The 131,281-nt window shown below is 39.3% G+C and overlaps 6 protein-coding genes across 12 annotated transcripts; 3 read left to right on the top strand and 3 right to left on the bottom strand.

Moving 5' to 3' along the window:
• Nucleotides 1-5,880: 5,880 nt before the first annotated feature.
• Nucleotides 5,881-29,445, bottom strand: LOC113066592 (gastrula zinc finger protein XlCGF8.2DB-like). Of its 3 annotated transcripts, none has more exons than XM_026238530.1 (4): nucleotides 29,426-29,445; nucleotides 14,638-14,775; nucleotides 10,667-10,861; nucleotides 5,881-7,179 (listed from the first exon to the last, which is right to left on the bottom strand). In XM_026238530.1, the coding sequence occupies exons 3-4, from the start codon at nucleotides 10,839-10,841 to the stop codon at nucleotides 6,176-6,178; spliced, it is 1,179 nt and encodes a 392-aa protein (XP_026094315.1). In that variant the 5' UTR covers nucleotides 10,842-10,861; nucleotides 14,638-14,775; nucleotides 29,426-29,445; the 3' UTR covers nucleotides 5,881-6,175. The 3 variants fall into 3 exon arrangements, with proteins under 3 accessions (XP_026094315.1, XP_026094308.1, XP_026094299.1); XM_026238523.1 differs by lacking the exon at nucleotides 29,426-29,445 and adding an exon at nucleotides 16,178-16,232; XM_026238514.1 differs by lacking the exon at nucleotides 29,426-29,445 and having other exon boundaries at nucleotides 14,638-16,213.
• On the top strand, nucleotides 26,488-60,330 carry LOC113066181 (gastrula zinc finger protein XlCGF57.1). 4 transcript variants are annotated; one of them, XM_026237946.1, is made up of 3 exons: nucleotides 26,488-27,289; nucleotides 27,920-28,145; nucleotides 33,010-34,780. In XM_026237946.1, exons 2-3 carry the CDS (start codon nucleotides 27,971-27,973, stop codon nucleotides 34,107-34,109), a joined length of 1,275 nt encoding a protein of 424 aa, XP_026093731.1. In that variant the 5' UTR covers nucleotides 26,488-27,289; nucleotides 27,920-27,970; the 3' UTR covers nucleotides 34,110-34,780. The 4 variants fall into 4 exon arrangements, with proteins under 4 accessions (XP_026093731.1, XP_026093724.1, XP_026093717.1 ...); XM_026237939.1 differs by lacking the exon at nucleotides 33,010-34,780 and adding an exon at nucleotides 58,063-60,330 and having other exon boundaries at nucleotides 26,498-27,289; XM_026237932.1 differs by lacking the exons at nucleotides 26,488-27,289; nucleotides 33,010-34,780 and adding exons at nucleotides 42,740-43,150; nucleotides 58,063-60,330 and having other exon boundaries at nucleotides 28,039-28,145.
• Nucleotides 60,331-67,693: 7,363 nt separating this feature from the next.
• On the top strand, nucleotides 67,694-86,783 carry LOC113066773 (gastrula zinc finger protein XlCGF8.2DB-like). 2 transcript variants are annotated; one of them, XM_026238800.1, is made up of 3 exons: nucleotides 67,694-67,938; nucleotides 68,598-68,919; nucleotides 86,619-86,783. In XM_026238800.1, exons 2-3 carry the CDS (start codon nucleotides 68,658-68,660, stop codon nucleotides 86,774-86,776), a joined length of 420 nt encoding a protein of 139 aa, XP_026094585.1. In that variant the 5' UTR covers nucleotides 67,694-67,938; nucleotides 68,598-68,657; the 3' UTR covers nucleotides 86,777-86,783. The 2 variants fall into 2 exon arrangements, with proteins under 2 accessions (XP_026094585.1, XP_026094577.1); XM_026238792.1 differs by lacking the exon at nucleotides 86,619-86,783 and adding an exon at nucleotides 77,633-78,708 and having other exon boundaries at nucleotides 67,695-67,938.
• An 11,944-nt stretch (nucleotides 86,784-98,727) lies between these two features.
• On the top strand, nucleotides 98,728-108,721 carry LOC113067285 (ubiquitin-like-specific protease 1). The gene is made up of 8 exons (XM_026239664.1): nucleotides 98,728-98,854; nucleotides 98,965-98,989; nucleotides 99,097-99,186; nucleotides 99,293-99,364; nucleotides 99,569-99,657; nucleotides 99,745-99,847; nucleotides 100,140-100,239; nucleotides 107,399-108,721. The coding sequence occupies exons 2-8, from the start codon at nucleotides 98,972-98,974 to the stop codon at nucleotides 107,509-107,511; spliced, it is 585 nt and encodes a 194-aa protein (XP_026095449.1). The 5' UTR covers nucleotides 98,728-98,854; nucleotides 98,965-98,971; the 3' UTR covers nucleotides 107,512-108,721.
• On the bottom strand, nucleotides 102,409-104,105 carry LOC113067420 (HLA class II histocompatibility antigen, DP beta 1 chain-like). Its single transcript, XM_026239829.1, has 3 exons — nucleotides 103,527-104,105; nucleotides 103,092-103,373; nucleotides 102,409-102,946 (listed from the first exon to the last, which is right to left on the bottom strand). Exons 1-3 carry the CDS (start codon nucleotides 103,819-103,821, stop codon nucleotides 102,828-102,830), a joined length of 696 nt encoding a protein of 231 aa, XP_026095614.1. The 5' UTR covers nucleotides 103,822-104,105; the 3' UTR covers nucleotides 102,409-102,827.
• A 6,302-nt stretch (nucleotides 108,722-115,023) lies between the features above and the next one.
• LOC113066133 (gastrula zinc finger protein XlCGF57.1-like) lies at nucleotides 115,024-127,069 on the bottom strand. The gene is made up of 3 exons (XM_026237809.1): nucleotides 126,881-127,069; nucleotides 125,984-126,138; nucleotides 115,024-117,062 (listed from the first exon to the last, which is right to left on the bottom strand). The coding sequence occupies exons 2-3, from the start codon at nucleotides 126,066-126,068 to the stop codon at nucleotides 115,450-115,452; spliced, it is 1,698 nt and encodes a 565-aa protein (XP_026093594.1). The 5' UTR covers nucleotides 126,069-126,138; nucleotides 126,881-127,069; the 3' UTR covers nucleotides 115,024-115,449.
• Nucleotides 127,070-131,281: the final 4,212 nt, after the last annotated feature.

Raw genomic sequence — 131,281 nt, 5'->3', positions numbered from 1 at the left:
TCCTACACAATGCAACAAGATACACAGCAGAAAGCCTGGATTTTGATGTTGAAATTGCTGTGCTCAAGGTTTACAGCCATTTTGGCATGTCAGCAAGCAGAACAGCACAGTTAAAGAAATTCTGTGAGTTTGTGGAAGTGGAAGAATGCAACTTGTCACGGCATGTCGTCACAAGGTGTTAGTCCCTGCTTTCATCTATTGACCAGTGGTGGAATGTAACGAAGTATTTGTCCTTCGTTACTGTACTTAAGTAAATTTTTACGTATCTATACTTTACTTAAGTAAAAAAATAATGCATACTTATACTTTTACTCAAGTAGATTTTTCAGCAATTATCTGTACTTTCTACTCCACTACATTATTAAAATGCGTGTCGTTACATCCTTCGAATCTTGCATAAAAATTTTTTTGGTCGACTGACGTTTTGGCGTTGCTGGCCAATGCACGTTGAAACAGATCGGAGATCTGATTGGCCAAAGAACTCACGCGCTCAGCACGTGTTTTGAAACAACACAAGCGGAACTGATGTAAATCGAAGATATTATAATATTTGTTTGACGTAAGTTAGTGGTAACTCTTACCCTAACAGGGCAACTTCTTTAGCTGGTTATTAGCACAGCAGGGACGATAGCTTGCTAGTTACATTTTTGGAGATGAGCAAACTACTGCTAAATCTGTACATTCGTAGTTGGCTAAAGCTGTTTGTTTTGACTCGATGAAATTTTTTTAAAACTATTTATACGGCGTCGACTCCTAGCTTCTTTACCATACAACATTGGGTATTTATTTGACATTCACAAATAAGCATGCAGGCAAAACTATATCTTGGTTTGATTCGATTGTGAACAATTTTGAACTATGACAGTGGTTTTTCGTCAATATCATGATATTATATATATATACACAGTACAGGCCAAAAGTTTGGAAACATTACTATTTTTTATGTTTTTGACAGAAGTTTCTTCTTCTTATCAAGCCTGCATTTATTTGATCAAAAATACAGAAATAAATGTAATATTGAGCAGAATAATATTGTGCAGAATAAACTGGTCATACAAATTTGATTAAAGTGTTCAGAATAACACTCACCTGTGTACTTTTGAGTTTTTTTTTTACTGCTCTTAATAGTATAGTAAAAATAAAATAAATTCTATGTCATAATAAAATAAATTGTACGTCATAATTGGCTTAGCCTAATTATTATTTAATGAGTAATAAGAAAATAACCAGATTTTTACAGTGTCAGTATTGCACAACAACTCTTTCCAGTACACAATAGATATCGTTTGTGATTGTTACAATTGAACAGCCCAGACATTGAGACAACTGATTGTACTTTTACTTAAAAAAATACTTTAAAGTAAATTTAAAAGTATGTACTTATTACTTTTACTTAAGTAAGATGTTGATGTAGTAATTATACTTTTACTTAATTATATATTTTGCAGGGTAGTTGTACTTTTACTTAAGTACTAAACTTAAGTACTTCCTCCACCACTGCTATTGACAGAATACTGAAGTATTGAAAGCCCCTGACCAGCTACTTTCAGAGTGAAGGTGAGGAGCAATGCTCCCAGTTTTTGTGGAAATGTTTTGTAGGGGAAAGCATTGAAGTGTCTGAGACACATATTCCTTTCCTCAGTCACATTCTTAGAGTGTTCTTAGACACCACTGAAGCACTTGAGGCCAAATCGTCCACCATAACGTGCGTTTAAGGTAAAGACTGAACTGAAACAGAACTTGAGAGAAGGATGACGGACAGGTTCTTTGGCTTTACTGTGTACAGCAAACTCAAGCAGCTACTCCCTTACCTGGCAAATAAATGTGTGGAGGATTTTCTTGGTTTCTATGAAAGAGCCACGAAATACAAAAGTGAAAGATATGACTTCTCTGAGAACAGCTTTCATAGCAAAGTGGCAAAGCTTGACCTCCCAACTGCGGCGTCATATGAAGAATACAGTGATGCTGTCCAGGCCTGCAATCAGAAAGACAAAGATATTGATGGACTGTATGAGGAATATGCCAAGGTGAAAGTTTCCTTCACCTCTCTGGAAATGAAAGGTTGCCACAGTGAGGAGCGATATCTGAAACTGTTTTCCAAAGCAGATGTACCACTTGTGAATCTCAGGAAGATCAGTGCCTATTTTTCTCCATCCTATGCAGTAATGCACAAACAGAACCAGTCTTTTCAATGATGACATCTGCATTGAGAAATGAGAGGAATCGTCTGGATGTGGACAGCGTCAAGGCTGTGCTCCAAGTTTGTGTCAGTTTCACCTTTCCCTGCACAGATGTGTACAAGAAGTTCATTGGAAACAAAAAACTCTTCGATGCAGCCAGGAAAGGGCAGAAGTATTGCAGATAGACAATCAACTATTTGGTGAGTAAACTGGCGTTATGTGTTTTATGTAGTCTTGTGTGTTTATAAATCTGATGAAGTTAGTTTACTGTGTATTGTATTTAATGAAGCCAATATATATATAGGCTACACTCATTTCCTGTAGGAAGCGGTTAAGCCAAATTGATCTCTAATGCTGCATTTTGATTTTATGAATTGGCTATATGAAATATGAATATGTGTTGGGTTGAAAACAATACAGATTTTTGAAGGCTGAAAACACTATTTTTGCTATGTTTTTATGTGTACAACTCCCTGTTTTTATGTGTACCGTAGATGAACAAGCCCAGGGGCAATGGGGGCTGGCCTTGGTGGCCACGATGACCCTAGAAGTGCTGTTTATTTTATGCATTCATTATTTGTCTATGTATTTCTGTTATTTCCAGAAGTACAGAAATGTTATGTTTTCTGGCACTGTGCCAGTCTGCCAGATTATTTTATTTATTTATTTATTTAATTTCCAGAAGTCCAGAAATGTTATGTTTTCAAGCACTGTGCACTTTGCAAGTCTTTTTTGAAACAGACATCACAATGTCTTGAATAAATACTAATACTGTGAGCAAACACTTTTTTTGCCTCTTCCGTTACACACAGGTCCACATCAAATTGTCCGCCAATGAATAGAGTAGGCTTTTTCAGAATCACTGTATCATGATACCATCGAAATAATGGACAAAATTGTAGTACGAGTAGATTGTAGTTTTGAGTACACCAGAGTCTTATGCAATTTAAAAAAAGTGTCCTCCTTTTTGGTGTAATGGAAATGGCCACCCTAATTACAACACTTAACATTAAGCAAATAGTTCTGATTTAAATCTCTCTTGAGGCTGTGTCCATGTGCTGACTGAGGGCAGCTGAAGCGGGAACAAATGGCTCGAAACAACATCGGGCTAGAAATATAGTTCGAGAGAAATAATGTTATGTTAAAAAAAAAAAAAAGTAATTTAAATGGTTTTATGAATTTATACTAACCTTCGTCTAGTCTCTCAGAAAATCAGCGCGCGCATAAGCGGGAATAAACGGCTTGAAACAACTTCTTGCTAGAAAATACAGATTAAAAAATATTAAAACAATACCGTTTAATGTTATGTTCTTGTAAACATGTTTTTCTAAATTGATTTATTTATTCACACTTACCGTTGCCTGAGGTAAATCTCTCGCCGTCAGCCAGCAGCCCCTCACTGCAGAACACAAGCTCTCCTCTCAGCTCGCCCACGCAAAAAAATGTTCATTACCTCTATTGCCAAACTACAACAAACCCCGAAATGCAGCACTACCGCAAAGTGTGGATTTTAATAATCTCACTAAAAGTTTGTGATTCTGTTCAAAAGATTGATTTAAAATGACTGGATGATTACTTTTTAACTGATAAACACCACGAAAAAATATGACAGTGCTTGCTCCCTTAATTATGATATTAACCAATTGTAAAAAAGAAAAAAAAACACATGATTACTGTACTCAATATGGAAACCATAAATTAACCACGGTACACTAACCATAGTTTTTCGCGGTAGTTTATTTGTACTGACAAAAAAAAAAACAGTATACACTTTTACTATTATGAAACCATGGTTAATTTTTATGAGGGGTTGTGTACTGTAAATTTCTGAACAAGACTAGTGTATGCAATCAGAAATATCCATTTGGTGAAGTCATTACATCAAGCGCAAAAGAACCGGTGAACCATTTTCTTCAACCGGTTTATTGAATCGAACTGTCCGAAAGAATGACTGGTGATCCGAAAACTGATGCAACCGGTTCTTGACTCGTGAACGAGTCATTCTATTGTTCGTTATCTGGCTCGGCTCGGTGTTCATCTTCAGTTCTCTCTTCACAGCGAACCGGATATCACAAACTGTTTTGTTTTGAACTCCCTCACAACAGACACGGAAGACAATGATGAATAAAGTTGTAGTTTTTGCTATTTTTGGACCAAAATGTATTTGCGATGCTTCAAAAAATTCTAACTGACCCTCTGATGTCACATGGACTACTTTCATTTTTTTTTTCTTACCTTACTGGACATGGACAGTAGACCGTACACACAGCTTCAATGGAGGGACTGAGAGCTCTCAGACTAAATCTAAAATATCTTAAACTGTGTTCTGAAGATGAACGGAGGTCTTACTGGTTTGGAACGGCATGAGGGTGAGTTATTAATTACATAATTTTCATTTTTCTGTGAACTAACCCTTTAAGCTCCTGCCCACTGTGCTAAAACCACTTCCAAGTAGTTTTCTGACCATGTTATTAGTGTGCTCGATTGGTCAGCCAACTAACCTGACCTGAACCTCACAGAGAATCTATGGGGTATTCTGAAGAGGAAGATAAGTAACATCTGACAAACAATACAGAGCCCAAAGCAACCTGGGCTTCAAAAATGCCTCAGCAGTGCCACAGTCTAATCAACTTCATGCCACACTGTATTGAAGCAGTAATTCATGCAAAATGAGCCCCAACCAAGTAATGTGTGCATTATTAAACCTGCTTTGGAAATCTAGAACATTTCTGTTTTGTAAATCTTTTTTTGATTGATCTTTGATAAAATAATCCAATTTTTTGAGGTACTGAATATTTTTTTCTTAAGCTGCAAGTCATAACTATCAGAATTAAAACAAAACCTCTGAAAATATTTCAGTTTGTGTGCAACTATAAGGTTACAATTGACAACAGAGCTCAAATTTAAATTACTATTTATTTTTACCTATAATAATTTTTACAAAATAATGCAAACATGCTAATTAAAAAAGAAATCATGCAAACAAGTAAATTGCACTCAATAGGTTTTTTTAAGCAAATTATAAGCTACAATTTCTATTTGTTGTTAAAATATAATCATTTACATAGAGGTTGTCATAACCTCTTAATGATATCTTACTCTTTTAATGTATATTTAAATCTTTTATGAAACAAGTTAGTAAAATATAATGAATACACAGACTAGCTCTAATATTTCGTGAAATTATCTCATCTTAACTTAATTTCTCAGGTGAACTTAAGAGCTGATGACTTGATTGAGGTAAATGAAATGCTATGTGACATTTTATATACAAGCAGTTTTAATTGCATCTTTCTGTGAATGAAACACTGATCGTGCAATTACATGTGGCATGGGATGTGAATGGTTCATTCACCTTAAAATGGAGTAAAGAGAAGAAGGGAAGATCATGCTAACTCGCTGTTGTCAGAACTGAGGCATTTATACAGCGATCTGTAATGCCTCAATGAGTGCCAAAACAACATTTATTATCTAAATTTTCTGAAGAAAAAAAGGGAATAATTTGTTCGGTACACATGCGTACCGAACCGAAAGACCCCTACTAAAAATGATACGTATACGGCTACACCACCATCAGGTAATCAGTGGTACATGCTTAACTGATACATAATTGTGAATAAGTAAACAATTACAAGTTTATGTATGCTCAATTAATTCTTTAATAGTGCTTAACTAATGCATTAATTCTGGACCCTTAAAATAAAGTGTTGCCTTTTTATTTGGAAGAAGTTCATTACACAACTTTTGTTAAATGTAATTCAACCAACTTTAGTAAAATTGTGGTTAGTACAGTCATGGTTGTTACAGTTTTACTATTGTAAAAGCATGGTTAATTTTCATAAGGGATATGACAAGCACTGAACACATCCATCTCTGGCTCCAAACCAGCCAAACACGAAAGCATATCCGAATTTAGCAGTTAATCACAGGACAAACTGAACAATAATCACTCTAGTGTGACTGTACACGTCAAAAAGCTTCTTTGCTTTCAAAAATCATGGCTTGTCTCCAGTATGAATCTTCATGTGTCTGTTAAGGTTTCCATTTTGAATAAAACTCTTTCCACATTGTTGGCAGGTAAAAGGTTTCTCTCCAGTATGAGTTTTCATGTGGCCAACGAGGTGTTGTTTTTGTGTAAAATTCTTCCCACATTGTTGGCATGTGTAAGGCTTCTCTCCAGAGTGAATTTTCATGTGGTATTTAAGGTTTGGTTTTCGAATAAAGTTTTTTCCACACAGTTTGCAAGCGACAGGCTTCACTCCAGTATGAACTCTCATATGGTCTCTAAGGTTTCCTTTGTGAGTGAAACGCTTCCCACACTGTTGGCAGGTGAAAGGTTTCTCTCCAGTATGAATGATCTTGTGGTCATCGAGGTGTTTTTTAAGATTAAAACTTTTTCCGCACTGAGAGCATGTGTAAGGTCTCTCTCCAGTATGAGTTCTTATGTGGTCTCTAAGGTTTCTTTTGTGAGTGTAACTCTTTCCACACAGTTTGCAGGTGAAGGGTTTCTCTCCAGTATGAATTATCTTGTGGTCATCGAGGCAGTGTTTATATGTAAAACTTTTTCCACATTGAGAACATGTGTAAGGTTTCTCTCCAGTATGAATTCTTGTGTGGTTTTTAAGGGTTGTTTTATTACTGAAACTCTTTCCACACTGTTGGCAGGTGAAAGGTTTCTCTCCAGTATGAATTCTCATGTGTTTTTTAAGGTTTGGATTATTAATGAAACTCTTTCCACACTGTTGGCAGGTGAAAGGCTTTTCTCCAGTATGAACTCTCATGTGGACTTCAAGACGATATTTTCTAGTGAATCTTTTCCCACACTGTTGGCAGATGAAATAACTTCTGTCTACTGTCTTTTGAGCTCTTTTTTGTGAAGTCTTTTCAGTAGGTGAGCAACTAAATGATTTTTCTCCAGTCATGAAATTATATTTCTCATGCTGAACATTGTCTTCCTTTTCACAGAGTTCTTGACTCTCCGCTTTCAGTGTCATCAGGTCTAATGCAAAAAAGACAAATCCAGATTAACACTATTTGTAATGGCAGAAAGAACAAACATCAAATCCAACAACATAGATCTTATACACACTAAGTTATTAAAGGTGTTAAATAGTGGTTGGAAAATATTTTGGAATTTTTCAAATATTGGCATCGGCTTATAAGTTGGAACTTATTTTTGACAGTGCTGATAACAGCAGCACCTGAGCACACAGTTCTTCCTCTATTAGTTCACAGTCATCGTTCACAGTTCAGTCTAACAGAGAACTGTTCAATAATCAGATAGAACTCTTAGAAACAACAAAAAATGTGTATACAAAAAAGTATTGTTTGCGTTCATATTGTTAGTATTAGAAAGGCAAACATTATAATACTTTCTTGTTTGCCGTCAGCATTCAAAAAATATGCATTTTTATCATTTAAACAAATCTTTGAATAACTACTCAACATCTACTTTTAAAAATTGTACAAAAATAGGGCCGTTACGGTCAACGCGAGCGACGCAATCCCTTTCATAGTCTAAACAGTAGACGCAATCGTCACGGCGGAGTGTGTATGCAATACACCGCTCACGCAACAGGGGGTGGTAGAGTAAGGTGATATTAGTGGAGTCAGGTCATGTGATATTTAGATCAAAATGACAACTGAAGAGGAGTGCATTCTATTGCTGAATTTACAGCGATAGGCGGTGGTATGCTCGCCCTTTAAATCAAAGAAGAGATCAGGATGGGGAGTTTGTGTCTCTGGGGCTCCCAATGCAAAGCCTGGACAAGGAGAGACATTTCCAGTACTTTAGGATGTCAGCAAAATTTGATGAATTGCTTTCACAAGTGACCGCTTTATCCCAGAGGCTCACCAAAATCACCACAACCTGATTAGTGCTTCGCAAAGGCCTGCGGTACCTCACAACAGGCATCATATAAATGTGGATGTATACATATAAGCTCGCATTATTTTTCCTCTTTTTGTCCACCATTGTATTCAAACCTTCTTCTCCTGTAAACATAATGTACTTGAATTAATGTACAATAGTTGCAATGTCGCCCTCACTGACAACGCATAGTATTGCGTGCATCGGCGTGTCACGTATCAAAAACTAGGACGACACATTTGGTTACGCACCGATGCATAATGGCGGCCGAAGCGTAGTGATGCGTAGCCTTACGGATGCGTACCGATGCGTTGACTATGTAACAGCCCTTAGTCGAATCCAGTTGTGACATCTTGTGAAGTGTGCATTTGTATCCTGTATGATCACGTTCTCTGCATGACGGTTGATCCGTGCGAACTGAATGCTGACAGGAGGAGAGTTCAGCTTCAATAGAGACGCGCGATGAGCAAACTTTAAACTCGTGAATTCAAAATATACTGCGCTTCATGCTTTTGCCCACTGTCATTTTAACTGTGTGCTGTATGTAAAATAAGTTTTACCTTGGCCTTATTTGAAAAAACATAATTCCCAATGCACGCAAACTAACCAGAATACAGAGTGCGCTGTTGATTAGGATGTTTACTTCCTTTTTGATTATAATTGTATTAAATATTTGTTTTTAAAAAATACTTTGTCATTTTAGTATATAAATGTTTATTTTACAAATGTTTTGTGTCATTTTCAAACAATTTCAAATTTCTTATAAATTAATTAAAATACAATTATATCGGCAATTGGTCACCCAAGAAATCGACATCAGCTGTCAAAAATGTTTAAATAAAACAATCGCCCACTAGTCTTAAATGTGATTTTAAATTAGGGGTGCTCCGATCACGATCGGCCGATCGTTATGCGCATCCCGTCAGTAAAGCCGGTTCTCTAATCAGCGGTTAATTCCATCAGGTGCGTGATTTCTCATAGAGCAGCTGTTACTACACAGAGCCGTTGTTAATAGAGAAGATGCGCAAATCACGTTAATTTTCAGCGTTTATTGGCCCATCTTCTCAGCTTCTCATCTTCTTAACAACGGCTCTGTGTAGTAACAGCTGCTCAATGTAAAATCACGCACCTGATGGAATTAACCACTGATTAGAAAACCGGCTTTACTGACGAGATGCGCATTAACGATCGGCCGATCGTGATCGGAGCACCCCAACTTAAAATTTCTTTCCATTTGAAGTGATGATGATCAAAAAAAAAGCAAAGCGCTTTACAGACACCCAGATCAAATGAAAGAATTCAAGCAAGCACATTTCATTTTAATTTGTAATATTTAGATCAGCTTTTCCCCACCACAATATCAATACTGACTGCCACAAATAGATTTTCCAAAAGGCTTTGACTTTGTTCAATAAACTTGAGTACAGCACCTGTCAAAGTCGAAACCCAGTGCGGGTGTTTTTATAGCACTGTATTTCTGAAGGAAACTGACTGTCTTCTGAAAATTAAGGATGTCATTTTCATTTAATCTTGCCTATAATGCCCGAGCAGTGTTTGTGAGCATAGAGCTTATTTGATTACAGCTGTTACTGGGAAAAACTATCTCTGTCTGTCTGTCCACATGATGTATGGTTGCCACCCATCCCTTAATGTACGGAACTGTCCTATATTTAAAGTTAAATTGATGTGTTCCGTATCAAATCAATACAGGACAATTTTTCTTGTATTTTAAAAAGGCCAAATTTGAATCAACAAGTAAGTACTTTGTACTGTTTATAATACTAATAGCAATTATAATGAAATTTAAAATGGAGTATTTGTGAAGTCCATTTGCATGTGATTGCATTTTGGTATCATTGTTTACATAGCAATGGAGTCTGTGAATCACGCGCCGTTAAGGCAGTATGTGCTAAATCTGCATGGTTTAAAACGGGTGCCCAACCCTGCTCCTGGCGACCGACTGTCCTGCAAAGTTTAGCTCCAATCCTAATCAAACACACCTGAAGCAACTAATTAAGGTCTTCAGGCCAACTTACAAATTAAAGGCAGGGGTGTTTGATTAGGGTTGGAGGCTTGGAGCCAAACTTTGCAGGACAGTCGATCGCCAGGAGCAGGGTTGGGCACCCTTGGAAAGCATCTAGACCTCATATCTGTCCTTTAAAAAAAATGGTATACCTGTGTTGGGCTAATTGGGAAACAGTCCAGTAACTAATGATGAATGCTCAGTTTGCAAAGAAGCATTCAGTTGCTCACAGTGGACCATCAAAGCATTTCATCATTGTTTACACAGTTGTTATGACACTATAATAATTTCTTTCTTCTGCTGAACGTCAAAGACGAAACTTTAAAGAATGTGGGTAACCAAACAATTTCTGGTCTCCAATGACTCTGATCATATTTTTTCAAGTAAAGAACTTGGTGCAGATATATAGCAACCTGGATAACCATACCCTTAAAGTGACATTGGCCTGTTGTTTTATTATGTGGACAATCTGTTAATATAATATTCCCTACATTATCAGAGCTTGGTAGACATCATTTCAAAATCCTTTCTGTAGAGTTGGGTATTTTTATAAGGATCAAATGAGTGAGTTCAGCTTTAAGAATGAAAACCAACCTGTTTGTTCTTCAGTATCTTCTTCGTGTTTGACTCTGAATGTTTCTTCAACCTTCGGGTCTTCACTCTCATCTTTAATAAACACCATCCGTGTTTGTTCCTCATTATCTTCATAATTGACTCTGAATGTTTCTTCAATCTTCATGTCTTCACTCTCCACTTTAAAAAATGCCATCTATATAATATTATATAAATCTGTAAGAGATAAATCACAAATTGCTTACGTTATCAACAACATAGATCTTATATAAGTGTGGAGTGCTCTCAATTCCTCATTAACTACGGAGCATTTATGATATTTCCATTTAATACATAATAGGGTTAATTCACCCAAAAATGCAATTCTGCCATTAATTACTCACCCTTGTGTCATTCATGACCCATAAAAGACCTATGTTCATCTTCGGAACACAAATTAAAAATGACTTGATTTAACAATTCTTGAAGACCAGAGTATTTTTTTGTGCACAAAGTATTCTCGCAGCTTTCTAATTATGGTTAGTACCCCTGGTGTCTCATGGATTATTTTACTGAACTCCTTGCTACATTTCTGGACGTTGATCGTGTAAGGACCTTTGCTGTCCATGGGAGGGTCATATAGCTCTCAGAATCCATCAGAAATATCTTAATTTGTGTTCTGAAGGTGAACTAGGTCTTACTGGTTTTGAAAGAAATGAGGGAAATTAGTATTTAATGGCAGAATTTTTATTTTTGGGTGAACTATCCCTTCGTGTATATTTAAACATAGTCACAGTAACATATTATGAGTGGGGGGTTGGTGGGCAGGTTGTGTAATGCGAGAAGACATATGATGGATATCCAAAAGCACTACTTTTGTTAATAAAATATTAATTTATTTTATATAATATAAGATAGTGTCTTTGACCTTATTTATTTGGGTTACAATGCAAGGCTATATCCATCTAAATCATGTTGTTATTAAAATTTAGAGGTTTAATACTGCATATGTGAATTTGTCATTGTACTATTTTATGGCTGATGTGTTTGTGTTAACAACACAGGTACATAAGTCTTATTCATTCCGTTCATAAAAGTTTTGTTTAACGTAAGCAAATTTGTCACTGTAGCATTGGGGTTTTGTTTAAAGTGCAGTGTAGATTGCGAGGGTTGTGCAAGGGATGTAAATAATAGAAATAGGCAAACAGTAGAATCGGTAGTTACTAACTGTTTTCAACAGAAAAAAAATAAAATTATTGCACTGGCTATGGCATTTGACATTGATAAAAATGGTGTTGCCGCTCAGACAAGAAAAAGGACAGAGATCTGTTTGGGTTCACTCCACCCTCCAACGCAGAAATTAATAAGGGGAATACCATCGGCTTGTTCAAGGAGCTGTAGCTAGTAGTGTTTTCATGATACCAAAATTATTGTTTCGATACCGATACCAAGTCAAGAATTGAGATACTTTTTCGATACTTTTCCTGAAAAGGGAAAATACTCTCAAATATCATTGCTGTGCTTTATATTAAAACCGGGACAACATTCTAATCATATAACACACTAATAAATGAAAATATGAACAGCAGATATATTAAACATTTGAACAAAATATGAAATATCAAAATCTCAAAAATAAATTAGAGCAATGACATTCAAGGTATAAAAAGAATACATTTAGCAGCATTATCTCAGTTATCATTAGAAACATAAGAGAAATAACTTTATCTTGATTCTGAACTTTGAAAGTACTTTCATATTTCACTCCTTGCATCATATTTTTCTACCAGTCGTGGACCGGCAGCCACAGGATCACTTGTGCTCGCACATGCAGCATCTTACTGTAGTGTTTGTCACATGACAGCTGGGGCTTCTTTAGTGCATGCGTGAGGAGAAAAAACACTAGTGTGGTAATTTTGATTCTTTAAAGAGATTTGTTCATTTTCAGTTCATTCACCAAAATGATTTGTTCAGTAACCATTTCTTCATATTACACAAAATACACCAACAGGTGGCAAAAAAGAGCGTCTTATGTGTTATGTCTTAAGTAAACGAACATGCTCACTTGTTACAAAAACAGATTTGGCTTTATTAAAATGTGTGCATAATCACATTCAATAAAGTCTAAGTTGTTTCAATTGAACAAAGCACAAGGTTTCTTGCATAATTAACTTTTTAATTGTTTGGTCAGACAGTTCATATATATATTAACATTCATAAATCAGGGATTAACTAAATATGAAAACAAGCATATGTGCACAGTACCTATAACTGCACTTTGCATTTTGCGAGATTGACATGATAAATGGCCGACTGTTCCGGTTTACTCTAATTCAGTTTGTTCACGAACAAGATGTACCAAATCATTCAACTCATTCACGAACAACATGTAATCAGTAATCACGAACGATAAGATCTCTAGATCTCGTTCAGACTGAAACTCCCTTAGTGAAGGGCGTATTTGTTAACTACATTCAACAAATCGCGTGCTCCGTCACATCTAATGCTCAAAGGCTATTGGCTCGAGGTTGAGTAATTCTTTGACAGGATGAAACAGTTCACAGAACTATTCACGAACTATGCATGTGCTGCTAATAGCGCCGCGCTGCTGTGGAGGGAGGAACTTCAGTGAACGAGTAATAGGAATCAGTGGATGACGTGAACGAGAACGATTCATTCACCTAAAAGATTCGTTCAAAAAGAACGATTCATGAACGACACATCACTAAAAAACACAGACGTCCATAGGGAGGCACTGGAAGCGTGCGTTGCACACACCAACATGCAATACGTCTCTTATAAAACTGAAACATTCTTTGAAGTATCGATAGTAATAAATTTAGGAACAGTGACGTTTTTTATTTCCGAGAATCGCAATACTTTTGTAGTATCGGTGCACCGTGCAACCATAGTAGCTAGATGGCACTAGCATGGTAGGACGTAGAATTACAATGAGGGAGACAAATTTCAGGGAGACTATATACCCTGCACAGCGGCTCTGCATTTGTCTTCGGTTATTATAGTGAATCAAAACTGCACAGAAATTATTAGTGATTATTATTATTATTCTTTGTGCCAAAAATAACTGTTTCTTACGTTCCCATTTCAGATATTGGTCACTCCTATCATCCCATAGCTTGGACGTTGGATAAGATTAGACATTCCACTGTTGCAGGCATTGTACTTTTCTAAATTGTTGTGTTGTGTATATATGGCAAACGTGTGATCATATAAGCCCTGAGCAACACCGGATGTTGATCAAATGTTGATCTGTCATTAAAACACCTGGTTAAAAGAGTTGCACAATGACACACCCTTTATGCCATTGGCTTAGGCTTTTGTTCACACAGAGCTTGTTCTGGGTCTGAACCCGGAAATGTTAGTTACTGGGTCTCCAACCCGTGATCGATCCCAGAATCAATTCCGGGACGTGTTTGCCTTCACACTGAAGACGACCCGGAAATTTTCCAGGACCAACGTGCAATGTGAAAAGGGCTCTGGACACTCAGAAAAATGAGCATTCAACATCCATTTGTCACATGCCAGAAAGACAGTGAAGTGTGCCTTTGGTATCCTCACCACTGATCATTGGTGTTTATCCTGGGGTGGCTAACGATGTTGTTAAAGCAACATCTATACTACACAACTTTCTGCAGTGGAGAGCCAGTGATGATGAAGTCAACAAATGTCAGGCCAATGTCCCAGCAGTACAACATCTTTTAAAGATCTTTATGCAAATTAGTCCCACACCAGCCAGCGCCTCCTGATCCATTAAATAAACTGTAGTAAACACAATACAACGGCTAGGGCAAGTGGAAATATTGGTTTAATAAACTATATGTGTTTGAACTAGAAATTAGCTGGTATGCTCAACTTAAGCAAGGAAACTGATGACTGACTACATGAGGTAACATTAACTGTTCGTGCTGGATCATACACGGATAATAACTGATAAAACTTTTTACTAGCAGAAAACTATAGTGGATACTGTAACTTGGGTTAAATTTACTTACTTTATGATAGTGTGTCCTCAAATGCTTTGAAGACTCAAATGCAGCCAAGTTTGTGATTCCAAATTGTGCCCGAGATCATATCGCGTGACGTGTGGATGTCAATCCGGGAGACTCTGGTTATTATTCAAGTTTGCAGTTCTAAATACAAATAAAGAAAGTAGGGGGAAATAATAACAGTTAACAAAACATCTACAGATAAAATAACAGTTACCGTATTAACCTGGCTGCCTTCTCACTACAGCAACTGCTTTGCAGCACAGTTAATGATTTGTCAACCATTATGACAGGATCTCTCGATGCTATTGGTTATTAAAATTTGTGATGTAGCAAAAAAAGGTCTGTTTCAAACCACGTTTCTGTGCCTGCCTTTAGGCAGTGTTGCAAAAATTGGGCGAGCTTTTAGCCCGAGAAGTTATTACGTATCTGATTTTGAATGTAGTATAACTGTATATTAAAGTAGTCACAATGCCTTAATGTAAGTTAAAAAGAGTGACTCAACTCTCAAAACATGAGTAATTGTGGAGTGAGATGACAAGAAGGCTTTATTACGGCAACTCATTCACATTTGAATTAATTAATCAAAAGCAAAACTAAATATCCTGGTTTATGTGATTATGTGATGGTTATCATTTACACAGTCCAGATTGATAAATCATTGAAAACCGCTGGACTTGATTAGTTTTGACTGTGTAAAATTCTGTATTATGTTCTACAATATGAACTTAGGCTTCCTCTAGTTCTGTGAATTATTTTTTTTTTTCTATTGTCATTATAATGCAGTATTGTAGGCTATCAATGAATGACACCATTTGACTGTCATGGTACATTCATGAATTAATTTCAAAATACCTGCCAATTACATTGCTATTTCCTATCACTTATATTGAGCACTTTTTGCATTTAAATTGGATTATTCTGACTGCTGACATAGACAAGACATACACAAAAGTTCCAAGTTTTTTTCTAGGGTATCATTTAATTTCTTTATTGCCGTTTTGACAGTATCTGCTTGTATATTTTATTCATGTTTGTTAGCCTAACTCTCTTTAATGTAACATTAGGCTATTTGCCTCAATTTGATCCGTTTACATGGGATTTTATTTATGTAACGTTACATTTGTATTATTTTGTCATCATCATTTAGTTTAAAGAGTTAAAATTGACCCGTATCGATTTTTATCTACATATTCCATTATATTACAGAAAATATAAGATATATAGATCGGTGGGTTAGACAACTCTCCTTTCTCTGTCCGTTGGTCTCCGCGATGTTTGTACTTTTAATCGAACTATGAACCACAGCACTGTTACAGCGTGCATTTCATTTTGAGTAGCAGACCATCCGGGAATCTTGGCATACTTTTCAACACACTATGCTTCGAGACATACTAATTATATTTTCGAATACTATTGAAGACGGACAGAATGCCAACTGGATGCAGCAAAAGTAATCAGCATTGTTTACGTTTTATCACGCGCGCGCTTACTACTGAACGTAAACTAGTTTTATTGATTTCAATATTTTGATAAAAGCGCTCACCTTTCTTCAGCCAAATCACAGACGCGGGTGCGCGCCGCAGCCTTATGACGTCACATCGCCAGACCAAAATAAAAGTACTTTTTCTGCTCTATTAAACCTTCGAATAATAGAGGAATTCTTTATTTTGTTAAACACATTAACAATAAATCCAACCAGTATATGATGAGCAAAATAATACAAATGAAAGAGTTTTAAGACAATACAATTCTAAAATAAATTTTAAATTCCATAAAAGAAGGAGAAACTTTAACAAACTATATTTTTTGTTTATAAAACTTTGCAACAATAAACATATTGCTAAAAAATTGTATCTCTTTGTTTTGCATGAAGAAACTAAGTTAAACAATGTGATAGTCAAATGTGATAGACTTTTTTCATCTTCAACCCCATATAGAAGTCACATAGATTGAAATATATTAATAATTCATATATTTTCATATATTTAAATATCATAAATTCAAATAGCAGAAAATATATTTTCTACAATATATGTAAATATATAAATATGTATGATTTTGGCCACTTTTTAATATTGTTAACATATATTAAATATATCTTAATAATAATGAAATGTAATTATTTATTAGCAATATATGTCCATATATTTATTTCTATAAATTTAAATATATTTTAAAACATTCAAACATTTAATTAAATAAACTTAAACCTGTTTTATAAAATATATTCCTGTTTACTCAAAAATTATGTAAAACAAATTAAATCTCCACACATGTAAATGTTTTAATTTTATATAGATTATAATTTTCCCATTTAAAATAAATAGAATACAAACAAAATTTGGACACTAAAAAACTGTAAAAACTCTCCAGACAATGTAACTTAAAACAGTGACAATCTAAATTGACTTATTAATATAGAGTACATTTATCAACACCAGTTCAGCATGAACCATCAAAAATTCTGAGTGCTTGAAAGTTTTCAGCACATAAATGAAACATTATCCTTTTGTAAGCATCCAGGGACAAAATATTATGAATAAATATGCAAATATAGATCATAGTAGCCATTCTACACACTGCATTATGGATGTGCTGGTATTAGTTTCGGTACCGAATGGTTCCCGGGTAAATTCCAAATGGAAGTGATTATCCTTATCCCCTTGGAGTGGGGACATCGACATAAAACAATATAAATTGTATATTTTAAAAAGTTTTATATATATTACTTTTTATATATTATATAGCATATTTTAAAACTTAAAAAAATATAAAATGTATGTTTATTTGCAAAAGTTAAGCTAACTGCAATAATAATAAAAAAAAACATTTATGACAGTGATGCAGTATGTGGTCTGGCATTGTCATGTTGGAAAATGCAAGATCTTCCCTGAAAGAGATGCTGTCTGGATGGGAGCATGTGTTGTTCTAGAACTTGGATATACCTTTCAGCATTGATGGTGCCTTTCCAGATGTGTAAGCTGCCCATGCCACACACACTCATGCAACCACATACCATCAGAGATGCAGGCTTCTGAACTGAGCGCTGATAACAACTTGGGTTGTCCTTGTCCTCTTTAGTCCGGAAGAAATGGCGTCCCAGTTTACCAAGAAGAACTTCAGATTTTGATTCGTCTGACCACAGAACAGTTTTCCACTTTGCCACAGTCCATTTTAAATGAGCCTTGGCCCAGAGAAAATGCCTGCGCTTCTGGATCATGTTTAGATATGGCTTCTTTTTTGACCTATAGAGTTTTAGCTGTCAACAGTGAATGGCACAGTGGATTGTGTTCGGAAGTATTCCTGAGCCCATGTTGTGATTTCCATTACAGTAGCATTCCTGTATGTGTGGCAAAAGTGTTTTGAGTTTCAGAATTGCTGTAAGCAGGCAGGTGACATAATCTTAAAACTGATCTTGTATTAGGATGCGTTTGATGTGGTCAACCCACTTGGGTCATCAAGAAAAAAGAGACTGACTTAAGATACTTTGGTCATGACACAGAGTTTTCTAGAATGTTGTCAGACCTGAGACAGCTCGAAGAACACTGAATTGTTACCACGTCTGTTCATGTGGTTCGACCAAGACTATTATCTATTGTAGGTGACAATTTGGGCTCACACTGCATTGGTGGCTACACACAGAATTTCGGCACTTCCAAATACTTCTGCAGGTACTGTGATGTGCAAAAGAACCAACTTGGAAATGTAAGTCAGTGTTTTCCTGTACCAACAGTTGATACCTACAAAGAAGCAGTGCAGTTATTGCAGCAGAGTAATGTTGATGAAGTTATAATATATTGTATATACTGAATACATTGTGACTCAGTCTTTAACTCCTTGAAACATTTCCATGTCAACCAGGCTTTCCTCCATGCATAGGGCATGATTTATTTGAGGGAGTTTTAACTTATGACTTAGCGATTTACCTGTGCTACTTCATGAAGGTTAAGCACTGGTTCACATACACTGAGCAAAACTAACGTAACACACAATTTGCCTACAAAGACTCTGATTGCAACTCATGTCCCGGAGTAAGTGAAAAAGCCAACACAATAGGTGGTAAGCAGCTGAGAACTGGCGTCTCCTTACACTTCTGCCTGTCATTATTGGGAACAAAGATGACCCAGTGTGGCAACTAGTGATCGCTTTGAAAGAACTTGTGTGCTCCGTCAATCAACCACTGCCCATATTGCTTACTTCAACATTGTTGTGTCTGAATAGCTAGAAACAAGAAAAGCAGTGTTTCCTTCTGATAATTTAAAACCCAAGCACCACTATATTCTCCATTACACATCATTGATCCTCAAACATGGCCCCCTAATGTAACTGTGGACAATGAGGTTTGAGAGTAAACACTCCTACTTCAAGAGGTGTGTAAGAAGAACTCAAAACTTTAAGAATGTATGCCAGTGACTCGCAAACCAGCACCAAATCCTTGCATCAGTGCTGAGGGCAAAAAAACTCAACTCCATATCATGCTCACCTCTATAGTTATGCAGTGTACAGTGCAGTTCAAGCCCACATGGTTACAGAACCAGATTCTGTATCCCATGAGGTAAACTTTAAGGGAACCCTTTACAAAAAGGGATCATATTTTTCTGCCTAAAATGGGAATCTGATGAGTCAATCAAGTTTGGTCAGATTGAGCTTGCTTTGATCAAACATGAGAATGAGGTGTTCTTTTTGGTGACACCTTACACTTATACTTCAGTGTATTTGGCAGAGTATGGACTTTCAAACAAGCAGATGAGGATATGCCCTGTATATATATATATATACAGTGGGGATCGAAAGTTTGGGCACCCCTTGCAGAATCTGTGAAAATATGAGTAATTTTCAAAAAATAAGAGAGATCATACTAAATGCATGTTATATTTTATTTAGTACTGTCCTGAGTAAGATATTGTACATAAAAGATATTAACATTTAGTCCACAAGACTAAATTATTAAGAGCTGGGGGGTGAAAACTTTTGGAATTTGAAGATCAAGGTAAATTGTACATAATTTGTGTACCGGGAAACATACAAGTATCTTCTGTTGCTTACGAAGGGCAGAACTAAATGGAAAAATATATATATTTCAACAAAATAAGAAAAATTTGGCCATCTTCATCGTGTTAAAAAGTTTTCACCCCCCAGCTCTTAATGCATCTTGTTTCCTTCTGGAGCATCAGTGAATGTTTGAATCTTTTTAAATAGTTGTGTTGGAGTCCCTCAAATGTCCTCAGTTTGATAAAGTGTATCTCAAAATCATAAAGTCACTGCTGGAAAGGGTTCACATATGCAAAGATGTTGGAAAACTGAAGAATCTGCAGGACCTTAAAGATTTTTCTGAAGAACGCTACTCAGTTTAACTGTTCAGAACAAACAAGGGACTCATGCACAACCATCACAAAACAGAAAGACAGTCGAGGATCATCAGGTAACAGAACACAGTACTAAGAACCAAGGGTTCCCAAACTTTTGAGTGGGGTTATTTTAATAATTTCAGCATTTTTTTTGTCTTGTGGAATAAATGTTAATATCTTTTATGTACAATAGCTTACTCAGGACAGTACTAAATAAAATATAACATGCATTTAGTATGATCTCTCTTATTTTTTTTTTAATTACTCGCATTTTCACAGAACCTGCAAAGGGTGCCCAAACTTTCGATCCCCAGTGTATTTATATATATATATATATATATAGGATTTGTGCTGGTATTCAGTAATGCGATATATTGCTGTGATTAATATACTGTCACGATTGGTATTGGGAAAACACAAAGAGAGGGTAGATCCAAATGCAGGTAAGGGTTTTATTTAAACAGAGGGGTAAATACAAAATAAACAGTCATGAGAGACAAATCAAACAAAAAGGGAACCGGATGAAACGGGGAACTCGGAAGAACGGGAAGGTAGAGGAAGTCTGGTGGAACGAGAGAATGAGACACATAGGGTAAGGCAAAGCAAGACTGATGGACCTGAAACACAATGACATCAAACAAGGACTCCGTAACATAGACTAAGACAGACTGGGTATTTATACACAGAAGGATAATTGGGAAACAGGAGACAGGTGGGGTGAACAATCAATCACGTAACAAGGAGGAAGGTGACCATATAAGGGAACAGGAAGTGATCTGGGACAGACACCGTGAGAAGGAGGACATCTAGTGGAACCCCGGGGAACAACAACCCAGACACTGTGACAGTACCCCCCCTCTACGGAGCGGCTACCAGACGCTTAAAGACAAAACATGACACAGAGACCAGGAGGGAGGCGGACAGGTGGAGGCTCAGGGGGAGGGACGGAGGGCCAGAAAAGGAACACAAGGGGAACAAACACCAGAAATGATACATAAAACCGGGAGACCAGGAGGGAGGAGGACCGGAGGAGGTACAGGGGGAGGGACGGAGGGCCAGACTAAACTAAAAGGAACAGACAGAAACAGAACTCAAAAAACACAAAACATAAGTCCATGAAGGACATGTTGAGGCGTCCACTAGGACGGAGCAGATGACCACCACAGCCGTGTGGTCAAGGCCAGAGCCCTCCAGGGCGGAGCGGAAGACCACCATGGCCTTGTGGTCAAAGTCAAAGCCCTCCAGGGCGGAGCGGAAGACCACCACGTCCTCATGGTCATCACCAGAGTCCCCCAGGGTGGAGCGGACGACCACCACGTCCTCGTGGTCACCGCCAGAGTCTCCCAGGGCGGAGCCGAAGACCACCACGGCCTTGTGGTCACCGCCTCGGGAACCGTAACGGACACCGCCTCGGGAACCGCCTCGGGCACCGCCTCGGGAACCGCATCGGGCACCGCCTCGGGAACCGCATCGGGCACCGCCTCGGGAACAGCATCGGGCGCCGCCTCGGGAACTGCATCGGGCGCCGCCTCGGGAACTGCATCGGGCACCGCCTCGGGAACTGCATCGGGCACCGCCTCGGGAACTGCATCGGGCACCGCCTCGGGAACTGCATCGGGCACCGCCTCGGGAACCGCATCGGGCACCGCCTCGGGAACCGCATCGGGCACCGCCTCGGGAACTGCATCGGGCACCGCCTCGGGAACCGCATCGGGCACCGCCTCGGGAACCGCATCGGGCACCGCCTCGGGAACCGCCTCGGGAACCGCATCGGGCACCGCCTCGGGAACCGCATCGGGCACCGCCTCGGGAACAACATCGGGCACCGCCTCCGGAACCGCATCGGGCACCGCCTCGGGAACTGCATCGAGCACCGCCTCGGGAACTGCATCGGGAACTGCATCGGGCACCGCCTCGGAGACAGCATCGGGCACCGCCTCGGGCTCCGCCTCGGGAACTGCATCGGGCTCCGCCTCGGGAACTGCATCGGGCTCCGCCTCGGAGACAGCATCGGGCACCGCCTCGGGAACTGCCTCGGGAACTGCATCGGGCTCCCCCTCGGGAACTGCATCGGGCACCGCCTCGGGAACTGCATCGGGCACCGCCTCGGGAACTGCATCGGGCACCGCCTCGGGAACTGCATCGGGCGCCGCCTCGGGAACTGCCTCGGCCTCGGGAACAGCATCGGGCACCGCCTCGGGCACCGCCTCGGGAACTGCATCGGGCACCGCCTCGGGAACTGCATCGGGCACCGCCTCGGGAACTGCATCGGGAACTGCATCGAGCACCGCCTCGGGAACTGCATCGGGAACTGCATCGGGCACCGCCTCGGAGACAGCATCGGGCACCGCCTCGGGCTCCGCCTCGGGAACTGCATCGGGCTCCGCCTCGGGAACTGCATCGGGCTCCGCCTCGGAGACAGCATCGGGCACCGCCTCGGGAACTGCCTCGGGAACTGCATCGGGCTCCCCCTCGGGAACTGCATCGGGCACCGCCTCGGGAACTGCATCGGGCACCGCCTCGGGAACTGCATCGGGCGCCGCCTCGGGAACTGCATCGGGCGCCGCCTCGGGAACTGCCTCGGCCTCGGGAACAGCATCGGGCACCGCCTCGGGCACCGCCTCGGGAACTGCATCGGGCACCGCCTCGGGAACTGCATCGGGCACCGCCTCGGGAACTGCATCGGGCACCGCCTCGGGAACTGCATCGGGCACCGCCTCGGGAACCGCATCGGGCACCGCCTCGGGAACCGCATCGGGCACTGCATCGGGCACCGCATCGAGCTCCGCCTCGGGAACCGCATCGGGCTCCGCCTCGGGAACCGCATCGGGCTCCGCCTCGGGAACCGCATCGGGCTCCGCCTCGGGAACTGCATCGGGCTCCGCCTCGGGAACAGCATCGGGCTCCGCCTCGGGAACAGCATCGGGCTCCGCCTCGGGAACAGCATCGGGCTCCGCCTCGGGAACAGCATCGGGCACCGCCTCGGGCACCGCCTCGGGCACCGCCTCGGGAACCGCATCGGGCACCGCCTCGGGAACCGCATCGGGCACCGCCTCGGGAACCGCATCGGGAACCGCATCGGGCACCGCCTCGGGAACCGCATCGGGCACCGCATCGGGCACCGCCTCCGGAACCGCATCGGGCACCGCCTCCGGAACCGCATCGGGCTCCGCCTCGGGAACAGCATCGGGCTCCGCCTCGGGAACAGCATCGGGCTCCGCCTCGGGAACAGCATCGGGCACCGCCTCGGGCACCGCCTCGGGCACCGCCTCGGGAACCGCATCGGGCACCGCCTCGGGCACCGCCTCGGGAACCGCATCGGGCACCGTCTCGGGAACTGCATCGGGCGCCGCCTCGGGAACTGCCTCGGGAGCCGCCTCGGGAACTGCCTCGGCCTCGGGAACAGCATCGGGCACCGCCTCGGGCACCGCCTCGGGAACTGCATCGGGCACCGCCTCGGGAACTGCATCGGGCACCGCCTCGGGAACCGCATCGGGCACCGCCTCGGGAACCGCATCGGGCACCGCCTCGGGAACCGCATCGGGAACCGCATCGGGCACCGCCTCGGGAACCGCATCGGGCACCGCCTCGGGAACAACATCGGGCACCGCCTCCGGAACCGCATCGGGCACCGCCTCCGGAACTGCATCGGGCACCGCCTCGGGAACTGCATCGGGCACCGCCTCGGGAACTGCCTCGGGAACTGCATCGGGCTCCGCCTCGGGAACCGCATCGGGAACCGCATCGGGAACCGCATCGGGCACCGCCTCGGGCACCGCCTCGGGAACTGCATCGGGCTCCGCCTCGGGAACTGCATCGGGCACCGTCTCGGGAACTGCATCGGGCACCGCCTCGGGAACTGCATCGGGCGCCGCCTCGGGAACTGCCTCGGCCTCGGGAACAGCATCGGGCACCGCCTCGGGCACCGCCTCGGGAACTGCATCGGGCACCGCCTCGGGAACTGCATCGGGAACCGCATCGGGCTCCGCCTCGGGAACTGCATCGGGCACCGCCTCGGGAACTGCATCGGGCACCGCCTCGGGAACTGCATCGGGCACCGCATCGAGCTCCGCCTCGGGAACTGCATCGAGCTCCGCCTCGGGAACTGCATCGGGCTCCGCCTCGGGAACTGCATCGGGCTCCGCCTCGGGAACAGCATCGGGCTCCGCCTCGGGAACAGCATCGGGCTCCGCCTCGGGAACAGCATCGGGCACCGCCTCGGGCACCGCCTCGGGAACTGCATCGGGCACCGCCTCGGGAACTGCATCGGGCACCGCCTCGGGAACTGCATCGGGCTCCGCCTCGGGAACTGCATCGGGCTCCGCCTCGGGAACTGCATCGGGCTCCGCCTCGGGAACTGCATCGGGCACCGCCTCGGGAACTGCATCGGGCTCCGCCTCGGGAACAGCATCGGGCACCGCCTCGGCCTCCGGAACATTAGCGGGCACCGCATCGGGAACGGCCTCGGCCATGGCCTCATGGACGGCAGCGGCCCGCTCGGGAACGTTCTTCGGGTCCTGAGGACCAGTAGCTGCCTGTCTCCTCCTCCGCCCTCTACGATGGGGAGTCGGTGGCGTTGAGTCGGCCATCTTGTGCTGTGGTGCTGGGCTGGCGGCCATCTTGGGCTGTGACGCTAGGTTGGCGGCCATCTTGGGCTGTGGGGCTGGGCTGGTGGCCATCTTGGGTTGTGGGGCTGGGTTGGCGGCCATCCTGTGCTGTGGGGTTGGGGTGGCGGCCATCTTGTGCTGTGGGGCTGAGCTGGCAGCCTTGTCTGGACACTCTGGTGTGGTTGTTGCATCCCACTGGGCACGATGGTGCAGGTAATTGGTAAACCCCCAAAAGTCCAGTATCTCTAACCCCTTCATCTCCCATTGAGGTAAAGGATCATCCAGGCAATTATTAAATAAATCCTTTAGTGCTGCATCATTGTAACCTAGCCCGACTGCCATAGTCCAAAACAATTGCGCCAGGCCACCCACCTCACTTCCCTCTTGATGAAGGGTGATTAAGTTCCGGAATCTCCCCCTCCGTTCCTCCATGGTGGCTGGGGAACCGATTCGAAATCCCACACCGCTGGATCTAGGCAAGACGGAGTCCTTCTGTCACGATTGGTATTGGGAAAACACAAAGAGAGGGTAGATCCAAATGCAGGTAAGGGTTTTATTTAAACAGAGGGGTAAATACAAAATAAACAGTCATGAGAGACAAATCAAACAAAAAGGGAACCGGATGAAACGGGGAACTCGGAAGAACGGGAAGGTAGAGGAAGTCTGGTGGAACGAGAGAATGAGACACATAGGGTAAGGCAAAGCAAGACTGATGGACCTGAAACACAATGACATCAAACAAGGACTCCGTAACATAGACTAAGACAGACTGGGTATTTATACACAGAAGGATAATTGGGAAACAGGAGACAGGTGGGGTGAACAATCAATCACGTAACAAGGAGGAAGGTGACCATATAAGGGAACAGGAAGTGATCTGGGACAGACACCGTGAGAAGGAGGACATCTAGTGGAACCCCGGGGAACAACAACCCAGACACTGTGACATATACACAATATTGTTATCGTGGGCACTTCTAAATACCGTGAATAAATATACTTTACAAATTATTCAGAATTTTGAATGCATTTTAGGAATATTATTCCCATCAGCTGCTTAAAATGCACAACATCGCTGTATGCTGCTTGAAAGAGCGCATGCGCTCTCATGTAGACAAGGTGCTAAATGCAGCCCTTACCCTGTAAACATAAAAATAATCTTAAATAACCATTCAGATTTGTGTTTTCCCTATGGTGTTTATTACAGAGCCAACTACTGAAATATTTAGACTTAATTTTTATGTTATTTATCTGGCCCTAGATATTGTTTGAAAGTGTTTTGATCTTTTAATGTTCATTCACACTTTACATTATGGCTTCATTAATCAACAAACTGCCAATGAAAGAGTTATTCTGAACATTGATTAATCTTAGGTATTCCAATATTTAATAACACACTGTTAAAATTGAAAGTTGCAACTGTGTTATTTAATGAGCTAACATGAACTAACTTGAACAAGAACTTGTATTTTTTAACAAAGATTAAAAACACCTATAGCAAATGTAGCTATTGTTCATAGTTTAGTTGTGCACTTATTAAATGAGCACTATGCGATGTCCGAACTGATTACACTATATTTTATGTATTGTATCTAAAATCATTTTCTATTTTTAAACTGTCTTAAATTAATTTTAAGTAAATTTTTAAATCATTATCATTTTCAAGTTCTTAAATTCCTTTTTATTTTTGTGATTATTTTTCGTCATTACTTTTTTTTTAATTACCATTGTGTACGAAATGTGCTATAAATAAACTTGCCTTGCCTTGAATGTTAATGCATTAACTAAGGTTAACTAATGAGGTCTTACTGTAAAGTGATACCTATTGGTTTTTATAGTTCGTTTGCACTTTAATGTGTAAAACATTTAACTTTTATATATTTTTCTGTATTGCTTTGTTTTAAATGTTTAGTTATTTTTGTTTTAAGAAAAAAAGTTATTTAACCTGTTATACTGTATTATTTCAATACCGTGATAATACCATATACCATGATAAAAGCATTATCAATTAACCACAACAGGAAAATTAGACACCGGCATATCCCTAATGTATATGTCTCTCTGTGTGTACGTGTGTGTGTGTGTGTGTGTGTGTGATTTCTGTCCCCCTCAATTCTGAAAAGATGGCTACGCCCCTGCTCCTCTCCTCTCCAGTGAAAGGGACTGAAAATGCAGACAAATTAACAAAATAGGCATTGCAAAAAGAAATATCAGTTCCAGTACCACTTGGAAAAGGTGAACAAAAAGCAGTAAGAAGGACTGATATATGACAGAGATGGTGGGAGGAAGACAAAGAAGGAAGGGGATATTATAAAATACTAAAGTCAGTCAGCCCTGAAAGTTATAGAGGAAGCAACAGGCAGGGAGAAATTATCATGACAAGACAGAGAGTGGATCACACAGGACCAAACAGCACCTTGCTTTTAATGGGGAAAAGAAATGGGGGAAATAGTACTGGGATCAGAAGGAGATGGAGAAGGCACACCAGGAAGGAAGGCATTACATTCCTTTAAGACACAGGGTTAATGAGCAGAATATGAGAACAATTAAAATGAAATGATGTTACACACTCTTGTACAGTTGTTTGCAATCCGTCATTAACCAAGAGAGGAAGGGAAAAAACGGTACCTTTATTTTGGCCGGGCGGTGTGACGTCATAAAGCTGCGCTCCTGCATTTGTTGTGATTGGGCTGAAGAAAGGTTTGTGCTTAATATTTTTTAATCAGTACAAACTGTTCTATCAATTTACACGTTTTTACAAGCTACATACATTAAATGAACTGATCTTAAATATTCAAATATTTATCTAACGTTATTTTAGTGAGTAAAGCTCATCCTCATAGTAATAACAGAAAAAGCGCGTCTCATTTCGCTCCCGATTGTCGTGCATTAATACATCGTTCAAGTTCGAGAAAGAAAAGAGAGAAACTGAGAATCCGAATCATCTGAAACGAATCAATTGTTAAATGATTCAGTGATTCGAATCGCTCGAGTCAGCGCGCGCTCAAGACGAACGAGAACAAACACAAACTGTGTTATGTAACTTTTACAAACCAGCTGCAATTTTTAAAAGTGTAATCTATTTTATATTATTTACAAATATTTGAATACCAAATACAAATAATAAATACCCAAATATGATCTTACATTTAAATATATATTTTAATCAGTTGTTTTAAATCCTTTAACTCTCTCACTCCGATTGATTGACTCCCTCATCAGTGCAATGACCTCTGAACTCAGGAGATGATTGAGATGCACCCAGAGATTTAGTCTGCATTGAATTTTGAAAATAATTCACTTTCTGTCAATTATTTTAATCTTAAACAGGACAAAGAAAGAAAAACTCCTGCTGAAGATCCACCTGACACAGTTATAAAGATGGAGTTTATTAAAGAGGAGAGTAAAGACATAAAGATTGAAGAAACATTCAGAGTCAAACATGAAGAAGATACTGAGGAACAACCAAAGATGGAGTTTATTAAAGAGGAGAATGAAGACATTAAGATTGGAGAAGTATTCAGTCTGAAGCATGAAGATACTGAGGAACAAACAGGTTTGTTTTTATTCTTGAATCTGAACTCACTCCTTTGATCCTTATTAAAATGTTTAAATGAATGATATTTGTGAATATCTCATGAGTGTGGTAATTAAAGTGTCATGAAACCGCAAAACAAATTTTTTGAGATGTAAACATGTATGAAAATGTTGCACATCAGAGAAAACAACAATAGCACTCATTATGTTTAAGGGCTTTATGTTACACTTAATGGGTTTTAAGGGATGCTTAAGAGAAATGCTAGGGTTTGATGATGTTTCACCTAAAATTACCCTTAAAGGGATAGTTGACCTGAAAATATAAATTCTGTCATCATTTACTCACCCTCATGCCGTTCCAAACCTGTATGAGTTGCTTTCTTACGTTGAACATAAAAGAAGATATTTTGAAGATTGCTGGTTATCAAACAGTTGGTGGTTCCCATTGACTTCCATAGTAGAAAAAAAAATACTAAGTCAATGGCAACCACCAACTGTTAAACAGCAATCTTCAAAATATATTAATTTATGTTCAACATAAGAAAGCATCTCATACAGGTTTGGAACGACATGTGGGTGAGTAAATGATGACAGAATTTATATTTTATGGTGAACTATCCCTTTAAGTAACAATTAAGGGATATTTTATGTAACGCCCTTAAAGGGTTAGTTCATCGAAAAACCAAAATTATGTCATTAATATCTCACCCTCATGTCTTTCCAAACCCGTAAGACGTCCATTTATCTTCGGAACACAGTTGAAGATATTTTAGATTTAGTCCGAGAGCTCAGTTTCAGGTAAGAAAAACATCATCAAAATAGTCCATGTGACATCAGAGGGTCAGTTAGAATATTTTGAAGCATCGAAAATACATTTTGGTCCAAAAATAGCAAAAACTACAACTTTATTCAGCATTGTCCTCTCTTCCGGGTCTGTTGTGAGAGAGTTCAAAACAAAGCAGCACTCCCTCTGAGTTAGTAATTCATTTACTCAAACAGTACACTGACTGAACTGCTGTGAAGAGAGAACTGAAGATGAACACAGAGCCGAGACAGATAATGAACAAAAGATTTGTTACATTTACATTTATTTGTTACATTTATATTATTTACATCAAGCTTTTGAATGGTATAGTATTGTATATTGTTATTGAAACTTCATCATATTTCACTTGACTATACATTTAGTCAGGAATTATAGTTTGGAAAAAAGTCTTTTGGAAAAAGTCTACCAAATAAAATGTTTACACGTTATGTGAAAACTAGTACAAGTATATAAATACATAAAAAGAGACTTACTCATGTTTATGATCTCTGCTGAATAAAGTGCTTCATTCTTTTTTTCTGAGGAAATCCAAATCTCAAATCCTTAACCACATCACATATTTTTGGGGTGATTTATGTCTTATTCCTCTCATCGCGAAGCAAACAGTAAAATAAAGAAACTTGAAGAACAGTCTCGCTGTCTTCTAGCGTGATCTTCTAGCGTGTTTATATAGCGTGTTCAGCATGGGGGCGTGGTCACATTAGAAGATAATGAAGGGAGACATGGCTGCCCAGATCTGGTCAGACCCCGCTGATTCCATGGTGGCCAGATAAATTGAGTTTCAAACACAAAATAGGATTTAAGCCACAGTCCGAGAGGATAACCAGAAGAGAAACCAGTCGAGCCCAAGAAGGTGAATGTCAGTTCAGAAGGCGGGGTCTAGGAAAGTGGTTCCTGGTCAAATAGTAGAGAGTAACAGTCCCAGAGCAAGCAGACAGTCCAGCTCTCCAATGAACACCGGGGGCCCGAGAACAGCGAGGGATGGGAGGGAGGAGGCAGGCAGTAAGGGAGTCCAACAGCCAGAACTGAAGGGGTAGCTAGGGAGCATAAGGAGTAGGAAAAAAAAACTAAAAGGCAGGAGCTCAAAAACAAGGAACTAGATAGAACTGGAACAAGATCAAACAACAGAAACAAGTGCAAGGTTAACTCGGTAGAGCAGAGATTCCATCTGGCACAGGACAGAAAACAAGAGGGGAAAATAAAGGGTGGGTAACGATCTAAAACTGTTGTAACCTTAGCGAGATAAGTTAACCAGAGAGGCCGGGTAACATTAGACAATAGAGCACATGGCAAACAAACCAACTGACAAGCCATGTGCTCCAGACAGACCAGGAAACAACATAAACAAACTCAGATCAGGCCGGTGCCTTGACACTTGACACATTAATTTATGACTTACATGAATCATGATCTCATATTTTTAATTCAAATCTGCGAAATTTCATAAAAGGTTGCATAGTTTGCACCAGTAAATATTCTATTACTGTTGGACCCTAAACATATATATCATATAACAGTTTTCTAATACAGTACTACTTCCTTCCACAAACTAATTTCGTTGTGACATTGACAGTAAAACTAGCATTCTTTAATTTGAGTGGCCATCTCAGGTCCTAGACTGGCCTGTGTGTGACAGCTTATCAGAATTACCAGCCGAGTCAAGAACCGTTTCCGTCAGATGTGTCCGATGGAGCGTCTGAACCGAACTGATTATTTTTGTGATTGATTCTGAACTGATTCTGTGCTAATTTTGTGAGCCTAGGTAAACCGAAGGCTTGAATCAAGGGCAATCATCGCCAATGACGCCATTACATCGAGCGCAAAAGAACCGGTGAACCGTTTTCTTCAACCAGTTTATTGAATTGAACCGTTCGAACGAACTACTGGTGATCCGAAAACCAATGCAACCGGTTCTTGACTCATGAACGAGTCAATTATCTGGCTCGGCTCTGTGTTTATCTTCAGTTCTCTCTTCACAGCAGTTCAGTCAGTGTACTTTTTGAGTAAATGAGTTACTCCAGGATATTGGTTTGTTTTAACTCAGAGCGAGTGTCATCCACATTACAAAAGTTATCAGCTTAAGTCACTTGTGGATTTATGTGTATTGGAGATACATTGAATGATTAGTTCGCAAAATGGATATCACAAACTGCTTGTTTTGAACTCTCTCACAACAGACACTAAAGAGAAGACAATGCTGATTAAAGTCATAGTTTTTGCTATTTTTGGACCAAAATTTTGATGCTTAAACAAATTGGTTGGGACTGGATTGGGACACCACTACTATGCCATCACACATCATCATTCATCATCTAACTTACAATACACACATATACTGGTGTGCATTAGAGCCTTTTAATTATCGTTCGGAAAAAGGTGTATTAAGTCAAGTTATTACAAGTGCAAAAGTGGCAAAAAAATTCAATTAAGTGTCAGCAATAGAGGTCAACCGATAAGGATTTTTCTCTGGCAGATGCCTATATTTAGAAATCCAGTTGCATTGGATACAGTAAATGGGGCAGGACATTAATCTTTATCAGAGCCACCATCCCCAGCCAAGATAGATTTTTCCTAGCATTGGTGTTGTACAATTGGCTTTTTTCTAAAATTGGCTTTGTACAATTGCTTGAAAGTAGGGGTTACGTGAATACCCAAATAAAAACCATCCTCAGAGCATTTATAGGGAAATGAGGGAGACTGATTTGATAATAACTTACTATTACCTAAAAACAGGGCAACCGATTTAATATATATATATATTCTTGCACACAGAGAATTGCCCAAACTCCTGAATAAGGTCTAAAGTTTCTGGCATAGACACCTCAGGATCGGAAAGAAAGAGCAGCACATCATCTGCATATAAAGAGATTTCACTCTTATCATCTGAGCAAATGGCTCTATTGCTATTGCAAAAAGCAATGGAGAGGGGGCAAAACTGTCTTGTAGCCAGAAATGAAGGAAAACTTTCGGATCTGTGACTATTAGTAATGACCGCATCCAGAGAATTCTGGCCATAAAAAACAACATGGAAGTAGGAGGGAATGGGGGTCATTCTTCTGGGATTGGGACGGAATGGATTTTTTTTGTGGGAGTGGGATGGGAGAGGTTTGAAAATCCACTCCTGTGTCACCCTCTATAACAATGTTGCTCAAGATACTCTGAAAATGTAATCAAAATACTGATTACTGATTAATCCATTTAAAAGTAATTCCGTTACTGTTCTGATGACTTTACTGGAAAAGAAATTAGTTACGTTACTAGTTACGATACTTTTTCTCCAAGAAATTTATGAAATCCCAGCATACTTGCTCCCGGTAAATATTTGGTATTAAAGCATCAACATTCACAGAACAATGTTATCTTTAGCTAAAGTAAGCGGCTGCTGCATGCATGGTTTAGCAGCAAGCCAGCCAAGAATGTGGCATTTATACTCTCTAAAAGCATCTCGGTTCATAGCAATCTCACAAATCTGTTATGATACAATAAACATATGCATAATTAATCTTTCATAATGTCTACAATTCGTGTGTTATGAGAGGATTCGGGAGCACACAAATTTCAGCATTGCTCTTAAAGACTTAAGAAGTGCTTCAAATAGTCAGCCGTAGCTTGGCCAGATAAAGCCTTGCGTAGCATATAGTCTCTAGTCACATGCTACACAAGATTTGTAACCGAAATCGAAGTCTTGCGTTCTTTATTTAAGGGTTAATGAGGGAAAACAAATGAGTGGCACAAGAGCATCTAAAGACACTACCGCTTCCAAGCCACCATCTTGCGAATCCGTATAAGTCACAGGTGGCAACCCTACATTGTGTGGACAGACACGTTGAGATCACATGACCCATTATATAAACATACGCAACTAAGATTACACAAACAGACGTTGCTCTTTTTTTATCAACACTTGGAATAATGGAAAGAAATGTTAAGAAATGTTAATTTAACACTTTTTTTTGTAGCTTAGTGTGTATAAGATTGACATGTTGTTGGTTTTGATGTTTGTTCTTTGTGCTATTTAAAAATAGTGTTATTCTGGATTTGTCTTTTTTTGCATTAGACTTGATGACACTGAAAGTGGAGAGTCAAGAACTCTGTGAAAAGGAAGATAGTATTCGGCATGAGAAATATAATTTCATGACTGGAGAAAAATCATTTATTTACACACAGACTGAAAAGAAGTTACAAAATAGAGCTCAGAACACAGCAAATAGAAGTTATTTCTCCTGCCAACAGTGCGGGAAAGGTTTCACCAGAAAACAAAATCTCATTGACCACATGAGAATTCATACTGGAGAGAAACCTTTCACCTGCCAACAGTGCGGCAAAAGTTTCAACAGAAAAGGAACTCTTAACAACCACATGAAGATTCATACTAGAGAGAGACCATTCACCTGCAAACTGTGTGGAAAGAGCTTCATTCGAAAAACACACCATAAGAACCACATGAGAATTCATACCGGAGAGAAATCTAACACCTGTTCTCAATGTGGAAAAAGTTTTGCATATAAACGAAACCTCATTGACCACGTGATGATTCACACTCGAGAGAAACATTTCACATGCAAACAGTGTGGACAGAGCTTCATTAGTAAATCAAACCTTAAAAAACACACAAGAATTCATACGAGAGAGAAGCCTTTCACCTGCAAAGTGTGTGGAAAGAGCTTAATTCGAAAATCAAACCTTAACAACCACATGAAAATTCACACTGGCGAGAAACCTTTCACTTGCAAACTGTGTGGAAAGAGCTTCATTGTCAAATCAAACCTTAACAACCACATGAAAATTCACACTGGCGAGAAACCTTTCAGCTGCAAACTGTGTGGAAAGAGCTTCATTGTAAAATCAAACTTTAACAACCACATGAAAATTCACACTGGAGAGAAACCTTTTACCTGCAAACAATGTGGAAAAAGTTTCAACAGAAAAGGATCCCTTAACAACCACATAAGAATTCATACTGGAGAGAAACCTAACACATGTTCTCAATGTGGAAAAAGTTTTGCGCGTAAACAAACCCTCATTGAACACAAGAGGATTCATACTGGAGAGAAACCTTTCACCTGCAAACTGTGTGGAAAGAGCTTCATTCGAAAACCAGTGCTTAAATACCACATGATAAGTCACAGTAAAGAGAAACCTTACACATGTTCCTAATGTGGAAAAAGTTTTAGACATAAACAATGCCTCAATGTCCACATGACAATTCATACTGGAGGTAAACCTTTCACCTGCCAACAATGTGGAAAGAACTTCACTAGAAGAGGAACCTTTAAAAAACACTGAAAAGAGAAGCTGTTTACATGTGATCAGAGCAGGGACGAATAATTACTTCAAAAGAATATTCAAACCATTCTCACTCAGCCTCAAATGCCATTGCAACACAACACCTATGTTAATCATGTACAGCAGTTCTGGTTTTGTTTTTAGCAGCACTAGTGGAAACAACACAAGACCTTGTGGAGGACTACATGGCTGTGCCCAGTAATCAATACCATAATATAAATACCGCAGACTAAGGTCTATCCATTGACGGTTTATCAGCATCCTGGTTCGCTCTCGTTCAAACAATGTCGGACAGACAATCTTTATCATCCAAAGATGACTCCTCCTCCCCAGCCTCTTCTAACCTAATTGTTCTCCCAAATCTTCCCCATTTCCAAAAAAGGATAAAAGGCAAAACAAACCTCCGGACTTGCCTCACCAGACTCCACCGTCTCCAAGGACCAGCTCTGCACATTCATCAAGCCGTGGAGTCAGTGTGCCTTCAAGCCTGTGCCGCACCCCGATCCCGCCCTCAGTTCAGTCTCACACCTAGGCTTCTACCTTTTCAACGCAGAGGCGTGCAGCCCTAGCTTACAATTGGCCACCTCCGCCTCCAATCACAGCCCTGCCGATCGCTACTGCCAACCCAGACCTTGCAGCACAAGCTAGCGCTTGGCAGTACTGGCTATCAAACTCAGCCCTGCCGGCAGCTCCTCCCAGTCCAGAGGTTGCAGCCCAAGCAATACTCCCTTTTCTCTCCCAAACCTATGGCCGCCCCACCAAACGCCATCGCCGCTGACCCTCCCCAAGTGGCCCAGATACTATCAGGTGCGGACGTCGATCTCTCGTGTCTTCTTTCCCTCCTGCCCACTCCCGATTCAAACCACCAAATAGATTTTGAGGATTTTTCAGTCACATTAAAAAACCAAGCCCCCTTTCATCTCGATTACTTAATTTTTCTGAGTTCACAATCGTACTTAGTCGTTTCACTGAGATTATCTGTTCAGCCTTCCCCCTCAGACGACGCAAGCTCAATGACTATTTGTCAATTATTGCAGAGCTGGTATTGTCTTATGGAGGGGTTCATATTTACACGTACCACAAGCTTTTTTCTGCCAAATGTGCAGTTTGAGTCGCCCAGTGGAACCAGTGCCCTTACTGGGGGTGCATTCAACCCAGATCTCCACAGCAGGGTATTTGTAGGATGCAGGAAAATGAGTAGTCAGTCACCCACTCCACCACTTCTTCCCCACAAATTAATCCTAGCATACCCCAATGCACCAATACTTAATAGTTGAAATCCACCAGTCATGTCCCGAGATCTGCGACTACAGCAAACTCGTGTCCAGCTCCACCAGAAGCAGATAACAGGCAGTCAAACCTCGCCTTCAACAACGGGAGATGCCCCAGACAGCGCTGCCGCTGCCTGCACATTTGCAAATTCTGTGGCTGAGCTCACGCCTGTATTGTTTGCACAGTGTATAAAGCCATGAATAAAAAATCTCAAAATTATCTATAGACAAAGAATTAACTAATTACCTTAGTAGATAACCTTATCAAAAAAAGTCAGGCTTTATGATCGGGCCCTTCAATAACCCCCGTTTCGAAACGTTAATCGTTGATCTCTCATCCCCACTTAATTCCACTGTCCCAAGCATTATCAGCTTGATCCCACTTGATGAATTTTCCCTCAAGTACCAAGACATAGACCAGGCAGTAGAACAGCCCCAAAATGTTTGATATGCTATCAGAAGCTGTTTGTTGGTTTCTGTCTAATAATTATGCAATTCCACACATTATCCACCTCCTAGATGACTTTCTGGTCATTTCATTTTCCGAACGCAATACCAGACGCTCATCTCCTTATGGTCCAAAAAATTTTTCCGAGGTTGGGATCCCCATTGCTAAGGGGAAAAAAACACTGGTTCCACCACATCTATCAAGTTCCTGTGTCAACCTAGATTGGACTAAATTTCAGCTCGCCTTGCCCAAGGAGAAGATAGATAGAATAATCCTCATCTCCTCTACCCTGCTCGGCAGCTCAAGCTGTTCTAAACGCATACTCCTTTCTCTGCTCTGGCATTTTGCAATGCGTAACATTCCCCAAGGAAGCCCCTTTATCTTGCATCTCCTAGCACTCGCATCTTCGGTCCACTCAAGGACCTCGTTCCCTTATCCCTTACATGTAGCTTGTAACATGTAACATGAAGCAGTTCTTTCTAAATTATGTGAAAATCATCTTGTATACTCACTTACACAAAACAATATATTGATTTAAATTTTCTAAGACACTTTTAGTTGGTAAAAGTCATATGCGAGTAGGCGTCAAAAATCATGAATATCATTGTGATTTACACCAGAGAAGACAAAGGCCCTCATAATGAGCTGTATAATGAGCCTTTCAGTCAGCTGTGTCACTGAGAGGGAGGAGTTACAAAAAAAAGAATGTGAGGACAAAATACATGTATATAATTTTATGTTTTATTATCTTTATTATTATTATTAATGGTGAAAAGAGCTGAGAATTTTTTTGGGGGGGGTAAGTTGAAAGAACAGCATTGTTTGTTACATTTGTTACAGTTACATTTATTTGTTTTTTGTTTGTTTATTTATTTCACTTGATTATACATTTAGTCAACATTTATAGTTGGAAAAATGTCTTTGGAAAGTCCTTCATTCTTTTTTTCTGAGAAAATCCAAATCTCAAATCCTCAACCACATCACATCTATATACAACAATATAAACAACTTATTACTCATGCATTTGACTGCTAGGTTTTTATAACAAGTTGCTGAAACAAGCTGGAACACATTCAAAAATTAGCCTACTTGTTAGGCTATCACAGACATTTGTGAAAACTCACCACTGACAGAAACAGTCGACTCTCGTGCCTTTTGCATTTAAATCTTTATTACACGCAATTCAACAGGTCTTAAATAACTTTGTTTTTCTGCCTCTATAAAAGTGCATATATAATGTTGCCTTGTTTCTCTAAAGTTGCTCTTTTTCTTGATTTAAATCTAGGCAAAACCTATGTGTTGAAACACAAAAGGCGTTTATTAGTATACATTTATTGTAAAATGACTGCATTTCCGTCTCAATCCATGTTCATTTTTACCACGAACAATGTGTTGTCACTTTAATTCAGCGCATGCAGCACAGCAAAAATAGACTCGGTACGTAAACGATCGCTGCACTGCTGCAGACGCACCGCTCCTGGAATGGACTGACCGCAACCACGTGCAGTGTGAACCCTAGAATCCGTTAACATTGTTTTCAAATGGATTACTTTATCACAGAATATTTGTTCTAGGCAGCATAATTAGTTTAAAAGTAGACATGTCAGGCTTTCTATAGATATAGCTCTCATGTCTCTTTGTTGAGTATTCACTGAGTTACAGTTCCTTTTAATGACGCGTTTGTAAATGAAGATCACCGCAGAAAAAACCTGCAGACAGCACACCTTGTTTGTTATCTTTATTTTATAAATATGCGTAACGCGTTGTGGGATTACAAATTTGTACTATGTTAAATCTAGTTTCCAATGTAATAGTATGTACTTTGTGTTTTTACATTTTGAGGTTAAGATTATGACATTCTGAGATGATCAAGTCAAGCAGCCATTAGAGACATTAACCTTTTGTCTTCATGCACTTCCTGACTAAAGGGCAAGGTCCCAACATAAAGATGCCTGCTAAACTCAAGGCACAGCTGTGCCTTTTTCTCTATGATAATGTGAAGGTATGGGTGATACTATTAAGCACCTCTGTATTTAAATCACAGTTTTATGCTGATGAGATTAAGGCTTTGAAAATGCCAATGTCTGGCATTTTCCCAGCATGCTTTGTTTAGGTTGCATGCTTTGTTTAGGTTGTCTCCAACTCCTATATCCCGCCTCCTTGAAATGTATATAAACTACAATGTATTAATGACAAGTTAGACTTTTGATAACTACAGTGCCACGCAGAGCGTTCTCAATAAAAAAATTCTGCTGAAGATTACCCAAGAGTCTCCTGGTCTTCGCTTCTGAGTTTCCAAAAGCATATATGCCTTAATCAACTCCAGAGGGTTAAACAATGGAATGGGCTTTCCCTTTTCTACAAAAATCTTGTTTCATCTCCCATCGACATAGAACTATTTACAGATGCAGCTCCCTCAATCGGTTTTGGAGGTTTTTTACCAAGGACGCTGGTTTGCATCTAGATGGCCCTCCCTGGCTACAGGACTCACCCAAGTCCTCAGCTCTTTTCGAGCTCAACCCCCTCGTAGTTGCAGCCTTTCTGTGGCAGGACAAATGGGCGTCTAAAAGCATCTTCGAGCACTGCGACAATGAAGCAGTTGTTCAGTGCATTAATAAAGGTCATTCTCACTCTCCTGCCCTAATGCCTCTCCTCAGATGTTTAATATGGATTACAGCATGCAACCAATTTATAATAAATGCCAAGGTTCAGAAAACCAAATCGCGGACTCCCTGTCTCACTTTCTGATACATTTTTTGGAATTTAGGACACTGGCTCCAGTGGCAGACCAATTCCCCACACAAGTTCCTCTCTATTCAGAATTAATATTCCAGTAACCCACCCACTAAAAACCACTTCTCGAAGCATCGCTCAACACCATTCTCCATGCAGTTTCTGCCAGAACCCCTCCAGTCATACATAACTGCACAGAGATGCTTCAAGGCATTCCACTTCACTTACAATACTCCGTTCCCAGAATTTTTCCTTACTTTCAGTTACTTACTTTATTTTTTTTCTACATGGCGTCAAGGGTCTTCAAGTCGGGTTCATCAAAGTATATCTGCGCGGAGTTCTGTTTTTCCATAAACTGATGTTTGGCTCTCCCTCACCTGAAATTAGCAATTCACAAACCTCCCTCCTGATCAAAGTGATCCACCCATCCCGACACTAGACAACTCATAATGCAAAATTTCTTTCCTTTTTGACAAAGGAATTGTTGAATAAAGTTGTTATTTTTGTTCCCTTTGCTTACAAAAAGTATTCTCGCCACTTTATAACATTACAGTTGAACCACTGATGGCAGATGGACTATTCTGATGATAATTTTCTGGACCATGACAGTGTATTTTACTTCACAGTCACAGAGCTCTCGGTTTTCATCCAAAATATCTTCAATTCTTTTTTAAATTTATCTTCAAAACAAAGCTTTCACGGGTTTGGAACGACATGGGGCTAAGTGATTAATAAGAAAATTAATTTTGTGGTGGAGTAACCCTTTAAATCTAACAGTACCAAAACTGCACAATTTCCAGAATCCACAAAAAATGAGTTGTTTGCCACTCTTCCCAAAACTGATTCAGTGCTGTGCTTAGATCTAAAACCAGACTGAAAAGGTTCCAATATGTTATTTTCAATTATGTAGGCTGATAACTGATTTAAAACCGCTTTCTGCAATACTTTTGTTAAGAATGGCAATTTTGAAACATGTTTATAGTAAATAAGTAATAAATAAATACCAGACCTTCTGTGATGCTTTCATCACAAACAGATGTAATAAAAGCAATTTTGTTTATGAAGAAGCTGTAAAACTTCTCTCACAACTATGGGCTATGACCAAGACCAATTCCAGAAAATGTATTTATTACAGAATTAATAGTAGAGAACAAAAGCTTTGGTCAATGGGAATTTTGAGAATATTCTCCCATGATATGTGTGTGTGTGTACATGGAGAAGACACGCATGACCAGAGAATAATATGACGGGCCTTTGTCAGCAAGAGGACCTGTTACATTGCCTGGTAACCAATTGACCATATGCACGGAGTGCTCTTTATAACTTTCACATTAACATAAGCCAGCTCGTAAACTTCCGTTAAAGCTGATTTAATGTGGTGGTTTACATGGGTACAGAAACCTCTCCTGCCTAGTTCTTGGCAGAATTTGAAAAAAAAAAAGAAAAAGTGCAGTGTATAAGGGAGAATTATTTAAATACTTAACTACAAATGAAATAATTTAAATATTAATGGTTTAACAATTAAATAATGCATTACACATTTTTAGATTTAATTTAGTAACTACATTTTTTTAAGCTGCTAAATATATTGTCAACACAGACTTGTTACTGTTGTAGTTTTGCTACTGTGAATTAAGTCTGAATCACTTAATGGACCGCTCTATTTTGACATTGGCTTATTTTCCGTTATAACTGTCAATCGTAGCAATGAGTCCAGAACAATTTATGAGATTTTCCTGCTTAATATTTAACACCTGCATTTGTCATTCCTGAAATGGTAAATGTGGATGTTTGGTCCTCTTAGATAAACAAACATTTTCTTTAAATTGTGAATAGATTTTGTAGAGAAACTGAGCAAAGATAACTCCCCTTAAAGCACAGTACAACTGACTGGAAATGACTGAGCTGGTTCATCTAAAACCAGGAAGTAATTGTGCATATGTTCAATTGACAGAGCATTAGTGATTGCTCTGGAATATATTTGATACAATACATTTCTGTTTTTTTCTCTCTCTCTTTTTACATTACACACAAACAGAACTTTATTACATTTATTGCATGAAATAAACTGTATTATACACCTCACAGGGAATTGAGTTACGATATCAAATCCTATATATTGTTTGATGTTTTATTGTTCTGTGTTGTGATGTGATTGTATTTGCTTTTATTATTGTTACAGTAAAGTGTTATTTTTATATTCAACTTTTGGTCTCCTGTATACACTTTATATGGTTCTCCTCACTCCTTTCGAGTCTAGAACTGGTCCAGTGGATATTTACATTGGAGTACACAAGTGCTACATTGTGTGTGTGTGTGTGTGTGTGTGTGTGTGTGTGTTCAATCCATTATCAGTGCCTTAGAAATGTTTGCACTAATGCTGTGTGCTGCACAAATCACCTCTCATGTTGTTTACAATGTTACTGAAGGTCGTGCAACATACAATGAACAATGTCTACATCAGGGTGAATTTAAGCAATCTGCAAGTACTATTTGTTCATAAAACAAATACAATGGAAAAGTGTACCTTTACAATAATAATAATAATAAATAAAAAAATTGAAATCCCATATAAACAGTCACCGATGGGACTGATCCTACAGGGTATTTATGTCTTGTTCTACAAGACTATTCCTATCAGAATCCTATAGGAACGGTTCCAAAATATGATAGAAATTCCAATTAGAATCCTGTAGTTTTCTTATTGGAATCATTTAGGATTTTTTGACAAGGTTTGCACACTAGTAGTTCCAATAAACCACTTTGAAACTGTCCAGTTATTGTATTTATGTTTTTTATATATGTTATGAACATAAGTTCAGAAAATGCTTTTGCAGCAGAGCGGTGTTTCTGGTATCGGTGAGAGAGGTGTGGAGCTGGAGATGATGAACCCAGAGCGGAGTGAATATTAAACGCTCGGAGCGCTGAGGGGAAATTGTTGACGCTCCTCTCCACTCACATACTCTGGTGCCAGCTCATGAGAAAGTGAAAGGGACTGAAAATGTAGACAAATTACCAAAAGAGGCATTGCAAAAAGAAGTATCAGTTCAAGGAAAAGGTGAACAAAAAGCAGTAAGGCATTGGAATATGACAGAGATGGTGAGAGGAAGACAAGGAAAGAAGGGGATATTATAAAATACAAAACGACAGTCAGTCTTGAAAATGATAGAGAAAAGAACAGGCAGGGAGAAATTATAATGACAATATTAAGAGTGTATCAAACTGGACTGAACAGCACCTTGTTTTTAATGGGGAAAAGAATGGTGAAAATTGTACTGGGATCGGAAGGAAAAAGTTGTACAGTTGTTTGCAATCCGTCATTAACCAAGAGAAGAATTAGAAACGGGACTTTTATTTTGGCCGGGCGGTGTGACGTCATAAAGCTGCGCCACCCTCCTGCTTTTGTTGTGATTGGGCTGAAGAAAGGTTTGTGCTTACGTTTTTTATTCAGTTCAAACTGTTCTGTCAATTTACATGTGTTTACAAGCTACATAAAGTAAATGAACCGATCTTAAATATCGTAATGTTTTTCTAACGTTATTTTAGTGATTTTAAGCTCATCATAGAAATAACAGAAAAAGCGCGTCTCATTTCACTCCCGATGTCGTGAATCAATACATCGTTAAAGTACGACAAAGAAAAGAGAGAAACTGAGAATCCGAATCATCTGAAACGAATCAATTGTTAAATGATTCAGTGATTCGAATCGCTCGAGTCAGCGCGCACTAAAGACAAACGAGAACAAACACAAACTGTGTTATGCAACTTTTACAAACCAGCTGCAATTTTTAAAAGAGTAATCTATTTCATTTTATGTACAAATAATTGAATACCAAATACGAATGAATACATAAATATGATCTTACATTTAAATATGTATTTTAATGAGGTGTTTTAAGTCCTTTAAATCTCTCACTCCGATTGATTGACTCCCTCATCAGTGCAATGACCTCTGAACTCAGGAGATGATTGAGATGCACCCAGAGATTTAGTCTGCATTGAATTTTGAAAATAATTCACTTTCTGTCAATTATTTTCATCTTAAACAGGACAAAGAAAGAAAAACTCCTGCTGAAGTAACTGAGATCCACACGACACAGTTATAAAGATGCAGTTTATTAAAGAGGAGAGTGAAGACATAAAGATTGAAGAAGCATTCAGAGTCAAACATGAAGAAGATACTGAGGAACAAACACTGATGGAGTTTATTAAAGAGGAGAATGAAGACATTAAGATTGAAGAAACATTCAGAGTCAAACATGAAGAAGATACTGAGGATCAAACACTGATGGAGTTTATTAAAGAGGAGAATGAAGACATTAAGATTGAAGAAACATTCAGAGTCAAACATGAAGATACTGACGAACAAACAAAGATGGATTTTATTAAAGAGGAGAGTGAAGACATGAAGATTGGAGAAGTATTCAGTCTGAAGCATGAAGATACTGAGGAACAAACAGGTTTGTTTTCATTCTTAAATCTGAACTCACTCATTTGATCCTTATTAAAATGTCCAGCTCTAAATAAATTAATGATATTTGGGATTATCTCACGAGTGTGGTAATTAAAGCATGGGTCATGGGTTTTAAGGGATGCTTAAGAGAAATCCTAGGGGTTAATGATGTTTCACCTAAAATTACCCATAGCCTCTTGAGACCCTGTGGCCTCATATGAGGACATTATATTTTTGTGAATTTCTCTGAGTCTGTTCATGCCACAGTTTTAGATCTGGATGTCCTGTACAGAGCACATTCAGGGCTTTTCAGAGATACCAAATGATTGGATGTTTCACATGACCACTCCCTCTCCTTGGTCATCAAAATGTCTGAAATTAATTTAGTGACACTCTTATAGAAATATGATAATATTTCTATAATATATTGTAGTTATCATTTAAATCTGTCTAATTTTTAAATTCTGTGTCATAAATCAACATCTCAGAAATATGTTATGGGGTTTCAAATCAAAATATGACTTTCCGTTACTAAACAGGACATTGATTTCATACATGTCCTCAGATGAGGACACCGGGACTAAACGCATGCTTATGACGCATTTTTGGAGACATAACAAATGAATAGAGAAAGAAATTATATTTCAATATTCTATGAAATATTATATATTATTATGAAAATCTTGACAATTATTACTCACATTATTACACTTCTTTTTTCATTACATGTTGCCCCAAAAACACATTTATATGCAAATTAGATTTAGTTTATAGATACATTGTATATAATTAGAAAACCCATTAATGGTAATTTTACACACATTTTGCAGAAAGAAAAATGTTATACTGAATTATTCTGTTATACCATAGTTGAGAATCATCTTTATACAAAGTTTGGTAAAAAAATAAAATAAAATCTTGAACATTAAAAATTTATTGGTGATTTAAAAAAATCTATTGTTTTTGCCTATGCATTTTCATTCATGTCTTTTCATTTTTTTTTTAGAAATTGAGTCCCGATGTCCTCTGCCGAGGACATAACATAACTTTATAAATGAAATGCATGAATGCAGAGCACAAGGCTGCACTGGGAAATCCTGTGTGCGATGCATGACATGCAATGTGCATCTGTGCTTGCAAAGTGAATGAAACTGCTTTGCAGCATTTCACATCATGATAGACCCACTGTCCTCACATGAGGACATCTTTTTTCTGGGAAAACTACTTCCTGTACAAAAACAAATTTTAGGTATTATACTTATTAGGTCCTACATATCCCAAATAGCAAGAAAAATTATAAAATGCACAACAGGCAATCTCTCGGGTTTCAGGAGGTTAAAAAGGATAGTTGTCATCATTTACTCACCCTCATGCCGTTCCAAACCTGTATGAGATGCTTTCTTATTTTGAACATAAGTTAATATATTTTGAAGATGCTGTTAAATAGTTGGTGGTTGCCATTGACTTCCATAATTTTTTTTTTCTACTATGGAAGTCAATGAGAACCATCAACAGTTTGATAACCAGCAATCTTAAAGTTCCCGTTTTTCGTGCTTTTTTTGAAGCTTTGATTGTGTTTACAGTGTGCAATATAACATGTGTTCATGTTTCACGTGTAAAAAAACTGTATTTTTCACACAATTCATCTATCTTCATACTGCTGTTTTCACTGTCATAAAAATGGGCTGATGACTTCCTTGTTCTATAAAGTGCCTCCTTCAGAAATACGTAACGAGTTCTGATTGGGCCAGCCGTTCCTGTGCTGTTATTCAACAGCAGCTTACAGCACACTGCCCTATTGGAAATGTGATTGGACTAGTTTTGGAATAGTTTTTAGAAGCAAGTGGGCAGGATTTGTTTTGAAAACTGCTGCAGATGTACATATAATCACAGCGTTTTTACTGACGAGATGCGCATGAAAATCGGATTGATTTTTTTGCACAGCCCTAACATCTAGTTAACAAAGCTAAACAGCGTTGCCCTTTGTGTAATAAGTTACAGAAACTGTTAATTGCAACAACTTAAATAATAAAATACACTTACCGGTTGTGGTCCATAAACAACGCCTTCTCCAGACAAAGAGGGAACTGCTCCATCTTTAAAGAATAATCTCTGTGCGAATCCGGCATTAAACTGATTGAGATTGAGGAAGCAATTCTCAGCAAAATGTGCTGCACAGTTTTAGTTTTAATTTTAGGGAATCGAGTTAAACGTAAATTGTAACCATTGATCTCCAAGTACAGTGTCCCTGGGAAGCCCAAACAAAGATGATTGGACTCAGAGATGAAAATAACAGCGTTTCGACGACATGGCGACAAACACAGCTCTTCCTCTTCTCCGTCGGAGCGCACCAAAGACCACGCCCCCCTTTTTGTGAATTCATGTGGGCGGAGGTTAGTCAAAAAAAAGGTTTTAGTGACGTCATTACTGCAGGAACTAGAGGGCTGTAGTCCAAATGGGTCGTTCGTTGTAGGCGAATTCTGTTAAATAAAATATCTCGCTTGGCATTGAATTTTGAGCTTTAGAATTTTACAGACATTAGTTATACTCTAACAACAACATTACACACTAACTGAAGTTTAAAACGTGATCACGAAGAACAGGACCTTTAAAAATATCTTCTTTTATGTTCAACATAAGAAAGCTACTCATATAGGTTTTGGAACGACATGAGGGTGAGTAATTGATGACAGAATTTATATTTTAGGGTGAACTATCCTTTTAAGAATAATTTAACACAACGCCCTTAAGTGTAAGGTTGTGTCGCCATAGTGTGTGAAAACAACCAGCCTATATTGGTAAAAAGCAAACAAATGTCCAGATTCCAGACAAAGTACGCATCACGCGTCATATTTTGTTTTGCAAAAAGCTTCTTGGCTCTCTGTAAGGCTAATGTTGCTAAAGCTACCATTGCTTTAGCCTGTTTTCACTAACGCTGCCTTCACGTGCTACCAGAATGAGCGTGAAGATGAATGTGGAAGTGAAGCACAAAAATGTGTTTGGAAGCAATGTGAGGATCAGTAACATGGTCAGCACCAGTTAAACCGTGACACCAGTGCGCGAGCATGAACTCTTGAAGCTCTGCACTCTGCTGAAAAGAGAGGCGGGAACATCAGCTGCCAGAGATTTCCATCCGGCCCCCAGAATAATAATGAATTCAGGAATAGCCTTGTAAGAGGAAAAAGTTTAGGTCTGGTCCGTATACCATTTTTTGAGCTTTGGTAGTAACGAATATCGACTATTCTAAGCTTCGGAGAGAGGGGCTGAACATATTTTTCTCTCTAATAAAGGCAGGAATGTGTCTGTATGTCCGTTTGCATTTTTATTATTTTTTGAACCGTTCATCCAATCGACTTCACAAGGGAGTGCAGTGTCGCATTTGGTGCAATATAGATGGACACGCCAGACGCGACACATTCAGAATTAATAAACTTTTAGTAAACTACAGTCAGAATAGCACGAGGGGGAAGCAGGGCTTATGCTCCAAGAACGGACACTGCACTAGTGATATAAAACGCACACACATAGTAAGGGCAAGATTTAAATAAAGAAAAAACAAAATTTAAATAAAGAAAAAACAAAATTTAAATGAAGATAAACGAAAATTAAATAAAGACAAATTGAAATTTAAATAAATACAAAACGAAATTAAGTTAAACTAAAAACAAGATGAATTTAGATTGATAATAACGGGTAAAAATGCTAATACATTTTGTTTCTATTATTCTATTTTCCACAATGTCAAAGCAACAAAACACAAGCTCAGACATGCTCTTCGGTCCATACAAACTTGGCTGTTCTGTGCTCTAGCCAGAGAACACTCCCGTTGCTGGAACACGCGTTCTATTTCTAGCATGCACGCGTTTTCCGCGTGGCTCGAGCGCGCCTGAGACGCATGTCTCAATGTGTAAACTCTAACCTGTTAAATATGGGAGCCGAAATAAAAACGGACACGTCACTGAGCTGCTCACGCAGCCAGTGTGTCACTGGCCTGAGGGGGGAAACAGTTTTGCGGGGGATCCCACGAATATTCAAATGCCAAATTTTCAAATCTAATACCAACCCTCCGAATGAATATTCGATTATTCGGAGCCTTCCCATATTTAATTATTTTTAAATCTAACGGAAAAAAAAAGCTTTCTGAAAAGTAGCTTGTGCCACAGCCTGCCTTCAGTCAAGAATGACGATAAACGCGTTGATCTCATTGAACATATTTTGTTGTTTCACGTGCTAATTTTTTCACAAATGTCAAAATTTTCTTTGCCTGGGATTTACGCACAATTGCGGTGTCTCAATAACAACCATCAACATGACAGAGAAGAAGATGGTAATTGCAAGCCTTGCACATCAGCAAATAGTTCTAATGACAAATAAAAGCGACAGGCCTCAGTTATTAGAAATGTTACTATTTACACACAAATAAAGTAAAACAAAGAAAATCTCAGACTAAAATACCTACGTTTGCTTAATAGGAGAAGTTACATTTCCCCTCCGACACCATCTTTTTGAAATCCGGCTTGACAGCTGTCAGGCTTATACGCAAGCAGTCCTCCAAAGTCTGGTTTGACAGTCGGTTCCTCTCATGAGTTTTTTTTTATGAGAACGCAGCTTCACAGGTGCATGTTGATCTGAACATGGTGAACACATACATGGTCAATGTCTTCATTGTTTTGTACTCAGGGGGACAAGCCACCCAAAAGGCGCTCAAGCTTTCCGAACCACTGAGAGCTGCCTTCATGTCACCAGCGGCCTGGATGTCAATCAGTTCACTTTAAATAGCCGCCTCGTCCAGGGGCATCACCTTCCTCACATTAGCGGAGAATTCTCCACCTGGGCTGATAGTGAACGGGTCAAGCACAAAATCAATGACATCCCTGGAAATGGCAAAGTCATCAAATCTGGCAGAGAAATTTTCCCTCAGCTGTGTGATATCATAATATTTTTCTAACTATATTTTAGAGAGTAAAGCTCATCCTCATAGTAATAACAGAAAAAGCGCGTCTCATTTCACTCATTTTTTAGATAGGAATTTGGGTTTTCATGAGCTGTATGCCAAAATCATCAGTATTAAAACAATAAAAGACCTGAAATATTTCAGGTAGTGTGCATTGAATCTAAAATATACGAAGTTTAATTTTTATCATTACATTATGGAAAATAATGAACTTTTATCACAATATGCTAATTCCTTGAGAAGGACCTGTAATTAGAATGCCATCAAAAAGTTGATTTCACTAATTCCATTGAAAAAGTGAAACTTGTATATTATATTTATTAATTACACAGACTGATATATTTCAAATGTTTATTTCTTTTAATTATAATGATAATAACTAACTACTAAGGACTAGCTAAGTTATGTTCTTTGATGAAAGTAAATTTAGCATTTCCTTTGGAAATCAGGGTCCCAGAGTCTGGAGGAAGAGAGGAGAGGCACACAATCCATGTTTCTTGATTTCCAGTGTAAAGTTTCCACAGTCAGTGATGGTTTGCGGTGCAATGTCATCTGCTGGTGTTGGTCCACTGTGTTTTCTGAGGTCAAAGGTCAACACTGCCGTATAGCAGGAAGTTTTAGATCACTTCATGCTTCCTGCTGCTGACCAACTTTATGGAGATGCAGATTTCATTTTCCAACAGGACTTGGCACCTGCACACAGTGCCAAAGCTACCAGTACCTGGTTTAAGGACCATGGTATCCCTGTTATGAGTTGGCCAGCAAACCTGCCTGTCCTTAACCACATAGAAAATCTATAGGGTATTTTGAAGAGGAAGATGTGATATGCCAGACCCAACAATGCAGAAGAGCTGAAGGCCACTATCAGAGCAACCTGGGCTCTCATAACACCTGAGCAGTGCCACAGACGTATCGACTCCATCCCACGCCGCATTGCTGCAGTAATTCAGGCAAAAGGAGCCCCAACTAAGTATTGAGTGCTGTACATGCTCATACTTTTCATTTGGATTTCTAAAAATCCTTTCTTTGTATTGGTCTTAAGTAATATTAAAACTAAATTTTCCTTAGTTATCAGTTGTAATCATCAAAATAAAAATAAATAAACATTTGAAATATATCAGTCTGTGTAATGAATTAATATAATATACCAATTTCACTTTTTAAATAGAATTAGTGAAATATATAAACTTTTTGATGATATTCTAATTATATGACCAGCACCTGTACAATTGCTTAAAAGTAGGAGTTACATGATAACCCAAATAATAAAAACCATCATCAGAGCATTTATATTATTACCTAAAAACAGGGCAACTGATTTTTTTTTTTCTTGTAGACAGAGAATTGCCCAAACTCCTGAATAAGGTCTATAATTTCTGGAAGATTTCTGTCTTATCATCTGATCAAATGGCTCTATTGCTATTGCAGAGGGGGCAGTGCTGTCCATAAAGAGAATCAGCACCCATTTTATAAAGTATTCTCCAAGGCCAAATTTTTCTGTAAATTAAGCTGTAACATAAATATTGAATTAAATTTTTTTATTATATTTAAACTATAAGAATATATGTTATATTATATAATATTGTTATAAATATATAAAAATTAAAAGATGGCACTCCCTTAAGTTCGACTATAAAAGTAAAAAATTATGAATCCAATTTTGATTTTGTTAAGTGGGCTAAGTATATATTAGGTTTATTACCCAATTTGTACGGGTGTCAAATTCAGACCTTATAATGTTCTTCCATGTAACATAAATTCAAAAGTGATGGGCTTTTTTAATGAAATTTGGGATTCTGAGCTTTTAAAAGATAGCATATGTCTGGTTTTGTGCTCCACAGCTTAAAGATTTTTTTTAAAAAATCGTCAACGTCAACTGGCGGCCAAATCCGGCCCACCAGAGATTTCCATCCGGCCCCCAGAATAATAATGAATTCAGGAATAGCCTTGTAAGAGGAAAAAGTTTAGGTCTGGTCCGTATACCATTTTTTGAGCTTTGGTAGTAACGGATATCGACTATTCTAAGCTTCGAAGAGAGGGGCTGAACATATTTTTCTCTCTAATAAAGGCAGGAATGTGTCTGTATGTCCGTTTGCATTTTTATTATTTTTTGAACCGTTCATCCAATCGACTTCACAAGGGAGTGCAGTGTCGCATTTGGTGCAATATAGATGGACACGCCAGACGCGACACATTCAGAATTAACAAACTTTTAGTAAACTACAGTCAGAATAGCACGAGGGGGAAGCAGGGCTTATGCTCCAAGAACGGACACTGCACTAGTGATATAAAACGCACACACATAGTAAGGGCAAGATTTAAATAAAGAAAAAACAAAATTTTAATAAAGAAAAAACAAAATTTAAATGAAGATAAACGAAAATTAAATAAAGACAAATTGAAATTTAAATAAATACAAAATGAAATTAAGTTAAATTAAAAACGAGATGAATTTAGATTGATAATAACGGGTAAAAATGTTAATACATTTTGTTTCTATTATTCTATTTTCCACAATGTCAAAGCAACAAAACACAAGCTCAGACATGCTCTTCGGTCCATACAAACTTGGCTGTTCTGTGCTCTAGCCAGAGAACACTCCCGTTGCTGGAACACGCGTTCTATTTCTAGCATGCACGCGTTTTCTGCGTGGCTCGAGCGCGCCTGAGACGCATGTCTCAATGTGTAAAATCCAACCTTTTAAATATGGGAGCCGAAATAAAAACGGACACGTCACTGAGCTGCTCACGCAGCCAGTGTGTCACTGGCCTGAGGGGGGAAACAGTTTTGCGGGGGTTCCCACGAATATTCAAATGCCAAATTTTCAAATCTAATACCAACCCTCCGAATCAATATTCAATTATTCGGGTCCGTTCCATATTTAATTATTTTTAAATCTAACGGAAAAAAAACTTTCTGAAAAGTAGCTTGTGCCACAGCCTGCCTTCAGTCAAGAATGACGATAAACGCGTTGATCTCATTGAACATATTTTGTTGTTTCACGTGCAAATTTTTTCACAAATGTCAAAATTTTCTTTGCCTGGGATTTACGCACAATTGCGGTGTCTCAATAACAACCATCAACATAACATAGAAGAAGATGGTAATTGCAAGCCTTGCACATCAGCAAATAGTTCTAATGACAAATAAAAGCGACAGGCCTCAGTTATTAGAAATGTTACTATTTACACACAAATAAAGTAAAACAAAGAAAATCTCAGACTAAAATACCTACGTTTGCTTAATAGGAGAAGTTACATTTCCCCTCCGACACCATCTTTTAGAAATCCGGCTTGACAGCTGCCAGGCTTATACGCAAGCAGTCCTCCAAAGTCTGGTTTGACAGTCGGTTCCTCTCATGAGTTTTTTTTTATGAGAACGCAGCTTCACAGGTGCATGTTGATCTGAACATGGTGAACACATACATGGTCAATGTCTTCATTGTTTTATACTCAGGGGGACAAGCCACCCAAAAGGCGCTCAAGCTTTCCGAACCACTGAGAGCTGCCTTCATGTCACCAGCGGCCTGGATGTCAATCAGTTCACTTTAAATAGCCGCCTCGTCCAGGGGCATCACCTTCCTCACATTAGCGGAGAATTCTCCACCTGGGCTGATAGTGAACGGGTCAAGCACAAAATCAATGACATCCCTGGAAATGGCAAAGTCATCAAATCTGGCAGAGAAATTTTCCCTCAGCTGTGTGATATCGTAATATTTTTCTAACTATATTTTAGAGAGTAAAGCTCATCCTCATAGTAATAACAGAAAAAGCGCGTCTCATTTCACTCATTTTTGAGATAGGAATTTGGGTTTTCATGAGCTGTATGCCAAAATCATCAGTATTAAAACAATAAAAGACCTGAAATATTTCAGGTAGTGTGCATTGAATCTAAAATATACGAAGTTTAATTTTTATCATTACATTATGGAAAATAATGAACTTTTATCACAATATGCTAATTCCTTGAGAAGGACCTGTAATTAGAATGCCATCAAAAAGTTGATTTCACTAATTCCATTGAAAAAGTGAAACTTGTATATTATATTTATTAATTAAACAGACTGATATATTTCAAATGTTTATTTCTTTTAATTATAATGATAATAACTAACTACTAAGGACTAGCTAAGTTATGTTCTTTGATGAAAGTAAATTTAGCATTTCCTTTGGAAATCAGGGTCCCAGAGTCTGGAGGAAGAGAGCAGAGGCACACAATCCATGTTTCTTGATTTCCAGTGTAAAGTTTCCACAGTCAGTGATGGTTTGCGGTGCAATGTCATCTGCTGGTGTTGGTCCACTGTGTTTTCTGAGGTCAAAGGTCAACACTGCCGTATAGCAGGAAGTTTTAGATCACTTCATGCTTCCTGCTGCTGACCAACTTTATGGAGATGCAGATTTCATTTTCCAACAGGACTTGGCACCTGCACACAGTGCCAAAGCTACCAGTACCTGGTTTAAGGACCATGGTATCCCTGTTATGAGTTGGCCAGCAAACCTGCCTGTCCTTAACCACATAGAAAATCTATGGGGTATTTTGAAGAGGAAGATGTGATATGCCAGACCCAACAATGCAGAAGAGCTGAAGGCCACTATCAGAGCAACCTGGACTCTCATAACACCTGAGCAGTGCCACAGACGTATCGACTCCATCCCACGCCGCATTGCTGCAGTAATTCAGGCAAAAGGAGCCCCAACTAAGTATTGAGTGCTGTACATGCTCATACTTTTCATTTGGATTTCTAAAAATCCTTTCTTTGTATTGGTCTTCAGTAATATTAAAACTAAATTTTCCTTAGTTATCAGTTGTAATCATCAAAATAAAAATAAATAAACATTTGAAATATATCAGTCTGTGTAATGAATTAATATAATATACCAATTTCACTTTTTAAATAGAATTAGTGAAATATATAAACTTTTTGATGATATTCTAATTATATGACCAGCACCTGTACAATTGCTTAAAAGTAGGAGTTACATGATAACCCAAATAATAAAAACCATCATCAGAGCATTTATATTATTACCTAAAAACAGGGCAACTGATTTTTTTTTTCTTGTAGACAGAGAATTGCCCAAACTCCTGAATAAGGTCTATAATTTCTGGAAGATTTCTCTCTTATCATCTGATCAAATGGCTCTATTGTTATTGCAGAGGGGGCAGTGCTGTCCATAAAGAGAATCAGCACCCACTTTATAAAGTATTCTCCAAGGCCAAATTTTTCTGTAAATTAAGCTGTAACATAAATATTGAATTAAATTTTAAGAATATAAATTTAAACTATAAGAATATATGTTATATTATATTATATTGTTATAAATATATAAAAATTAAAAGATTGCACTCCCTTAAGTTCGACTATAAAAGTAAAAAATTATGAATCCAATTTTGATTTTGTTAAGTGGGCTAAGTATATGTTAGGTTTATTACCCAATTTGTACGGGTGTCAAATTCAGACCTTTAATGAAATTTGGGATTCTGAGCTTTTAAAAGATAGCATATGTCTGGTTTTGTGCTCCACAGCTTGAATTTTTTTTAACATAATTATGAGGTAATATTTGACCCACATGTGGGTCCAACTGAGGCTGCAGAGTTGAAGTGACTGAGGTACGCAGTCCGTGACGGACAGATTGTTAACAACTGGTCTATGTGGTTATACAGTACATCAGGCAGGACCTCCAAAAGCCCACCTATTATTCAGCAAAATATAGCTTTTCATCTGAAAGATGCATGTAGTAACAACTTCACATGGCCGATCAATCTAACGTTAACCTATAGAAATGTGCGCTATTTGTGTGTGTGTGTGTGGAAGCTGAACAGCAGCTCGCTCACTGAGGGACAGATGGAAGTGCCAGTGTGCTCACTTGCTCTACATCTTTCGAATCTGTAAAGACTCTACGTTTATTTTTATGCACTCAGAATAAAAACAAAATGACGTGCTTCTGTTAATTAATTAAAGCAAACAGCATATGTGGTTTCCAGAGATGGGGACTCGAGTTTGAGACTCGGACTCGAGTGCGACTTAAGTCGCACAAACAGTGACTTCAGACTCGACTTGAGACTCGTCCTCGAAAGACTTCAGACTCGACTCGGACTCGAGCTCCGGGACTCGTGAACAATGTTAATTTTTAGTAAACGTCAGATGAGCTCGCTGTTAGAGTTGTGACGTTCGCGAACGAACCGATTCTTTTGAACGGCTCATAAACATGAACGATGGGAGCCGAGTCACGGCTGGAGGGGAGCCGTTCTTTCTGTCGCTCTTTTTTCCTATGCGTGTTTCAGAGCGCGTGTTTCATACAGATGCACACAAATGAGCTCCTCCGCGAGACAGAACAGTTATAGGGGGAGGGGCGCACCCAGCGCAGGCCAACCCTTTATAGCGTGATGATATTAGTTATTAGTTGTGCACGCATCCTTCACGTGAGTACTCCAGTGGAAAAAAACCTGCGTGCCTCTGTCATTGGGTAGGAGCGGAGCCATGACGTTTTGCAGATATTCATTGCAGCCCACTTTGTTATTGTTCATTGACTTGAAGGGGCTGATGTCCTATTTGCAAAGTTTACAGTAGTAATAGTATGTAGACATTTCCATTTTATTTATTCTCATTTTATCTATTTTAAATATTTTTGGTTCTCTATCAAAATGTTCTTGTGTGATAACAATGTTCTTGTGTGGAAGTGTTTGTAGTAAAAGCTGTTTTGCACAGAAATTCACTGCAGCCGGCTTTGTTTTTGATGTTTATTTGTGAATAGGTATTGTATGAATAACATAAGTCAGCGTAGCTTTGTTCATTCTTAAGCCAGACAAGAGGTGTGCAGCTATACAACCAGGACAGACAGAAGGCCATTACTGAATCCATAAATGCAAAATACAGATATTAACTTAAAAGTAAAGCATTCTTGGTGTTTTGTTGGTAGTTGATATTGTATGCTAATAAATAGAGTTGTCATAATAACATATTACATGCTTTGAATTCCTTATATATAGCTATGCAGTGTTCTAAGCAGCTTGGATGGGTCGCTGTACGTGATGCAACATTTATTATAACCAGAGACTTAATATAATAAAGAGACTTGAGACTTGACTTGGACTCTAGCTCAGAGACTTGAGACTTGACTTGGACTCTAGCTCAGAGACTTGTGAACATCTCTGGTGGTTTCTGCCATCTCGGTCATGTTAACTTGTGCGAGAAACTTCAAAACTCAGTGTATGACAAATGCATCTTTAGACAGTGAAATGTCTACTTTCAAATGAAAAAAAAATTCTAATAGAAAATGTTTTTTCATGGAGGAATTACATTAAATGTAATGTTTGTGCAATGCACACTGTGCATTGTTTAAACTGCCTTTAATTTTTTTATTAATTTAACCTCTAATGCTGTGTTCACACCAAATGCGAATAGAGCGTCAAATTCACGTCTACCGCGCCTAGTTTGCCGCTTGACCATTTTGAGATCATTCGCTTCATTCACGCGTGGAATTAACTTCACAACAGACGCGAATTCGTGTCATGGGGGGGGCTTCGGCCAGCTGAGTTCACGCAGCATTTTCTACCGCTAATTTTATTCGGATAATTTTCAAAATATTACTGTTATTGTGTCATGAAATGTAGTTTTAAAAGTATTTCAGGCGAGATTGTAGTTGTTTTAAACTCAAATATGAAGTTTATTTATAATGACAGCGTCTATTTAAAAAAATGTGTTTCGCCGATCTCGGAGATGAGCTCCATGCGATCAGCGGGAGCTCCGTCATCATGTATCCACCGAGAGCAGCCTCACCTCGGCTAGATCTTCTGACATTTGCCGCTGGCTCTGATGTCTCTTAAGTGGTTCAAGATAAAATATAATTTGTTTGGGGTAAAATGAAACGTTTCTTATCTTTGGCCTTTATTCAATTTATCTATTAATATGTTTTATATATATATATAAATAGGTCCTTTTTATTCCTGTTTATTTTGTCATATAGCTCCGGTTGACTGCTCACTGACAACATCAGTCGTTCCTCCTTGTTGAATGAGTGGAGAAGGGTATTCCTGCACAACCGGAGGCAGCAGGAACATACTGTTAAATGAGTGACTCCTAGCAGGCTCCTGATTGGTTAACGCTGCGCGTATAGATGCCAAAGTTAAAATTTTTCAACTCTGGCAGAAGACGCAAATTCGCGTCAAACGCTAAATGCACAAAAAGCACCATTCGCGCTTAACGCGCGTTTTGCGCAAATGAGGCGAATTCGCGTCTTCCGCGCCGCGCTTAACATCCCATTCGCCCCGCGAGACCTCCTTGAATTCTGGCGCTCTCTTGTGACGGCTCGTGATGCACTCTATGATGCAGCTATCATGTGATGGAGGTGGAACTTAACAATCGTCTTTTTCTTTATTTTTTTCATTTTTCAAAAGTGTTCATATATGTGTGAGTGTTTTATGTTAAATGTAACTGTATCTGCATGTACCTTTGCATTGACTTAACATTGAAATCATTCGTGCAAGACATTCTATTCGCGTTTGGTGTGAACACAGCATTAGCCTGTACCCCGACACTGGCATCCTGAGCTCCCCGTGTTTGCATGTGTCAATAATTAAGAATAGATTAAATGAAACGGGACATTTAATCTTGACAAACTATATATCATTATAAAAATCTAAGCCTCAAGCACTGACGATAGATCGCTGTTTTCCAAAAGAAAGCTTATAAAGACTCTATTTGTAAATTTTGTGTAAGCACGTCAAAACACGAAAAATTAAAACACAGTACATAACAGATTCGTCGTAATAACGAGCCATAAACACATCCACAGCTGTAAATCCTGGTTTAGTTAGAAAGTTAAGGGTCCACTGAACAAAATCTCATGGAGCATGTTTAGTCCAACAAAGCAATAACGTTGTAATATGGATCATAATTCCTTTGCTTACATTTAATTTCTTCAGGGACAGTATTGTTTGTGTCTCACTCAGAAACTGCATCTTGGTAATAAAAAAACGGCATGGTTTTGTAGCATAGTGTCACAAACAGAATAAGATGATAAATCCAAAAAAAGTGAAAGAAAGGAAGAAGATTATTTATTTGAATTCTGGCGCTCTCTTGTGACAGCTCGTGATGCACTCTATGATGCAGCTATCATCTGATGGAGGTGGAACTTAACAATCGTCATTTTTCAAAAGTGTTCATATATGTGTGAGTGTTTTATGTTAAATGTAACTGTATCTGCATGATTACCATTTGTTGGAGTGCAAATTGATAGCCGTGATTACCGTCATAGCGAGCTGATTTGCACCCAAACAGATGGTCATCATGCAGATACAGGGACGAGAGAGCACCATAATTCAAATAAATAATCTTCTGCTTTTCTTTCACTTTTTTTGTACATCATCTCATTCTGTTTGTGACACTGTACACTACAAAACAATGCCGTTGCTTTGCTACCAAGATGCAGTTTTACCATCTAGTTATAGTTATACCATAACTCGCAAGAAGATCAGGTATTGGAGCTCAATGCATTTTGTCCAAATACTGTGAAAATGCAGCCACCATCTCAGAAGACTTTAGAAGGGCTTCCAATAGTCACCCGTAGCTTGGCCAGATACATCCTTGCGTAGCATATAGAAAGTCTCTAGTTACATTCTACACAAGATTTGTAACCAAAATCAGTGTCTTGCATTCTTTATTTAGGAGTTAGGGAGGAAAAGTGTGTTGAGTGTTGAGATCAGATGACCCATTATATAAACATACACAACAAAGATTACACAAACAAACTTGGCTCTTTTTTTAATCAACACTTCAAATAATTGGAAGAAATGTTAAAGTAACACCTCCTTTTGTAGCTTAGTGTGTATAAGATCTATATATTGTTGGTTTTGATGTTTGTTCTTTGTGCCATTAAAAAAAAAAAAAATTAAACTGGATTTGATGTTTGTTCTTTGTGCCATTTAAAAAAAAAATTTAACTGGATTTGTCTTTTTTGCATTAGACCTGATGACACTGAAAGTGGAGAATCAAGAACTCGATGAAAAGGAAGACAATGTTCAGCATGAGAAATATAATTTCTCACATACTGAAAAGACACAAAATAGAGCTCAAAACACAGCGAATAGAAGTTATTTCTCCTTCCAACAGTGTGGGAAAAGTTTCAACAGAAAAGAAAATCTTGAAGTCAACATGGAAGTTCACACTGGAGAAAAGCCTTTCACCTGCCAACAGTGTGGAAAGAGTTTCATTAATAAAACAAACCTTAAAAGACACATGATAATTCATACTGGAGAGAAACCTAATACATGTTCTCAATGTGGAAAAAGTTTTACATATAAACAACACCTCACTGACCACATGAGAATTCACACTGGAGAGAAACCTTTCACCTGCCAACAGTGTGGAAAAAGTTTCAACAGAAAAGGAACCCTTAACAACCACATAAAACTTCACACTGGAAAGAAACCTAATACATGTTCTCAATGTGGAAAAAGTTTTGCATATAAACCAAACCTCATTGACCACATGAGGATTCACTCTGGAGAGAAACCTTTTACCTGCAAACTGTGTGGAAAGAGCTTCATTCGAAAACCAATCCTTAAATACCACATGATAAGTCACAGTGGAGAGAAACCTTACACATGTTCCCAATGTGGAAAAAGTTTTACAATTAAACAACACCTCACTGACCACAAGAGGATTCATACTGGAGAGAAACCTTTCACCTGCCAACAGTGTGGGAAAAGATTCAACAGAAAAGGAACCCTTAACAACCACATAAAACTTCACACTGGAAAGAAACCTAATACATGTTCTCAATGTGGAAAAAGTTTTGCATTTAAACCAAACCTGATTGACCACATGAGGATTCACTCTGGAGAGAAACCTTTTACCTGCAAACTGTGTGGAAAGAGCTTCATTCGAAAACCAATCCTTAAATACCACATGATAAGTCACAGTGGAGAGAAACCTTACACATGTCCCCAATGTGGAAAAAGTTTTACATGTAAACAACACCTCACTGACCACAAGAGGATTCATACTGGAGAGAAACCTTTCACCTGCCAACAGTGTGGGAAAAGATTCAACAGAAAAGGAACCCTTAACAACCACATAAGAGTTCACACTGGAGAGAAACCTTTCACCTGCAAACAATGTGGAAAAAGTTTCAAAAGAAAAGTATCCCTTAACAACCACATAAGAGTTCACATTGGAGAGAAACCTATCACGCTCTAAACGTGGAACCACAATCTGTTAATTATCTTGAGTGAGATGTATGATCACAATCAACGTCTGATGCGATGGGCAATTGTGCAACCATATAACGTAGAGATCCATTACAAGAAAGGATCTGAGAATGTAGTGGCCGATGTGTCGCGGGTTTAGGTCTATATATTTTCAGAATCAGTTTATCCCGGACGAGCCCCCAATTTATGTTACAACCCTGTTTAGGGACCAACATAAGAAAGTCATTCTGAAAGGCAACAAACACCACATTGGCCGGGGCAAAAAGTTAAAGATTTATTATACAAGTGAATTAATATAAAACAACAAAAAGTGTATTTAAACAAATCCTAAATAAGGACTGGTGAGCTAACTAATTTAAACCACTACTAACTCAAGCATCAAAAAAACTTCCTATCTCCCAAGGAAGAAATAAAACACAGCAAAAGTCTTCCGGGTCAGCTCACTTGCCCAATTGTTTATTATTGGATCAAAACTCACGTATCAGCAGGCTACTGATCAAGGACAGAGATAGACAGACATAGACTAACGCAACATAGAACCAAACAACATTCAAACACAGCTGAGCAGCAGCTGGCAGAAACATCATGATGCTCACAGGACTCCTCGTCAGTCATCGCAAGTCCTTCTCCCCCAGTGTATGTCAGGCTCTTCACAGAGCTAAAACACAGGATCACAACGATCATGCCGCTGTGGAAGTTACGTGCTCTTCTCTCTTCACTCTGATGTTATATAGGCTATCCAGCCTAGTTACTAAACCGGCTGCAGGTGTGCAGGGGCGGAGCCTATTAAGAAAGAGAGAACTGGATCAATGAAAGAGATGCACACAAATAAACAAGTAAATAACTCTGGCTGTAACAATATATTTGTTATGTATGATGCTATTATTCACTGAGGTTTGGTTCATTTTTGTGAGATGACAGAAAGTACATATTGTATGTTTTTTGTTGTTGTTTGTTTTTTAAATGTATTTTATTTTACAAAAGCAAAAGTGCACTCAAATAAAAGTAGATCCTTTACTGTATTGAATTATGTATTAGTCTTATCTGTATGAGCAAAAATGGTGTATTTTAAGGTGTTTCCAATGTAATAAAAAAAAGCATTTGATCCTGCTGGCACCTCCATGCATTAAGTGCACTTTATCTTAAATAGGAGCGCTGCAGGTTTCAAAGTCATGGAAATGTCTATATTCCTGGCGAAAGTGGAGACTGCTGGCATCCACGTCCCCTCCGAGATACATAAACTGTAAATACACCTAAATGCTTTTTCAGATGCAGATTCCAGAAATGTTTTGTATGTTGGTATTAAAAACACTTAAGTACAGATGTAGTGCTTCTTATTCCATTCAAAAGTACAACATGGATAAAAAGTGTTTTTTTAAAGACATTTTTTATCAATGTATTTGCCTCTCCATTTTGCATTTACTTGCACTTTTACTTTCAATACTTAAGTAGGTTTAAGATAAAAAAAATATATATACTTTTTGTACTTAACTAAAATAAATATCACTTTACTTTAAGACCTGATATTTACTGAGGTAATATTCTACAAACTGCGTGCTCTCGGCTGCTCCAGAGAACCGAGTGGGTAATCCAAGACGTTCGACTCGAGAGAGTCGGGAATCCACACGAAGTGCCAGTTCAATCAACCCATTGAGTGTGGTAGGTAAGTCCAGAGCGTAGATCTCGCTCAGGACGCGGTCAGCCAACCCATGCAGGAACATGTCCCACTGTGCCTCCACGTTCCACTGACACTCTGCCGCCAAAGTCCGGAACTCGATAGTGTAATCAGATAAAGATCTTCCGCCTTGTTTGAGGTCCGCGAGGATCTGTGCCGCTTCTCTTCCCGCGACCGCGCGGTCAAACACACTTCTCATTTCGGTGGCGAGTGTCTGGAACGAGGCACAGCATGGATCTTGGTTCTCCCACACCACCGTCCCCCATAGTGCTGCCCTCCCAGTCAGTAGCATGAGTACAAATGCCACTTTGCTTTGTTCCGTGGCAAAGGTCCTGGGCTGTAGAAAGAAATGCATTAAACAGCGTGTTAGGAATGTTCTGCAATAGTTAGGCTTACCGTTGTATAACTCGGGGACCGGTAGGCGGGGCTCTGACTGGGAAATGCTCTGTGGTGTCCGGGGGGAGCGGCCGGTGTGGGTGGCGCAGTGGAAGCTCGTAAAAAAATATGCAACGCATACGCACTGCAGACGGAGTATGTGTGAAACAGGCATAAGGTTGTTTGCACCTTGTGCAATGTGGAATTAGTTTTCAAGCACTTTGTGATGCATTTTGGAAACAGGAGATGAGCCCCTTTTCTAATGCACCACCTACCCTGATAAACCCCTTCTCAAAGACTTACTGTTTGTCAATTTTATTTGGGTAACACATATTCTGAATGTCTTTGGCAGAATTCTAATGAGCCAATTTAATCTAGATTAATCTAGATTAATTTCAAGATCACAGTGAGATTAATCTAGATTAAAAAAATTAATCTATGCCCACCTCTAATATATATATATATATATAACATACAGCTTGTGAAATTACCATCAATGAATGACTCAATAAAGATACATTTTATTTTAATGGCAATAGCTCTTTTTCAAAACTTTTAATTTTTAAAATTTTAAGAATTTCTCCTATAATTCTAGGAGAAAATTTCAATTGACACTTAGAGGCTTTTACATCTGATGTCTTCATTATATTTATAATATATATAATATATACACACATACATATATTCAAATACATCATACATAAGAAATGGATCATATACATATAAATACAGACATACTGTATTTATAAATAAGCCAACACAAGAAACAAGTATCTTGTTAATTAAAGTTGTATTCTAAAATAAAACTATATACATGTTTACAGATTGTGAGCCCTACAATCTACTGCCACCTGAATGCTGCTGTGCCAATTCTTTAGCTGTATTTTGAAGATGGAGCTGACCTCCGCCCCAAACACTGACTTTCACGGCAGTCCTTGATCCTTGATTGCTGCAGTGAAACCTGAATGCGACCATGGCTGGGAAAAGGACGCTGAGGTGCTGGTGTTCCTTTACTGGCTGGCCCAGGAAGCATCATACTGGGTAGTGTCATTCGCCTTTGACATCCCAAAGTCTACTGTGCACGACATTGTGCACAGAATGAGCAAGGCAGTCGTCGGGATTTTGAGGCAGCTCATCTCTGTCCCCAGTGCGGATGACCTGGAGGTGGTGGGAGCAGGTTTTGCCCAGCTGGCAGGATCTCCAGCTTTCAGAGTAGTAGCTGGTGCTATAGATGGCTATTACATCTGCATCAAACCACCAGCAAGTGATGTGCAGTGCTACTTTAACTGGAAGTTCTTTAATTCTGTACAGCTGCAGGCCATCACTGACCGCCCCGTTGTACACTGGCCGCCTGTTTCCACCTGCAGGAAAATGCATCCTTGGAGATGGTGGGTATCCTTGCCTGAGTGCGCCTGTCTGCCTCATGACGCCATACAGACAGCCTGTACAGAATGCTGGAACAGGAAGCATTCTCGTGCACGGAACATCGTGGAGAGGGCCTTCGGGATGCTGAAAACGTGCTGGCGTTCCATTTTTTTCAGGGCACTGGAAGTCAGCCCTGCTTTTGTGCCAGATGTCATTGCATGCTGCACGGTGTTCCACAACCTCTGTCTTAGTAATAGGGACATAGTTGATCCAGAAGTTGTGGAGGATGACGATGGCCCACCTGAACCCCGCAACACAGAAGCCAGCGCAGGAGAGTACGTGCAGGACAATTTAGCTGAAGCGGTGTCTGCACCTGGCAACTGTGTGCCTGCTCTTCATGAGCACGATTACCTGCAGGACACTTAACACAGGTTAAAATCAGTTCTTGTTCTTAGATTGACAGTGTTCCAGCTTGTCTATGTTAGTTATGTTAGTTATTATGTAAATAGTTAGGTGTGTGTGTGTGTAGCCAGTAGTAGTAGTTAGAGAGGTGCATGGCTATCTGTGTACATCCCTCTGTCTTACAGCTCACTGCCTCTGGACAAAGCCTCTCCATCACCAAGACTCCTGTCAGGCCTCCTCGCGGCTGCACATGGTAACTGGGGATAATCGACAGGGGATCTCGGAGCTACAGTGGTCCCTTGAGGTGACACCCACCAACCACTGGCACACTGCCTTAGGCTTTGTGTGAATTTGCATACCAGATCTTTAACATTCTAACTACATATCACATACTTGAGCTTAATTACAAATTATTTACTTCAAATCCAAATCCAAAATTACCCAAGGTGTAAAGTCCTCAACTTGTACACATGCTTTGAAAGAAACATAGATTAAGTTATTTTAAAGCGATGCCCTACAAATGAAATTGCTAGTATCAAAGTCCCTTTAGATCTTTAAGAAACCTGTGAAAATTACCTTACTGAAGCTGCTGAAGTTAATTTTCTTTCCTCATCATGACACTATAATAAAAATGTTTTTAATACTTTTCCTTTTGGTGGTGCTTTAAGCTCTATTATACTACTTTATGCCAAAATTATGTGATTTTGTTTTAAGCTTTGAATTCTGTATCCTTTTAAAAGTTAAATACACAAAAATAAAACCAATACATTTTACTGGTGTCTGCAGTGTGTGGGCATTTCTCTACAGTGCGGCACTTGTTTAAAAAACCATCTGGAATCTGCTACAAAATACACATACAAAGCACTTAACAAATATTAATTACTCAATGCCACATATTAAGCACTTTACAACTGGCAATCTAGCTACTGCAAATCCCTGGGAATTAAGTGTTTTGTAATAAAACTTGCAAAACCAGCATGAAACAACTTAATAACAAATAAATGAAAGAGAGTGTGTATCATTTGAATCTTCCCTCTCTCTCTTTTGTCTCCCTTTCTCTCTCTCACTTCTCTGTCTCTTCTTTCTTCTCTTTCTCTGGCCTCCTGTTCTAGTCTCTTCTCATGCTCTCGTCGCGCTCTTTCTTTTCTTTCCTCCTTTTCCTCCATCTCTCTCCATCGCCTCTCCTCCCTTTCAATGACATCTCTTTCTCTTTCAGCTTCCCTCTCCTCCATCTCTCGGATCAGCTCCTCAAAATCTTTCCTTTTCCTCCCTACTCTTTCATGTTCTGACCTCACTGAGGATGGAGAGGTAACAGCAACATTCGGGCCAGATGAGGCAATAAGGGTGGGTGGTGTGATGGAGGGTCTGCCCCCTATTGCCTCATCCATGGCAGAATACCATTTCCAGGATGCTGCTGTAGCTCCCCCATCCTCAGTGCTCACCCCAGTCTGTGGACATTTCAGATCCTACAAATATTTGAAAACAGAATATCAAGACAGTCAATTACATTGTAAAACATGATTTGTTAAATGATCGCATTACAGGGCCAAACATCAGCATGATTCAATCATGACAGAATTCTCATTTTAGGGTGAACTACAATAATAATAAAAACAAATCTTACTTTATATTTTTGTTTAAGGTTCTCCCATTTTTTTTTTTATCTGAAGAGCAGACATTTTGCCCTCTAGCCTCTGCTCTGTGATAAAAACTCTAAGATGCAGTAAGAGCTCGAGTAGAAATTTTAACATCTTCAACTAACTTACCATTGAATCTACACTAGAATAAATTAACATTACATTTGTCTTGTATAACATTACTTACTCAAAACCTTTAATTGCAGCGTTTCTCTTTCCAGTGAAGAGGGCTTCATTAGCAACTCTCCACTGTATTGGAGCACGGGTGTGTTCATCAGTCCCTGCAAAATCAACACAGACCTGATCAACCATGGTCAATCTAAGTTACATGGAAAAGCTGAGGTAACTTGTTAACAGTTTTTTACAGCAGCTTGCTATGTAACCAACAAATATTGCATAATATCAGCACTGGTAAAGGAGAAATAAAAACATTTTAGTTTACTGTAGTTTTGTAACCATCTCATTAAACTGCTAAACTACGAACGTCGTTGTTTAAAGAAAACAGTGTTAGCTAGATGATTTACATTAGCTCAGACTATTCCATAATAATAATGATAAAACTATATATATTTTTTAATTAGCTGGAAAAGGACACCCTCAATTTACATTTTTTTATCTTTTAACAAGCCAATCGTATACTTATATGATGTTAAACAAATACAGTTTAACCCCAAAATAACTAAAATACACTTGAATAAAGCCGCACCTCCGCTTTCCGCCATTTTCAAATATAACAACGACAACTCCTCCCCCGTGGCATCATGGGATAGTAAAGTGTCCATCGTATGAGCACTTCGGAATCTCACCGGAAGTAGTAGGTCATCCGGGTACTTTTCGCCTACTGTTTTTCAAATTCTATGATTTCGGACATACTACTCTACTCGCGTACTGTTTTTCGCATACTATATAGTAGGGAAGTATTCCATTTCGGACGCAGCATAGCATGTTGCTAGCATGATGAGCAAAGTTACTAGCATGTTGTTAGCATGATTAGCAAGTGGCTAGCATGTTGTTAACATGATTAGAAAGAGACTAGCACGTTGCTGGTATGACTAGCATGTCTAGCATTTTGCGAACATGACTAGCAAGTGTGATGGTAGTCTAAAACCAGTTGATTCAGTAAAAAACCAGCTAAAGTAATTAGCAAGTTACTAAGATGTTGTTGGCACGTTTGTATGCTAATCCAGCTAAAACCAGTTGATTCAGTAAAAAAAACAGCTAAGACCAGCGTGACAGTGGCCAAAACCACTTTAAAAACCATGTTAAAAGCATGTTTCTAGCCTGATTAGCAAGTTACTAGCATTTTGTTAACATGTTTCTATGCTAATCCAGCTAAAACCAGATGAGTCAGTAAAAAATAGCAAAACCAGCTAAGACCAGCATGACAGTAGCCAAAACCACTTAAAAACCACCATGCTTTTTATGCTTATGCTTTTGGTTTAGCAGCTCAGTAGGGAGTTTTAAGCTTTACTATTGTAGTCGACAGCTAAAACACATTACAAGTCTTATTGTCTAAAATTTTCAACCCATAAATGAAAGTCTATGGGATTTTAGGTGGTTTTGATAGTCTGGTTTACAAAAGCGGTAAGCCGGTTAAGTCAGTTAGACAAGATATAGCAACCCGAGTCAGACCAGTCTGAAGGGTTGACCCGAGTTTGGTGGTTCTAGTTTGAAAGCTCTAGGAGGAGATACATTTTAAAATGTATTCTCAGAAGAAGAAGTTTAAATAGGATTTCAGTAAGTTGTCTTTTTCAAGCAAATTTCAAAAGCCGGCCTGGCTGTATACTTTTGGAATAGTTTATATATTTATATAGGTAAACACCTCGATTCTTCTCAGTTAAAATATATAATTTTTTACTATAATGATAAAACTAGTACATCAGTGAATTACAGTTTTTTATCCATGAACAAAACTCAGTAAATCGCAGCCGTCTTTTTCACATTTCTTAATTGAATCGATCCTTTCCTTAAATATCTTGGGATGATTAAAAACAAGGCAAGTGATAGAGTTTTGAAATATTAAGGGGATTGTTTTGGAAATACAACTGATTTATAAGGTTTTTTTCTTTCCTCTGTATGTGCTTATGTTATTGTTATATATATATATAAAAAACTGCATATTTAGCATAAATTCACGTTAAACATATTAAGCTAGTTTGATAAGGATCACTCACGTGAGCAGAAAGTTACATTTCTCGAGGATGTTTGATCCTAGATAGCCTACTGAATATTTTCAGCTGAAAGCATGATTTAAACAAGTACTACAACTCTTATTCAAACACTTTCACTCTCTCAATAATGCATTCAAACAAATGTTATCTTAAAGTGCTACTCAATCTGTATCCGATTTCGAATGAGCAGAAATCTGTAAGAAATGCATCGATCTGTTAAAATATACTGAGGATAAAATAACTGACGAAAAAAATTAGCAGCAATTATATCTTTCTTTTTTTTTTCTTTTTTTTGTTATGTGGTAGGAAAAGGTTTGCACGCTTGTGTTCCAAAAAGACACTTTGAAACTCTTTGAAACTGTTATTTTATTATTTTTTAAATATACGTTATGAACAGAAGTTAAACTGTGGTGTGCAGACAAATTAACAAAAGAGGCATTGCAAAAAGAAATATCAGTTCAAGTACCACTTGGAAAAGGTGAACGAAAAGCAGTAAGAAGGACTGAAATATGACAGAGATGGTGGGAATATTAAATTAAATTAAAAATTAAATTTATGCATTTAGCAGACGCTTTTATCCAAAGCGACTTACAGTGCATTCAGGCTATCAATTTATACATATCATGTGTTCCCGGGAAATTGAACCCCCAACGCTTGATTGCGCCGTGCTCTACCAATTGAGCTACAGGAACACTATTTATATTTATATATATTATAAAACACAAAAGTCAGTCAGCCTTGAAAGTTATAGAGGAAGCAACAGGCAGGGAGAAATTATAATGACAAGACAGAGAGTGGATCACACAGGACCAAACAGCACCTTGTTTTTAATGGGGAAAAGAATGGTGAAAATAGTACTGGGATCAGAAGGAAAACGTTGTACAGTTATTTGCAATCCATCATTAACCAAGAGAAGTAGAAACGGGTCTTTTATTTTGGTCTGGTGATGTGACGTCATAATTCTGCGCCACCCTCCTGCTTTTGTTGTGATTGGGCTGAAGAAAGGTTTGTGCCTAAGTTTTTTATTCAGTATAAACTGTTCCTATCAATTTACAATCAATTAAGTTTTTAGAAGCTACATAAAGATGAACCAATCTTAAATATTATAATATTTTTATAACGTTATTTTAGTGAGTAAAGTTCATCCTCATAGTAATAACAGAAACAGAAAAAGCGCGTCTCATTTCACTCCCGATGTCGTGAATCAATACATCGTTCAAGTACGCGAAAGAAAAGAGAGAAACTGAGAATCCGAATCATCTGAACCGAATCAATCGTTAAATGATTCAGTGATTTGAATCGCTCGAGTCAGCGCGCGCTCAAGACAAACGAGAACAAACACAAACTGTGTGATGGCAACTTTTACAAACCAGCTGCAGTTTTTAAGAGTAATCTATTTCATATTATTTACAAATAATTGAATACCAAATACAAATAATAAATACCCAAATATGATCATATTGAGTTAAAGGATTTAAAACACCTGATTAAAATATTTAATCAGGTGTTTTAAATCCTTTAACTCTTTCACTCCGATTGATTGACTCCCTCATCAGTGCACTGACCTCTGAACTCGGGAGATGATTGAGATGCACCCAGAGATTTAGTCTGCATTGAATTTTTAAAATAATTCACTTTCTGTTAATTATTCTCATCTTAAACAGGACAGAGTAAATAAAAACTCCTGCTGAAGTAACTGAGATCCACACGACACAGTTATAAAGATGGAGTTTATTAAAGAGGAGAGTGAAGACATAAAGATTGAAGAAACATTCAGAGTCAAACATGAAGAAGATACTGAGGAACAAACACTGATGGAGTTTATTAAAGAAGAGAATGAAGACATTAAGATTGAAGAAACATTCAGAGTCAAACATGAAGATACTGATGAACAAACACTGATGGAGTTTATTAAAGAAGAGAATGAAGACATTAAGATTGGAGAAGTATTCAGTCTGAAGCATGAAGATACTGAGGAACAAACAGGTTCGTTTTTATTCTTAAATCTGAACTCACTCCTTTGATTCTTATTAAAACGTCCAGCTCTTGATGTCAAGTTGATGTATTGCACTAGTTCCATTCAAAAAGTGAAACTTGTATATTGTTTTCATTCATTATACACAGACAGATATATTTCAAATGTTTATTTCTTTTCATTTTGATGATTATAATAATATAACTTAAGACCAATACAAAGAAAGGATTTTTAGAAATCTTGGCACAGTGTAAAATATGAACATGACAAGTATGAGCATGTACAGCACTCAATACTTAGTTGAGGCTCCTTTTGCCTGACTTACTGCAGCAATGTGTCGTGGCATGGAGTCGATCAGTCTGTGGCACTGCTCACACAATAAGGTTCAGTAAGGTAAGGCGAGTTTGCTGGCCAGTCAACAAGCAGTCCAGTCCTTTTTGTCTGTAAAAGTGTCATCTGTTGGGATGCACCAAAGAACATAGGAGTCTCCACAGACCTCGGAGAACACTGTGGTTACAATTCATTTTCGTAGGAAATGTCCCGGATAAAAAGTATACTTTGTGCTAACATTTTACGCCTGACTGCCTCACAAACGAGGGTCAGTTCAGCGCTGGTGCTGTGCAAAGATTGCTTCTGAAAGAAGGATCGATACCAGCACTTCATGTGCAAACATCCAGACTCCAGACAAAGTACGCGTCATATTTTGTTTTGCAAAAAGCTTCTTGGCTCTCTGTAAGGCTAATGTTGCTAAAGCTACCATTGCTTTAGCCTGTTTTCACTAACGCTGCCTTCACGTGCTACCAGAATGAGCGTGAATATGAATGTGGAATGGAAGCACAAAAATGTGTTTGGAAGCAATGTGAGGATCAGTAACAGTGTTGCCAGACGTACGACAATTATCGTATTTGTACGATAATTTTTACCTCTGTACGATGTACGATCAATAATGAAAAAAATCCCGTAATGTACGATAATTTCAGAATTCTATGAAAATTTAAATGATGGTAGTTGCAGTCATAGGGTTTCTTTTCTCATACACGAAACCCGGCTCATTATTACAGACACTCTAAATGCATTTGTGTGCTCCTGAGGGTGTGTTAAGAATGCAGGAGAGTGCCCTGCTTTAAAGCCAGCTAGCACTGTTGCGGTCCATGACAGAAAGAACCCCTTCAACATCTGGCAACACGCAGGATTGCGATGACAGCGGCTCAGATGTGGAGTTAACTGCACCACGCCGCAACAGCTAAATTCCTTCTTCACTGGACACGACAAAGCAAGTGTTAAAAATCATTTTAATATGTTTTAATATGCGCCGCGATGCAGACAGTCACTGAAAATAAAGGGATAGTATTTTGTCTCACTGCTTCCATTGTTATCTATTATGGTAATTTGCAGGTCGTGTCAAAATGTTGTTGGTTTAGAATAGATAAATAACTCTTTTGACTCATGTATGATAATTTTCTTCCAAATACGATCATTTTGAACTTCTGGTACGATACTTGGACATTTCCAATCTGGCAACACTGATCAGTAACGCAGTCACCACCTGTTAAACCGTGACACCGGTGCGCGAGCATGAGCTCTTGAAGCTCTGCACTCTGCTGAAAAGAGAGGCGGGAACATCAGCTCATTTTCATTTAAAGGGGAAATACACATCACAACGCATGTCCCATACCCTAAAAGTAGCAATTTCAACAACTATAAAAAATTATCTGTGGGGTATTTTGAGATAAAAAAGCACATATACACTCTGGGGTCATCAGATAATAATTTAAAATACAGTATTAATGCATTCTATAAATGACACTTATTACAAGGTGCTTTGATCTCAAAGATCTAGAAGGATCGTACAATGCCAATAAACCCGAGAGATTGGAGGGGGCAAAATCATAAACAATTATTACAAAATCTTATAGCTAATTTTATATTGATCCAGCAACCTTTGTAGTTATTTTAATAGCTGTGTAAGTGACTCAAATTTCTTGGCAGATTTGAGCATCCTGGCAGCAGTACTCTACAATGCTCTGTTGTCAGTTACAAAAAAAAAAGAGAATTGCTGTAAACTATTCATGAGAAGACCATCGCTGTTATTTCTTTCCTCAAAATCAGCAATTGATAAAAAAGGTTTAGTTTTAGCTAATATACAAAGATAAACTTATAAAAAAGATTTTATACACTAGTTTTATACACTAAAACATTATTATTCATATAGCCCAGCTGAACAACCACAACACACACTGGCCCAACTGAACAACCACAACACACACTGGCCCGGCTGACCAATCACAGGACACACTGGCCCGGCTGAACAACCACAACACACACTGGCCCAGCTGAACAACCACAACACACACTGGCCCAGCTGAACAACCACAACACACACTGGCCCAGCTGAACAACCACAACACACACTGGCCCAGCTGAACAACCACAACACACACTGGCCCAGCTGAACAACCACAACACACACTGGCCCAACTGAACAACCACAACACACACTGGCCCGGCTGAACAACCACAACACACACTGGCCCGGCTGAACAACCACAACACACACTGGCCCAGCTGAACAACCACAACACACACTGGCCCAGCTGAACAACCACAACACACACTGGCCCAACTGAACAACCACAGCACACACTGGCCCAGCTGACCAATCACAGGACACACTGGCCCAGCTGAACAATCACAACGCACACTGGCCCAGCTGAACAACCACAACGCACACTGGCCCAGCTGAACAACCACAACACACACTGGCCCGGCTGAACAACCACAACACACACTGGCCCAGCTGAACAACCACAACACACACTGGCCCGGCTGAACAACCACAACACACACTGGCCCTGCTGAACAACCACAACACACACTGGCCCGGCTGAACAACCACAACACACACTGGTCCGGCTGAACAACCACAACACACACTGGCCCGGCTGAACAACCACAACACACACTGGCCCGGCTGAACAATCACAGCACACACTGGCCCGGCTGAACAATCACAGCACACACTGGCCCGGCTGAACAATCACAACACACACTGGCCCGGCTGAACAACCACAACACACACTGGCCCGGCTGAACAACCACAACACACACTGGTCCGGCTGAACAACCACAACACACACTGGCCCGGCTGAACAATCACAGCACACACTGGCCCGGCTGAACAACCACAACACACACTGGTCCGGCTGAACAATCACAACACACACTGGCCCGGCTGAACAACCACAACACACACTGGCCCGGCTGAACAACCACAGCACACACTGGCCCAGCTGAACAACCACAGCACACACTGGCCCGGCTGAACAACCACAACGCAACCTGGCCCGGCTGAACAACCACAACACACACTGGCCCGGCTGAACAACCACAACACACACTGGCCCGGCTGAACAACCACAACACACACTGGCCCAGCTGAACAACCACAACACACACTGGCTCGGCTGAACAACCACAACACACACTGGCCCGGCTGAACAACCACAGCACACACTGGCCCGGCTGAACAACCACAACACACACTGGCCCGGCTGAACAACCACAACACACACTGGCCCAGCTGAACAACCACAACACACACTGGCCCGGCTGAACAACCACAACACACACTGGCCCAACTGAACAACCACAGCACACACTGGCCCGGCTGAACAATCACAACACACACTGGCCCGGCTGAACAACCACAACACACACTGGCCCAACTGAACAACCACAGCACACACTGGCCCAGCTGAACAACCACAACACACACTGGCCCGGCTGAACAACCACAACACACACTGGCCCGGCTGAACAACCACAACACACACTGGCCCAGCTGAACAATCACAACACACACTGGCCCGGCTGAACAACCACAACACACACTGGCCCAACTGAACAACCACAGCACACACTGGCCCAACTGAACAACCACAGCACACACTGGCCCAACTGAACAACCACAGCACACACTGGCCCGGCTGAACAACCACAACACACACTGGCCCGGCTGAACAACCACAGCACACACTGGCCCGGCTGAACAACCACAACACACACTGGCCCGGCTGAACAACCACAACACACACTGGCCCAGCTGAACAACCACAACACACACTGGTCCGGCTGAACAATCAGAACACACACTGGCCCGGCTGAACAACCACAACACACACTGGCCCAACTGAACAACCACAGCACACACTGGCCCAACTGAACAACCACAGCACACACTGGCCCAACTGAACAACCACAGCACACACTGGCCCGGCTGAACAACCACAACACACACTGGCCCGGCTGAACAACCACAGCACACACTGGCCCGGCTGAACAACCACAACACACACTGGCCCGGCTGAACAACCACAACACACACTGGCCCAGCTGAACAGTCACAGCACACACTGGCCCAGCTAAATAGTCACAAAGCACATTGGCCCTGGTAAACAAATCGCCTACACACACTGGCCAGCTAAACAATCGCAGACACACACTGGCCCAGCTGAACAATCACAACACACATCGTATTTTTAGAAGGCAGGCCTTTGTTTGATACAGAAACTATTCAATCCATTCATGGGAACTGGGAACATTACATCTATGTAGTGCTTTCCTAAGCACTCAAAGTGCTCTACATTGCAAGGCGGGATCTTCTCGTCCACCATCAGTGTGCAGCATTCACCTAAATGATGCAACGGCAGCCAAAGTGCGCCAGAATGCCCACCACACACCAGTTTACTGGTGGAGAGGAGACAGAGTGATGAAGCCAATCAGCAGATATGGGGAATTGTCTGGAAGCCATGATGGTCAGAGACTAATGGGGGAATTTGGCCAGTATGCCGATGTCACACCTCTACTCCTTTCGAAAGACATTCAGGGACTTTTAATGACCACAGAGAGTCAGGATTTCGGTTTAACATCACACCTGAAGGACAGTTCTTTTTTAGACAATATAGAGTCCCCGTCACTATACTTGGGTGTTAGGACCCACACCCCACAGGATGAACACCCCCTGTTGGCCTCACTAACACCACTAAAAGCAACCTAGTTTTTTTCCAGGAGGTTTCCCATCCAGGTACAGACCAGGCTCAACTCTGCTTAGCTTCAGCGGGCGACCAGTCTTGGGCTCCCATAGTGTTATTATAATGTCGTAATAATGTAAAATATGTGGAAAATATTTGTTTTTCTAACAACCTGGTATGAGGGTCTGTTCTAGTGTACCCCAAAACAAAATCAAGACTTCGTAAAAGAGCATAATAGGTAAAAGAGCATAACCCTTTAGGTTTGACTGTCTCACTGGAAGATAAATCCGAGTGTCATCCACATAACACTGGAAGGACACATTATATTTATAAAAAATGTATCCTAATGGTAACATAAAAGTAAAATAATATTTTAAATAATAAACATTGTCTCAGATCAAAAGATTTATTCATGTTCAAAAACTCTTTAGACACTGTATTGTGACCACAACATAAATGTACATTAAAGTTCCCCAGAATTAGGAAGCAGATATAATAAATGGTCTGTGGGGTATTTTGAGCTGAAACGTCACAGAAACATTCTGGGGACAACTGAGACTTCTATTACATATTGTAAAAAGAGGCGTAATAGGTGTCCTTTCCTCGACCAGTTGACCGAAGGTGAAACTATTGAACCTATACATGGCAGCCCGATACAAAATGCAAATTTTTGAAGAAAATTTCCAACGGCACAAAGGCTTTTGCATTTGAACTTTTAATATGAAGAAGTGATCAATTTACACTATTTAAAAACATTTTATTTTAAAATGTGCACACTCACTCTTATTTGTATGTCTAATAGTCAAAAATGCAAAAGTCTCTTAATTTCAAGGTGGTAATGGAAGAGGAATCAGTTGCAGAGATACCTAAGATTTATTGAGTTTCAAACACTAAACAGGATCTAAGCCTCAGTCCAAGAGGATAACCAGAAGAGAAACCAGTCTAGTCCAAGAAGGTGAATGTCAGTTCAGAAGGAGGTGTCTAGGGGAGGTGTTCCTGAGCAAATAGCAGAGAGTAACAGTCCCAGAGCAACCAGACAGTCCAGCTCTCCAATGAACACCAGGGGCCCGAGAACAGCGAGGGATGGTTGGGAGGGAGGATTCAGGCAGTAGGGAGTCCAACAGCCAGAGCCGAAGGGGTAGCTGGGGAGCAAAAGGGGTAGGAAAAAAAAAATAAACTAAGGCAGGAACTCAACAAGGGACTAGATAGAACTGAACAAAATCAAAAGAAAAACCCTTTTATCACAAGGTATAAAATAAATGTCCCCCTGGCAACTCACTCCAGTCCACCACCTCGAGCGTCGATGGCGGCAGACAGCTCCACCATGCTCTATGGCATAGCGGATTCACCACAGCGGGCGAGGGATCTTGGCATCCTTTTTTATAACGAGTAATCTAAAGAAATCTAAATCTAAAGATTCAAATTGCTTCAATTGAACTTGTTGCTAATTTAATTAGTTTAACATTAAAATCTGTATATCTTCACAATTCTGTTTATACTACTTTGTGGCCAACGAGAATACAAACATAAAGATAATTTATAAGCTACGAGCTAGGAAGCACAGGATCTAGGCAAAGTTTAACTTTAAAATACACCACACAAGACAATACTTGGGATAACCCTCCTGGTGATTGGTTGGTCTACAGTATGTGGTAATGCAGTACAACAGGCAGGACCTCAAAAATCCCACATATTGTTCATCGAAATATAGCTTTTCATCTGAAAGATGTATGTAGTAACAACTTTACATGGCCGATCAATCTAATGTTAACCTACAGAAATGTGTGCTATTTGAGTGTGTGTGTGTGGAAGCTGAACAGCAGCTCGCTCACTGAGGGACAGATGGATGCACTGGTGTGCTCACTTGCTCTTAAAATACTCCATAGTTTTTGGTCATATAGATAAAAGTAATCTTTCGAATCTGTAAAGACGCTACGTTTATTTTTATGCACTCAGAATAAAAACAAAATGATGCGCTTCTGTTAATTAATTAAATCAAACAGCATATGTTGTTTCAGCCATCTCGGTCATGTTAACTTGTGTGAGAAACTTTGAAACTCAGTGTATGACAAATGCATCTATAGACAGTGAAATGTCTACTTTCAAATGAAAAAAAAAATTCTAATAGAAAATGTTTTTTCATGGAGGAATTACATTAAATTTAATGTTTGTGCAATGCACACTGTGCATTGTTTAAACTAGCTTTAATTTTTTTTTTATTAATTTAACCTCTTAGCCTGTACCCCGACACTGGTGTCCTGAGCTCCCCTTGTTTGCACGTGTCAATAATTACGAATAGATTAAATGAAACAGGACAAATTTAATCTTGACAAACTATATATCATTCTAAAGATCTAAGCCTCAAGAATCGACGATAGATTGCTGTTTTTCAGTGGAAAGCTTATAAAGACTCTATTTGTAAATTTTGTGTAAGCAGTACACATCAAAACATGAAGAATGAAAATGCAGTACATAACAGATTCGTCGTAATAACGAGCCATAAACACATCCACAGCTGTAAATACTGGTTTAGTTAGAAAGGGAAGGGTCCACTTAACGACATCTCATGGAGCACGTTTAGCTCAATGAAGCAATAACGTTGTAATAGGGATCATAATTCATTTGTTTACGTTTCAGTTCTTCAGCGACAAAATTGTTTGAGTCCGTTATGGAATAACTCATGCTCAGAAACTGCGTCGAAACAGCGTACAATGTCACAAACAGAATGAGACAATCCACAAAAAAAAAAGTAAAAGAAAAGCGGAAGATAGCTTATTTGAATTCTGGTGGTCTCTTGTGACGGCTCATGACGCGCTCTGACGCACCTGTCAGCAGATGGAGGCTGAACTTAATCTTTTTCTTTATTTTATTTTTCAACAGTTCATATATGTGTGAGTGTGTTTTATGTTGAATGCGACTGTATCTGCATGATTACTATCTGAGTGCAAACCAGCTCACTATTACTTTGTAATCACGGCTATCACTGTGAACGCCATCTATATAAAGAGTGCGAATTATTGACTTTATGGCGCATTTGTATTATAACCATCTCTATAACTGGCCTTCAGCACATCAGCACGTGATAATTGAGTTATGACCAGAAGTAATTGTAAATTTATGCATTTCTAGCAATCTCAGGATGTACTGTAATTGGCGTGCAAAGTTAAATATTTTTTTTATTTTTCTTACTCAAATTATTCTCATTGTATCTTTCTAGTGCTCAGATTATTTACATGATGGCTAAGTTTCTGTTTGTTTTATAATTGAAAAAACTATGCAGTGGTATGTTTAATGATTAAAATGGTTTGTATAACCCTTCAGTACAGTTGGTAAATATTGGGGGGTCTAGACATAGTCTCAGAAAAATGGTTGCAGGAATCAAAATTTTTATGGTATCTTCTTGAGCTTTGAAATAGAAACTCATGAGACATGTGACTTTCAACCCATTACTTTTATAGATTGCTCCAGGAAAGGTTTTATGTATTTTTATATCAAATTAAAACAATTCAGTGTGGTAGAACATTTTCAAAGGCACTTATCAAAAGCATTAAATCTGGTTGATAAAAAGTAAAGCTCAAAGGTCTCACCAAAGTCATGTGTGTAACGTAAGTAAGGAATAACATGTTGGTTTTGATGTTTGTTCTTTGTGCCATTTAAGAATAGTGTTAATCTGGATTTGTCTTTTTTGCATTAGACCTGATGACACTGAAAGTGGAGACTGAAGAACTCTGTGAAAAGGAAAATAATATTGAGCATGAGAAATATAATTTCATGAATGGAGAAAAATCATTAAGTTGTTCACATACTGAAAAGACACAAAATAGAGCTCAAAACACAGCGAATAGAAGTGATTTCTCCTGCCAACAATGTGGGAAAAGTTTCGCCAGAAAACAAAATCTTGAAGTCCACCTGAAAGTTCACACTGGAGAAAAACCTTTCACCTGCCAACAATGTGGAAAGAGTTTCATTAATAAAACAAACCTTAAAAGCCACATGAGAATTCATACTGGAGAGAAACCTAATACATGTTCTCAATGTGGAAAAAGTTTTACATATAAACATCACCTCACTGACCACATGAGAATTCATACTGGAGAGAAACCTTTCACCTGCCAACAATGTGGAAAGAGTTTCATTAATAAACCAAACCTTAAAAGACACATGATAATTCATACTGGAGAGAAACCTAATACATGTTCTCAATGTGGAAAAAGTTTTACATATAAACAACACCTCACTGACCACATGAAAATTCATACTGGAGAGAAACCTTTCACCTGCCAACAGTGTGGAAAAAGTTTCAATAGAAAAGGAACCCTTAACAATCACATGAGAGTTCACACTGGAGAGAAACCTTTCACCTGCAAACTGTGTGGAAAGAGCTTCATTCGAAAACCAATCCTTAAAAACCACATGATAAGTCACAGTGGAGAGAAACCTTACACATGTTCCCAAAATTGACTTCTCTCACTTACCTCTCTACCTACCTCTTTGTTAACACAAACCTCCTAGACTCCTGTGTGTTCCCCTTCTAAGTCCTCCTCTTCTACGTCTCTCCCGAGGTGTGTGCAACTATTCCTCCATAGTGGTCACCCCACTGTCTTCACAGAGAAAACCAATCTCAATTCCAGTCATCGATACCATACTCAACGCCTTCTACACTCTGAGGGAGCTCCGTCATGGCCTCCCAAGTCTCCATATTTGCCATGGCCTACCGAGTCTCCAGTTCTGCCAGTTCATTTTTGTGAGATGACAGGAAGCACATCTTGTATGTTTTTTTTTTTTTAATATATATATATATATATATATATATAATATTTTTTTTTTTTTTTTTTTTTTTTTTACAAAAGCCAAAGTTCACTCAAAAGTAAATCTTTTATCCCTTTTTTTAAATGGAGTATTTTAAGGTGTTCCCACTGTGTTTCTACTGCTGACACCTCCATGCATTAAGTGCACTTGATCTTAAATATGAGTGCTGCAAGTTTTAAAGTCAGGTGATGCACTGCTTTGTTTATTGGAGTTGTTACCGGGGAAATGGCTATATTCCTGGCAAAAGAGGAGACTGCTGGCAGAGAATTAATTAGCATTTTTCAATAAGCCCTTCTGCTCTTTGTTAAAATGAACCCTTATTTTTATGCAGTAAACACGTAGTTGTAAATTGTTTAGAACAGTTGGATCGACAAGATCCCCCCTCCCATGTTGATAGGTATGACTAAAAGTGATACTTGAGGTCCAGTTTCCAGTTGAACCATTCACTCGTGATTTAAACTTGATATTGTAAAACAAACTTTTTTGCAAAACCATAAACACAGTTCTCTACATTACAAACATCATTTGAAAATACAGTCCTTAATTTTGGAAACTGCCATTTTAATGACCTACACACAACGATTTGAAAAAAACGTACACATTATTTGTTCACTTAGTAATCAAAATAATTTTTTTTTAAAGAAATTATTTTGAACTCCTTGCATTTCTGTTAACAGTGTATCTATATTGTACAAAGCGCTTTATAAATAAAGATGACTTTCCGACTGGGCTTAAATGCATATTCAGTGTGTGTACTATGCGATTGCATCATTGAATATAATTTTTTAGTTTTAACTGAGACTTGGCTTTACCCAGGAGATACCTGGGGCACATTCTAGTTCAAACTGGTGTGCAACGTTTTACTACAGTTTCCAGGTTAAACGACATGTTTCCTGGGGGATGGCTTGTGCCTTGGGTTGTGTCTGTACGTCAACAAAGGATGGTGTAATAACGCTGTGGTAGTGACAAAGCATTGACAAAACTTTGTTAATCGCAGACAAAACACTGTTAAATGCTCAACCATTCTATCTGCTACTGGAGTTCACGGCCATTGTTATTGTCGCAGTTTACAATATCCCATGTGCAAACGCCTAGGATGTGCCTAGCAAGCTGTACGGTGGCATCAGCGCACAGCTAAAATAATTCTAACAACATAACCCAAATTACTATTTTATAATAGCTGGTGACTTCAACCACGCAAACTTAAAGTCAGTGGTGTATTGTAACAAAGTAATAATACATTGTTACAATACTTAAGTATTTTTTGGGGAGTATCTGTACTTTACTTGAGTTTCTATATTTTAGCCAACTTTAACTACACATGATTCATTACCCACTCAAGTCAAGTCAGGGGTGTGCGATACAGCATCGTCTGTGATAATATGGTAAGTGTTGTTGTAATGATGTGCAATCTGACATTATCAAGTATATCACCAAATTATACACACAGTGCACACACACGGTTTATTAGTCTATTAAAACTAAAAATTCCAGGCATTTTTAAATTGTAGATGCCAAAAATGCCTCTGTATGCTTATTGACTGTTTATATAATTTAATATTGCTAACTTATTCTATATCACACAAAGTGTACAGTTTTTCTGCAAATATCAGGATGAGCTAATTTAATATTTTAGACATAATATTACTTGTTTTTATCAATTCTGCCAACTAAAATAGTTCCAAGTATTGTTGAGTGAATCAGTTTTTTTTAACAAATCTGTTAAATAAATGATTCAGTGATTCACTAACACAGTCAAATGATTTGTTTCTGAATGAATCAGTCGTTTGAATTAATTGGTTGAATCTCAATGACTCACTCATTAACAGCCACTTGTTGCCACCTACTGGCGGTTTTAATTTCACATTTCGACTATTTTTGTTAATCTTTTAAATGATTTCAAATGTCAGTAACATTATTTATCACAACTGTGGTCGGTTTCATGAGCAACAATGATGAAATACACTACAGAGAAGAAGTGGCAAAGCTTGCTGAATGGTGTCGCAAACTATCCCTCAATGTGGGGAAGACAAAGGAGGTGGTGATGGACTTCAGGAGAAAATCTGTTGATCACCCCCACTGACCATCGACAGCTCAACTGTGGAGAGAGTAAATTCCTGGGGGTCCACATCACAGTATCTCACCTGGACCACCAACACATCCTGACGAGCTGCATTACTGTGTGGTATGGGGCCTGTAATGCATGCTGCTAGAAGACTCTTCAACGCATAGTGAGAGCAGCTGAGAAGATCATTGGTTGTCTCTGTCCCCTCCCTTCAGGACATTTACGGAACTCGTCTCACTCGCAAAGCCCTCTGCATCACAGGTGATCCAACACACCTGTCACACAGCTTCTTCGGTCTGCTGCCATTAGGGAGGATACTGTGGAGTCTCCAGGCCAGGACCAGCAGACTGAAGGACAGCTTCATCCACCAGGCTGTCAGGAAGCTGAACTCACTCCCGAACTTGCCCCCCCTCCCCTCCTCTGCCCCAGGCACCACTGAATTATGAACCCCAACCCCCCCAGATCCTTCCACCCTCCGTTGGCACGCACCAGACACTTTGTGCAGCATTGCTTTGCTCACCACCTGATTCAGCATGGAACTGACGCCATTCTACCACCTCATCAGTCATTTAAATAAAACAACTGCTCTTGAGCCCTTCACTATTTTCTGCACTACAATCTAACTTTATTTTTATTTATTTTTTTCACATTTCCTTATTTGTATTGTTGTGTTTTATATTTTATATTTAATCTGTATCTATCTGTATTTTTAGGCTCACTGTTAGTGTTATCTGTATGCACCAGGGGTCTGCGAGTAATGCAATTTCAATTCTCTGTATGTATGTACTGTACATGTGGAAGAATTTACAATAAAGCAGACTTGACTTGATGACACTCTCCATGAAGGCACAACAGCACCTACACTCTCTCCACCGGCTGAAAAGAGCACGTCTCCCCACCAATCCACACCATATTCTACAGGGGCACCATTGAGAGCCTGCTGACCAGATGCATTACTGTCTGGTATGGGAATTGTAGTGCAGCAGACCGCAAGAGTATTCCAGCTCCTACTATCAGAAAGACGTTCCCGGAGAGTCAGAGCCCACTCCGTCAGCCTGCTAAACAGCTTTTTCCCCCAGGCTGTGAGAGGCCTGAACTCAAATCACCCCACCCTCTGTAACCCCACACAATCCCCCTACCTCCTGAAACATAGGACCATCTAACCTTCTCCACTGCCAACCTTATCACATCACAGAAAAAAAACTGTCTCTTTTTTTGTGAATTTGAACTGTGCAACAGACAGGTAAGTGGGCCTGTACAAACCACCTGTAGTAACACACTCCTCTATAAGCATAATAATTAGACACTTTTTCATACACCGCTATGTGTACTGTACCGGGTTGAAGAATCACACAACAAGGGGAATTCAATAAAGGCCCCGGAGGCTGAATTTATTGAAGGGAATCGTGTCAATGTGTCTGGGTGATGTGAACTGGTGCTCGGTGCTCCGCCTCCTTCTGTTCTCTGTGCTTCCAAATGCTGGGTGTCCGTTCTATGCTCATGCGCTGGGGCTGGCTGATCACACTCTGCTTTCTGGAAGAGAGGTAGCAGTACAGTTATCTTGGAGTCTTCGGAGTGATCGGGACACGTATCAAAGGACATATAAACATATTACAAAGTCTTTTTATGGATTGTTTACACACTCATGTACTACAACAGTACAATTCATAGCCATATCGGCCTCAAAAATGGCAACATTAAATTTTCTGTCAGTCTTACTAAATGAGTCAATAGGAAAAATATCATAACTCTTTGGTCATTGTTGAGCGAGATGCTAATGGTCTAATCAGATTCAATGATCTATGCTAAGTTACAGGTAAAAGTGCTACCGTCAGACCTGGAGATCAGCTGGATTGAATGGATTTAAATACATTAAAACTCACCTGTTTAACTCTCGGGGAGTTGGAAAATGAGCCTAAATAGTGGTATGTTACTTTAAAGCAATCTTCTAGAAAAGCTGAACGCAGAAAGAAAAGAGACAAACTTCAGAAATGTCTTTGTTTATGAAATGTTAAAGAATACCCTTAGTAAATATCAATATGAAGTTAAAGTGGAGAATTAACGACTGGCAGACGATCTGAATGAGTTTTACTGCAGGTTTGAAAGAACACCCATCACCTGCCCTGAACGCCTCCCCACACAACCATTCACACCATTCACAACTCCTGCAACCCACCCTGAACACCTCTCCACACAACCGTTCACACCATTAACAGCTCCTGCAACCCATCCTGAACAAGTCTCCAATCAAGCACTCTCACCATTCACACCTCCTGCATCCCCCCTCTCCACCACACCTGCAATTCAGATCAGCGAGGATGCAGTGCGCCAGGTCTTCCGGAAGCAGAAAAGGAAAAAAGCACCAGGCCCAGATTGTGTTACACCAGCCTGTCTGAAATCCTGTGCTGACCAGCTGGCCCCCATCTTCACACAGATCTTCAACAGATCTGCCCACCTGAAGGACATCACTGGGCCCTTGCTGGATCCTCTTCAGTTTGCCTACAGAGCAAACAGGTCTGTGGACGATGCAGTAAACATTGGACTGCATTATTTTCTGCAACACCTAGACAGACCGGGGACTTATGTGAGGATCCTGTTTGTGGACTTCAGCACGGCGTTTAACACGATCATCCCAAACCTCCTCCTGCCCAAACTAAATCAGCTCTCCGTGCCCACCTCCGTCTGTCAGTGGATCAACAGCTTCCTGACAGACAGGCAGCAGCTAGTGAGGCTGGGTAAATATACATCCAGCACCCGTACAATCAGCACCGGAGCTCCCCAGGGCTGCGTTCTCTCCCCACTGCTCTTCTCCCTGTACACTAATGATTGCACATCTAAGGACCCCTCTGTCAAGCTCCTGAAGTTTGTAGACGACACCACACTCATCGGCCTCATTCAGGACGGCGACGAGTCTGCTTACAGACAGGAGGTAAAAGAGCTGGCTGTCTGGTGCACTCTCAACAACCTGGAGCTTAACACGCTCAAAACAGTGGAGATGATCGTGGACTTCAGGAGAGACCCCTCTGCACTCCCCCCACTCACCATCATGAACAGCCCTGTGACTGCAGTGGAGTCATTCAGGTTCCTGGGCACCACTATCTCTCAGGACCTGAAGTGGGACATTCACATTGACATCATGAAAAAGGCCCAGCAGAGGTTGTACTTTCTCCGCCAGCTGAGGAAGTTTAACCTGCCACAGGAGCTGCTGAAACAGTTCTACTCCACCATCATCGAATCCATCCTCTGCACTTCAGTAACTGTCTGGTTCAGCTCAGCTTCTAAATCTGACCTCAGAAGACTACAGAGGGTAGTCCGGACTGCTGAGCGAATCATTGGTACAACCCTCCCTTCTATTCAAGAACTGTACTTATCCAGAGTGAGAAAAAGGGCTGTCAAAATCACTTTGGACCCCTCACATCCAGCACACTCCCTCTTTGAACTGTTGCCATCTGGTCGACGCTACAGAGCACTGAGCACTAGAACGACCAGACACAGGACCAGTTTCTTCCCTCAGGCAATCCATCGTATGAACAGCTGATAATAACTGCGAACACACTACACTTTATATTTATATACACATACACTTATTTATCTAACACACATACTTAGTATACACTTAAATTTTGCACATAATATACATGTACATACATAACAGCATTTTGTAATATACCTGCCTACAATTGTCAATTTGTAGATTGTCATTCACTATCTACTTATTTGTATTTTTTATTATTTTATTATGTGTTTTATGTTCTGTCGCTGTCATTCTGTTATACTGCGGCGCTTCTGTCACGAAAACAAATTCCTCGTATGTGTAAACATACCTGGCAATAAAGCTCATTCTGATTCTGATATATATAAGTGGTGGGCCGTTATCGGCGTTAACATGCTGCATTAACGTGAGACTCTTAACGGGCGATTAAAAAAAAATCGCCGTTAATCTATTCTCAAAGTTTGGTTGAGAGCTGGGTCTATACTAAGCAAGCTATGATGACTTTCACCTTGATATTTTATATAACTGACTCGCTGAGGCCAGCCTTAAAAGATGCTCAGGACAGTTGACGGGCCACTGCTGTGCATCGTCACGAAAGCTGATCTTTTTCACGTGTTGTTAAGCCTTACCGCTTGTCGATTTAAACATTAAAGCATCCAAACACAAGACGCGGAAAAGCTGAACAGAGCTGGTTACTCGCACGCTGTGTTCGGTGCAGAGAGAGAGAGAGAGCCGCGTATCACGGACAGCGACACTGAACCGAGCTCTCTTCTGCGAAGTTATCCTCGAAGTCCCTCCTGCACTTGAACGAACAAATACAAATTACAGTTTGAACAAACAAAAAGATGTGAAAGAGCCCAATTCAGTACTCGCGGTGTTCTGGTGTTCAGGGCTCATGCAGAGAAAGGCATCTCAAACCACATGAACATCGAATTTGCTTATTTTTGCTCTTGTGCCGACAAATACATACAAAATATGTCAAAATATCCACCTTGGAAACTATGCTAGAAAAAACTGTCAGTTATAAGTGAAAGTAAACAGTTGAGGAAAAAAATGGGATGTGTATTATATTGGATGCGTTCATCGTCTCTTAAAATGACCGCGCCTAATTTAGCTACTGGCTGCTGTAATGTTAATCCAAGAAAATGAAAGGAAATCACTCACTGCTCTTGACTGAATTACTTTGTAGTTTTAACAGTCAAACCAAAAATTATTCAGACACCAGATATAATTTTTGATATATAAAGCAAAACTAATAATGTGAGAAATGTTGAAGGTGTCTGAATAAATGTAGGTTTGATTGTATATTTCATTTTTATATTGAAGACTATCCAGTGCTATTTTACATTTAATTATTTGGTTTCTGTACCTTGACACCTACAAACTTGAAAAAAACTTAAACATTGGTGTGAAACAGGCATAAGGTTGTTTGCACCTTGTGCAAAGTGGAATTAGTTTACAGCCTTTTCAAGCACTTTGAGATGCATTTTGGAAACAGGAGATGAGCCCCTTTTCTAATGCACCACCTAGCTTGATAAACCCCTTCCCAAAGACTTACTGTTTGTCAATTCTATTTGGGTAACACACATATTCTGAATGTCTTCAGCAGAATTCTAATGAGCCAATTTAATCTAGATTAATCTAGATTAATTTCAAGATCACAGTGAGATTAATCTAGATTTTAAAAAATTATCTATGCCCACCTCTAATATATATATAATAGTAAAATAAAATCTATACAAAGTGTTAGTTTTATTTTTTTATTTTTTGCTATACAGACCATCGTGACTTCGTGACTTGACAACGTTATTTTGTTGGCCAGTGATTTTTCTCTTCATCTCTGCACTGCTATATGACTGCATTTGAAAAATACGCCTCATGCTCCACCCAGTACCAAATACTTTCTGATCATTATGAATTTAGAGTTTATTAAGATAAAACAACTGATCTATAATAAGAGAACTGGATCGCTCATGACGTCATGAAAGTGAGGCCGCCGCATCTTTTCTGTCTCTGCAGAAGACGACTGTCTGAAGTTTTGGATACGTTGAAAGAGGTGCTCCTTTAATACAAGGCTGTTTTAGGCCTTCAGGGCTCTGCTGTAGAACTGGAAGATAAACAGGAGAATGAAAGTGATTTCAGTAGTCCACACACCTGTGAAAATGAAGAGGAGTGCAGCTAATGAATATGTGAAGTGTCATTTATTTGAATACCCTTAATGTATGTAACCTGTCAAATTGAATAAAGATAACATTGATGCTTGAATAGGGACATGTTTAATGTCTCCTCGGTCTGTTTGTGTCTGTATCTCAGGGAGGAGCTACCGGGCAGGACTTCATGGCTGCCATTCCGGGGGCCGTTCTTTGTACGTCGCTTATTACATTCGAGATCAAATGACACACCAAGATGATATCATCGTGCTAATCATGATCCGGGTAATTGGGTTCTTCGAACACACCTGTTGTGTATGATTAGCAGTGTTGGGTAAGTTACTCAAAAAAAGTAATCCACTACAAATTACTAATTACTGCTCTAAAATTGTAATTTGATTACATTACTGATTACTGCATGTAAAAAGTAATCAGATTACTAATTACTTTACTTTCAAGTTACTTTGAAAACCTATTAAACCTACAAGGAAAAAAACTACAAACAAAGTGAAACTCAGTTCTTTCCGTAATTTAATACTGACTGAAAAATATTACAGAAATATGAAAACAGCAATTGTTTTTTGAATTAAAGATCCAATGCATTTCTATAACTTAACATTCTTAACATAAACTTGCCTAACAATGAAAACTGTAGTCTTCGTCTTAACTACATATGGGCTGTCATTCCAAGGAAGCTTCTATTATTACAAGTCCAGATGTCTGCGGTTGTGGAGACATATTCCTAAAGCTCGAATGTTTTTTTAAGTTCATACTCCATATCCGCATAGGGCTGTCACTTTTCGTTCAAAAATCGATTGCACAATCGATCGGACCAACCAAAAAAAGTTTTGAAAATGAAAATATGGAATCGATTTTGACCAAACTATTAATTTTAAAATAATTAAACAATTAAAAAAATATAGATGTAAAAAAACTCGTGTTGGGGCTTAATTTATATCATCTTACGCGGGCTCGGGATTGCGCTCCGGTTTGCGAGGTAAACGAGCGGTCATGTGATGTGAAATGGATGCTGAGTAGATGCAACGGGGGCTTGCCTCCGGCGAAAATACGTTTTGGTTGCACCAGCAACTAAAGCAAAGTTCTGAGGTGTGGAAAAGTTTTGACCATGTTTATAATGAGAATAATGAGTGAATAATCACCATCAGTGAGCGCAGGAACACATTGAAAACATCTACAGTGGATTCATTCATTTTCCTCCACAAAAACATGTAGACCTAGCCTAATCTCTGTGAGTAAAGGTTTTTCAAATGATAACTATATATCCATTAAGGCTTAAATGCATAATATGGACAGAGTATTTACGCAAACGTTGGCTTTATTCTTTTATTAAATGTCAGCTGATATGTGAAGAAGCAAACCCGGCAGAGCCTTTATCTTAATTTCGTTATTGCCAAATACCCATCTTAATTTAAAATTTATCTTAATTTAATCTGTTAAAAAAGACTAGTTTTTATTGGTGCGTTGGTCTAGTTATAGGCTAAATGAGTCTATGTCTATTTATAGTGCTGAGATGTTAAGATGTCACAGAGGACTTATTTTATTTCTTTATTCCAATTTCCAAGTGCCCTAGTCTACGTTAGTTATGAATAAATTATGTTAAAACATGTATAAATGACTCAATGTTGACAAAAGGCAAAAGAGCTGTGTGTATGCGCACATCTGAATGTCGGGCTGCAAACGGGTTCGGGCTTTTAAAAAGCTGTCAATCAAAATGTACTTCTCGGGCTCGGGCCAAAACCTGTCGAGCTCGGGTCCTGTCGGGCCTAACTTTTAAGGCCCGATTACAGGTCTAATGCCAATAAATAATAAATATTGCTGACTTGTGCGTTCCCAACAACATAAAATACTATTGATAACAGTTTAAATGTTTATTACCAACAAGCAAATTGCACAAATTCGTTAAAAAATTAACCTTGCAACACGGCCTTTAAAAATCGAAAATGCTTTTTACACAAAAGTGACAGCCCTATATCCGCATAGCATTTATCTAGATACCTTGCAAATGTCTTTCGGTCCTGCAAGGGTACAGAGCTGTCCGTCACGAGTATCATCGTAAGCAAGTCTCTAAATGACTGCGATTCCACAGTCGACAAGGGCAGCATTTCCTCCACCACACACGCTGCTACAGCTCTTCACCTGTCCAGAAGTTACCTTCCCTCCCGATCTTGAACAAAAATCTCCGTCCATTTTAAAAGCACGAGTTCTCCAGTAATTCATTAAAGCGCATGCTCAATAACTGACGCAGCCGCCCCAAAACGTGATTAGAAATGCATTTTAATTTATTTACTTTCAAATTTTTTACTTACTTCACTTACTTTGTAACGCGTTATACCCAACTCTGATGATTAGTATCGCTGGATTGAGTTATCTGAGATAATTGCGCATTCATGTGTTGTCTTAAAAGGGGATATGTATCGATACTCGAAACCATGATCAGCAGTGCAGCGATTGGCTGGTGGCAAGACGGCAATGTAATGACGTCATATAATTTAAAACGACACCCGACGAAAAACTTGACAAATTTCTGGACTTTTATAAGGAAACAGCCAAGCAAACAAAACTACATAAATGTTATAATAGATACATGAAACAGATAATAGATACATGTTTTTATTGTATTATAATTTCATGATTCCCAATTATTTAGATTCGCAATTTATATTAGTTGTGCAGTCTTTACATTTTTATTTCAATGTAGAAATTATCTATTCATTTCATTTTATATTTGGACAGATTTGTTACGTGACAGCATTAATGAAAGTTTCTTAAGGGTCAATATCATGTTATCTGCATCTCCTGCGCTCCATCAAGCCACTCTTATAATAGCAGTCATCACTCAAAATAATGCACGACTCTATTATCTGTGTAGCATGTGTGTAAGACTCTAATACAATTATGAAGTAATAATTTTATGACAAATAAATATTTCAGTGAGTAAAACTGGCTGTGTCTATAGTAGGCTGTTATGGACTACACAGCATTTTTATATTATTATTATTATTATTATTTTTTTTTTTTATGATTATTATTTTAAATTATTGTCCCTGGATCAGTACGATACTCTTGTAATAAAGCAGCGGTGGTAGCAGACATATTTTGGGTATCAGTTCTGGTTGAAAAAAAGCGATTTAATCCTGTTTACATGAATTAAGCTGCTCCCGAGCAGGTTTAAGCTTACGGACCTGTTGCTATGACAGCAGCTCCGGGATGAGCTTCGAAGAACCAAACGATCCAAGATCACGCCAAATCGTCAACATTCAAATCCAGCTAACTGAGTTAGCGACTTACGAAGAACGGGCCCCGGGTTCCTTCTCTCCTGTGTCACATTGTTTTGCCTTTTGCCATATGACTGATTATGCCACACTTTCATTTCACGCCATATAATTATTACTGATTTTTTTCTTATTTCTCATTTATCTCACATATTTACAGTAATAAATCACTTTTTTTTTTTTTATCTTTATCCACGTGTGGTCTCCCATTTCATGTTGCCTGGGCAAAAAGGAGCCTGGTCAGGGTTACACTGTTGTTCCACTTTTCTGCACTTGTAAGGTTTATTTATGAGCGAAGTAAAATCACACATTCACTGGCTCTATAGTGCCTTCAAGAAATCTATATTTTTCCGAACTTATGCTCCGCCTCCTGACAACACACAAGCAGCTAGAGGTCTAAAATTTGACTAACAAGTTTATCATTCCCTGTTTCAAAATGTGTGCCACATGCTGACATTTCATGAAATAATGGGTGTAACATTACAGGCCTAGCTAGGCCTGTCAAAATATGGATACTTTAATGATTTATGATTTCAGAACTTTTGTTGACCAACATGTAAATAATATAATCTCTAAACGGTAGTTTTAGAAGATTTTTTTTGTGGATCAAATTCGTATAAAACATACATCAAATATATATGCTAATGCAGAGCAGCACTACAGGCATTAAATAAGAATAAGAATAATACTAATAATACATTTAGTTTGTATAGTGGTTTTTAAGACCATAGAGTAGTTTTTCCCAACTTTTCTTTGTCTCCCTAATCAAACCCTCCCTAATCAACTCAGTAACCCATGTGATAATGAGCTGATGAGTTGAATCAGGTGTGTTTGATTAGGGAGACAAAGAAACGTGCAGTGTTGGGGGTCCTTCAGGAGCAGGCTTGGGAAACACTGCCATAGACAGTACTGTTGCAGTAGTCCAGTCTGGAGGTGATGAGGGCATGCATGAGATTGATGCATTGGACTGTTAGTTCATCAATATAGAATATGGGGCTATGTATGCAGTATGATGCACTGAAGTAAGCAGGAAGATAGAAAATGTCTTAGTTCATATGAATTGACGTGCACTGGCTTTTAGCATATGGGTTACAGTTTACATAGCCCCATATTGTAGATTGAGGAACCAACTTTACTAGTGGTACATTTTGACCTATTTACCAATGAGGGACAGCTGATTCAATCACCAAAACCATATATTTTTCTAAAAGCCTATAGCCTGTAAATGTTCTGTCAATGGTTGGAGAATTATTTAGTACCTGGTCTGTCCCGAAAATTACTGCCCTCATGCTGTCTTATGATCCGAGGATGTCTGGACCCTTGACTTGCCAAAGCAGGTCAGCTATGAAACTGGATACATTTTAGCAAAACATATACATCTGAATTTATTTTGCCAAAATTGCACATATCTTTGTTTCATGGTTTTGATTATTGTTCATGAAATGCTCATGAAATTGTGCTGTATCTCTGCATGTGATATGTCTGGTGTGTGTGGCAATAAAATTATATATGTTATTTAACCAGATTAAAGGAAGCATCTGTGGAAATTGTACTGCCCCTTGACCCCTGGTTATCTCCGTAGAGCCCACCAAAGGTTTTAAAAAAAATGGCACATTCAAAAGGGCTTGAGTCCTTGAAACACTAGTCAGATCTTTCTGAAATGTTTTATGCTAATTACTCAAGATATAGTTTATAACGATTATATCTGTTATTGGTCCATATCATGTGCAAACATATTATATAAACCACAGCATACAATGACAAACAATAAAAACTGTGTAATTATACAAAATATATCAAAAATGTGTACTTCTGACCCCTGTTGCTAGGCAACACCCTGTACAGCTTGGCTAAAGAACAATGAATAGGCTGCATGAAACTAATCTTATAATTTAATATGCATTAAATTATATTGCATACAAATCATGAGATTGTTATCACCCAATTAGGCATTGAGTAATTGTTAGAAGGAAATAATTTTATTGTTACTTATGCTATGGATTATCAATACATGAGGATTGAGTCCGAGGAAGAGTGTCCACTCCACACATATTGGTGGCACATCAGTAGTGGGCATACTCTATTTGACTGTAAACATCAACACCCATCAAACCAACTCAGATCACAGACTGCACAACAACATTTAACAATAAAACACTGTTAACATACTAAATGTAAAAATGATTCCATGTTTCTGCAAGCAGATGAAAGGTGGGAAAAAGGAGTGTGTGTGGGGGGGCTGGGGGATTGTGTTTAGGCTTAACAGGCTGTTTGATTGGACAGTCGTGTGGTAAAAGTGGCATGAGGTAAAAGCAGCAGCACCACCATTGTCCGCTGGAACATTTTAATCATCTTGGGTCTTCTTTTTTGGTCCTTCTACAGTCTCGCCACCACAATATAACAGGAGAGCCTAAAAATCAATTTGGAAAAAGATTTATGCCCAAAATGGTCATTATTGGGAAATAAGGCCTGGTTCACACCGGACACCGAAGCGGCGCGGAAGGAAAAATCACGTGCGGTCCGGCGCCTGCCTGTTCACACCAGACGTGTATTCTCTGCGACGGTCGACAAGCGCTTCTGCTCAGAACACCCATCCCCCCAACCTATCCCACCCGCCCTGTAGTCCGCCCACTCCCGTTGCTCTGTGTGTGCATGTGTGTGCGTGTGTGTGTTGCACTTACTTTACCTACCTTACCAGGGACCACTGATGGAACTTCAACCAAATAATGGCGTGGCACCACATCAGCCTTTCAGGAGCAGTGACTGGTAAAACATTTGTAAAGGGGACAGATGTAAGGTCATATAAACCACCAAGAATAACAAGTTTCAGCTAAATCAATCACACACACACACAACCCCCTAAAACAATCCTAAATTAATAAATATTGTAAATAATCACACTACATCACCTTCTATTGTATTAATGTTGGAAACTGCCATGCATATTACATATGGAAATGTGTTTGTGATGACCATTATGGATATTGCACATTCATTTTAAATTAACACAGTCATTTGTGAGGGATTTTTTAATTTATTTATTTACAATAAATTGCATTTGACTTGTACAGACATGTACAGAGTCCTGCTTCCATTTGTGTTTAATCATTTACTAACCTCTTGAGAAACCAAATATCAAAAGAAGAACATGTTTCTGTATGAAGTTAGGCATTCTTGAATTATCCAGTTCTGAAATGGCAGGAAATGTTAAACATCTACCATCTTCAACACAGGGCTTGTAAACAACACTTTACTTTGTAAAGAAATATCACAAATTAATAAAAAAAAAAACGTTATTGAATGTACAATAAAAAAAAAAACAAAAAAAAAAAAACATATATTACAAAATTAATTGACTCCCAAGGAGGAGTCCAATGTTTCCCGCTGAAGACAATTACATTACATGTGATATTTCAGTTATTCGATTGGGAATGTCAACTTCAAACACATTTGCACATTCTTCAAAACAGGTCTAGGTAAAAGCTATTGACTTCAAAACGTGTGTGAGAGTGAAATAGAGAGTCAGAGCAATCTTATTACGGTATTTGTCATTTAGTTGAACACATACCATGTTGCACAAGGCTCCCAGTCAATCAGCAATTCTGTTTGCCCTATGACAGGAACAACAATACATGCTTACATATTTTTTGCATCAGGCTTTGGTAACAGCCGCCATGTTTCCAATTTCAGGTTTTACCATGATATTTAAAGTATTTTAGTGAGGAGGCTGTACTATATACTGTATAAAATATTTACATTATTTGACTATTTGCCAGCTTTACAAGTTTTTTAATTTAACATCTTGACTTTAGTTTAGCTTAAATAGAGTAAATAGAACAAATAAAGAGTAGTATGGTGTTCTGCTATGCTTGTCTTACCTTTTTTCACTCTTTCTTTCAGAGCACTTCTAATTGGATAAACAGCAATGCCTTTTGTGGTAGGAGCAAACTGTAGGCATCCAAAAAATTTTTTATTTTTTTGCTTTTATCCATTTCTGCCTCTGTGGGATAGAAAAAACAGACATATCCGCTCAAAAAAGCAAACAATTCAAAAACGGTCTTGCCCATCATAGCATTTATTACAAATGTCAATATGATACAAAAAACTGACAAATGCAAAACATGCCTGACTTCCGCTTTCTATTCTTTGTTGGTTTTGGCAAACTAAGTATGGAGTAGCAAACAATTAAGGACTATCTAGGTATATCTTTTTATACATGTTCATTAAAACAGGCACACATTCACACACTTACTTGCTCGCTCGCTCACATACACACACACAGAACAATACGCACACAAACCCTCATATGTATTCTATGTCATATCACAAAAATAATCATGAACACCCAATCAGGACTAAATCAATCGGCTGAGATGTTGCCCAGCAAAATTTCTGAAAAAGTGGTTGGTGTGACATACCATACTCTATTCTTACATGTGCAATAACCTCCATTGTAACAACTGACATCATTAGCTAATGATTTCTGTTGGAGACAACTAGCCTTCAGCTTACATGCTAGTTGGCCCCTCTGACTTCAATTTAATTAGGCTAATAGCTGATCGAAATGGAGTTGATGCAGATCAGCACCCATGTTATTCTTTGAGAAATAAAGATAAATATCAGGTTGCGCCATTTGATTATAGTAAATCTCAGTCGGAGGGTATTAAGGCTGAGGTATTTTATTCCGTGCTCCCCTCCGTCTTTCAAACTATAGCCTTTTAGTCTACTCCTGTGATCGCGAAAAGACGCGTTCGGCGCGTGCACTACACAATCTGAAGATGGAGCATATACAGTATTTTCATTACCAGTAGTCCCCTCTGATTCCAACACTTGACTTCCATGTGAATCAGTAAGGACAAAAATCTCATTGCTCCCCATGGCCACCTTCACCTTATCTAGGGTTGAAGGGACAGTTGCTTCAGACTCCAAAAATCTCACCACAACTACTTTTGTGGAGAAGAGTTTCCCATCCCTTAGTTCAGAGATGTGAATTGATCTGAAAAGAACAGTTATGTAAAACATTGACTTTTCTCAAGTTTGAGCTTTTCTTGGTACAATTCAGTTTGATTGCTGAGATGCATGTGCATCTTTTTAACATCCTCAGTAAAAGGGAGTTCTGGAGAATTTCATTTCGCTTCATTAAGCGTCTTCAAGGCTGAAGAGGACACAAATTCATTCCATTTTGTGGTATTCATCTGCTTAAAGATTTTTACATTTTGGATATCTTTTTCTTCTCCTGCAATCATTGCTTGATATTCTGCAATATCGGCCATTTTTTTAAGGTTGTGCCTCAGTTTCAATGCCAAAGATAGAATTGCGAAGACCTCATCTTCTTCTCGAAATCCTGAGGTATCTTTAACAGCCCTTAATAAAAAAAATGAAAAAGTCTTTAATACTCTGCAACCTTCCCACTTTCCAAGCACACACCAACAGCCTTCCAGCCTCATGCATTTTAGTTCTGATGTATTTGTGCATGGTTCTTGTGCACAAGTGTTCCCCAAATTTGATGATGCATGCATCATTTTTAACTGCATATGTTACTTCATCTTGCTTCATGTCACTGATCTGTTTCCATAATTTGTTTGTAACTCCTTCAGGAACAGGCTACGCATAAGCAGAGTGCTTGAACTCTGGATCTACCTGGTTTTGTGACCTGGCACTTTTTGGCCAGGTTGCACCTTGACATATGCCTCCAAAGTGCTTTTCCTCGGAACAGCCCTTGGCAGTTCAAACAGTGCATGCACATGTTTAGCAGTGGAATGTTGACAAGGTTGAACATTTGTGTTGTGTTCATGGTTCCCTTTATTCCTCAAAATATCCATATTAATCCTTCTTTCTTTAGATCCCTTTGGAAAAGAAAGAGCTTTTGCTACCTCCAATTCATTCTTATGAACTATTTTTGCAGAAAGGTTTGGAGCAGTGAAAGCTGTTTATTATATTGCATTTTTTTGTACATTCTTTGGCCATATGCAGTCTTTTTCAGTTTCATTACTGAAACCTCACTACTGCAGTCATTGTCTGAATGTGTAGTTTACTCTTTATCTTTAAGTGGGGAACATTCTTTGTCTGCATTCACGGAAGATGAGGAAGTATCAACATACCGATCTAATGCCACATTGGGAGAAGGGACTGGACAAAGGCTGTGGAAGGTTCTCTTCAGATTCTTCTGAACAGCTCTCTGATTCAGGCACATAATCATCTTCGCTGTTGTCAATGCTGCTTATCGAGTCATCTGAAGTGGAACTGAAGTTCAATGATTTCTTGGTAAACTGTAAATAAATAACCTAGCTTTAGTTTTAAAACCATTTCAAAGTGGATATCTGTACGAAAAATCAATTGAGAGGTAAGGGTATATCTGAGATTTAAATAAAAGCTTTCGTACCACTTTCACTTTTACAAACCTAGGGCCCTATCATACAACCGGCACAATAATAGACTGTGCCATTGACCAACTAAAACCTGGTTTAAAGTCAATGCCACATGGAGATGGAGCTAACCTCAATCCGATCTTTTTTTCCCCTCGTCTCCAGGAAAATCCTTGTCCACATGAAACCACAAAGCGATGTAGTATACATGCCAGACCAGCATGTGGCCACAGAGATACACTTAAAACGGAGAAGAAGACATGGACTATGCTCATAAACCTTGTGCACGGTACACAAGCGAACATGGAACAATAAATATATTAATCTGTGTTAATGTTAGTTAATAAAAAGACAATCGTTCAGTGTTTGTTCACGTTTTTGTTGCAGGTGGGAATTTTCTTGACTCAAAGTTGTCCTGAGGGCAGAAACGTTTGTGATTGGTTCAATCTGACAACCAATCGCAAGAGGGGAGAGAACTGCAGAGGCGGGGCCACCATTTCCAATCTCAACCGTCAAAAAATCCCTCCGCGGTGCGCAGGCAAGAGGAACTGGTGGTTATCATTTCAAAGTACGTTTAAAAAAATAAATAATAATATTCTCGAAAATGGAGCATTGTATGTGCACCTATGTGTGACCCCCCCCCTGGTTTCATCATAGTATATCATAGTATAATTGTGCAGCTTGTAGCTTAAGGATAGGCTAGCCAACTGTTTCAGAAGCAAGCTAGTGTTGTAGCTTGCATTAAAATGTTGCAGTGGCTGTCATAGTTATGGTGGCTGTTGCCAGTGGTTCTTATCACAAAAATGTAGAAGAACAAGATAATTCAGAAAAACGTCACCTTTAGGGGTGTAACGATACGCGTATTCGTATTGAACCGTTTGGTACGAGGCTTTCGGTTCGGTTTTCGGTAGGCTGCGAATTTTCAAACCGAATGGTTCATTGGACCATTTTTCCTGCCCACCAAAATTTCGTTATTTTCAGATGAGCACGCTCCTAATGTAAGAGATGCCGGCGCGACCACAACATTGCCGAACATCAAATGGCAAACGTAATGCAAGTGGAACGAAACTGCTCGTTATTGTGTGGTTGAAGGACCGTTTATCAGTTTGGACCAGTGCAGCGCGAGCCGATCGTGATCATGCGACACTGTCACTACACAGCGCTAATGAGATCCAGTAAAGAAAGCATTTGAATTCGCCACAGAAGTAATAACATCGCTGCAAGATCTAGTGAGAAACATTCTCATTTCTCCGTTATTAACGGATCAATAATGCTTTCAAGTAACATTACGCCGGTTTTATTTTGACATTGTGAATACAATTGCTGCCCTCAAATGTTAATCTGAACTAAAAATAAACCTTTAACTACTACAATGTTACATTTCATTTTTTCCAATGAGCTTTTTTTGTTTTATATGCACGATGTTAAATTTAAATTTGTATTTATAAATTTAGTTAAATTTATAAATTTGGCTTTTCTTCATGACTGTTTAGTCTCATCTGGTCCCAGGGCAGAGACCATTATTTTCCACAATTTTGTCCCAGAGCCGGGGAATCCCTCCTGGTCTCAGGGCAGAAGTCATATTTTTCTCTTCTCAGGGCAATATAGTTGGACAAAAGGGAGTCAACTGTCTTTTCTGGTCTCAGGGCAGAAGTGCTCTGAGGGCAGGACGGTGAATCTCTCCTGGTGTCAGGTCTGCACTGATCCCAGGCTACCCTGCCCTGGCTTAGAATTAGTTTGGGGCCAGTGTCTTTTCCTCCATTTAAGTTTTGCCTCAGGGATGTAAGTATCGTAGTTATAGGTATTCATAAGTATCCAATTTAATGCTTCAGCAGAAATACATGTTTTTAATTTTTGTCTTTTGTCTTTGCCTGTAAAAGGAAACTTAACCAAGCCAAATGAACAGTAAGTTATTCAAAATTATTTTTTTCCTAATCTATGTTACTCATTGGCATCATCTGCATACATAATGATATGATTTGCATACATCCGACCAGGTAGAGCACATTCCGGTACTTTTTTTAGCTGGTGTTTTTAGAACGATTAGACACATGGGCAACACAAGGTCCGAGTACTTGCAAGATTGTTTTTATGTAATAGGCCCATGATGAGGCTGTAGCCTACCAAAAATTTGTACAATAATGAGAAGTGCACTGTTGTAACATAAAACGTCATTGGCATGGCATTCAACACAACTAGGCTATTTATAAATTGTATAATATGTGGCCCCGACTTGCCTCAACATAGTACATGTGTCTAAAACTTTTGCCCATATGCTCTAGTTGCCCGTTTCAGCCTAGTGTGACATCACTAACTCACAGATAAGCACTTGAAACAGAGCACTGTTAGACTGTGTATTTTGATGGTTATCACCAAAACAACGTGTGAAACCAACACATTCAGAAGTCTGCAAAAAAGTCGCTAGTCAATAAATGTGAATTTTAGTCGCCAAAGATTATAAAAATCGGGGGGAAAAAACTAATTTGTCTAATTGCCAACACTACTTTAAAGTAGTTTTGTATGCTACATGTAATAGTTGATTGGATTACATTTGTGCCTGTTAGCCTAAGTAAGGTGACTTATTTTGGGACTTTTATTTTCTTCACCCATGCAGACTTAGAAACACTGAAGTCCCAAGGACTTCATAGTGAAGATGTCCTTGGGACAACTGGGTACAAACTTTCAAAATCTTTCTGGGTAGTTTGGAGGCCCTTTTGGGCCCATTTGAACTTCCAGATGAGGTAATTTTATATTTCTTTAAAAAAAAAATCCTCTTTCCCTTCACCTTGACTCTATTGTGATTTATTGCAGTTTATATATATATATATATATTTATGTATTACTTCCCCAGGTAATGGATGCCTTATTTGAGCAGGGTAACTCATACCTTTTTACAAAACTCACTCACTCACATACATGCATACAATTCAAATATAGATTAAACATGATTTAATGACTTAAACCATTTCTCTCCCTCGTTTAGAGCCAGCCTGGGACAGAGGCAATTAATAGTCAGGCTATGCACCTGATTTTGGAGGGCAGCTCCAGGGCCAGGAGTACTTATTTCTTAAAAGTAAGAGTTATGTAAATGTTTAAAGTTATTGTTCAGTGCTGCTGAACACATTAGGTGTCAAGTTTATTTATGTTTGTTCATGAATGTTTTCTTCTTTTCCTGTCAGAAAAACATTCTTAAAGGAGCCAGTGCCATCTTCGGGCCCTACTTGCTGGGAGAGTGCCACTGGACCCTCTTTGTAGGTTGCTGTTAGGTCATGCAGAGACTATTATTTGCTACATAGCATCACACTAGTCATTATTGTTGCTGTTGTGTCATTCTCATTTGTGTTGTTTGAACTGTTAGTGCTTCACATTTTAAAATAATTTCAATCATGTTCAACACAGATTGGTTGAAATTCTCCTTCAAACCTTTCTCATATGTTTTCCCATATTTTGTATAGCATTGCAACTTGAAACAGGGAACTATTACCTACATCGACTCCTTGGGGGAGCAACCACAGCATTGCTTCCAAATAATGGAAAATTGGAGGTACAAGGTTTTTGTATTGCTCTATAAAATGAGATAATGGAAATTCAGCAGAGATCTCCTTCACAATTATTTTCTCTAATCTTTCAGCTTATTTGCTGCTAGCAGAGGCTGCCAAGGGCCCTGGAAGATGATGAAGAGGGACCATGACTCACAAAACGACTCTTTGTCATGTGGGGTGTTCTCACTAATGGTACAGTTTGGTTGTTTTCTGCATAATGTTTCTGTTTTCTTTTGAAAATATAAATATTTTTAGTTTTCACTTTAGAGCAATTTTGAATGAAAGTTTCAGATCAAATATTAATGGATTTTTGACATGGACACAGTACTACCTTCAGCACACGATACAGGAGTCATGATCATATAATTATTAAATGAGCACCATAATCTTCTCTTGTAATATAGTCCAATTACCACAATTCGTTGTTCACATTTATTATAAGTTACATTATTTCATTAAAATAGACTTTCTGTTGCTCTTTTAGTTTGCAGAAATGATCCTCCAGGGACAACAAGGGCACCTCCAATGCCTCCCTATCGCTCAAGAGCGGGAGAGACTTGGGACTTTGTTGTTCAACTCCCTTGGTAAGTAGTAGACATCTGTATGGTATGGGTGCTCCTTATTGAGCTCTGCTGGCTACCTGTAGCTGCCTGCATTAAGTTTAACTTACTGATGATTTGGAGTGGTAGCTTTAACTTGTAAATTCGGAGGATGTCATACTTCGGAGTACATTGTTACTACATCATTTCAAGCATAAAATACGACATTAAGTTTATCTTCAAAATCAGATGCTATTTATTTACGATCTTTCTTAGAAGGATGAGGTGAATACACTGTCTTGGTTCTACGCACATTGAAATAAGCATGCAGAATGAATCATTATTTTCTTGATTATTATTTGGTTTTTGAAACATTAAAATGACATTAAGAAACATGTTCATTTCTTTTAGATACGAAGACTCTAAGAAGAAAAAAGGCAAGGGTTAATGATCAAAATATACATACTGTTTCTCAACACATTGTATACTTAACTCAATGTTTTTTCCTCTTTTCTAGGGAAAAATCGCCAAGTCTAAAAATACAGGTAAGAACAGCCACAGACGGACTAATTTTAGGTGTATTGAGATTCTAGGCAAGTCTGTTTGGTAATTAGGGCTGATGTATGTAGACAAGCTACAACCAAACCTAGTATAATTGTTAATGTTAAGTAAATTTGTACCAATGTTTTTCCAAGATGGGTTCTGCTCTTGATTAGCTTAGGTATGCACACACACACACACACACAGTCTTAAATACAGTAGATGGTGATCAGCATTCGAGTCACTCACTCACAACATACATGTAGGGATCTTTTCAGTAAGCAGTTGTGTCTTTGATGTATTAACTTTGCTGTTAGGAAAGTACAGAGATCTTTCTTTTGAAACAGTTTGTTCCCTGAATGCTGTTCTCTGACTGGTCTTAAAGGAGAACTCCGGTCAATTTTAACATTGAGCTCTTTTTTTTTTTTTAAATTTGGAGTGCTGTCAATACAGAGAACAACAACAAAAATCTGTGTTGCCTACACCGTGCTATCCTCTTTTTAAAATTTGCACCCTGTTGACTTCAATGGGGCAAGTTTTAAATCTGCTTTTACCCTCATAACATCCTTGATGTGTAATTACAAGTGCACAGCCAATGTGAGTGATTCCTTCAGAGTGAACACGGGTGAATCTGACTGCAGCAGATGTGAAAGATATGAATAAAAGTGAAGTTAATGCAGCCAGCGCTCATACCTGTATTTACATCCTGTTTTCGGTCGAAGGCCATACTAGTCGATCGTCAAGTTCACGCACGTGAACTCAACAATCGATTACTATGGCCTTTGACCGAAACCAGGATGTAAATCAGGTAGATTTGTTTGCCTCTCCGGACTTGACCCATTGCCAGTTGTTTTATTCCCTGTGTGAGGAGGACCCTCGGCACGGATGCACTGGTGCACAGCTGGCCCCGGGGCCTACGCAAGTATGCATTTCCCCCAATGAGCCTTCTCACACAGACTCTGTGCAAAGTCAGGGAGGAGCAGGTATTGCTATTTGCGCCACATTGCCCCAACAGGACCTGGTTCCCAGAACTCATGCTCCTCGCGACAGCACCTCCCGTCCAGACCTCTGGAAACTCCATGTCTGGTACCTGGATGGGACGCAGAGGTTTTAGGTGATCTACCCCAGGCCGTGGTAGATACCATTACTTCTGCTAGAGCACCCTCAACGAGGCGGCTCTATGTGCTGAAGTGGAATCTGTTCTGTTCGTTGAATGGTGCTCTTCCCACCAGGAAGACCTCCGAAGATGTCCGATAAGAGTCGTACTTTCTTTCCTGCAGGATGGGTTGGGGCGAAGGCTGTCTGTCTCCCTCCACCCTCAAAGTGTATGTTGCCTCAAAGTGTATGAGAGTTGAAGCTTACCACAGTTTGTACAGATGAATTCCAGTGGGAAAAATTAATTATATCACTTATATAAAATGGTCTAAATGAAATTGCATTCGGTTTTGGAAGGCGAGAAAGTGTATACTAAAAGGGACACTGTTATTGAAGAAAATTGTAAAAAAAAAAAAAAAACTATTTTCACATTATAAATATGTATGATTAGAGGCAGTTTAGCCTAGTCTATAATATAATTAAAACACATTTTGATTTTTTTTAAATAATTTTATGGTTTATATTTCTTGTGTAAATTGATTACTTTGCACTGAGGACATAATCCAATTGAATGCATATATCAATGAAAAGGTGTGTAAAATACAAAATAGTAATTATCATTTCTATTATCCCCTTTTAAGTGATAAAGAAGACCTAACTATACAATTTAAGCCATATAATATAAATATATGACTCATTTTAGAGAAAACATGATTAAATAAATCATGAAGACATAAAAGACACTGTTTAACAGGAATGTACCGGTTCATGAATCAGGTCGAAAATGTACATTTAAAGTTATATTTCCCCCAAAAAACTGCAATGTGTAAATGTGATAAACATATGATTCTCCTGTGCTAATTAAAAGAGGAAAAAGAAAAAATACAATAATGCTCATTTAACAGAAAGTTCCATATGATTTTGCTGATGTGAACCCAAAATCCTCCCCATCAAAATAAAAGAGGAATTAATTGTCACATTAGGAATATACTAATGTATCAGTCTGCTGATTTTTTCTTGTAGTACATGAATCCAGCAGCTGCTGTGATGACTCCCAGCACCAAACCAAAGGCTCCAATAGAGATTTTATTCCTGTCAGTCTCCGAGATAGAGGGATCTGTGTAGCAAATACATCATTTCACTACCGTAAAATTTTCATCAGTTCAGTTTGCTTGCATATCTTATTGAATTTTACTTTTTTAATCTGAACTAAGACCGGCTAAAAATTATATATTAAAAAAATAAATTGTTGATACATTTACCCCAGTCGATGATCACGGGTTTATTGAAGGTACCATGCTCCACCATACAGGAGATCTTCTCTCCAGATTTGGCTGTATATTCAAGGTGGGAGTGAATCTGATAGTACCAGTCCCCATTAGCCATCTCCTCGATGGACGCCGCATCAGTGGTCATCTCTTTACCGTCGATCAGCCAGGAAACTTTGATCTGGTCAGGGTAGAAGTCGAATGCACTGCACACCAATGCAGCAGGATTTCTGCCGCCAACCTGTTTCACTGACCTAAGCTTGATCTTGGGTTGCACTGAACAAATACGAGTACAAATTCATAACATGCATTTAAGAAATAAGTTAGAAAGAAAACAAATACTTTAAAATATAATATTGAAACAGCTTTAAATTAACAAGCAGTTGCTGTTAAACAGGGAACATAAGACAAGAGGTTTTTGCCACTTACCCAATTTATTAACAATGGCTGGGTAACCAATTTCTCCATAATGTTTACATTTGTGCAGCAAGTTGTTTAAATGTGACAAGATTTTGTTATTGTTGCTCGACAAGTGTGCCAACTTCATTCCGATCTCAGTAAACCCTATATACTTTCCAAGAGTGCTGTTGAATTGCATTTGAACAGCTTTATTAAAGGAAGTTGAAATAATGAGTTCCACGTCACTAAGATCAAGGGAAATATAGGTGCACTGAAACAGTATAGAGACGTGATAACCATCTGGTGAAAAAAACAACAACATCATTATGATTGAACATCTTTCTCATAGAATGTTTTCACACACACTTTATCAATGATAGCAAGGGTATTAACAATAACTGAAACTAATTAAATTTAAAATAATACATTTGTTTTTACCTGTCCCTGTGATCAGTATGATAATTGAACCCAAAAGCTTTGCTAAAAACATTTTCCACAGCTCTTGAATATCCAGACTGAAGCAGACTGAAGGGAGGTCATTGCCAAATTGTTAACTTAAGCAGTGTAACAATGTTAAAACTCCATACTCATCAGGAAGAAGGAGGCGGGAACCGGCGCACAATCAAAACGCTTTAATATTCAAAATAAATACAAAACAGCGCACCAGCCCCTCGCGGATGACTGGTGCGCGCAAATAAAAACCAAAGCATAAAATAATGTCCCAGGCCTGGACCTCTCTCGTCCTTCACGGTCGTCGCTCCAGTTTTATATCCTTCCATCTCCTACGTGGGACTCGAGACAGGTGGTGGGTTACAGGTGCAGCTCATCTCCAATCACTACACCTGGCCTCACTCCTCGTTCCCACGTCTCTCGGCCCCGCCCCACTCGTCACAAGCAGTTTAAAAAGTTAAAGGTTAACTGGCCAATCAGCCATGGCAGTGTAATGGGGATGGATCAGCACCTGCTCTCTTTAAATGCTGTTTATGTTTGCTATTAGTTAATCTGTAGAAGCTGAAGGCGAATTCATAGAAATATGTAACGGAGAGATTTACATTTCAAAACAGTTTCAATGTATTTACCTATGTTCACAGACCCACCTCAGACTATAATACAAAGCAAAACACTGTATAATTTTATTTGCATCTGCATCCATTATATTTCGTGCTGTTTTACTTCCTTTTCCGGGACAGAATGTCTACGTTTGGTAGTTTCAGCAGTGTATAGTGTAAATGCAAAAATCGGATACGGGTCACTTTTAAAAGATGGTGTAAGCGGGTCGTCAAAAAAATTGGATATAGTCAGAAAATCAGATTTGGTCATCAAGACCTGCAGTGTAAATGCAGCCTTGGTCTCAGAACAATTTGAACATGACAGAGAATATAACTTTGAGCCAGTATCGCTCCAGTGGTGATGTCACCCATGACCTATTCTCCACACTAAGGATCTTTCCATTGGAAGTAGAAACTTACAGCTGCACTGTGAATCACAAAGCCCTCCAGCAGCCTAAAAACCAAAATATGGGGTGAAGTTATTTTCAGATAATTAAGGAAAAATTGACAAAATAATATAATACCAGCATTTCCCAAGTATTGCACTAATAACAGCCATGTTACTGTGTTTCTGTTGTACAGATGTAGAAGCTGTCCTGTCTTATATTGGCCCATCTGTGTTCTTGTGGAGCTGGTCTGACTCTAGGCCTGTTGGGAGTGGTGACAGGAGCCTACTTCTGTATTAAAGAACACACCAGGAAATCAAATATGGATGCTAATAATCAAATATTAGATACAGTTTAGACTTAGCTATTAGCTCTCAATCCTACATATTTTTTATAGCACACCTACTTTAAAAAATGGGAGCTAAAGCTACTTTAGACATAAAAATGTATTAATCTTTTCAGGCTCCATCTTAAGCCGGGCGCACACTGTGTGGTCCATTACAATTGTTGCTTGTCATGTTTAAAATTTCTCAATGTTAGTGTAAAAAACACCTTTTTTACCCTGTCAAAAACTGCTCTTTTCAAAACACGCTGGTTTGTGGGATTTTCCTTTAATCCTAATGAGCTCTGCTGACTCCGCCCCTTTCTTCTGATCTGCTCTCTGAGAGACTGTTTACTTTAGCCACATTCATAGTGAATTTTGCTTTGCACATAAATTAGCACATTATTAGGAAAGGGGACTTTCAATGATTCATTTAAATACATTATACTCACTGCTGGAGGCGGGATCATGAAGGATTCACGTGAACATAAACGCTTTTAAGTAGATCAAGGGCGCATTTCTTGGACAGCAATCAGACGGTGAGTACCGATATTTAATTAAGTTTTATTTTATAACATTTATTTAAACAAAAATTGAATAATTCCCACCAAATTAAGAATTTGTTAACTAGTTTTATTAATTACTACGACGTTAATTCGTGGCCATGATTTCATAAATCCTTGTTGTGTTTTAATGACGAAGTATTATAAGTGAATCTAGCCTGCACATTAATTCAACTTATCAGATGACAAGAGCATGGTTGACGTAAGGTTTGTAAGATTTACCTGCAGCTTAATGTATTAGTGTGAATACTGGCTTAATAGTCGTTGTTTTACCATATTTATGTATAAAATCTATTTCATAATTAAACTGCACTGACTGCCTAGTTGCAGTATGTGTTAGCCTGTTGTTTTGGCATTGTTTTGCAATGATAAATGAGGCATTTGGCAATTTTAATAGCTTGTTACAATTTGGCCTAATCTGCAGGTCTACTCCACATACAGTCCACATACAGTCTATTGATATCATGTGTTAGTTTCTGTCATGTTCTGCATGGCCAATATGAAGTGATTTTATGGATTTGATTAGGCTCATTGTAGGATAGATGATTAAAAAAGGCACTAGGGATATTTTCATGATCTCAAAATATTTACTTTTTCAAGATACTTATAACAATCCAAAAAGGGAGATCCCTGCCGAATTGAAGAGATGCACCACATGCTGCAAGGACTTTCACTTTTCAGGTATATATATATATATATATATATATAATATTCCAGTTGAATATGTTAAACAAATGTTTCTTATTTATCTCTCTCTGTCTCTCGCTCTCTCTTTCTCTAGAGTTGAAGCCTACAGCCATTCTATTCATGCAGCAACTGATGGAAAAGGGGTTCACTTTGGTGCTGTTGTGATGTTGTTGCAAAAATGACATATATATATATATATATATATATATATACATATATAAATAAACATTCTTGAATCATTGGTGTCTTGTCTTGCCTCTCAACAACTTTTAAAATATCGGCTGTAATTTAGTGACTCCATACGCTGATTCCAACTTTAACTTACCTGATAATGAGCTAATTCACCTTAAGGAGGTTAATCAATATACTGTGTAATTCAAGAGACTAAGACTTTTAAGGGTTCTTCATTTTTTACAATTGTTTTAAAATTGATATACATTTAAAAACAAATACTACTGAGATTAATATATTGATGCTATATACAAAGTAACGTGACTATATATATATATACATACACACACACACACGCAAACATGTATATGCATATATATACACATATATATATATTTCCTTATTTTGTGTGTTTATGGGGGTATTATTGGGAAAGTAACCCCTATTAAAAATTACTGTATGATGCCTCTGGTGACCTCTGTTTGTTCCATTATTTATTTTGTTTTCTTTTTCCCCTTTCTTTAATGTTTTTTTTTTCTATTTCTGAGTGATTTTTACAAAAAAAGTAAAAATAAAAACAATAAAATTAAAAAGTATACACAAAGCCGTAAATAAATTACCAAGGAATCTATTTTTATGTAATTTGCATGAAAGTACACCACTTTCATGTTTTACCTGCATATAAAATGCTAATGCTAATTTTTATTTGTATTCCTTATTTCAGATGTGAAAATAACAGTGCAAAAGAACCTGTTGCAAAGAGAGCTAAAGCAAATAAGCATCCCACTTGGTCACGGAAAACAGAGGATGATATTGACATGGGTCCACAGGCTCTGAGATTCCTGCCCACACGGGAACCTGGACCACAACTAAGACCATGTGATGCACACACTCCCATGAGTCTATTCAAAAAGTTTATTTCTGAAACTGCTGTGTCAATTCACCAATGCTCAGGCTGCCAGGGCATGTGCAAAGGGACATGGATATAAATGGACAGATTTTTCAGCATCAGTGAGCTGTACTGCTACATTGGGCTACTCTTCTACATGGCCATGGTGAAGTTGAGTTCCATCACAGACTACTGGTGGCAGAACAATCTTTTCTCTGTTCCTTTTCCTGCCACAATCATGTCAAGGGACAGATACTGCTCCATTTCATGGAATCTGCACGAGTCACCCAGATGCAGACCAGGACAATGACAAAAAGAGGGGGAAGGCTAAACATGACCATCTTTTCAGAGTCAGGCCCCTCATGGACACAATCCGGATTTCAATGTAAGGCCATCTGTCAACCAAGAAATAATTTGGCAGTGTATAAAAGAATGGTGGCATGCAAAGCAAACACAGGAGTGACTCAGTACATGAAAGCCAAGCCAACTAAATGGGGCTTCAAGTTGTTTGTTCTTGTGGGCTCATCAAATGGATATACTGTAGATTTAGCTGTTTACAAAGGAAAGAAACACTTTTCCACAGGCCATGAACTTTCATATGACGCTCTGACATCTCTGTTATGATTTCTCTGTGATGGGTACCATGTATACATGGATCACTTTTACACTAGTCCCAAGCTCCTAAGAGACTTGTTTGCTTTGAAGTTGCATGTGGGACTTACAGAGACAACAGGAAAGATTGCCCTCAGAATGCAGCTAACTCACTCAGCAAAAAATCTGTGAGGGGATCCATCAGGTGGATTCGAGACAAACATCTTGTGTTTGTGAAATTGTATGTAGACACGAGAGGTGTCTGTCTGCTGACCTCAGATGCCACAACTGGTCGTCGGACTTGTGTGCTTTGCAAAGCAAAGCATGGTAAGAGGCAGGACACTCCTTGGAAATGCCAGGCATGTGATGTGCACTTGTGTGTCCAGGTGAAAAGGAACTGTTTCCTAGAGTGGCACAAAGATGTATAACTGTACAATTCTGGGTACTGTGTGACAGAGTGACCCTTTTTTTTGTTTATCTTGCACTTTTCCCTTTTTTTCAGTTTCACCTTGATTGTGTCTTCTGTGTTTTTGCTAACTTCTAAAGTTATTTTGTGTGATAGTTAAATAGTCTAAATAATAAACAAAAAATATATACATTTATTTTTTATCCTCACATTCTTTCTAGTAACTCTTACCCTCTCAGTGACACAGTTGACTGAAAAGCTCATTATGCAGCTCATTATGCAGGTCTTTGTCTTCTCAGATGTAAATCACAATGATATTCATGATAGTTCACACCCTCTCGCATATGACTTTTACTAACAAAAAGAAAATTTAAACCAATATATTGTTTTCTGTGAGTGAGTAAACAAGATGATTTTCACATAATTTAGAAAGAAATTCTTGGCTACAAGCTCCAGTTCTCAAAAGTCCCAGGAACCATTGTTCTGTATGTGTTTTATTGCCTTATCCAAGAGATTTAACATTTTTTTTTTTTCACTAACCATGCATCATTATTTTTTCTCAAAAACACAATGTACATACATGCTGCTAACATATTATTATAGCCCAGTTTGTGCTGATTATAGTGAGATTAGACTTCAGCCATTTAGATGTTTATAAGAAACTGAAAAAAGCACAAATGTCAGGGCATGACAAAACTTCTCCAGGTCCCAAAAATACCCTTAGACTCCAGAGGGTTAAACTTTCAAAGTTCAAGGCTTATTTCTACCTAAAATGACTATGCCCAAAAGGAAATATCAAAAATAATGATTGTATAAAATGACCTGAGAGAAAAATTTGAATGATTCCAAATAACTTCAATGTTCTAATTAAGTTTGAATTTGACACAATAAATAATTGTGGAACAGTATTTCTCCTAGTAAAATGCAGATTAAGTTGTAAGAAATGGAAAATGGTGAACTAAAAGAAAAAGAGAAAGAGAAAATATATATCAGTTGAGATGTATAAAGGGTTTAATCACTTTAACGTTGCCCATACAGACACTGTAGTCAACGACTCAATATTAATTCTAACTGCTAATCTTTGAGGCTAGTGGCTTTAGCATAGACTTCAATGTACACAAAACCGGTTTGTTAGCTTAGCAACACCGTGGAGTTTGTTTACAATGGCATCAATGTGCTGCGCATGCGCAGTTCAGAATTGCTCCAGAAGTAGGTTAAGACTTCCATGTCAATCGTAACTTTGACAACCAAAACAAACCCCAATGGACTCACACGTGACTTGTTGCATTGCTAGTTCAGTTATGCATGTAACATTAAATGTCAATGCATTTCAACACCGTACAAATAACAAACACCTAGTTTTGAGGTATGTCGCTTAAACTCTTGGTTCATTTGGAATTACATTTAACCTTATTCATATAGCAGCTTCACACTGCAGTTGATGGAAACAGTGATGGCGATCTAGAAGGATCTTAAATCTCTGCCAGTTTCTCTGGACATGTAAAAACAACAGGTTTTCTTCACTGTGGGTACAAAGTTAAAATTTACTTAATCAAGCTTTAAAAAAACTCCCATTCAATCTCAGATAACCTGAAATTCACTTACCACAGTTTAACAATGGAGAGGCGGACTCAAGTTACAGCCTTCTCTGTATTCATTCTTTCAAGCGGTTGCGCTGCTTGTCACATACATCTCAACTCGGAAGCTTCTCATCTTTCATCCACAGAAGAGATTAAATAACTTGGTTTATGCTCACAATTTAGAATAAACTGCCCCTCATTCTCGACCAATATATGTTAGGAAACAGGTTAATGTAGCACAAAGGGAATCCTTTTAGATTTTATAGGGAATTTGGACAGAATCACTGTTTTATGGCTGATCATGGAGTTGGCCAGGAATTAATTGAATGCTAGCTCACACTGGTCCTCACGGCCCCACCATGGTGCCTTTCTTCCCGGAGCTGCATGATGAGCTCACCAGGTTGTGGACAGCACCTTTTACTGTCAGAAACCGGCTGATGGGCTCCTCCTCCCTCACCACCCTCACCAGATTCCCCCAGTAGAGGTGGCAGTAGCGACGCAATTGTGTCCTAAGTCTGCATCCTGCTGGCGGGGAGACCCGGTACTTCCTCCCTGGGACTATAGTCATTCCTCTTGTCTAACCAGCAGTGCCTATATATGGCTTGAGGGGAAGCTGCTTCCGTCTTACATGCTATGGCGTTACTGCAGGTGCACCAAGCCAAGGCACTGAAGGATCTGAATGAGGGTGGTCACCATCCAGATTCTGGTTGAAATAAGGGTAGTCGACAAAATTCCGTGCATCCACTACTGCATCCATGCCGCATCCACAGCAGCCTCCAGCAAGCGGAAGAGCAAAAGGCCCTGGACGGGTGACCCAAAGAGAGGTAGCTGGTTTCTGGGGGATGGTGAAGACACCTCTCCCTCCCCTGGAGGAGGGCTGGGTGGAGAATTTGGAAATCTCGACAAGAGAGCGGTTTTCTTGATCTCTGGTTCCCAGGAAGGCATGGAGAGTTGCAAACGACCAAGCACTGGACTTTACTCATCCTCCTCCTTCGCCAGATGGCAGCAGCGGGCGGTTTGAGAGCGTTAATGATGGCCCTACTCACGCACCCTCTGCCAATCTGTGGAACCAGGTGAACCTTGTACTCCAAACTCATACCCATCTCCGGCCAGCTCACAAGCTACCCGAATTGGGTACCTGAGTTCCACCTCGTTGCCCCACTGTGGGTACGGCTGTGGTTCCGCTTTTACTGTTTCTAACTGCCTCGTCAAGACAGGGTTTTACAGCCCTTACCTCATTGTATCCAAGAAAGGCAGTGGGTTACAAGTTTTGAACCGGGCCCTTCACCAGCTACCATTTCAAGATGTTGACGCAGAGACACATCTTTGTGTGCGTCCTTCCCCGAGATTGGTTTGCAGTGATTGACCTGAAGGACGCGTACATTCATGTATCGATCCTTTCGCACCACAGACCTTTTTATGGTTTGTATTCGAAGGACAGGCATATCAGTACTAGGTCCTGCCCTTCTAGCTGTCCCTGTCTCCCTGTGTCTTCACGGAAGTCGCGGAGGCGTCTCGTTCCCCTCAGAAAGCAGGGTGTTCGCATTCTCAACTATCTAGAAGATTGGCTGATACTAGCACAATCTCGAGATCAGTTGTGCGAGCACTGGGACCTGGTGCTCTGGCACCTCAGCCTGTTAGGCCTTCAGGTCAACTGGGAAAAGAGCAAACTCTTGCTGACGCAGAGGTTCTCTTTTCTCGGTATGGAGTTGGATTCAGTTTAACAGACTACGCGCCTCACAGAGGAATGTGCACGGTTGGTGCTAGCCTGCTTGAATACGTTCAAGGGAATGACAGTGGTCCCACGGAAACTTTTTCAGAGGCTCCTGGGGCATATGGCGGCCGCAGTGGCACTTACACCACTCGGCCTGTTATATATATATGAGACTGCTCCAGCACTGGCTTTATGGCCGAGTCCAGAGGTGGGCGTGGAAGCGTGGCACTCACTGGGTCCAAGTTACACCAGCCTGTTGCCAAACCCACACGACGTGGTCATATCATTAGTTCCTCCGGGCAGATCTTCAGGCAAGCTGTGGTTTACACTGATGCCTCCACCCCTGGCTTGGGGGCCACATACAACGGGCCCGCAGCTGCATTGGCACATCAATTGCTTAGAGTTGTTAGCAGTATGCCTTGCTCTGAACCACTTCAAACCCCCAGAGATGCCTGATTGCAGCTGTCTCGGTCTTTGAGAGTTAAGTGAAATTAAGAAAAATTTAAGAATTTGATATGAAAGATTAATAAGGTTAGGGAAAATGCCCTTTTATATATGCACAAACAAATGACCTGGAAATAAAGTTTAATAAATAAATAACTTTAGTCATATAAAATTACTCTCTGCACCAGGCTGAATAACTTGTAAATCTAATCTGTTTTTAAGTCACAGTTTATTCGTTTCTATATTTTTTTGTACTTGAATAGTGTTAGACTGAAATTAAAACAAAATTCAGATCCTAAGTTTAGTAGGTAATATTTGTTAACTAAATGTAAATATTCAGTGATGTGATATGTTCTCAGCGTGGAGTAACATCTGGCACAAGTATAGCAAATAGAAAGCAAAAAAGTAGCAATAATAGTAATTTATTTTAGTTAATATATTCTATGATAAATTTGAATGGATACTTATTGTAAACTAATGGAACATTGGGTCATGAATATTGTCTCAAAAGTCATGGAAATGTATTGGTATGAAATGTGTACGAACCAAGTCAACCTCAGTGTCCTCGGTTCAAATGAAGGAAGTTTATGGAGACTCCTATGTTCGTTGGGCCATCCCAAAACACAACACTTTTAATGCTTCTTTGACACTGACTATCCCGCAGCAACAGCAAGAAAACCGTAATGGTGGACTGCTGCTTCTCACTCAGGGCTGTTAATATGTTAATAGGGCAAAGAGCATAACAAATGGGCAGGATATTTTCCCCTATGGTGACGTGTACATAGGGAGAATCTGAAACCACTCGTTTGGAGAGACTGTTCATAATTTATTGGTATTATAATAAAATTGAGTGGGTAGATTTTTTACATTATAGACTGGTTGTTTTCACACACTGCTGCCAGACAACGTTGTTCAAACACCTTATAAAAGTTATTTTTGCATAATAGCTCTCCTTTAATAAATTTATTTTTTAGTCTTTCCATCATAGTATATGCATGTGTTGGTATCACTTTATTTTACAGTACGTGTACTTACTTAGAAAGTTCTGGTAATACAAGGTAACTACATGGGGTAAGGTTAGGTTTAGGGTTAGTACCTAGTTATTACATAGTTATTGTAATTACTATAATAAGTAAATATTATGTACATGGGGAACAGGACTGTAAAATAAAGTGCTACCCATGTGTTCTTATGGGATAAGAAATTGATCTTACTTGGTTGAGTGCATAAGTTTTTTTATGCACATCTTGCTGTTTCCATCATGGATATGTAATATCCAAAAATGCTCATTACTATAGGTGGATGGAAACATAGTATGTCAGCTATGCCACAGCTAGCCACTAGGGATGGGACAAACAAAGACAAAAATTGACTCATTATTTACTGCGATTATTTTTATTTACAATTTTAAAATATTTTTTTTTTATACCAGAATCTATATTAACATTTAATGCATTACTTTAAATTATTTCTTGTTTATACAATCCGCTGCGAACGCTATGGGCGCTGCCATCTTGAACTGCCGCCATTACTGCATGCCTGCGAAGTGTGTGACACTTGCCGGTGCCCTCTAATGACATTTCAATGAAAGCGGATCCTGCTCATTACAAAAAATGTCTGGTGAAAGGGAACATTGGGTAGATAATGTCAGGCAGTGGCCAAAATTTACTGATAAAGGTAATTTATTGACAACTTCATGTAAAAATATGTAATGTAGTTAAGAAGTGTATTAACTGATGACAACAATAAAATTGAACGCTGTCATTACTAGCTGTGTTGCTAATATGTTCACAAGCTTCACAAGTTTCAAATAACTAACTTATTATGCCATCCTTAAAAATATTCTTGTTTGCCATAACCCGACCGACCCTGTCAATTTAGGACCGACCAAATTAATTATTTTTTCCCCTTTTAGTCCGACCGATTTGCCGATTGTAATTGCGTTTGTAAAAGACCCACTGAATTTGTTTTTTTTTTCCTCTTCAAAAGACTAATACAAATGCAATAAAATGTGAGACACACGCAATTGATGCTCTTCACATGCTCTCACATGCATTTTCTCACGCACAGAAAAATCGAAAAGAGGACACGGAGACCGACAGACTAGACAGAGCAGGTTACTTATGATAGAAAAAAAGTCTCAGGTCTCAGTTTGTGTCAAATTTATTACAAAATTCAAACAAGAAATACTCCTCCGCTCGATCAGGCGCTCTGTGTAATCCGTATGGTCATAAACATGGGCAGTCAATGTGCAACAAAGGTTTGCAAATTTCACAAACTGATTTATTCCAGGCCTGTAGTTTTGTGCTGTTGTTAAAACGGTCAACCACACAACACGCTCTTCCCGGGATCACTGGACAGCATACCTACTAAAAAAAACTCAAAAATAACTTTTCGTACAGCTAACCGCTGCTACCAACACGCTACTTCTGCAGCAAGGCACGCAGTAATGGCGGCGCTGCTTTACTTCCGTGTTTCGCCAGATTTGTGTATATACAAGGCAGAGGAAAGCTACAATACCTGTAGAATCAAACTTTCTAAAAAAATAAATATATCACAATACATTGTGCCATTGTATTGGCACCCAAGTATTATGATAGTATCGGATCGGGAGGTAGGTGTAACGTCCCATCCTTACTAGCCACAGGAGTACATGTGGACAAAAGAAAATAAAAAGCCTCATGGGGAAGCATAAAGAGGTCAAGGATGCAAGTAAAAGTAGTAGTCATGGTGTCAGAAAATGTTTCTTATTATATGCTTTAACAAAGAACACAAAAAGGGTATCATGACTTTACACTGTGTATTTAAATGTGAATGCAAAAAATGTACTTAATATATTGAGTACAACTGAATTGTCTTTGAGAAAGAATGCACAGATGATTATAGAAATTGCTCCTTTTTCTAAATCTCGTCACTCTGGGGAAAACGGTAATTTCTTACCCAGAATAAGTTCACAAATGGCATTTCAAGCTGCTTTGACAAACTCCTCTCAAACTGAAGACACTAGTAATATCTCTCTCCAGTGTGACTCTCAAGGTTTGCGTAATTCTTTCCACAGTGATGGCACATAAAAGGCTTTTTTTCAGATTTTGAATGATGCTTAAGTTGATTCCTGTCTATTTGCACTAATGACAATTAAAAAAAAAAAAGTTTAGTGAATTTTCATGTGTTTTTTAAGCTTTTCTTTTTGTTGGAAAGCCTTCCCACACAGCTCGCAGGTGAAAGGACTCTCTCCAGTGTGAATTCCCATATGGACATTAAGGAGTTTTTTCTCCATAAAACTTCTTCCACACTGATCACATACAAATGGCTTTTCTCCAGTGTGGGTTCTCATGTGAACCTTAAGATTGCTACCAAATGAGAAACTCTTCCCACACAGTTTGCAGGTGAAAGGTTTCTCTCCAGTGTGAATTCTAGTGTGACCCTTAAGGCTTCCTTTGTCCCTGAAGCCCTTCCCACACAGTTCACAGGTGAAAGGACTCTCTCCAGTGTGAATTCGCATGTGGGCATTAAGGAGTTTGTTCTCCGTAAAACTCCTTCCACACTGAACACATACAAATGGCTTCTCTCCGGTGTGAGTTCTCATGTGAACCTTAAGACCGTTACTAAATGAGAAACCCTTTTCACACAGTTCGCAGGTGAAAGGTTTCTCTCCAGTGTGAATTCTAATGTGACCCTTAAGGCTTCCTTTGTGCCTGAAACATTTTCCACACTGAGGGCAAGTATAAGGTTTCTCTCCAGTGTGAATGATCATGTGGGTTTTAAGGCAGTGTATCTGCATAAAACTCTTTCCACACTGAGGGCAGATTAATGGCTTCTTTTCATTGTGATTTATCATGTGAACCTTAAGACCGTTACTAAATGAGAAACTCTTCCCACACAGTTCGCAGGTGAAAGGTTTCTCTCCAGTGTGAATTCTCATGTGGATATTAAGGCCATTTTTCTGTGTAAAACTCTTTCCACACTTATCACATGCAAATGGCTTCTCTCCAGTGTGAATTCTCATGTGAATATTAAGTTTTCCTTTATACGTGAAACTCTTTCCACACTGAGGGCAGGTAAAAGGCTTCTCTCCAGTGTGATCTCTCATGTGAACATTAAGATTTCCTTTACATGTGAAACTCTTTCCACACTGAGGGCAGGTAAAAGGCTTCTCTCCAGTGTGATCTCTCATGTGAATCTTAAGTCTTTCTTTACACGTGAAACTCTTTCCACACTGAGGGCAGATGAACGGCTTCTCTCCAGTGTGAACTCTCATGTGGACAGTGAGGTATCTTTTCTGTGTAAAACTCTTTCCACATAGTTCGCAGGTGAATGGCTTCTCTCCATTGTGAACTCTCATGTGAGTCTGAAGTCTTCCTTTAAATGTGAAACTCTTTCCACACTGAGGGCAGGTGAACGACTTCTCTCTGGTGTGAATTATCATGTGGACTGTGAGGTATTTTTTCTGTGTAAAACTCTTTCCACACTGAGGGCATATTAATTGTTTATTTTTTATGTGAATTTTCATGTGTGTCTTAAGATCTCCATTGCGTGAGAAACTCTTCCCACACTGTTGGCAGGTGTAAGTTCTCTCTCCAGTGTGAATTCTCATGTTGGGATTAAGGTTTGAAGTTTCTGTTTTTTGAGTTTGTGACGAAGTCTTTTTAGTCTGTGAGCAACTAATACATTTTTCTTCAGTTTTGAAATCATGCAGTTTCCCATTCTTATCTTTGTCATCCGTTTCATTCAGTTCTTGACTTCCCTCATTCAGCGACATCAGGTCTGAGGTAAAAACAGACAAATACAAAGTTAAAACCAGTTTAATGTTACAAAGCAACAGACACTCTAACATTTAGCCTAGTGCTATGAATCAATTAATAAAACAATTTTACATTTAACAGAGTTTCTGCAGGACTTTTAAGCTCAAATTTAAAGTTAATATTGCAGGTAAAAAAAAAGGTTCCCAAATATGAAATTATATGAACCATATGAAAAGTTAATCCAGGATTTTAAATGTTGCACAAGACATGAGGGCTCAAATTTAGTAGAAAAAGTGACAATTTCCGTAACTGGTGTCAAAACTGCGTCATATTACATCATGAGAGGGAGTCATTTGCCACTATCTGCATTGGCTCAGTGCAAAGTAGGTTGGTATTCAGTAAGAGCGGTCGTGTCTCAGTGCGTTTTAAGTAGTTTTGGTATTTCGATCTATCATCATCATCATGGGAAATTATTGTGTTTGTGGAGGCTGCACAAACGCCAGCCTGTCAGGACATTGACTCCACAGGTTTCCTACCAAGAAAAGGGATGGTGCCATCTTCCGGACCTGGGTGCATTTTTTGCTGGTGAAGAGATGGGACTCAACTCTGGGCGGCATAATAACTAAAACTGGACTCCCCTTGTTTTGTGTGAACCCTTGCCATTTCTAACTGACTAGATCATAATGATCTGAGTGGTCTGTTATGTTTATATTTAATGAACATATCTACAATATATTTCAGTCCTAGGTCATTGAGTGATTTATAAATGAGTAATAGTACTTTAAAATCGATTCTAAATGTAACTGGAAGCCAGTGTAAGGACCCTAGGACTGGTGTTATATGTTCAGATTTTCTGGGTCTAGTCAGGATCATGGCAGCTGCGTACTTGATGAGCTGCAGCTGTCTAATGGTCTTTTTGGGAAGGCCGGTGAGGAGCCCATTACAATAGTCCACCCTGCTGGTGATAAAGACATGAACTAGTTTCTCCAAGTCTTGACTGGAATCAAAACATTTAATTAGTGCAATGTTTTTTAGATGATAGTATGCAGATTTAGTTACTGATTTGACATGATTACTGAAACTAAGGTATGTATCCAGAACCAGATCAAGATTCCTGACTTGATTTTTAGTTATTAGACCCCTAGAGTCAAGGTATCCATTCACCTTGAAAACTTCATCTTTGTTTCCAAATGCAGTAACTTCAGTTTTTTTCCCTTGTTCTGGCACATCCAACTATTAATTTCATCAATACATTGGCAGAGGGAGTCAGTGGGGCTGTAGTCATTTGGAGATAAGGCTAGGTAAATCTGGATATCATCAGCATAGATGTGATAGGCAACTTGGTTCTCATTATTTGTCTTAGTGAGAGCATTAACAAGCTAAACAAGATCGTAATAGCCATCTCCCTACTCAGTATGACCCTGAACCAATTGAATACCATTTTCTGAAAGCCCAACCCAGTTTTCCAGTCTCTATAGTAGTATGTTATGATCAACAGTGTCAAACGCAGCACTGAGATCTAGCAATACCAGCACTGATATTTCAGAGTCAGAATTCAAGCGAATATCATTTATTATCTTAATGAGTGCTGTGTCTGAGCCATAATGCTGTCTGAAACGAGATTGAAAATTGTCCAGGTATCCATTTGAGTTTAAATAATTGTTCAGCTGGATTAAAAACGTACTTTTCTATAATTTCGCATATAAAAGGAAGATTTGATATTTGTCTATAATTGCTCAAAAATTTTGTTATCGTCCTAAACTCCCCTTTTAATTTAATTTAATGAAACTGGAAAAATTTAAAGGATAACAAGCGGTCTACTTGCTTACCTGCAAACATGCTTACCTTTAACAGCATGTTTATTTTCCAGTGCTATTTTGAGTAAATTATAGGAACTGTAACAGAGTAATGTACTTGAGGATTGCATATTTAACAAAGTAAACTAAATAGATATTACTTGAACTGTAACTGGCCATGTTAAATTTACTCCATTCCTTTGCTTAATGTACGTAACTTATTTAAGAAGATTTTACTTAATTTTTATTTTGCAAGATTCTGCAAACATACATTTAAAGTAAAATAATGTCTGTGTAACAAATTAATAAATGATCATTATTATTAAAGTAAAATGTAAGTATTGAAATAAGAAAATCTTATTATTGTTTGTTTCAGTGTACATAGTTATTACTCAAACTCTAATGTTAAATTGAATCAATTCCTTTGCTAAATGTACATAGCTTATGTAACCATGGTTCAGAGTAGGGAATTAAATACTGTGTCTCTAAGGGTCGCTATGGGGAATGCCTCATTGTGTCCCATGTCTGAAGCATACATTGAAAAAACGGCAACAAGTTGGCCGGCAACAGCTACTGACGTCACAACCGGTGCGACTATAGAATAAATAGACGCCAAGAGAACACGTCATTCACTTCTTCGTCTGAAGCTTGCATCCAAAACATGGCAGGAAACTAGACGACGCAGTGTCTGGTTCCCTACTTAGGGAACCATAGTTACATTTTTAACCTGACACATTCCCTTTCAAGGGAACTTCGAACTGCGTCCTCTAGGGGTGGCTATGTGGAACAGTATACCCACGCCGCCATGCTGAGAGAAATGCAAGCCAGAATCATGACAAGCACTGAAACTACCATTTCCATGGGAGTTGCCCCTGGGACATTAGACAGCTGTCCGTGACATTATCCCTAATGGCCAAAGGCCTAGGCTACATACCCCACTTACCTGTTAAGGCCTCTACCCGCTTTTTGGGTAGAGTTCAAAGCTTGGAATCAAGAAAGATTCCTTCATAGGGATATGGCAAAGAGCCTAGCATTTTAACTAAGTCTTGGCTGTCACACAGTGGGTACCTTTTGCTCTTACATAAGGCTCGCTGAAGGAACTGTCTCAACAGATCCCTAGTAGCAACACCCTAACCCTCTTTAGATCGGTGAAGTGGTGCACAGGATGAACGGGGCTTACCATCTCAAGAAAGGGCACGAAGCAACTGTGCGAAGCCCTCACCATATAGGTCTCTAGAAGGAAAGCATAGTGCTAGCGTGCTAACTTACCACAGTGTGGATTTTAGAAAGTGCACAAAGACTTCACATGCACACTTACATAACGTGGATTTTTATATACTTGTTCTAAGGGGGATTTCCTGGTACTCTGAAAGTGCAGCTCTAGAAGGAAATGATGCATCCCAAAACAATGTTCGAGAGTCATCAACTCGATCTATGGTGATAATGCTGAAGCTGCTAGCAGAAATTTACTTTGCTGAGGGAGCACAATCCAACTCTCCTGAGAGGGGGGGGCTCAACCTGCAGCAATTTCCAATGTTGGAACGGCCAGCAGTAGGCTACCTAGCTGAGGGAGTACATACCCAACTCTCAAAGAGAGAGGGGTTCGACCTATAGTCTGATGATGAGAATCAGAAGGGTAAGCATCCTGCAAGCTAGCCAAAACTTAGTGCATCGTAGGGTTGAAGGAAGGCCTAGATTACTTGATGCTGCTGGTTGCCAGGTACTCTGGGACAAACAGAAGGTCTACTCTCATGTGAGAGGAGAACTCCAAATTTAGGAAGAGAGTAGCCAGCTCATAGGAAACCCTTTTTGGTAAAGGGGACTGCTGCTAAACTACGACAAGAACAGCCCACAGAGCAAGGAATTCAACTTGGGTGATTAAGGGGAAGCGCCAGGCCCTTCATGTTGAGAGAAGCAATGCTTGAAGTGCTTTAATAAAAACACACTGGTTGAGTGGAGCCCAAGGAACCAAGGTCTTACCAACTCGAAGAAAGGGAATGAAGCTGAGCTTTTGTTCCCTTACCATACTGGATTTCAAAAAGTGTGCAAAGTGTTCAATGTGCACACTTACCACCATATGGATTCAGAAAGTACACAGAGCTTAGCATGTGTAGTTAAAGCTTTCCAAGCATCGAGAGGAATGGATATCCCTCAGCAAGAAGGGATATCCAGGTGACCAGGGAGCCCCTCCCCTTATGAAAATTAACCATGGTTTTACTACAAATAAAACCAAAAAACCATGGTTACTATAGTTAAACCATGATAACCACAAATTAACCATAGTTTAACCATGGTATTTGTAGTAAATCTGTGGTTATACAGATGGTAGTCAACACGCCAAAAAGCCATGGGTTACTACAGTTTTACTATAATAAAACCATGGTTATTTTACGTAAGGGTCAGGGCGACCCAGTCAGACATCCTTAATTTTAAAACAATGAGGATAGTGATGTTTGAAAGTGTGTTACTAAAGTCACACTGGTTGAGTGGAGCCCAAGGTAGCTGGGTGAAACCAACTCAAAGGAAGGGAAAAAAGCTGAGTGCGTAACCCTTACTGTGCAGGTTTCAGAAAGTGTGTCTTGCATGCACACTTACCACTTATGTGGATTTTTAGAAAGTGCACCATGTGGATTTCAGAAGTACACAGAGCTTAGCCTGTGACCTTAAAGTTACCCAAGCTTCACAGAGGTGCTGAACTGAATGGGAGAGGCAAGCTCAAATAAAACCCTCTAAGGGGAGGGGAGTATTGCCTGAGGCAGCATTACACAAGACGGAAATCCAAGACGGAAATATACACAAGAAGGGATTTCCAGATGACCAGGAGGCCTCTCAGGGCGATGTGGCCAGACATCCAGGAAATTCCTGCAGTGCCGTGCCGGGGGCCTGATGATCAAGAAGGCTCCCCCAGAAGCCATCTTCCCTCTAGGGCTGGACGATTAATCGAAACCTAAATTCAGAACCTCTAACCTACGTAATTTTCCCATGTCGGTTATTTGGGGTTTTTAATCCTGTTCTTCCCCCTTAAAAGCATACTGCCACGTGTGTAGCCACATGACTCTTTCCCTTCTAGTCAGTGGCATAAAAGCAAAACAGGAGGTGAACGCCGGTTGATGGGCTTGCGTCTTCACTAAACTTTGTCAGTTGTATTTGTTTTATGGTTTGGACATCCAAGTGATTAGATGATCAGATGTGTATTATTATATCGAGCTACCATGTTAGCACTAGGGCTGTCAAAAAAAAAATTCCACATTCAAATGCAAAAATCTTGCATTCGAATTGTAGGTGTCCATTAAGGAGGCAGCTTTAAGGCCCACCTCGGGCATACTTCACATTCAGCGTTCAGTTCTGTCTCATCCGCACAGCTTTCAGAAGGCGGACGATCTCGATGAGTAGTACCACATCTGTCACCATTCACCTCGTGCATGCGCTGTTGACAGCTGCACACCCCGTCTGTGTGCAGGCACCTTTTGAGACTGTGTGGACGGATGTGCGGCTGTCTGCGAGCCCTCTTGATGACGACAATGCATAATGCGGACGGTGCGGGGATGCGGATGGTCAAATTATACTTTGGCCTTTATGAGTGGCGCACGAGATGCGATGACAATATAAAAGTGTCATTGCATCAGAATGTTTTTGTCAACCCGTTCAGTTGAAGCAAATAGATGCAGCACTGCTGCAATGTTCAATCAAAATATCGCGGAAAAAAAGAGTGTGAAGAAGATCTTGTTTACGTCAAAACTGAAACCAAGCCATTCACACAAAATGCATATTTCACGCATTTTCTAGAGAGGGACGTCTTTCTATTACCCTTGTACTCGCCCCGCCCAGCCCTGAATTTTCTGTGTCTCCGCTGTTTCTGCCCAGCCCTGAATTTTCTGTGTCTTCGCTGGTTCTGCCCAGCCCTGAATTTTCTGTGTCTCTGCTGGTTCCGCCCAGCCCTGAATTTTCTGTATCTCCGCTGGTTCCGCCCAGCCTTGAATTTCCTGTGTCTCCTGCAGTCCCTCCAAGCCGGCTTCTCCCACCTCCTCCTAGACCTGCCAGTCCCCCTGCTCCACTCCCGCTGATTCAACCAAGCTCTGTATCTCTTTTCTCTCTGCTGGTTCTGTCCAGCCCTGATCCTCCTATGTTTCCTCCCATCCTTCCTCTCATCTCCTCCTAGACCAGCCAGTTCCTCGACCTCATCTCTGCTGGTGCCAGTCAATCAGTCCCGCAGCTCACCCTCAATCCGCGCCATCTGGGCGCGATGGTTCGACGCTGGACTACCAGTCTGCAGCTCCGCCTTGGCGTGTGGATTCCCTGTCTACGCCTCCAGCCTTCGAGCCATGGACTCCTCCTTGGTCCTTTGACCCAGCGGCTCCGCCTTGGCTCTTAACTCCCTCGTCTCCACTGTGGCCTGGCATCCCACCTGCTCCACCGGGCTCCCTCGTCCCTCCGGCTCCACCTTGGTCAGTCATCGACCATCCGCTGCCTCGGGACTCCATTCCTCTGGCTTCACCTCGTCAATCCACCCCTCCGGCTCTGTCAGGCTCCTCCTTCCCTCTGGTTCCACCTCCATCACTCCCGCTCTGCAGAGGTCTTCCAGGGCCCCGCCTCCGCCTTGGTCGCCTGAGCCTTCTGCTCCACCTAGGCCCTCCGGATCCTCAGCTTCACCCTGGCTCTGCGGCTGCAGTGCTCCATCTTGGGCTCCTCACCCCCCTGTGCAGTCCCCGTCTGTCGGCCCCCTGGTGTCGTCAGCTCCTTCTGCCGTCGACTCCACCGTGGATATCCCTGGCTGGTCTCTGGAGGACCATCTGGCTCCTCCTGCTCCAGGCTCCTCCCTCCATCCACTCCGCCCTGGTTCCTACTTCCTTGCTCCCTCTTTGCCTGCCCCTTGCCTGCCCAACGCCTGCCTCCAGAACCCCCACCATCCCTCCGCTGGTATTCCTCTTGTGTTGTTAATTGATTGATCCCCACCTGTCTCCAGTTCCCTCATTACCTTCTGTGTGCTTAAATACCCTCTCTGTTTAGTTCTTCTTTGTCCATGATTATAATGCTGTTATTTGTGAGTAATCTGAAATTGTATTGTAACCTAACCTAATGTGAGTAAACTCCTCATTGATCAAGATCCTCCTCGAGCAATTTATTTTTACACTAGCACACACGCTTAATTGTAAGAGAGCAATAATCTGTAAGAAATGTTACGAACATAAATAAAATAACTGCTGATATGATGCTATGATGTCAGATTGCTCTTTCAATAGGAAAAAATATCTCACCTTTAATAGTCAATCATATTTAGGCTACAGTACAAACCTTGTCAGTGAACTATGAGGGCAAAAAAACTAAACAGAAACAAAATAATCGTTCATTAATCGTAATCGAGGTTAAATGTTCAATTAATCGAGGTTTTGCTTTTAAGCCATAATCGCCCTACTTCCCTCTCTCTCTCTATATATATATATATATATATATTCCTCCCACACATACCTGCAGGTGGGGGAGGAGCGCGAGCCGCAACACTAGCCTTCTGTGTCAGTCTCTGAACCTCAGACCAAGATGGAACAGGACCCCCATGATGTTCAGGCTCAGACCAGGATGTTCGTAAAGGATTGAAGGCATCTCCCTGAACCTCTCGACTACCATCTTAACGGAGGTACCTGATATCTGCCAAGTTCACCAACAGATGTCTCCCTGTTACTACCATGACCACCATAGACCTGCAAATGGCTGAGGCTACCTGCTTAATAGCACGAAGGGTGAAATTCTCTATTACGGCGAGAGGTGAACACACTCATGTTGCTACAAACTCAGGTGAATGGTGAAATACATCCCCTCACAGTCTTGCGAATACATCACAATGAACGCAGCAGAGTGCATCCAACTCCCCCAAGAGCTGAACGCTTGCGCTTGCTCTTCACTACACACACACACACACACACACACCACAGTATGTGAGCCGTGTGAACTGCAGGTATCAGAGCAAAGCCTCTGGTGAGAAACATGCACTCCTAAACTGAAGCTGAAGAAGAAGAAGAGAAAGACATGTTCTCTCTGTGCCTATTTATTCTATAGTCACACTGGTAGGGACGTCAGTGGCTGTTGCCGGCCAACTGTTTTTTTTTTTTAATGTTTGCATCAGACATGGGTCACAACGAGATGTTCCCCATTGCAACTTCTAGAGGACGCAGTTTAAAAATATATATTTTTTTAATGTTCAACACGAGAAAGCAACTCATACACGTTTGGAACAACGTGAGGGTGAATAAAAGAGAGAATTTAAATTTTGGGTGAACTATCCCTACGCGTTATGAGTCATTTTCTCCTGATAACCCCTAAAAGAACTTAAATTACACTTTCAGTTGTGATCGTACAGATAAGAGCAATACAGCAATCAAATCTGTAAAGGGTTTACTTTTTTTGTATACAGACAAAACAACAACAAAACTTTGTGCATTTATAAAATAAAGACAACAAACAAGGTGTGCTATGTTAGTTTAGTAAATGTTAGTTTAACTAAGTCAGTTAAAGGGATAGTTTAACCGATAACTGCCATGGGTTTAGTGGGGGGTAATTGAAAATGAATGGGGGAAAAAAATCCCATGATTGGAGGCAATACCCTCCATTGTGATATCATTGGAGATGACTGGTTATGATCAGCTATGATCTTGTGTTAGTGCTTGTTCTGTGCTTGCGAATCAGTCTGAATTAATAATATAATGGTTTAATGGGAAGACGGTAAAAAACTGTTTATCAGGATCAGTGTCCTTATGTTTTATTAACAGTCAGTATTGTGTAACTGTAGTTTTCGTAAACCCAAAATCCCACTCTATTGTCATGTGTTATTTTGTACAACTTTAAATGACTCTAAATCTACTCTAACTTTATTATGTAAATAAATCATGTTTGGGACCGCATTGATAGTTTTATTGTACCACTTTTTATTATTTGTGAAGTTGTCAAGTAAAGTGGGACAGTACTTATGTGTGGGTAATCCATTTTTGTGACTACATGGGCAACAGCTTAATGACCATGTGGAAATGTGGGTCCCATGAACAAACCAGTGGTTCCCACATTTCCACATTGCCATTAAGCATGGTCACTACAGAAATAAATGATATTTCTACATTTGAGCAGGACATTTTAATACGTTTTGAGAATGAAAACCAACCTGTTGGTGTCTCGGTATCTTCATGTTTGACACTGAACGCTTCTTCAATCTTCATGTCTTCACTCTCTTCTTTAATAAATGCCATCTTTATAATTTTGTGTCACATGGATCTCGGATGATTCCGCAGGAGTTTTTCTGTGTTTAGACACTTTGTCCTGATTAGGGAGAGAATAATTAAAATATAGAAAAATTAATGCAACTAAATATCTGGGCGTCTCAATCAGCTCCCTAATTCAGTAGTCAGCACACTAGTGAGGGTGTCAGTCAGAGTGATCGTTAATGCCCTTAAATGACCTGATAGAACAAAAAACAAAACAAAAAAAACAATCAAAACTAGCACTCAAATAATAAAACGACCATATATATAGAATGTTAATATATTAAAAAAATATTCTAGTTTTATAAATTTGTAGGTAATATTTTATACATTCTATTTTTATGAAAATGTTTCGTTCATATTAGACTCAGCCTCTTTCCTGGATGGATAAACTACACAATAGAGGAGGTTGAACATTGAACTGACGCGCACGCGACGAGACTGTGTGGACGCGCTCATTCGAAGTGCACGAGCGCCATGAACCTGCACGCTCTTTGCGTGCCCAATTCTGCTTTGTTATACAGTAAGAACAGCGTCTACAAGGGTCACAGAATGTGTTGTAACACCCGATTTGTGTTCGCACTACCGAGGACGCGAGTCCGAGCTTTGTGTACTTGAGAAACGTCCTGATGTCTGCAGCCAGAATCATTTTGATAAGCAAACTCAGTTGACTCGAAAATCTCAGTTTCTCCGTCCCTACATAGAGCATTACAGTGTTGCATTCGGTATTAATTTCTTTGCACAGTTTTATTTCAATTTAAACACCGATTTAAACACTTAAAATTGTTAAAATCACAAACCTTTCTCCAGTCGAATCACAGATGCAGGATCGTGTCGCAGTATTATGACGTCACCTCGCCAGACCAAAATAAAGGTCTGTTTTCTTCGTCTTTTGATGTTTTATGGCGGTTGGCAAACCAGCTTTTGGTGCTCATTCCGTCTCATAACTGGGATGAAGAGTGAGCCAAGGAAATCAAGGGAAATGCTAAAATAAATAATACTTCTACCTGTATTGTATTATATAGATTTGTTCTTTCCAGAAAAATTAATAAGAGATTTATAACCTTTATCACAACTGTTTAACACATTCTGTAATGTCAATTAATGCCAGCAGTTTATAATTCCTCTATTAACTGTATTATATCCCTTTCATATGCCCTACGATTAATCAGCACATGCTCTCTCTGTTGGAAAAAAACAGCATATGCTGGTCAGTTATGTTGTGGTGCTGGGATGCTGTCCTTTTTCAACAGGGCTACAGATTCTGGAAGTCCACGATGATGTCATCGAGATACAACAGTATCATCCCTCCCAGGGCCAGACTGGAGAAGTCCAGAGAAGTCCAGGCCTGGCTGGCTCATCATCAAATAAAAAGTGTCAGATTAAGTGGCATTGACAGCCGACAAAAAGTTTTTTTTTTGTTTTGTTTTTTTTTTACTTATAAATTGATTAGAAGGAGAGAGAGCTCGTGATGGAAAGCAACAAGTGTAAAGACAAAGGTGATTGGGAGAAACTAAGGACTTAGGTTTTTATTTTTTTTATTTTTTGAGACCAATGCTGCAAAATGCAATAAATAACAAAGACGTTTGCCTGTAGTAGCTCTAATATTGAGTCTAATGAGGGAGAGACAGCAGAAGTTTCTCCTGAGCCAATGGTTCTGGTGAGTCCCCTTACTGCAGTCACGCCATCTGCGCTTCAAGTTCATTGCGCGTCTACTCGGCGGTGTGTGGTATACATTAACGTGCGAGCGCTACAGCCTAATTATTTGAGTAAATCCTCCTTCGGTTGTCATATTTATTCATAAGAATGATTGAATTCATTCGCGTTTTAAGTGTTATAAGCGCGTATGTTATCATTCAATCTGTTCCTGCTATTGCATGGTGTATCCTGCTTATGTGGAGAGAATCTAAATTGTTATTTATTTTTTTAGGATAAAACCAAACTGCCATGTCATTGTTATATTCTTTAATATTTGCATGCCAAAATGAGGAACAAAATAAAAAAATAAAAAAATCATAAATCGCCAAATCATGAAGAATGCAATCTTTTTCACTATACAGTCAGATTGGAAAATTCATATAAAATTAAAATCAAATTGTTTTCTGCAAACTCCACCAGACTCTTGTTCTACGTGTGCCCACGTACCACTGTGGTGATGTTCAAATCATTTTACTGTATCATTTTTTTAATAATTTCGTGCCAAAATCATGAAAAATGCTATCATTTTCACTATACAGTAAGATTTGAAACTTCATAAAAAATTTTAATCAAATTGTTTTCTACAATCTCAACAAGACTCTTATTCTACATGTGCCCATGTATCACTGTGGTGATTTCCTTATCATTTTACTGTATCATTCTTTAATAATTGCATGCCAAAATCATGAAAAATGATATTTTTTCCACTATACAGTCAGATTTGAAAATTCATATAAAATAAAAATCAAATTGTTTTCTGCAAACTCCATTAGACTCTTGTTCTACATGTGCCCATATACCACTGTGGGGATTTTCATATCATTTTACTGTATTATTCCTTAATAATTGGACGCCAAAATAATGAAAAATGATATCTTTCTCAATATACACTTGTATTTGAAAACTCATAAAAAATGTAATCAAATTGTTTTTTTCAGAAATGCAATTCTTACTAGCGAAAGCCAAATAATTTTGATATAAGTAATCACGTGGTTACTAGTGCAAATGTCAGTTTTAAATTTAGTTGTTGTTTATTTTTATTAATATCAGATTGGATATGTTTACATGGCTTTGGGTTAACCACAAATATAAGATCTTGACTAAGTTTGTTTAATGTTTGGCTCAACAGTTTGGTATTTCTCTTTTACTCTTATGTGTGTTTTAGTGTCTTTAGTCTTGACATTCTTGATTTGTGACTTTGCTGCACAAAAACACAATAATGACAGTGCATATTTATGCAAAATATAATCTCAGTATTATAAATCCCCAGAAAGTGATCAGGCTAAGGAATCTAACTTGCTATCCCTATCAAGGAGGCAGCAGCTCTGACGTCATTCTTAGTTTGAGTTGGAATGAGGACGAGAAGATGTGGAGCTTCAGAACCATGGACAGCAGCTGACCCAGAACACAGAGAAACAGTGGATGTGACAACTACCAAAGCAACAGAAGGCATCCATAAATCCTTGTCATGACTTCATTGTTGGTTAATTGCTACATTTTATCAACTCGTGTTATGTGAAAGTAAACAAAAATGTAACTAAAAAAATTGTAATTCATCAATGGATTCCGGTCACTTTTGACAATGCTTTTAATAAGACTGAAAATTAATTTAGTGTGATCTCAGTTTAATAAAAACATTGTAAGCCTACGTTAGGTCTATTAATTGTAATGATTTTAATGTCCACTGTTATTCAAACAACAAATTATATAGAGAAAGCGAGCAAAGAACACAACCAGCTTTTTGAAACTCCCAAAATCAGTGAAACCACTGCGTCGCAAAATGATTCACTGTTTCGAAGCGCTCCAAACACAGTAATGCAATAATTCAACGTTGCATTACTGTAGTAATTTTCTATGCGAGCCCTGAACGAATAAAAACATTCATGAACAAAAAAATACTCAGCTGTCAGGCTGTTCAAGTGAAACTTTGTTGTATGGAGTTTTATTTCTCCTTTTTGATAACTTATTTTTTCTCAATTTAAATATACTTTCACAATGTGTTAATTTGTGTAGCTGTATTATCTACATAATCAATAAACATTCATTCTTATGTATATTTCAATATGTATGACACACAAAAAGAATGCCGGGGAGTGGGGGGATGGGGGATTTCCCTCCCTCTGGTCTATGCATCCCTGCCCCTGCTAAATTACTTTTAATAAAAACATCCCGCAAACCCGCTCTGATGTCCCGATCTGAATCAAATGATTCGTGATACGCGAATCGTTTGGAGCGCTTCGAAACAGTGAATCATTTTGTGACGCAGTGGTTTAACTGATTTTGGGAATTTCAAAAAGCTTGTTGTGTTCTTTTCTCACTTTCTCTATATAATTTGTTTTTTTTTTAATAACAGTGGACATTAAAATCATTACAATTAATAGACCTAACGTAGGCTTACAATGTTTTTATTAAACTGAGATCACACTAAATTAATTTTCAGTCTTATTAAAAGCATTTCATAAAAAAATTTTCAAAAGCATCCCCCCTCTGTTGTTTTCACAAATCGCACCAGAGAGTGAAAGTGCACAAGCGAAAGAAGTTACACAAGACATGAGTGATTCTAAAAAAGAAAATGAAAAACAACACACTAAGAAAAAAGAAAACATCATACAAGATGAGGATGATTTAAAGGCAGAAGAGGGAAAGAAAGAATCTGAAGAACATAACGATTTTGGACATATGGATGTTAAGAAAGATGGCCCAAAGAAGGTAAAGACAGCACTACGAGAGCAAGATTGAGAGGAAGATGCACCAGAGATTGAAGCTGTAAATGAGGAAGAAGTTACACAAGAAATAACATCATTTCAAAAGGAAGACGAAAAAGAACATATGAGGGAGGATGACTTAATAAAAGGAAAGAAAGTGGTAACAGTGGACACTACAAAGGAAATGAAAATTGACCTGCAGGAGAAAGATGTAAGAAATTATATCATATTACTTACATGTCAACTTCTACACATTTACTACTATGTGTTTTAAAAAAAAATCCACAGGTGTTGAAACACAAATGAAATTATATTATAGAAAATAATAAAATATTTGTCTTTCTATTATTAATATTTCTCTTTTAGATCCAGAAGACAGATCTGAAGGTGGAAGATGATGTCAGTATAGACAAAGGAGATGAATTTTTCACACTGAGGGTTCCTGCTCCACCTTCCTTTTTTATTTATTCCTCGAGCACACTGGAAAAAACTAAGGAAAAAACAAAAAAAGGATCACTTCAAGGGATTGCAGTGGACAAACATTATCTCTTCAGGCATCCGCACAATCCATCCACATTGCAGTTTTGCTTTTACAGGACACAGGGTTAAAAATCAAGGATCAACCAGGAACTCACCTGTTTTTAAATGCTCTGGCTACTGCTTGTTCACTGACTGCCCAGTAGAAGTAGATGTTGTTGTTCACAATGAGAAATCGCTTAAAGCACAGGTGTCCTTCAAAGGTGACATGTAAGTGCACAGTAAAACAGAGCTGCAAAGACGACCTGTAAGAGCTGGTGA

This window comes from Carassius auratus, chromosome 4, assembly GCF_003368295.1.
Source record: "Carassius auratus strain Wakin chromosome 4, ASM336829v1, whole genome shotgun sequence".
Classification (NCBI taxonomy): domain Eukaryota; kingdom Metazoa; phylum Chordata; class Actinopteri; order Cypriniformes; family Cyprinidae; genus Carassius; species Carassius auratus.
The sequence above is the reverse complement of the archived record's forward strand: the minus strand, read 5'-3'. Positions and strand labels throughout refer to the sequence as shown.

Excerpts from the sequence above, each read along its gene's own strand:
- LOC113066592 (XM_026238530.1), bottom strand. The coding sequence starts at position 10,841 with ATGGCATTTTTTAAAGTGGAGAGTGAAGACATGAAGATTGAAGAAACA. Across the intron at positions 7,180-10,666 it reads AGATACTGAAGAACAAACAG|ACCTGATGACACTGAAAGCG; the intron begins GTTGGTTTTCAT and ends TTTTTGCATTAG.
- LOC113066181 (XM_026237932.1), top strand. The coding sequence starts at position 42,799 with ATGCAGTTTATTAAAGAGGAGAGTGAAGACATAAAGATTGAAGAAGCA. Across the intron at positions 43,151-58,062 it reads AGATACTGAGGAACAAACAG|ACCTGATGACACTGAAAGTG; the intron begins GTTTGTTTTCAT and ends TTTTTGCATTAG.
- LOC113067285 (XM_026239664.1), top strand. Across the intron at positions 99,187-99,292 it reads GGAGTACTTATTTCTTAAAA|AAAAACATTCTTAAAGGAGC; the intron begins GTAAGAGTTATG and ends TTTTCCTGTCAG. Across the intron at positions 99,365-99,568 it reads AGTGCCACTGGACCCTCTTT|CATTGCAACTTGAAACAGGG; the intron begins GTAGGTTGCTGT and ends TATTTTGTATAG.
- LOC113066133 (XM_026237809.1), bottom strand. The coding sequence starts at position 126,068 with ATGGCATTTATTAAAGAAGAGAGTGAAGACATGAAGATTGAAGAAGCG. Across the intron at positions 117,063-125,983 it reads AGATACCGAGACACCAACAG|ACCTGATGTCGCTGAATGAG; the intron begins GTTGGTTTTCAT and ends TTTTTACCTCAG.
- LOC113066773 (XM_026238792.1), top strand. The coding sequence starts at position 68,658 with ATGGAGTTTATTAAAGAGGAGAGTGAAGACATAAAGATTGAAGAAACA. Across the intron at positions 68,920-77,632 it reads AGATACTGAGGAACAAACAG|ACCTGATGACACTGAAAGTG; the intron begins GTTCGTTTTTAT and ends TTTTTGCATTAG.
- LOC113067420 (XM_026239829.1), bottom strand. The coding sequence starts at position 103,821 with ATGATGTTGTTGTTTTTTTCACCAGATGGTTATCACGTCTCTATACTG. Across the intron at positions 103,374-103,526 it reads AGCCATTGTTAATAAATTGG|TGCAACCCAAGATCAAGCTT; the intron begins GTAAGTGGCAAA and ends GTATTTGTTCAG. Across the intron at positions 102,947-103,091 it reads ACCCGTGATCATCGACTGGG|ATCCCTCTATCTCGGAGACT; the intron begins GTAAATGTATCA and ends TTTGCTACACAG.